We start from the raw sequence: 138193 nt of genomic DNA on the forward strand, positions 1-138193 counted from the left end.
CGTAAAAAGAAGTCCTTTTTTTCCTTCTAGATGTTTAAATGCAGTGAGCCAATGTAAAAAGATAGTGATGAGAGTGTAAGATTAACTTGTTCATTTAAACAAAAATTTAAGTAAAAAGAAAAACATTAGATGAGTTGGATAATACAAAATAAAACGAGAACATTTAAAGAATGGCTTGAAGAAGTGACAAGTGTCCTCTATTAAAACCTTCAATCACAGGCATTGCAAAGAGCGACGCCCGAATCTGTATGTACCTTAATAAAGTTGGGAATTGCACATGAAAAAAGTTAGACTAGTGGGATAAATATAAAAATAAATTGTTTAAGAGAGTGACACGGGTCCTTCCAAAGCCCTTGTCAATCGATAGATATATAGGTTTCGTTTGTTTCGTAAAAAATGAATGGTTTGACAAATATTTTTCTAAAAGTGATCACTTGTATTGCTCGAAATAATTAGTTAATAAATTATATCTAAATATTTTCGTAGATAATGAAGATATTTTTCTTTAACATATTTTTAGGAAATTTTTCGTGGAACAAACGAGTAGAGTCTCACTTTCTGAATAAAGTCGGGAATTGCATATTACTCACATAAATGTCAAAAAAGTGTCCTCTCAGATCATGTAAATATTTGTCATTCTCAAAAAATGAAAAAAAAAAAAAGAAACCAAGGAAAGGGAAAGTTTGTTCCTACAGAATACAGGCCCTTGGACTTGTCAACGCCTCCTTTTTCTTCAGGGAAAGAAGGATTCTCGAATTAGTCCAAAAGTTAGAATCCAGATAATATGGAAAAAGAAGAAGAAGAAGTGGCAATTGAACATCTAGTGCTGCCAAGCCAATGGCCAAAAGGCATGAAATGTGAATGTATTTGCATCCAATATTCCCTGTTCATTTTCAGTTCGAAAAAATGATGTCGGGCAGAAGAATAATACCCCCTACTAGATTCCCCATAAAAAAGGAATGGGCAAAAAAACTATAACTTAGCTTCGTTTATTTCACAAAAAATTAAAAAAATTAGAATATGTTCTTTTAAAAACGAAAATTTTTTATCGCTTGCAAAAATAAACAATAAAAAAAATTCATTGTTTATGAATGTTTAGACATGATTGTCGATAAGGAAAGCATTGACCATTAACTGATTATTTCAAGTAATGATTTTTAAAAAATATTTTTTAAATTATTTATTTTTTACAAAATAAACGGAGTCTAATGATTTATCTTATCACCGAGTCATTTGCCATCACATCACATTAAAAGAGGCCAACGGTGTAAAAATATCTTTCCACAGATGGCCTCATTCACTAGAAATTGGATGGTTAATGCGAGATTTGACAGTTGAAGTCCTTAGATCTGCGTAGAGTTTTCTTTACACTGTCTGGGTATGCTCTGTTTTTCCTCTTTTGTTCCCCCACAAATACGATGTCTATTTTTTTTTTTACAAGAGAGGAATTTTAACTTGAGATACTTTATCGTTGCAAGAGAAAAATTGGATCGGACAAATAAGATGTTAATGTTTACCATTGCAGTATCCCGTTCTTATGGGAAAATTACGCAATCAATTCTATACCTATTGTACATATACCAATGTAATCATAAACATTTCATATTTAGTTATAATCCTAAACATTTGTACGAAATTTCAATAAAATATTTCCGATCAATTTTCTCGAAAATTCCTAACATGACGGTTTAATCATTGCAAGTTGTCCTAAAATTGGCCGAAAAGATTACATTGAAATTATCACAAAAAGGTTAAAAAAAATCGACAAAATCAAAAAGTTTAGGACTAAGTTGGTGTCCATACAATCGATTTAAGATTGATTGAACAATTTTCTCCCATTTTTACACTAACATGTATAAAGGTCAAATTCCAAAACAATATCTAACAAAAAATATTTCCAAAACAACTACATTTTTCTCTTTTGCTTGGGAGACATCGTCAATTATCGCGACTTCTTAAGTTTCTTTAAAAAGGACATTATCTTTAGGGATGAGCATTATTCCGAGGTAGAACTTGCAACCTAGAACCAAACCTGGGTGGAACCTATTCGGTTTCAAGTTTCGGAAATCGAAAAACATATTCCAACAGGTAGGTTCCGGGTTCTAGGTAGATGGACCTAGAAATTATAACGAGTTTTTGCGTGATCATGCGGTATTTCATGTGTTCGATAATTAGTAAGTAATTTGGAACCATTAATCCGAGCTTCCTTTTCCGATGATATTTATGACTAGGACTTTTACTTTAGTTAATGTTTCATATTCATTCGTGTGTATAAATATGAGTTATAATCAGTGGATTATAGCAATAAGTGGATGTCATTAAAGGTGAAATTCACTACAATCATTTAATTAAGATATAGGTAGGCGCTGGAACCAACCTTTGAACCTGTGATAGGATAGGTTCCGGGATATGCAAAGTATGTTCTGAGTTTCAAAAAATGAGGAACCTTTTTCGACGGATAAGTTTTAAGTTCCATGTGGAACATGTACGGAATCTGAAATCACTTACTTCTAATTATCTTTGAGTTATAGGACAAAATTGGCATCCACTATGATTTCATTAGCAGCTATCGGCAAGTGTTTTCCTTGTCAAAAGACAGTGATAATCCGATGTTGATGAGTGTAGTAAACTATGTCACGGACAACGATGCCGTGCTGTTTTCAGTAGAAGAAAAAATTATCTATCCCATACCATAACCTTAACTCCTAACACAAACCTACAAATGTTTCATCCTTTCGCCCTAACTAAATGGTTTAAACTTTAGACATTTGATGGGAGAAAAACATTAGAAGTGTAAAAAATTGTATATAACGCTTACTTTAGTGTCAAAAGTTTCTCTCGGATCATTTAAGTACTGGATTTTTTGAAAAAAAGATCACTTAAGTGTCAACTCCGATTTGCTTGGCGGAAATCTAACGCGACATTTTTTTATTAATATTTGAAGCCGACGTGGCTTGTCGGTGGTTTGGTCAGCAATAAAAAAAGATAAAAATTGAAAAAACATAATAGAAACTACAAAATTCAAAATTATTTAAATTAAAAAATAAAAAAGCTAAAGATTACAAAAAAAATGACATGTGTACTAGAGGTCATAAAACTCGTTGCATAAGTGCAATTGAGTCCTAAAACTTACAAAAAGTACATTCAAGTCCTAAAACTTATCAAATTAGGCAATCGAATCCTTCCTTTAACTATATCAAGTTGGACTAATGAAAAGTACTAACTTTTTCAAAATCGTGGTAATGACATGGCCAATACGACATTGTTTTTACTCAAATTTGATTTTTAGTACAAATTTTATTTGAAATAAATTATAAAATAATCTCAAAATAAAAATAAAAAACAGATTATCGTTGGAAATCAGGCACCCTCACCGCCCGGTTCTCCACCCTCTTTTTTTATTATTTTAAGCTTATTTCTAAATGTGTTTTAAAACAAAATTAGTTTTTAGCTTATTTTTAAATCTAATTTTAATTTATTTTAATTTTTTTAAAAGTGTAGAACTCCACGTGGACTTGTCTTTTTAAAAAAAATGTCATTTTATATTAAAAATTTAATTATCAATGCCACGTATTAATTTTGACCGGAATATTTTGCCGGTAGCACTTCGATGATCATTTTATCTCCGATTTGGCACTTAAGTGATTCGGTCAAAACTTTTGACACTAAAGTGAGCGACGTACACAATTTTTGACACTTCTAGTATTCTTTTCCTAACATTTCATCACAGGACGGTTATATAACAAAGTTTAATAAATAAACAAAAAATTTTGGCTAGAACATTTCCATAACTCCCCTAGCTCTCAAATATAATCCGGACCCTCTCAAGGTTACATAGATGAGTACGTGGATCGACCTCATATCTTAATTGTCCTTTTGATCAATTTTTATTGCTTTTGACATAAGGTGTAATTCATGGTCCATTTTCATAATATCTTGAAGCAATAAACCAATCTCCAAAGGAGGAGTTTTTTTTTTTTTGGTCAGAACGGAAGGAGGAGTTCAACCCTGAACAAATCCAGGCATGCCCCCAGGGGTTCCAGCAGCGGCCAATCATGCAGGGCCAAGTCAGAACCTCGGAAGAAGTTTGTATAATCCAACGTAGGAAGACAGCAAAGTCCACGGACTCCCACGCCCACGTTCTTCAGATCCCCATTCAGCTTTTTACTAGTTTTAGAGGAGGAGTGTGAGTCATCGCCCATGCGAAAGCGCACCGAGAGAGTCTTCCTTAGAATAGAATATGTTTCCCGATACGCCATTTCGGAATTAATTATTTGCCCTTTTAGGAAAATGGGACTTTTGAACAGCACTTGTTGTTTCTCTCTTTTGTGGCAAAATCGATCGTTTTCCGTGGCGCAAGTACCATGTAATGGGAGAAGTCCTCGTTCTCCAAGGCACAAGTACCATGTTCATTTTTAAAAAACAGGAATTGCACCATTATAAGAAACCGTCATATGCTTTAGCCAGTGTTTTATTACATGGGATACCGATGAACGGGTACGTAGGATTCCGATAGGTTATACAAAAGGCGCATGTTGAAGCTACATTGCTTGCTAGAAACACCTTGGTATTGCCACAAAAAAAAAAGTGCTTTTAGTGAGCTATTGAGGAACTTGGTATTCGGGAAGTGAGTTCGAGTTCCAAACTGTCGTACACGGATTTGTGCATGTTATTAAGGGGAAAGAAAATTCAAGAGCGAAGAAATTATGGATCGTGCAATTTTAGTTTGCTCACCTGCTGCATATAGATCCAAAATATATATTAGCCATTTGATTGACAAGCCTGCCTAGGTCCTTATGTGAGATGCATAAGATCTAACAGTTTACACTAATCAGGATCCACTCTACAACATGCAATGTAAGAGCATTGTTATGCATACGGCATCAAATAGAGCGTATTACATTGTGTGTTAATTGATCCTTAAATAGGTCATCGCTCTTTCACGCCATTTTTCATTTTTTTTTTTGGAGGCTCTACCAATGTCCAAGAGTAAGACGACTATCTAGTCGTTGTGCGATGATATGACCATTGTCCTTCTGCCCCTCCCCGTACTCTCGTTAGGGAGGGGTTGAAAGTTGAGGCTAAGGGAACGAAGTTTGTCCTGAAATGTTGAGAAGAAAGGGTCAAAAACTTTGTTCTCCTAGTCCTCAATTTTGAGAAAAAGAGTTAACTCGTGGAATTAAGTGATCAAGCTTTGTTCTCTATTCATCTAAGGTGAATTTCTTCATTGTTTGAAAGGAGAAAAAGAAAGAAGAGTTAAGCAAGTCGAAGTAAGGGCACTAGGACGGAAGCTCATTTGCTGCCTGGGCAAAGTCTTGACAACATTATAAATTGGACTAGCCCCTTGGCTGTTTGGGAGAGCTGGCTAGCTTCATGAGCAATGTCTGTATAATCCTAGATCTACGCCATGAAAAGAAATTACCGTCCAGCATTTTTCCTTATGCAACACAACAGCCCTAAGCATTACTTAAGTAATATGCGCGTTCATCCTTCTCATTAAAGGTTTGGATTCAAATCGCCAGATTTGCACATTCCATTTATGCCGCCCCTAAGAGAGCGCAGACCCGCGTGTCTCTGGTGATTTCTCAATATACGAGGAACGTGGGGACTACTACTTGAAGGGGATTAATCCGCAATTGGGGGACGAATTGCTTTTCGGGTTTTGGTGTGCATATGCTTGGATTTGAGGACGGTTTCTGAGGAAACGAGGGACCGAAGGGCCGTCGTAACAGCACGATGGACTGCAAGTGCTTTTTTTTTTAGGCCTAGTCACAAGCAGTCCTGCTCCATTTGGTGGATCAGTCTGGCCCCATCAACCCCACTTTTCTCACACTAGAGAAAATCTCAAGACATGCCCGGGTTACAAGCCGATATTTTTTTCCACGACACTTTCAAACGATACGTCGTAACATCGTAAAACCAATGAACAATGCGTTATAATATGCTTCTGTACTTACTGGTCAATTTATGCCGACATGGATCGTCAAAATTATGACATGGACGTCGGAATGCACATGTCGTGTTATGATTTGCTTAAGATTATCATGGAACGCCAAATAGGCGTCATTGAGGCGAGGCGAATGGGTTTAGCATTCTTTTCTAAAAGAAATCTTGCAAAAGATAATAAGCAATAGTTCACAACAATCAGTGGTAGACCAGTGATGACATGTGCAAGTGTTTCTAGTTACAAATAATAATGAGGACCCAGAGATGAACGAATAAAGATTTATAGAGGTTTAGCTTTATCCCCAAGTTTATGTCCTCTTTTCATTATAACAACGTCGGTGTGAAGACTGAACAGAAAGAGAGAAGAAGAGAGAAGAAGAGAAGCAGAGTTTGGAGTTACTCTCTGTATTCAAGGAAAATCTTCATCCGAGAGCACACTCTCTCATTTTCTCTGTTTCTTATTTATAGTACACGACTCAACTTGAAGAACCACCAAAGGTAGTTTTACAGCTCATCTAACAAACTAACAGAACAACAATATTCAGTTAAATGTACAAAACAGAGTAACGGTTCTGCAGAGGAAGAGCTCCTTCATCTCTTTCTTTCCTGGTTGAATCAGCAGCACCATGTATGCACGCAGCTACCATAGCCGACGACTCGCTTACTTCACTTCGTCCGGTCTTTGTTGAAACAGAGTGTGCAGCACTCACAATATGATTCTTAACATCCCCCCGCAAATTGGGGAGGGGTCGATAGCCCATACCCAATTTGGTTCTGATAGTAAAGTGAGCCAAGCGCGACAATGATTTGGTAAAAATATCAGCAAGTTGATGAGTACTAGGAACATAACGCACATTGAGAGAACCCGAGGAAACTTTCTCACGGACAAAATGAAAGTCAACTTCGATGTGTTTGGTGCGAGCATGTAGAATAGGATTGGCGGTAAGAGAAATGGCAGGCTGATTATCACAAAACAGAAGTGTTGGTGAGGACAAACATAAACCAATGTCACGTAGAACAAAGCTGATCCATGTAAGATCAGCGGTAGTAGATGCAAGTGCTCTGTATTCAGCTTCTGTGGAGGAACGGGACACGATAGGTTGCTTCTTAGCGGCCCATGAAATGAGATTAGAACCAAGATAGGTGCGTAAACCGGTAGTGGAGCGTCTGGTGTCCACACAACCAGCCCAATCAGCATCGGAGAATCCATATAAGGTCATTGAACCGTGAGAATGAAGAAAAATGCCAAGATGAACGGTTCCTTTAACATAGCGAAGAACCCTTTTCAATTTATGAAAATCGCCAACCGTTGGCTGCTGCATCTTCTGACATAAAAGGTTTGTTGCATAAGCAAGATCGGGACGAGTTATTGTTAGATATTGAAGACCACCAACTAGACTTACGTATTCAAGTGGATTGGCGAGTAGAAGTGCATCATTTTTCATGATGACCGGTCTTAGTGACAGAGGAGTTGAGACAGGTTTACATGCTGTCATGTTGGCTTTAGTCGGAAGATCAAGAGCATACTTGGTTTGACAGAGAAAAAGATCATTAGTGGTGCGTTTAGCTTCAATCCCTAAGAAGTAATGGAGACTCCCAAGATCTTTCATGTGAAAGTGAAGAGCGAGTGAGTGAATCGGTTGAGTTAATAGGCGATCGGAGCCGCCAATCAATATAATATCATCTACATAGAGCAACAAAATGATCAGTTTTCGATCCAAAGATGAAGCACAAAGAGTGAGGGATCGGTTGTGCTACAAAAGAAACCAACTTCAAGAAGAAAGTTGCTAAACTTGTCAAACCAAGCACGCGGCGCTTGACGAAGACCATATAAGGACTTCTTGAGAAGACAGACAAATTGAGACGTCTGAGGATGTGTAAAACCAGGTGGCTGCTCCATATAGACTGTCTCATTTAATGTTCCATGTAAGAAAGCATTTTTAACATCAAGTTGATGTATTGGCCATTGATTCATCATTGCCACAGAGAGCACTATACGGATGGTGGCGTGTTTGACAACGGGACTAAATGTTTTCGTAAAATCAACTCCCTCTTCTTGGTGAAACCCCTTAGCCACTAACCGAGCCTTCAATCTATCAAGGCTTCCATCGGGTGCTAGCTTAGTTTTAAACACCCACTTACATCCTATGACATTCATTTGGTTAGTTCGAGGAACTAATATCCATGTCTGATTTTCATGTAGAGCATCCATTTCATCCTGCATTGCTTTATGCCAACCTTCATCTGCTAAGGCCGATTTAAGCGATCGTGGTTCAAGAGGAACTGTGTATTCAGCCAAACATGCATATCTGGGATTGGGTTTTACAACACCGGATTTTAGGCGAGTTTGCATAGAGTGAGTAGAAAGTGTACCTTGTGAATTAGCTGGAGGATTTTCTTGAGTTTGGTCGATAACAATTTCATCCGGTGTCTCATTTGTGTGAGTAAGAACTTCTTGGTCGGCAAAAGGCGAGTCGATCGCAATTGGAAGTGAGACGGATTTGATGGCGGTACAACGGGATGAGCTGTATTGAAGGGACCAACTTCCAAGATTCTACTATCTTGTAAATGTCCTATATAATCATTTGAGGGATATTTCACATGTTTCGCACTTGTAGAATCCGGAAGATTAACTTCTTACGCCCATTGTCGATACTGAGTAGTATACGATTGTACTCGTTGTTAGTTTCTTAGTGAAAGGAAAGAAACTTTCGTCGAACAACACATGTCGACTAATGTATATACGACCCTCAGCAGGTACAAGACATCGATATCCTTTATGGCGTTCACTATATCCCGTAAATACACATGTGAGTGATCGTGGATCAAATTTATGCTGTGCATATGGTCTGAGGCGGGGGTAACATGCACATCCAAAGACTCTTAGATGCTCATAGGTGGGCTCTTGTTGATAAAGTTTGCTGTAGGGTGAGTGCATTTGTAACTTTGATGTAGGAAGCATATTGACAATGTAGTTAGCTGTCATGAAAGCATCAACCCAGTATTTTAATGGAATTCTAGCATGATATAGCATAGCTAGGCCCAGTTCAACCACATGGCGATGTTTTCTCTCAGAAATTCCATTACGTTTCGGTGTATAAGGACAAGAAACACATTGTTTGATGCCACGGTTCAGTAAATGCATCGAAATTTGTTGCTAGTGAATTCTCCTCCACCATCACACTGAAAAATTTTGATTCTACGATCAAATTGATTCTCTACTTGTTTCGAAACATGACAAAGATGTCATAGAAGTCTGACTTCAATTTCATTGGATAAATCCAATCGTAACGGGAAAAGTTGTCCACAAAGATGACATAGTATTTGAAATTCTGAAAGGAATTAACTGGTGATGGACCCCATATATCACAATGAATCTTCTCTAAAGGAATAGTAGATGCAGATTCTGATAAAGGAAATGGTAATGCAAGTACTCTTGGCAACTTGACTGACTTCTACACATAGTTTGAGTTCTTGTAGTGCAAGTAAATCAATTTCGAGTCTGCAGATACTTCAATGTTTTTAAGTTGGTGTGAGCTAACCGCTGGTGCCACACATCTTCTCCTCTGACTTTATGTCTTTGAGTGAAGTAGGCCTCTGTGGTTTGTGGATCCACTCGGTAAAGTCCTCTAACTTTCCTTCCGAGCATCACTGTTGTGTTGGTACGATTGTCCTTTATATAGACCCCATTTTTATCAAAAACAAATGAGCAGGGATAATCATCTGTTAGTCTTGATACTGAAAGAAGATTTTTCTTGATTTCGGGAACAATCAACACATCATTTAGAGGTAACGAATTGATTTCGATAGGTAACACGGCATTACCAATATAGGCTATAGATAGACACGAGCCATTCCCTATCATAACTGTATCGGTCCCATTGTACTTAGAGGAGTTATGAAGAATACCCGAATCTGCAGTGATGTGAGCGGTTGCACCGAGTGTCCGGATACCACTCACTTGCCTTTAGAATCTTCAAGATGCATTGCTGCTAAGGCTGTTGGAATCTCCTCTGCTTGGTATGAGTTGTCGAATCGATACCAGCAATGAAGTGCATCATGTCCTGGACGCTTACTGATTTGACACTCCAACCGAATCGTATCTGTTATTTTCTCATCCTGCAAACGTTTGTTAAACGTTAAATTTGGGGAGGGATATGATTTGGTATCTTGATACCTTTGTGAAGAATCTGCATATGGGCGAAATCCTTGACCAGAGCTAGGAAAGTTATTGAACCGCTTATAGCGTTGATCCTCCCGATTCTGATTCAAGCTATTTGGCCCGTAGCTTTGATTTCTTCCAGGATATCCATAACCACGATTTCTACTATTAAATGGACGTCCTCTGCCATAACTATATCCTCCACGGTTACTACCTCTTTGACCTCCAAAACCAAAGTTTTCTTGAACAAGTTCTCTGTCAGATTCCACCTTCTGCTGAACTTCAGATTTCCTTTGTCCATAGTAGGCTAGATGAGGATTATGCGGCTTGAGGAATAGCTTTGTAATCTTGTTTCGAACCTCTCTAAGCGTGATATTACTTCATCATATTCTGGTTGAGGCTTCAAGCAATACATGGTAGTTCCGAAATTCTCATATTCGGATCCTAATCCCTCCAGAACGCCAAACATCTTAGTTATTTCATCAACGGGCTTCCCAATTGCATTCAATTGATCACAGATTGATTTGTATTCTACGAGATAAACAGACAATGCTCGATCTCGTTTTCGACAGGCTTGTAACCTCCCTCTTAGTTCAAATTCTCTAGCTACGGACTTACGTGTGAATCGATTAAGTAAAGTTTGCCATACCTCATATGAAGTTTCCAAACCAATGATCGGATCGAGAATATTCTCGAGATACGGCTCAACGATCCATGATGATACAAGTTGATCGGTTCTTACCCAATCTGAATAATCGGAGTTCACAACTTCAGCTTCATGACCTTCAACTTCAACCCGTAACGTTTGAGTAGGTGATGGAATTTCACCGCCGATGAATCCAAATAGTTCTTGGCTTCGCAAGAATCGTAGGAACCGTGCTTGCCAAAGGAGAAAGTTATCTTCAGCTAGCTTGATCGTGACAAAGTTGGAGATATTAACATGGATTGGAAAAGGATATTTCTGCGTTCTTGCTGCCATTCTCGTGCTCTCAGAGATGGCTCTGATACCATGTGAAGACCGAACGTAAAGAGAGAAGAAGAGAGAAGAAGAGAAGCAGAGTTTGGAGTTACTCTCTGTATTCAAGGAAAATCTTCATCCGAGAGCACACTCTCTCATTTTCTCTGTTTCTTATTTATAGTACACGACTCAACTTGAAGAACCACCAAAGGTAGTTTTACAGCTCATCTAACAAACTAACAGAACAACAATATTCAGTTAAATGTACAAAAAACAGTAACGGTTCTGCAGAGGAAGAGCTCCTTCATCTCTTTCTTTCCTGGTTGAATCAGCAGCACCATGTATGCACGCAGCTACCATAGCCGACGACTCGCTTACTTCACTTCGTCTGGTCTTTGTTGAAACAGAGTGTGCAGCACTCACAATATGATTCTTAACAATCGGCATGACTTGATTCCACTAGTAATTTTAAGCCAAGTTACAATAAGCACTTATAGTTCCTATCAATCGATAGATCACACTGTTAAGGCGCAAATACTGCTATCACCGTTATACCCTTGCTTATAACTTGATTACAATGCAACAAGAGCACTATATAGATAATTTTCAGGCGGATAGATACACGACATTATTGGAAGAAGAAAATGATGAGCAACGTAGTTTTTCTATATTTTTCCGCCCAACCCTTTTGAGCTTCTTTGATCCTCTTTTAATAAACATCTCAAATTTTTCCATTGGAGACTTTTTGGGAAGCAAAGAGCCATTGGGCGTTGATTGGAGCAATTGCCAAGGCCAGAATTGCCCATACAGTCTGCTCCCACGGCAATTGTAAGGACTTTCCAAAATGGAATCTGTTGACTCTATCAGATCCATTGCTCCCCTTAGAAATTGCCGGAGGTACTCTGACTGTCTGACACTTTCCCGGTTCTCCAATTGTGGCTTCCTCAGCCTTTTGAAAAACGGTGATCTTCAAGGGCACGTTCAACAACATCTCCAGGACTCGATACTAGCGCGATCTGAGGTTCTCTTTATCACTCGATATCAACACGTGCACATATTTATCAGTTTGTTGATGTGGTCTATGGTTGAACAGTGAGAAATGACTTGCGATTAAACATCCAATGACCTTTCTGAATATGTCCGCTTGTAAAGACTCCAAATTGGTGGAAAGATCGATCATGGTACTTCTAAGTCTTCATGAAATCCTCATTATATTAGACTTATTCACTTCTCGTTATATCAATCTTTACTGAACTCTCAAAGATCGTTGATATCATCATAGTCTTTCTTGACCACGGTCATCTGCACTTGTCATGAACATAATAGCTCTAAGGGTAGTTTTGGAATCATCAAAGCTCATAAGGATGTTTTCCAACATGCACCACTTGAGATAAGCATTAAAAATCAATTTTAAAAAAAAAATTGAGAGAGAGAGAGCATGTAGATCCAGATCTACTACAATGTCATCCTCCCAGATCACAATTACCATGGTCGGTCAAGTTCAAGCTCACAGCTACGGATACTCGAATTTTGAACTTGTGTACACATGGTCCATCGAGCTCAAGCTCTAAATCATGGCTGCCATGGTAATGGAAAACTTCCTGGTGAGTCACCTGTTGCAAGAAAATGCAACTTTTCAAGTTCTAAATTTGGAGATGAACCTACTCAAAGTTGATGGGAGTCATCCTAATGTTAGAAACACGAACTTTTAATAAAATCCCTGAAACATGTTCAAGATATCTTAATTTCGCGTGCTGATAGTAATTTTCTATGCGTAAGATAATAGTGCTACTTGTTTCATTTCATTGAGGTAAATGATAAAAATAGCTTAATCTCACGTGCTTATAGTAATTTTATTGGCATCACTTGATTGGTAAGCATATAAGACGTATCTAAATTGACTCTTATTTTTTGCTTACTAAAATCTTGCGGCTCACGCTCAATTATTTTTTAATTCGAAATACCTGAAATTTTCATTATATACAAATATGACACATAAATTATTTGTATAGTTTTTCCTATGATTTTTTAAAATTTAACTATTTTTGGTCGAATTTAAATATTATTTTGAATAATAGTTTTTTACTTTTGATTATATGTAATCAGGCATGCCTAAAAACTTTTGATTATATGTAACCAGGCATGCCTACAATAGGTTATGAGTTGAGTGAATCAATAGATACATCAAATCATCAATTTGCTAGTAAATTAATAAATTCTCTTGTAATTCAGTATATCGAATACTGAATTTTTTGAAATACTTTATTGATAGATACTGAATTTTTTTAAAATACTGAATTCTCTTATAATTCAGTACATCAAAGCATGCCGTTATTAAGCATTTCAAATACTTTTTTTTTAATTTATTAGAGAATATTTTACTGTATTCTTAAATTTTGTTATAACTATTAACATTACCTATGTAAAAGTATCTCGCCAATTGTAAGAAAATAGACAAATCTTAAATATGATTTTTTTTGTCTGAATCGTAAATATAGTTAAGGAGTCTCATTTCGTCATTCTCTTGTAACATCTTATCTATTGTTTGTCCTTCGTATCTAAAAAGCTCGCTTTCTTGGTGATTTTTTATTTTTTAAATTCATTATTACAAAATATTTGTCAAGTGTCCTTGTTTACTATATTAAAGAATTTATCTTTTTTCCCTACTATTGTTTATTGGCGAGATCCTTTTACGTGGAGTATGTCGGACGATTGAAATATCAAGGAATACACTTAGATTTACTTCATGAATGGTATAAATTTTTCCATTCCAGAATAATAAGATTTCACTGGCATTTGTAAAAAAGGAATTGTTATTTGATGTAATGTTTTGATAGTATGTTTGAAAGTTTCATGTTCGAGGATTAATTTTGATTTTATTTTGGAAAATCTTCAAAGAATGTTTTTCTTTTTTGCTTCATCTAATCATCCCATTACATGTGTCTGTTTTCTTCTTTTTCTTTTTGTCTCCTAAAAGCCATCTCCTTATCGGCAAGAAAAAAGTAAAGGACACGACGAGCATAAATACCCTCTTTAACTTTTATTAGGATAAGCTGAATATCTTTCATTAAGGAAATTGATAGTAGATACATAACAAAAATTAAAATTTATAAATAAGTGATTGTGTTAAAAAATTGTCTATGCCAATTTTTTTTTCCTTAGATTCCACTTGACAATTTAACCATAAATTTGTTTGAGAAAGTTGAATAGAACTAGGTTTTTTAGCCAATGAGGCGTTGGCTGAGTTGGTGAGATTCCTAGGCCTTAGATAGTTAAATTGATGAGATCCTAAGTTCGAATCTCATCGGCCGCGTCTAGGGGGACTTAACCGGCGGCATTAGCGCTTATACCCCCACCATCTCGAGGAAACACTAACAATGAAAAAAAAAAATAGTGCCTTTACTATACATTACATACCTATAATAACCAAAAACTAAACATGTGAAGTTCTTGATTATGGTAACTGGGTACTAAATAAATAAAAAAATATAAGAAAAATGAAATTAAATAAATTTAGGGTTACCACATTAAGGGCCCGTTTGGTTCAGCATTGGGAAGGGGCTTTAGGGCTCTAAAGTCCCTTAACCAAATGTAAATAGCATTTGGTTTGTTTTTCTGCTAAACTTTGGGGAAATGTAATTGTATTTTCAAAGGCCTCTACATGCCTTTAGCCCAAAGTAGCTCCGGAGATACTTTGAAAAGTTGCATTTCTAAAATGCAACTATACTTTTTTTATTTTTTATTTTCTTCTTTATTTTATTTTTTATTTTCTTTTCTTCCTTCTTCTTCCTTCGCCCGCTTCCTCCTTTCTCTGCCAAGTACAAACCTCGGTGACAACGGTTGCCTAACGATCGGCCATGACACGTAGGCGGATGAGCTCCAGGCTTGACGACGCAAGCCTCGGTCTCGCAAGATCCGGCTCGGCTTCGAGCGAGTGAGGCAAGCCTCAGCATCGTCGGCCTCTAGGGAAGCCAAGCTCGGGCGAGCTTGGCCTCAAGCAAGCGAGGCTCGCCTCGCCAAATACAACGAGGTTGGGACGAGGCAGAGCCTGGCTCGCGGCGGCGAGAAGAAATTAAATAAGGAAGGAAGAAAGAAAGAGAAATTTTTTTAAAGAAAGTAATTAAAAATAAAATAATTTAAAAATCGAATTATTTACAAATGACATTTTTTACCAAACAACATTTACGTCAAAATTACTTTCAGTGTGTTTTTAAAATACACTTTACCGGACATTTTTTACATCTCGAAAATTCCCTTTGACCCAAAGGTATTTGCATTTTCATAATGACATTTTTCCAAAGCTGAACCAAATAGACTCTAAATTGCAATTTAATGATCAAGGGTAATTGTGCCTTTTTGGTGAAGATTGGATGGATTTAGTCATATAGGGGGTGGAAATAGCGTCGTCTTGTTTTTAAATGGGCAACACAATCCTTATTCCCGATTGAAGAAAATTTTCTCAAATCGTACCAATAATTCATGGGTTAGAATTTATGTCACATTGGTGTGGTTACGGCTTACAGACCGAGAAAGAATTTATGTCACATTGGTGTAGTTACAGCTTACAAGATTGGGCATCATTCACATTTAATTTTGGTTAAGTTTTCATGTGGGCAATACCTATAACTGATAACCATCGATCAAATATTGGGCCAGAAGAAAATATTTCATATATTTGTCACTCACCAGTCACCACTCAGTTCCAATTCCGATAACTTTTGGAGTTTGACAATTTTGGAAGGCATTGTAATCTGAAGTAAGCAGCAGAAAATCCAACCCTCCCCGCGTGATGCCGCTGTGCTAAGTTAGACTTGAAATGACGAGATTACCCATTCCACTCAATGCATAGCGCCCCCCAAAACGCGCGAGATTGAGGGAAACCACCAGACCCAATTCCGTCCACTCGACGTTACCCACGATTACATTCAGGACATTCCGTTGTCGTCTGAAGTCTCAAGTCAAAAACACACGGGAATCAACTGTTGCGAAAATCTTTTTAACTCGACGACTTCGTCAATCTTTTTCATTTCTGTCATTTTCCCGAGAAAATATGCAGAACCCCAACAGGACAGAGGCCGAGCGCCTCCTGGGTGTCGCCGAGAAGCTCCTCCTATCTCGCGATCTCAGCGGGTCGAAGGACTTCGCCGTCCTGGCCCAGGAGACCGAGCCCCTCCTCGAGGGGTCCGACCAGATCTTGGCCATCGTCGAGGTCCTCCTCGCCACCGAGAAGCGCGTCAACAACCACCACGACTGGTACGCCATCCTCCAAATCGGTCCCAGATCCGACGAGCACGATCTCATCAAGCGCCAGTACCGCCGCCTCGCCCTCCTCCTCCACCCGGACAAGAACAAGTACCCCTACGCCGATCAGGCCTTCCGCTTCGTCGCCGGCGCCTGGGCCGTCCTCTCCGATCCCGGTAAGAAATCCCTCTACGACAAGGAGTTCAATTTGTTCTCCAAGGTCGATTTGTCGGCAGCAGCGGCCGCTGCAGCGGGGGCGAAATTGCCCGTGCGGAGGAGCGGCCAGCTGAACAGGAGCTTCGGCCAGCAGGAGCCGGTGGGTGGCAGCGGAAGCGGGCATGGCAAGGGGAGCGAGAAACCGGCGGGAGCTGCGGCGAGGACGACGAGCTTCTGGACCGCATGCCCGTACTGCTACGTGGTGTACGAGTACCCTGCCGTGTACGAGGAGTGTTGCTTGAGGTGCCAGAGCTGTGACAGGGCGTTCCACGCGGTGGCGATCGGGGCGCCACCACCTGTCGTGCCTGGGAAGGAGGCGTACCACTGCTGCTGGGCGGTGTTCCCTTTAGGGTTCACGGTCGGGAAGTTCGAGGGCGGAGATAAGGTCGGACCCATTGAGGGCGGGCTGCCTAATTGGTTCCCGCAGCAGTCGGCAGATAAGAATGCCGGGGTGGCTCCGCAGCAGCAGCCAGCTGCCGCTCCGGCGCCGAAGAAGAAGAGGGGGAGGCCGCGGAAGAACCCGTTGTAATGCGGAGTGCGGCAAATGTGGGTATCCCGCTGAAGTATAAGCAGAGTAATTTTGCAATGCTTCCGATGGCCGGTTGAATCTCGGAGTACAGTAAGAGATCATCAGTTTCAAAAGATGGTTTTTTTTTCTTTTTGCGAGGAAATTGCAATGCTTCCGAGGAGCGTTTGATCAGATGTTCTGAGCATAGATTGAGGTAATGGCGTCGAGAGAAACATCAAGCAGGTTAAATTGTTGTTGTTGTTGTTTGCTAGTTGTCTTCTCTTCTTGTTTGTAGAATATTTAGGCATGTTTATGTACACTATCCTGCACTGCTGTCGGATAATGTAAACATTGTAGCTTAAGAACTTGATCGATGTTCTTGAGAAGTAAGTACGACCTCTTTGGTCATTTTGGTTAAATCCTCTCGTGTACAATCACAATCATCTTGGGTTTTGAAGTTCGCTGATTGCTATGTCGTTTGCAGACTTGCCAGTCGTAGGTAGGACTTGGTTACTGTACTGTTTTCTGCTTTAGCGAGGTTGATAGCTTGGTTATTTTTGAGAGCTTAAGAGCCATGCTCCACTCCTGCAACCTCTGGTTGATCACTTCCCCAACGTAATCTTCATTTCTTATGCCTCTGCCCCGTGTTCTCCGAATCTCTCTCTCTCTCTTCGATAGAGGCGCGCGCAGCAAGCCGGATGCTATGAGTTAATTCCGTCACATTGGCAATTTGCAAGTGCAGGCGCTTTGGCAGCGTGGTTTTGCTGGAGTTGCCCTGAAGGGATTGGACGCAGGGAAAAATCAAAGCTTGGTTTAAGGGAAGAACCTTGGCGATGGGCACAAATGCAGGAGTACCGGTTCGGATGCCCTTTGTGTTCCTTGCAATAGATAGACGGGGAAAGAAGAAGATAAGATGTACGCTCTATGGATTTCTCGAAGCTTTTGAATTTTCCGCTGATACTTTGCCCTTAAAATGTGTTGCCGACAAGACCTACGTCCAACCTGCGCACTCCGCACGTTCTTTGGATTCGTCATTGTTCAGTGATGCGTCAAGACAAGTGCTCCAGAAGCAGAGGCTTTTTGACGTCATACGATTGATATGGCAGGCAACTAGATATTCAACTTGTCTTCCAGTAGATGGTTTCTTCAGTGGTAGCCTTCCTTGTCTGATCTACGAGCGGGAAAAGTTGCTGCATTAATCGCTTCTTTGATGTCACTCTGTTCTCTTGCGATTTCCATTGGATTGGAAGTTTTGTAAAAGGTTCATGGTCCAGTGGAACCGGTCGAGTTCAGAGTTCACATCTTCACAAAACAAAACTAGGACACCTAAGTGCAAGACTTACCAACCGAATCAACAAAATCAACAAGAGCCAAGATTTAGCAACTTCATTCAACCACACATGCTTCTGAACCTCAGAAAAACAGAGAAGACAGAAGCTTTGTGAATGGGTGTGCGGCTGACCGCGCAAAGCAGCCAGACAAGAGATTACCTTTGTCGAGCAAGTGGTGTGCGGCTGGTCTTTCGCATGAGCGAACTAAAGAGTACGAGCGAGTGAACTGAGCGAAGGGGTGAGAGAGGGAACTCTGAAGCGAAGGCGCGAGTGGCGGGCTCTGTTTGTGCGGACTGAGCGTCTTCGCTCGATGAAGCTGAGAGGCGAGAGGAAAGCTTCGAGCGAGAGGGAAAGAGCGAGGTGTGAGAGCTGAGAGACGACAGGGAAAAAGGTGGAGCGTCGAGCGAGAGGCTATTAAGGTTTGCCAATCAGAGGAGAGAGGAGAGGAAAAAGGAGATGTGAGCGTCATGAGGCGAGCAAGGAAAGATCGAAAGAGGAGTAATGTGTGAGATTTTAGATTATGATGTTTACATAATAATAATAATAATAATAATTAGCCTAGGCAGTCCGGTTCACGAAAATCGGATAGGCATCTCGGGAACTAGGTCAAACCGAACAGTTCGATCCAGTCCGAGCAATTCTCAATTCGATCGGTCCATCTTGCTCACTTCTACCCCTAGTTGTGATTGTTTAGGGCTCGGCAACAGACGGGACCGGTTAGTCCGGACCCGTTAGTCTAGTCCGGACCAGAAATTGAGAATCGGTATCTTCGGTTCGATTCTTGGTTCTTAGTTAGGACCGGATCGGATTGAGAACTGGTCATCCCTAATCACAATAATTCAATTTGATGCCATAAACTTGCACAGTGCAAAAGGTGCCATCGGCATGTTTCACTTGAAGCTAATCTCTAAAGAGAACTCGAAGTACCCATACAAGATGGTGATCGGTACATAGAAATGTTCACTTATGACCGAATAAAAGGACCTTTTCTATTTGAGGTGAGATTTTGAGATTTTACAAACACCCTTACTCAATGAATTGATGTTCTCATTATTGTTGACGCGGACAACGCAACAACTCTCCCCATATTTGATATGCGGTCCAATCATTCCTACCCTTATTCATTGCCTTAGAAACTTGCTAAGAGCCGCACCTTATTTGTGCCCTCTCGCCCTCTAATTGCTCCCCACCCTTATGGATCAGGTACGTGTCTAGTCCATCCAGAAAAGCACACATCCGCTTAGGGTGTTATCCGCCAATATATAATAAGTAACAACGTTACCGATTTCTCGTCAGTTAAATTTCAAATGTATGTACTCCAAGTAATCCCATAGTATGGTCACCATTTTAGATATGTCTCTTATTTATGAATCACTCGGTAGGATATTTTCCATTTGATATGGAACTTTGAAATTCCCGATAGTGAAGAGAAGTTGCCTGTTGAATACAAAATAAGCATCTTTTCAAATGGCTACTACATACAATGGCTAGTGCTTTAAAAGACAAGCGGCACCAAAAGAGAAGCAAAGCAGGAGGTGGGCTAAAGCGGTGAAGCTGCTATCTCGTCTTTGCGAGCGAGGATTGACAACCCTCGCTCGGGCACACATGACGGTGATCAGCCCTCGCGGTGAGCAAGCGAGGCAAGCACACCCTTGGTTAGTTGTGGTCCCAGTGTCCCACTGCTAATCGTCGATGAGCGAGGGTCAACCGGCCCTCGCGAACACCACCGAAGGGTCGATCGACCCTCGCTCAGGCGGTGAACGGTGGCACTACCACACCGTGACCACCAGCTGCGATCGCTGCTGGTAGCGGCAGGATGGTCATCGGTAGGGGTGCAAACGGGCCAAGCCTAGAGGGATTTTTCGGCCTGATCAGAGCAGAAGGGACTTGACTTTTCTGGGCCTAGTTTGTTGGCCTAGTTTGGAAAAAGGAAGAAGGCCCCGACCTAAATTACTCGGTTCCGTCTGAGCTGCTTCGGTCTGTAGCTTGTAATTCTTTGCGAACATATTCTTTGTTGTCGGATTGCAAAACCATACGTGCAATTATCAAATAACTATCATAAATTTCCTTAAACTTCATAAATTTCATTCAAATAAACGAAATTCGTACATCTTGAATTTTACATAACAAGACTTTTATTGGTGGTTACTTTTTTATAGCTAGGTTTTATAGATAATAAATGACTAACCTTTTAATTTTATTTTAGTTTTCTAATTTTAGATATGCTTTCTATTTTCTAAAACATATTTCGGGCTGTGCTTGGCCAGTTTGGGGCGGAGCATCTTAGACCTGAAAACCCGAACCGACTCGATCTCGAATTAGAATTTAACAATCCAACCTAAGGCGTTGCTTGGTCTTGCTCGGATCCAAAAATTCAAGTTGATCCAAATATTTGAAACTCAATTGTAACTTTTTTTTCGTAAATCATAAGATTTCGGGTCCACCATCCACCTACCTAATTCTTCTTGGGTAAATAGTAAATAATAATTAAGGCATGCATATTGTAACCATAGATGCATACTTCACTCATCAAGCCTACGGATTTCGATCCCTTAGGATATACTTAAACTCAATTTATTTCACGAAAAATGAATATTTTGAAAATAGTTTTCTCTAAAAACGATCGCTTATACTGATTGAAATAATTAGTTAATGATTTTTCTTTGTTTCGGATCTATAACAATTTATGTCTAAATACTTTCGTGAATGATGAAAATACTTTTCGTTTATTTCTCTACTTTCTTTCTTACAAAATAATATTATTCATAACTAAAAAGGCCTCTAAAAGAGTTTATGGGATTGCGGCAAAGACGCCCGCGAGAGTGGAAAGGGACAAAAGCAATGGCCATGATCATCTCCAATAAACTTGGATAGTCATCCATGTCCGCTCATTGGATAAGCTCGCCATGTGATCAAATCCACATTCCTTCTCCAACTTCTTTTCCCTCACGAAGACTGAGCAACGACAGAACTAGAAAAAAGTTCATTCAGTTCATACCCAGCAATGATGGCATGGTGCACTCGTGAGTCCTCCTCCCTCTCTGATTTGAACATACTGATCTTCTTGCTTAATCGTGAAAAAGTTCTGGACCCATTAATTAAACGAACGGTTTTGTTCAGGTTACAGAGTCCGTTGGGTTAATCTTAACAATAACCGTTGCTGCTTCACTAGCTTGACCCCGAAATGGATCGATGTCAGTGAAGCGGGGCTTCTCCCTCTGTGTTTTCTTGCATCTTCCATCTTGAGCTTTTGGTCTCTTCTGCCTTACTGAAGGTCGACTTGGGATTGATCCGCGACTGATTATGCAGGTCATGTCGGAGAGTTTTGCGGACTACCAAATCACTGCTTTGGCTCCTTCGAAAGAGTGAGTTAGTTCATGTTTACTTGCTCCTCTTATTTGAGTTGGTTGTTGCTGATCGCGCACTCGAGCCGGTTTTAAGTTTTAATGTTCAGGTCTATGGCAATCTAGTTAGCCGCAATGCAAGCTTTTTCTTTTCTGTTGGTTGCCTTTTCACATGTTTTGAGTAGATTATGTTGTGTCTATTCTGTAGTTCTTACCATGAGAAGAAAATTTCTGCAGTGTTTTGAACAATTACAGTTGAATTATTGAAGTAAGAGCCAAAAACTACTATTCGGTGCCGATTGAGCTTGATCTCGTTTTTCTGAATTCTGGTCTTCAGAGGAGATAGGGTAGAGCGGCCCTTCTTCTCTCTGACTTTCGCTTTCATACCTCAGTGCCGCGTGTTTGGGGATGCAGTTTCCAACCACTTCATACGTGTATAGCCCAGGACAAAATGCAAGTCGCCGTGACCCCGTGATACACCATTTAATCGCTTTGTTAGCCAACGACCTGTTTGCGTGATGATCAGCCACATAATGTTCTCTTGCTGTTCCAAGGGTTTGTCCTCGTTTGTGTTTTGCAGATTGGTCATTGCAATCCGACTCAAAAGCCTTATTTTCCACATGGAAGGTTGCATATAGTTGGAGCCTTTACAATAGAGTACGGTTAACAATCTCATATGTCTTAAGTCGTAGCAATCAAGCTCGTATCGACGTGGATTAGTTAATATATCTCTCCTCTGCTAAAATCTGAGAAACTGCAAATTTTCATGGAATGCTGAAATTCATGATGTATCTGTATAGGAGAAAAGAGGTACCCCTGCCGGAGGAAATGGGTTCGCCGAGAATTACTCACCAATACACAAGATTTACTGGAAAGGATGTGGCAAAAGCAAAGGCTGATGGTGGGTCAGACATGTTCGATGAGATCAGACAGAGATTTCTAGAGTTCAAGAACAACAAATTCTTGTACGCGGCAGTTAATTCGCGCCAATGGCCTTTTCGTGTTTTGTCCTCTCGAGGAGTCTTTTACTTTGTGTTTGTTCGGTAACTCATTGTCTTGAACAGGAAGGAGGCGGCGCATTTTCAGAATCTTGCTAGAGCTCAGTCGCCAAAGGTGAATAAAAGCAACTAAGAGTGTTCATTTTTCTGGTGCATGACAAGATTGGACCTTCTCTTATGCCTCTTTCAGAATCCAAAGCCAACGCTGCTTGATTTTGTTGTAAATCAACTTTGCAGTCTCACTGAGACTAAAATTGTGCTTGGGACAGCTCATGGTGATTGCTTGTGTAGACTCTCGGGTGTGCCCGACTAATGTACTTGGACTCCAACCAGGAGAGGCCTTCATGGTGCGTAATGTCGCAAATCTTGTTCCGGCAATCGAGGTTTGCTCTCATTACTCGTGCATTTTGCTCTTAAGAAAGTGCTTTCCTTTTTCTTCATCTCTTAGGAAAGTAATTTCATGTTTCTGCAGTTTGGACCATCGGAAACTGGCGCTGCTCTTGAATTCGCAGTGAAGACTCTTGAAGTAAGCCTACCTCTAGAATACTATACTCATGCTCTTTTGTCGGTTGCGGAGCTCGTGTCTTCGAGGTGATGTCTCCATTTGAGCAGATTCATCGACGTGAAAACTTCCTCCAACAATTTGACAGTTACTTGACTTGATCATTCACCTATCATGTGTTCCCATGCTCTCATATACCTATCGCATGCGATTCTTTCAATGGATTTACACTTAAAAAAAAAATCTGTCAATTTTGTTTCAGGTGGAGAATATATTAGTCATAGGCCATAGTCAATGTGCTGGAATTGAAGCCCTTATGGGCATGCAGGATTCGAATCCAAGGTACTGCTAGCTTCCTTTTCTGCAGAAGTTAAAGTAAAGGCTCATGATAATCTCCTTTGAATCCTAGCTTTGATGCATAATAATCCATACTCATATATGATGCACATCACCAGAAATTATGTAGAGAGATGGGTCATCAATGGAAAAGCCGCCAAGCAACGAATAGAAGCGACCGCACCGCACCTGAACTTTGACCAGCAATGCACACATTGTGAAAAGGTGAACTCAAATTGATACTTTTGGATGTCAAACGAGTTTTTGTTGGCCAGGTTTCTTTCGTGAAGATACGAGTTGCCGGCTGCGATGAAGTCTATCAGCAGACTAACGCTTTTCGACCAATGCTTCATAAATGAACCCACTGATGTTGCAGGAATCCGTCACTCAGTCCCTGAACAACTTGCTTACATATCCATGGATAAACGAAAGAGTCAAGGAAGGACTACTTTCCCTCGGCGGAGGGTACTATGATTTTGTCGACTGCACATTTGAGAAATGGAGTCTCGATATCGAAGGAAGCGGCGCCGTTGGAGGGAAGAGATACTCGACGAAAGATCACAGGTTCTGGTGCTGAGAGATCTTCTCTAATGTGTCCTGGAAATTGGGATGTACTATGTGGTATAATTGGAATGTGGCTGCCCAGATGATTGAACTTTCTACAGATTGTCTTGATACAATAAAATGCGACGAAAATCGATGATGTAGTAACTGATGGAAGCCGATGAGCCGATCTGTGTACCTGTAAATTGTAAGGTGAAGTTGTTTAAGGAACTCAAAGCACCAATCTTCGCAATCTCAATTTCTAGCTCAATATTCAGATTAATCCTTCAATATTTTGTGACATACTTCCTAAAAATGAAGGGATTACGATGCAATTGGAAGAGGTGTTAAAAGAGAGTAACGCATTGTTTGCGATGTCTTGAGATCTCCAAAATTTTCAATTTTGCTGAGGGGAAGTTTGTCCGAACTGTACTATCTTGGCAAATTCCCGAGGACGATCTCACATTTAGGCCAATATGTGTTCCGTTGCTAGCAAATCAGGTCCTTTCCTCGGGCATAACACGAGTGACAAAATAATTTTGGTTTTGGTATACTTCATGTTAAAGTTACAGACTAATGTTATTGATGGTAATTTGGCAATCACATTTTTCTTAAAGCAGAAGCAATTCAAGAAAGCAGTAATTTCAAGCTATGCATCATTTTTCGGGTTTGATGGAAAAAAAAAACATTCCTAGGGGTAAAAAAGTGAACTTAAGCCTAATTTAGGGACCAAAATGAAATGACAACCAGAAAGAAAGACACGGTGGGCGACGAGAACGAATACAAATCAAAAGGAAAGGTTGAACTGAAGGAATTCGAAGGAACGAACGAAGCTCGTGCACTCGCGAAGACGAAGATCATCGATCATGATCTCCCAGTTCTTCGTGCTCTCGCAGCGAGGCGATAATATAGTCTTTCGCGACTGTGAGTACTCTCGTCTCGGCCACGGATCTAGCTCTGAATCTACTAGTTCGTTTGACCTTTCTTCTTCTTCAGTCTTCTCAATTCAGTGACCCAGCGTGTGAATTCAGTAATGTTGCACATAGAGAAAGAGTTCACGGGTTCTCCAATTGTGATTCTGAATGTCTCGCACAAGCTAATAGCTGTTCTGATGTTGATTGGTTTTCTTCATCTGTGCAAAATTTGATTTGAATCTCGTGGATTTAGCGAAATAGATGGAGGTGCATTTTCAGATTTATTTTTATTTTTTGGATTTTTGTTTGCGAATTGTGTGACGTGAAGAACTATTTGATTGATTTAGATCGCGGAGAAGTGCAAAAAGGGAGCACTGAGACGTTCTTCCGTAAAGTGAAGTTCTGGAGAGAGGATGGGCAAGAAGAGGCGCAAGCGCCACCTGTCTTTGTAGGTATTCTCATCTCTTTGCCGGTGAATTCGAGTCGCTCTAGTAATAGTTTTACCGAGTTTATGTGTTGGGAGAAGAGTGTTAGCACTTTCTGTCATGTTAGGGATCCGTGGATTATCTGGTTTCTGTTTTCTCTTATCGGGAAGTTCTTGCTGATGCTGTTGTTACGTTTACACATGTTTCGTTCATTTGCTTCGCGAGGTGGCATGTTTTATGCATAGAGCATTGCAGGAAAAACCCTGAGTTTGGTCACACGTACTATCATTTGACCTCGGGATTTTTTCGGTGCAGAATGTGGATGGTGTGAACTACTTTCACGTGAAGGTGGCTGGCTTATTGTTTGTCGCAACCACGAGAGTCAATGTGTCTCCTTCTCTTGTCTTGGAGCTTCTTCAGAGGATCGCACGTGTCATCAAGGATTACCTCGGTGTCCTTAGTGAGGATTCGCTGCGGAAAAACTTTGTGCTTGTTTATGAGTTGCTTGATGAGGTCATTGTAAGTTCCCGTTATTCTTTTCCTCTTGTTCGGTCTTTTGTCTCTATCACATGTCAAGAAACCCTTTTTCTGTGCCTGTCTTCTGTTGATGGCGTAATGGACATAACTTAGGTGCACTACTAGAGGAACAGTTACCTTTTAATATCATCATTGCTGTCATTCATTTAGGCTAAGTTTTTTAAGCTTAAAGATCTTTCTAATGACAAGCTAGAAGGTACTTTGAGAACCATATCTTACATGCAGGCTTTAGGGCTCTGTAGTTATTGGGCCAATTGATCTCTATTTTACAGCAGATTACTACTAATTAGCTTTATTTTTTTTTAATATTTGAGTAAACTGAAGCATATCTATTATTCATTGATTGCAAGATAGGACTATTTACTTGAATATGATTTCGGACTGCTGTTTATCCTAGGACTTTGGTTATGTACAAACAACATCGACTGAAGTACTGAAATCCTATATATTTAACGAGCCAATTGCTGTGGACACTGCTCGTCTGCCTCCTCTTGGTCCAGCTGCCATATTTATGGTATCGTGTTTCTAATGGTTTTGTTATTTGGTTACAAAGAAGAGTGAAACTTAACTGTCATGTAGTTGGCGAATTTGCATTTAAAAAACCATTTTGCAGCAAGGATCTAAAAGGATGCCTGGGACGGCTGTGACAAAATCGGTTATTGCAAATGAGCCTGCTGGAAGGAAGAGGGAGGAGATTTTCGTGGATATTATCGAAAAGATCAGCGTCACTTTCAGCTCTAGTGTGCGTATCTTTTCCACTGGGAATTTTCCTGTTATCTTCATCTAAGTGGTCTTTTTTGAATGCTTGGGGGTCCTCAAACTCTTCAAGACAAGCATTGAACTATTTGAAAGGAGAAAAATCATCTTGAAACGGGACTTAGGATAGTTTATATTCCAGATTGGCCTTATTTTCAGTCATAATGTTCCACTTGATCTTGTTCTCCAAGGAGATACTCATCTCAACTGTTGTACCCTCTCTGAGTCATATCCACAGTAATTCAAAAATGTTCTTTTATTAGTCAAGAAAAGAAAATGAAAAGAATCCTAGATATTTTGTCTTTTCACATCTAGGTGAGACACCCTTTTGTCTTATTGATAGTCGCTCAACATAGTTCTGCTAATTGTTCAAAGTGAATGATGATTCTCCCTACTTCATGGCACTTCTGACCATGCTCCATGAACCTCAATAGTTTTGTCTAGTTGCACTACTCATCAGTTATTTAGGCTAGATGATTTCTGGTCATTTATTGTTCAACTTATGATCATTTATTGCATTGGCAACTCGTCCATTTCTGTCCTATTTGTCTTATCAGCTGAACCGAATCCCCCATCAAATCTGTGCTATTTGTCAATGCACTTTGATCTATGTACTACCAACATGCAGGGTAGTGGCACGTCAATTGAAACAAATGAAGCTTCTAATATTTTAAACATGCTGATCTGCCATCAACCATAAGATGTACTTGACTTTCTGCACAATGCTTGAATTTTGGCAGGGATATATACTGACTTCTGAGATCGATGGAACCATTCAAATGAAGAGTTATCTATCTGGCAATCCAGAGATTCGAGTGGCTTTGAATGAGGAAATGAGTATTGGAAGAGGCGGGAGATCATTATATGGTAGTTCCCAGGGTTTCCCTCAAACTTATTACGCTCTGATTCTATTTGGATGTAATATACATGACTAATTTGACATGAGTGCAACCTTCTTGGTCATAGAAATGTCTGTTTGCATGGCTTGTAACTTCCTTTTTCAGGCTCTGAACATTGAAAAATCTCTTAAAGAAATTGCTATCGCAATTCTGGATGCTACTGTCGCCAATTGATCTAAGCAAGCAATCCCAACCTTACTTATGTCATTTATTTATAACTGTCACAGATTACAGAAATTCATCAGGTTCTGGAGCGGTGATACTAGACGATTGTAATTTTCATGAATCTGTGCGCCTTGACAGCTTCGACATGGATCGGACTCTAACTCTGGTATGGTGCATTAGGATTACTTGATCTGCTTTAACATAAGGGGATCAGTTTAGGGCGTGTCTACATTGACATTTACTTTTAGGTTTTCACTTAATCTATATGTTGCGATAGTCGCTCTCTGACTATTTCTTAGCTGGAAATACCCTAAATTTTCACAATATACCAATTTTAACAAGGAGGTTCACATTTAATATTATCATAGTTTTTTTACAATTTTTTATTGTAAAATGTTTAACCAACTTAATGTTTGTCCTCCTCCCTGTTTAAGGTGCCTCCAGATGGCGAATTTCCTGTCATGAACTACCGTATGACCCAGGAATTCAGGCCTCCATTTCGCGTAAATGCATTGATTGAAGAAGCGGGAAATCTCAAGGTGAGTGCATTAATATCAGCTATGAAAGTGCTGCCAAACTATTTGTGTGGCTGTGGACCCGATTCTGCATCTGTTTGTTTCAGTAAAGCAACAGTTTTACTAATTATGCTTAATCATATAGGCTGAAGTAATTATTAAAGTACGTGCTGAGTTCTCTTCGAGTATTACCGCAAATACAATTGTTGTACAGATGCCTCTTCCGAAATATACTACCAGGTATTCCCTCTGAACACTGTTATTTTTTTGTCAAAAAGTGTTCAGAAAAAGTTGCTTCCTCGGTTTGGTACCTCATGATTCAATATTGGCAGTGTGTTGCTATTACATAGAAATCTTTTGGAAGATAGATAGATTTCTAGAAAGAAATGCCTATGTGAGCTCAATCAGTTACTAGCATCCTCGAAATATTCTGCTGTATCATAGTACAATGTTATAAAGTTTATCATTCTATGAGCATGATCTTGAGTAAGACCATTCCAAGGAGTCTGACCATGAAATTTACTGAGAAGTTGGAAGTAAGAGGAATTGTATAAACCTGTTAATCATCTGTTGGATGCACTATCAGCTCTTAGTCAGATCCTTTATCACCATCAAGGTATTCTCCACTTTTTATAAGTGAGTTACTTGGCAGGTCCTGTTGTCCAACTAAGTGTATCCACCTCTTAGTGTTATGCATGGTGATGTACAGTGAAATAGGGAAGTTTCATCATTATGATCTTACAGAGTTGTGCGGATTATAACGGCATATTTTTTTACCTTTTTAATTTTGGGGGGTGGAGGGGGTGTCAGCAGCCTATAGAAGGCGTATTCAACATCAAATGTTCGTTGAATAAATTTGCTTGTGTTTACAGAGCTACTTTTGAGCTGGAACCTGGAGCAGTTGGGCAAATTGCAGATTTTAGGGAAGTGAGCAAGAAACTTGAATGGAGTTTAAAAAAGGTGCCTTCTTGCCAGTGTCTTTAAGGGATCTAATTCATTCAACTTAACCACATAATTTCTATCACTCAGAATTCATTTTAATGTGCTTATGTCTGTTGTATGTGGCAGATTGTTGGTGGCTCAGAAAACACGCTGCGTGCCAAGCTAACTTTTTCTCAAGAATCCCATGGTATGATTTGTCAGTTGTCTACAATGATTCTAAATTGCAATAGATATATCCTCTTTCGGAGATAATCACTACTTTTTGTGTATGTGTTTGCGTTGCGTCATAGGAAATATCACGAAGGAATCTGGACCAGTTAGCATGACTTTCACCATTCCTATGTATAATGCTTCAGGGCTTCAGGTAATAACATATTAACATGGGTGGGTGTGGCAAGTGTTAAGGAGATTTTACGTTCAACTTTCAAGTTTGAAAATCTACCCGTTACAACTCCATTGTGCGATAGTATATGGAGCATTACAGATATAGTTTGTGAATGTGACATGGTTGGACTGGGAAGTGTAACAATTACATTTCATGGCATATATTGTGCTTCAGTGTTGCCAGCTTATTGTGCTGTATGTTGAACATCATCAAGTCAAGAATTGCTGCCTGAATCTTGGTGTAGGGATACTGCACCTGCGCATGGGGCCGGGGGGCCTCATGGCTAGTTGGGCTTGGTCATTTACTTTGGCCATTGGATTGGGTTGCCCTATGTTGGTCTTTATGGAAGGTCAGATCTTGGCTTTGGTGAAGGCCTTAGCTGAGTGCTACTTTGCCAGGCCTGAAAAGTCCTTGGCTATAATTAGGTTCTAGGAATTTCTCAATTGGATTCCTGAGTATCACCGATGTAAAGGGTAGGCGTGGTGTCTGGGCTTGGCCTGGCTAGCCTACGGCCCTACACCTGAGGCTGAATTCCATTTCCTGTTACTGTTCCCACCCAAATCTGCCTATCAATTGGCATCACCATCCCGAGCTATTGCATTGCTTTCTTGCTTTTTGGAGTGCCATAAGAGATTCACTGTGTTGTGGACGGACCTTTCTTGTAGGTGAAATACTTGCAGATTGCAAAGAAGTCCAGTAGTTACAATCCTTATCGGTGGGTGAGATACGTCACTCAAGCTAATTCCTACGTGGCTCGCATGTGAGGTTATAGAGCTTCTTTCTGCCGGAACTTTCCTTTTTTGTTTTTTGTTTTTTATTTATTTCACTTTCACTGTATGTGATTCCATCCCTTTGATCATCCTCTCGCTGTTGTTTCTCTTTTTAATTTGAAAGTACGATTGATCTTCTCAGAAGAGTGAACTTTTGCTTCTTTTTGTGGGCATCAGTCAATATCAGCCTTATGGAAGAAGGATGGATTTAAGGAATCGTGCTTAACTGAATCCTTGAGGTGTTTCTTATGTTGCTAGTTGTAGATGTTGAATCTCGTCGGCCGAGAAACATGAAATGAATCGATAAAAGAGAGAGGAAAAGCCAAGTAAAAAAAATGACATTTCGTGCACGAAAGGGAATTGATTTGTGCCTCTGTCAGCAAAGTTTAGATAAGCAGCTGCACTTGTATCGACTTTTGTTGAAGATCATAGCTACAGATGGCGTGCCCATGCATCAAGCCTCTTTGAGGTGTGCTCATGATGGATGAAACAGTTCAACTAACAAGACAAAGTTTTTCATACCAACCCTGCTCTAGACTCTTGTCCCTAGATGCCGCATCGCACATTTTTTTCAGTATAAAAAGCCTGAAGTATCTGCTTGACATGCAAACTGAACTGGAACACAACTCCAATCTTCGAGAGGCGTCAAGTCAAAAGCAGCAGAGATGGCTTGTTACAACAAATTCACTCTGTTTCCTCTCTTGCTTCTCACTCTATCCTTCATAATTGGTGATGGAGTCCTTGCTTCCCGTCAACTTCTTGATGCAGGCTTGCCCAAGATTCCTGAGCTTCCCAAGCCTGAACTACCTCCTATTCCTGAGCTTCCCAAACCTGAACTACCTCCTCTTCCCACAATCCCAACTTTGCCTAAGCCAGAGTTACCACCCGTGCCAAAACCCGAAGTCCCAACTTTACCTAAGCCGGAGTTACCACCCGTGCCAAAACCCGAAGTCCCAACTTTGCCTAAGCCGGAGTTAACACCCGTGCCAAAGCCCGAAGTCCCAACTTTGCCTAAGCTGGAGTTACCACCCGTGCCAAAACCCGAAGTCCCAACCTTGCCAAAGCCTGAGGTCCCGAAGCTGCCTGAAATACCGGTTGTTCCTGAGTTGCCAAAGCCCAAGCCGGAGTTACCACCCGTGCCAAAACCCGAAGTCCCAACCTTGCCAAAGCCTGAGGTCCCTAAGCTGCCTGAAATACCGGTTGTTCCTGAGTTGCCAAAGCCCACCCTGCCCACCATCCCTGAGCTCCCAAAAGATTTACCCACCATCCCCTCCCTTTTCCCGCCCCACTCATCCAGTCCTTGATCAAGCAATCTCCTCAGTTTGACATCATCTCACTTGTTATTATTAAGTTGGTAATGCTTATAGTATGTGGGTACAGGTTATAGTGTCTGGCTTGAGGTTATTATTGTTAGGGGATTGTAGTTCTGCTACATCTCCACCCATTAGAGGCTTCTATGCTGCACTAGCTATTTCCAGTGTTTCTGATAGTCTATGCTGTTATTGTTGTTCTTCTTTGCTATGATCGACGATGGTGTGCGATCTGATATTCTATTGTTCCTATAATTTATCTTTCCAATAAATGGCAGATATTGTGGTTTCGTTTATGACTCATGCTCTTGAGGTGAACGACGTATGTGAATGTTGTTCTGTGAGAGACTATGCCTTTTTGCTTAGATAACCTTGTTATGATATGTAAGACCGAGCATGTGAGGCCAACTCAATCAATACTTTGCAATGAAGAGACCCTCGCAGGTTTTGTCAAGCGCGTCCAACCAGAATGATGTGCAAAAGTTAAGACATCGGAAGATTATTAGCTAGACGTGCTATGTTGCTGACGACGATCGTGGTAAACAAAAGATAATTTGCATGTCGCCCTATACAAATGGGAAATTCATTCTTCTTTCACATCACTTCAACATCTCCCGAAAGTCAATTCCTCGCCCTCATCGTGGAGAGGTAAGCGTGCTACGCAAGAATGCTCACTAATCAACTCGCGATCACGACAAGAACCACAGCGAAAACAGCAGAAGATCTTCGGCGAAGTTGCTTCATGCTCACAAGTTCACAACTCGTGATTTCACACGGTCCTTGCTTGCTCAGAGATGATTGGTTCACAGAAAAAGCCACCTGTTTTTGTGCGCACAAATCCTCGCTCGGTTAGTCTCGTTGGCTGCTCTTCTTGTCATGGGTGTTCCGTCAAAACAAAAGGCGGGGAATCGCCGGATTCTCTCCCAGTTTTTTACCAACGTTACTGTTTTTATACCCCGGTGAAAGAGAAAAAGGAAGAGAGAATCGTACTCAATTGGGGCTCGAAGAGGCAGCTTGACCCTGAGGTCCCCGTTGTCGAATGGACATTAGCGTGAGTGATGTGAGAATTTGGCACTCTCTTATTTCCTTCCATTGGGTTTCCAGAATGACATCATATTGGACGGACGATCATATGGAGGCATCTTTATGTGTCCGTACACAGGTGTGGATCCGTACGTGAGTGATTAGCTCGAAAATCTCACCGATGCACTGGTTTACCACTCTAAACTCCGCGAAAGAAACAGTGAAATGGGTGTTCCAAGCGCATCATTTGTCGAGACACCGTATGCCGACCGTCGTCTGACTCATTGCTTTCGCTGGAAAATTTTATAGGTGCTCTCGGACGTTTCCATTCGCCCCTGTCAAATAATTCCGTTTCGAGTAATCTATAGTTCCTTTTTCCCGTTGAGATGATAATGCGCAGCCTAATGGACGTCGCCGTGATGCTCCGAAAGCACCTTGAAATCTCTCTTAACGTCAATGCGGCGGAAATGGGGTCACGAGCCATCACTCAACGTTGTTTTGTAGAACCACCAGGAGAAGAAGTCGGGCCCTAGGACCCTTGCATTAGAAGCTACAAATTGGAAAATGCTGAAGTAGTTTTTAGCGTAATTCTGCCTGCATAGCATGTTGTCTTCTTCTCTTTAAAGATATGTCCTTGCTTCCTATCCCAAAAGCATTAACTAATAATAAAATCCTTATTTCGTCGCTCAAGACGGGAACAACCATTCAAAAAGAAAGTCAGTGTCCCTCGTCATCGACATTCCTTATGCGCATTTGTTACGCCTCTATCTCATACATGATAAAGCATCTTTGACATTAGACATTGTATCTTCACTATGTATACACTGTTACACAAATTGTTGTGGATGGAACCACGCATATTTTTTGAGAAAATTGTCCGAAAAGTCATAACCCTATCGTACGGCGACCAATTCAGTCCTAAATATTTTCCGGTTCGGTCGTGAACTACGGCGACCAATTCAGCTCTAAACCTTTTCTAATTCAGTCGTAAACTTTTGAATTGTGCCAATTCAGTTCTTAACTTTTTGAAAAAATTTGTCAATTTAGTTTTAAACATTTTAACGAATTACCAATATAGTCATTCCGACTAATTCCGACCGAAAATCGATGACACGGCGGTCCAATCATCACCGTCCGTTCTATAGGGCATGGCCGATGCCGACGTGTTCAAGCGAGAGTCAGTGGGTCTCTAGCAAATATCAAAGTGGAATTGAAGGACTTGACCCCGCATGGGTGGAATAAGGTTATTACGAATATAAGCAAGCTCTATTTTATTTATTTTTATTTTTTTGACAGTCCGGAAAGGGTCGTCAGCAGGCCCTCGTCAGTCACAGACGAGGGCCGATTGACCCTCATCGACACCAAAAATTTCTTTTACTAAGGCACATCGGTTTACTAAGTCAGGAAGTTTATTTTTTTTTTCCGCAAGCTGACTTTGGCCAACTGCGCATGTATAATTCATTGGCCAGACATCGGGTTCAAATAGAACCCACGAAGAGCATGGGGAATTAGTATTCTAATCTCTGCCTGTGGCTGGACGTTCCAAACAGGATAATGTATGATAAGAACATGGAGCGGGGAGTGGGGGACTGTCCATTGTCGTCGTTGTTTGTGGGTTCAAAAGGAGGAAAAGACAAGTTAAGACACGTCCTGTCCTTCGTTACCTCGATGTTTCCATAAATGAACGGGATGGGAGGGGTGTGTCGAGTCCCATTAGGCATGTCGGCCCAAAAGTCCAGTTGGTCAAACCAGGTGAGCACGAGCAGGAGCATTTTAATTTACATTTTTATCCTCCACCTCCTCCTCGAGATCTCGAGAGAGAGAAGGCGTGACAAGATGGTCAACACTGGAGCAAATGGGAACATCCCCCGTGTCGCAAAAGCTGAACGAACATTACATCCAGGCAAAGAAAAAAAAGGCGGTGGAGGAGGAGGAGAAGAAGGAAAAAAAAAAAAGGAAAAAGGAAAAAAGCCTGTTTTTGGTAAGGTGTGTGGGACCCAACCCCTCCTCCCCGTTCCCAAACAGGGGCGCCATTAGTCTTTACTTGCAAGCTCATCCACCTCCAGTCTCTCATCTACTTTTCTCCCTCTGAAACTCTTTTTATAATTCTCTCCTCCTCCCACCACCACCACCGCCGCCGCAGAGTTAGAAGAAGAAGGCGACGACGACGACGACTCAGGATCAGAATCAGAATCAGATGAAAGGCGAATACTTGCACCCCAAGAAGACCAACTCCCCCACCGCCCCCAACTCATCCGCCATGTTCTCCAACCTCCACCACCATCCCCGCCCCTTCTCCCATCACTTCCAACTCGACGACGACCCCTCCTCCACCACCACCTCCTCCCCCGCCCCCACGCCCAACAAGCCCAGACCCCTCGCCGCCGACGGCGCCTCCATCGAGGTCGTCCGCCGCCCCCGCGGCCGCCCCCCGGGCTCCAAGAACAGGCCCAAACCCCCCATCGTCATCACCCGCGACCCCGAGCCCACCATGTCCCCCTACATACTCGAGGTCCCCGGGGGCTCCGACGTCGTCCACTCCATCTCGTCCTTCTGCCGCCGCAAGGCCATCGGCCTCTGCGTCCTCGCCGGCTCCGGCGCAGTCGCCAACTTCACCCTCCGCCACCCCTCCGCTTCCCCTCCCGGTGCCACCGTCACCTTCCACGGCCGCTTCGACATCCTCTCCATCTCCGCCACCTTCGTCGCCCCCCAGGCCGCCTCCTCGACCTTCTTCGTGCCCGACGGGTTCAAGATCTCCGTCGCCGGCCCCCAGGGCCAGATGCTCGGCGGCTGCGTGGCCGGGCCGCTCGTGGCCGCCGGGCCCGTCTTCGTTGTGGCGGCCACCTTCAGCAACCCTTCGTTCCACCGGTTGCCCGCTGAAGAGGACGACGGCGGTGGTGGCGGCGGGAGTAGCTCGTTGTCCGGTAGGGGTGGGGACGGGCACTCGCCGCCGGCTTCGGGAGGCTGCGAGAGCGCGCCCCCTCCTCCGCAGCCGGCGGCGGCGGATTCCGGAATGTCGATGTACAATTGCCATTTGGCTTCTGATGTGATATGGGCTCCAGCTCCGAGGCAAGCACCGCCTTACTGATTCTTTTTTTTTACTTCTCCTTTGTTGGGAGGAGGACCTCTGTTAAGTTTAGCTGAATTTTCCGTTTCAGGGTTCTGATTTTGCAACACTGTGAATCCTTCTTTTTTTTTTTTTTTTTTTTTTTGGGCTTATTGGATTTGACCTTAGTTGTAATAACGTGGAGAGTTGTTTTTTCTTTGGTGGGGGGTTTTGGTTTGGGGGGGGGAGGCTGTCGGGCGTCGGGTGATGTCCATCGTCTTACTTGTTAGCTGCTCTCTTAAATGTAATTTTTTCTGTATTCTGTCTTTAGCTTTTTGGATTTCAAGAAACGACCTAGTTAACCTCGGCCCCCGATCAACATAGTCTTTGTTTTTACACTTCCTGAGGTTAGTCCCTTGAGCACACAAAGCATTTTGACCCATCATTTAGGGTTCGCAATCTGCGATTCTCGCGCGACCGACAAGCTTGTTTTTCTATCGCCATCAGCAACAAAAAGTAGCCTTTTTCCAAGTTTGAGGGGCTCATGTATTTCAGGGGGAGGGTTAGGAGTTTTCCTTTGGAAGAGGGTTTTTCAGAATTCTACCTGGTGGCCCTCTAACAGATAAGACCATCTTCGTCTGCACCTTCGTTCCCACTTGGGCTAGGGTTTGGTCTGCATCTGTGCTTGCCAGCTCCTTTTTCGGTGCAGTTCGGAGAGAGAGAGAGAAGGGGGGGGGTTGTAATGGCTTTGCTTTTATCCCCCGCACACACTTCAACACAACACACTTGTTGAAAGGTTGAAAGGAGGAGCAAGCAACCAAACCAAACCCCACTTATGTTCACCAACTTGGGCTGACTATGCAGCAGACCAATCAATCTAACTATCCATCTGTACTTTTGATTTGTCTCCTTCTCATCCTTGGGATTGGAAAACGGGGACGGCACAGTGAGTGTGTGGCCATACCATACAGAAAGCAACTTGCGCCATGCCCACGTCCCGTCAAATCTCATCTCCTCTCCCTCTATCATCTCGTGCAACTGCTACCCATAACCATAACCCCCTTGGCTTTGGTTTCGGATCGTTTCTCGAGCGAGAACCATCGTGAAAGTTCATTCATCTTGCGATGGATGGATGGATGGATGGATGGGGTTGAACCTGTTCCTGGTCTTCGCATTAAAACTCCGCGTTGCGTTCACGACACTTGTCTTCATCCCCCGCTCTCTATTGGCACGCAATCCGAAGAATAGGAAACCAGACTATAATCTTGTCAATCCGTTCCTAGCCTTGGTTTTCTGAATCTGAACCAGAGTTTTAGACTACTGTTTTGGGATTTTAGCTGGTAGATCGATTTAAGACATCGACTCTATTAAGCTTTTTAAAGGCGTAATATCCTTAAAAAAGCTTTCAACCTTGACACTTGTCTTAATTTTATTTTTTTATCTCATAATTTTTTTTAATTTTAGATGCAGTTTCAATTTTATTCTAAATTTGTTTCCCATAAAAAATCCCCCAACTTTAGATACAATCTCAATTCTATCCTAAATTTTTTTATCTTATAAAAAATTTTCAATCTTATGTACAATTTTGATTTTACTCTAATTTTTCTACATACTTGAGTACCAAATCTGGTTGCAATAACCCTCTATCAAAATTGCCCCTATTGATTTTGCACTCGTTTTTCGATCTCATGCTTGAAAATGTTCCATCTCTCGCGAATTGGAGAACTTGAGCTCGGGATACTTGAATAGCTCTTGCTTGGGAGTTTTTCATTTGCCGGTTGTCAACGAGAAATTTTACACGGAGGATTAATGGGGGCAGATTTGTGAATCAAGTAAAAGTTTATAGGTGTTTATGAAATTGTAAAAATTTGAGATTAATATTGGGACCGAACGGTAAATTGGGACGAGACTTAAAGTTGGGAGTTTGTTATAAGAGAAAAAATTGGGGTGGAATTGGGACATGACTGAAAGTTGGAGGGGTTTTATGAGACAAAAAAATTAAGGTAGAATTGGCATTCAGTGCGACGGCTTCCTATTGTTTAATCCAATAAATTCCCCATGAAAATGGGTGGGCTTAGAAGTTAGGGGTGAGCATGGTTCCGGGGTAGAACCGAGAACCCGGAACCGTAACCCGTAGGATCCGCTCCGGTTCCAGGTTCCAAAGTATGCATGGTAGGTTCTAGGTTCCAAAAATTGAGGAATCTGTTCTAACGGATAGGTTCCAGGTTCCACTACCTAGAACCTGGACCCTAAATTATGAAATAAATTTTTATATTTTTCTTGGTATATATTTTTGCACAATCATACAATGTTCTTTGGCATCCGATGATGAGTGTATAATTTGGAGCAAAACAATTTTTTAGGTTTTAGGTTCCAAAAAATGATAAACGTGTTCCAATGGATTGGTTTCGGGTTCTAAATGTAACATGTACATAGCCTAAAATCACTCACCTCTACTTTCTCTTAGATGTTATAGCCTTCACTCTCATTTTGCTTAACTAAAAATGAAAAAAATAAAAGAAAATAAAAGAAATTGATAAGTTCTCGGGTACCTCGGAACCGACCATAGAACCCGTGACGGTAGGTTCTAAGGTGTGACGGGTAGGTTTCGGGTTTCAAAAAATGAGGAATTCGTTCCGACGGGTAGGTTCCAGATTCCGGGTGGAACCCGTAAGGAACCCGGAACCGCTCACCCCTATTGAAAGTCGTACTATGGTTCGATGATCGAGTGAAATAGATGGTCGAATGCCCAAGCATAGTGGTAAGGAAGATAGGAAGATTGAAAGTTTTTTATAAGACAAAAGATGAAATTGGGATAATAAGCTATAGATGTTAGGCCGTCTTTTCAGAAATTACTCTTACTCTATTGAAAGTTTTAAGTTGTTTCCAATCTTAATACGAAATTAACTACAATCTAGTATTTTCCGCAACAATCACCATTTCAATCCTGGTTCTTATTTTAAAATTGGTGGTAGGTTTCATATTTTTACTCGTAAATGATTTGTGTTTGTTTGGAGTGACTTTTATATTTTGTTTTGTGTTTTGAGAAAAAAAACACGGATTCTAATCAAAATTGTTCTCTATGCCACTTCTTAACCTCTACTTTTCAATCTGACCCAAAAAAAAAAAAAAAGACCTACTTTCCAACCAAAAAAATGCTCAATACTAAAAAAAACCTTTAACTTTAGCATTTGTGATAATTATATCCAAAAAGATTTTGTCTCATAAAAAACCTTTTTATCCTAATTCTATCCCAAATTTTTACTTTTGTCCCAATTCTACTGGTCCATTACTAAAAAAACTCTCAATTTTAGCATATGTCTCATATTATATCCAAAACTTTTATTTGTCTCATGAAAAATCTTCAATTTTTACTTTTGCTATAATTCTACTATCGTTATCCTTCTGTCTATAATTACCATTGGTTAATCTTACGTGTAATTTTCAAATGAATTGCACTATGCAAAGCTAACATGAAAAAACATCGAACTTTTCTTTTGTTGTTTGCGTCCCTTACATGTTGCCGTGAAATACATAGTCACTCAAGACAGCATGTTTTATATTCTCTTTGGCACTCAACAGCCCAAAGAATAACTAGGCATGGAGATATTCGGACGAACTATTTAAATTCTCGTCGTCCTTGAAACCTATTATTTCTAAATTTCAATGATTCATTAGTAAGTTCGATGAGAAAATTCGAGTCACGTAGGATTAACTAACGGTGATTATGAATAGAAGGCTAACGGTGGTAGAATTGGGATAAAAGTAAAAGTTGGTAATTTTTTATGAGATTAAAAAATGAGATATAATTTAGAGAGATGTTAAAGTTGATGGTTTTTTTGGGTATTAAATTGGTAAAATTGGGACAAAAGTAAAAGTTGAGATTTTTTATGAGAAAAAAAAAGTTTTAGATATAATTATTAGAAAGGCTAAAGTTGAAGGTTTTTTTTTTTATATTACGCCCAAAGAAAAGGCCTCTACTTTAAATCTGACTAAAAAAAAAAGAAACTCCATCCTCTATGACCACGCTCCGTCAGATCATAGCCGCCACCGTAGGGGGTAGCTATCGCCCTTCTCTTAGCCGCCGGTGCTCGTGTCTGCCTCTTTTCTGTGCGTCGTGCCCTCTCTTTCTTTATGCCATGTGGCGTATTCCACCGACAACCTTGGCCGCCATATGTCACGAGCCACAATGCGGAATTTCAGACAAGGTCGTCCATGGTGGGGGTGGCCTGGGGGCTGGGGGTGATGTTGGGGTTTGGGTGGCGTGGGGCGGAGAATGGCTGTAGTATTGGAGACGCATGGCGATCGGAGGTGGTTTGCGGCGGACAAGAGCAGCGGAAGTTGGTTAGGATGGTAGGGTAGAATTTACTAATTAGGGTTTGCTTTGGAAGGTTGAGGAATTTAGAAGATGAGCAGGGGTAGTTTGGGAAGAGAAGTGGTGATCTTGTAAATAAATATAGGGCTCCGTTTGTTTTACGAAGAACGAATAATTTGGAAGATATTTTTATAAAATTATAATTGCTTGTATCGCTTAAAAAATGAATGAATGAGAAATATTTCCATTGATCACGTACATGTTTAGGCATAAATTATTATTGATAATTGAAAACATTTTTTATCGAAAAATTCTTTCAAGCGATACGAGCTATCATTTTTAGGAAAATACTTTCTACATCATTTACTTTTCGCAAAGCAAATGGATCCCGAGTTTTAAACTTATGGTCAATGCAATTATGTGTCCTCCGCTAGAACGCGATGCAAAATGGTGTATTGTGGAAGCAGAAGTAGAGGATGGAAAGTTGTGTTAATGTTGAAAGTGAGGATTGTGCTTGGGTTTTCCCGTCTATTTTATTTTCAAATCTTGAACAAAATTTTTTAAAAAATATTATATCAACTTTATTCGTGTCACGTCGGACGATCGGCATGAACGTCAACTATTTCCAGTCCAAAAATCGATCGGATAAACCAAATTAGCACCAATAAAAAATATTTAGGACTAACCGATCTAATTAAAAGGTTAATTACTGAATTGGTACAAATGTAATAAATTCAAAACTTCTTTGGTGTTTTTTCACCAAAATTGGTGCTTCTCTTGAGACAACCTAGGATAATAACAGAAACTAAACACAGATGGTTTTCATGCATCCCACTAAGACTCCTCCCTTGAGGAGTGCCGCCAAGGTTACTTTGAGTAGAATCTCGTACTCGAACTTGGGTCATATTGTATTGAAATCGAGAATTCAATACAATATGAGTGATACAATTGAAAATTTTATGATCGAGAATTCAACGCGGGAATAAGAGTGGTTGTCCCGAGTTGATAACAAAAAAAAAAAGCAAGTTAAACGGAAAAAAAAATAGTGAACAAACAAAATAAGAAATGCTTATACGTTACCACTCTCGGTATCAGCCGCAAAGACAAGTAATTACTTAATAAACTAGTTAATTAAAAAAAGAAAAGAAATTGGGTGGAAACTTTGGAATTCGTGACTTAGATGCTCCTGCTTTATTAGACAAATGTCCGCGACGCAAGGGATCATGTGGCGCACCGACGTTTCTGATGCCTTCTTGTAGCTCCGAACATCTTGGCAGATCTTTTCGAGGATTTTTCCAACCGCTAACTTCGGATTTTTTTAAAGGATTTTTCGATGCTCATCTAAGTAAGCCTATCGCTCTTGAAGGGAATATGAGGAATAAAAAAAAATGGTTTTATTTCTCGTTTTCGCGACGCCGCAGTCTTGTAAAATCTCTTCATAGTAAAAGCGAAGTTGTCGTGATTTCCACACGTGTTATATTCAAGGAAATCGGAGATACCGGAGCACTTTAACTTTCGAGAGCCAAACTTCTAGATAAAACTGGCACACCCGTGACAAATTTACCTTTCATTAGTTTTCGTTAAATCTAACCATCAAATTATTGAGTTAGATAGCATGTGGCAGTTCACGGGTGTACTAGTTTGAGTTTTTTACGCTTTGTTTGTCAAAGGTGTATCAATATGAAATTTTTTGTAGCATTAACTCAATTTAACGGAAGGTAAATTTGTCACATGTGTATCAATTTAAGATTTTTGGTGGTTAAAAAACTTAATTTATGGTAAATTTATCACATATGTATTAATTTAAGATTTTTGATAGTCAAAAAAATAGTTTAGGTTGAATTTGTCATAGTTGTATCGGTTTGGGGTTTTTCGTGGTTAAACAAATAATTTGAGGTAAATTTGTTACAAATGTACCAGTTTGAGATTTTTCGTGATATTAACCATACATTCAACTGCACATATGTTATATGAAAACCTTATGAAATATGATCCATGCGAATTTATGAGATTTTGCGGGATCATTATCAATCGCTCTATTGACATATTCAATTGGGGAGGCAAATGGAGCTCGAAAAGATTCGAACTCGGATCTGCTGTCATCATATTTACGAGAAATTTTGTGATTGTGGGGTCGTTATCAACTGTTCCGAAAGATTAAACCGTCAAGTGAAAACTTAATTTAATATTTAAATATTCCATCGTAATTCAATTATGTCGGCTTGTTTCAACTTGGGCGATATGGGTGGCCCATGCAGATTGGGAACGTGTCGTGACTATGTATGGACAGACATGTATGCCGGGGATAGGCATGCCCACGCAAAGAGCAGCAGGAAGATGCGCAGAAGAACGTGCGCCGTCATCTCATCACCATTTCTGCCATGCGCGAGTCCTTATCATTTGTTCCGTTCCTCTTTCGGCACCGAAGACCACCGCATTCCAAATCCTTTACTCCAGTTGTCCCCGAAAGATTTCAAACTTTAAATCTTCCTTTTTCCGTTTGGTCTTATAGAAAATTCTCGATTTTCACTATAATCTCAAATCTGCTCGCACGTCAAAAAAATCGCCACTAATTTACTCAAAATTATTGACATTAAAACAAATTAGAAGTTTCATTTTTTAAAACCTGAGTTTCAATATCTTGTAAGGAACAGTATAACCTTCTGATATTGATAATAAATGGGTGGCGATTTTTGAACTCGCGGATAGATTTGGGACTAAAGTAAAAGTCGAAGACTTTTTATTATAAAAAAAAATTGAGATAGAATTGGCAATGGACCTAAAGTTAAAAGTTTTTGAGGGAATAAGTCCTTGGTAAAATCCCAATAGAAATTTCAATGCAGTCTCTCGAGCAGAAAAGGAGATCATTGTGATTCTAGCTAGGTCATCTTATATTTCCTCGAATTGATCTAGTCAGACACGTTCGACTAAAAAGTTAATCTTTTAGGATTGCCCGTTGCGTGTCACCACCTCCCAGCTATCCTAGGCATTCGATCAAGGTTTACGTCGGTGAAAGCTTCAACGGCTCGTGTCATCTCTCTACAACAGCTTTATGTTGATTCGACATTTGTTGACAATTATTTGTCGAAAGACCAAATCCAGTGTAGCCCTATTTTTTTTCATTTGATTTTGGGCATATTGTCCACCCGCATTACTTCTCCAATCGGTAGATTACCAGTGATGGAATAGCCCACGCGACAAATTTAATTGACTATGAACCTGGCCCCGTATCTATGTTCGTAACCCATCAGTTCCTACTGCTAGGAATGAGGATTGAGGAAGACGTGAACTTTTATGGCCGCTGTGTAACTTGATCTTGTCACGAGCATGAGTGTCGTTTGCCTCCCGAAAATTAAAAAAAAAAGTTACAAGAAGACACACCTTGCTATAGAAATGGACCAAACCGACACAGTGAAAATTCTTTGTTGACATTGTATGAGTCACCCAGCTTCCAGAAATTTCCTGAAATGAGCTGCTGGTCTCTCTACGTATGTAGGCATGTAGATATATGTTCGACCTCGCATTATTGAATCGGCCAAGTCCAATCAAAATAATTGCACATAGATCCAGAGCTATGGCTACTTGCAGGAATTGACCAGTACATGTCCATTCTCCACCTAGATCATGTCAAAGACAAATCGGATCATTCGCACGTGGAGGGCTTGAATCTCCCGTCGGATGCACAAGAAGAGGAGAAATTTCAAAGTCCTCCAAGGCAGGCCATGGGGTAGGTTCTTTTCAGATTTCAGACCCACATCCCGATTTCAGACAGGGAAGTTCTTCCCGTGCATGCATCGCCCATTTTTTGGTAGTTACACTACCTGGTCGTGAGCGTCCCCTAGTGCAATCCCCGGAGATTGCTACGGTTTGCCCGTTCGTCTTTCCTCGATTAAGATCTGAATTCGAATCGCACACTTTGGTTTCGAGAAGCGCGGAGATAATACGCTTTTGGCGATCACTAAGAATGCCACGCCCATGGGGATCGACTGAGATGCTTGAGGAGTCCACGACTCCGCCCAAGCATTCTTCTGGACAAAAGAAAGGTGCGAAGTCAGCTGGTTTGATTTCGTGGTGGTTAGACCGGTCCTCCTTATCAACTATCCCACTTGGCCGTCCCTTCTTTTGACTTTTTTCCCCCAAATCTTTTCTCGGTTTTGAAGAGACGCTTCCATTTATTGGCCATAACGTTGGCGACTCGCGCAACCTCGGGATGGAGTTGCAGATCGAAGCATGGAACCAGAAGTGGGTTCTCATGGACTTTGGGAAAATTTCCCTTCTTGATCTGTACAGGTTCTTGCACACGCATCGTAACTTTGGTACCGGGTAGCCATTGTCACAACTCCCATGTCGCTTTTAATAGCGACCGTCAAATCACCAGTACCAACCTAATTAAGAGTTCAGCCATCTCGACACAACCAGTTTGGGCAACCGAGGTATTTGCTTAAATCTATTCATACCCCAAGACCAATCTTAGCGGAATGGTGGAACCCATCAGAAGCATGAGACTGATGGTTCAGATCAATCCGCAAGTACCAAGCAATTTCATTCTGGGGATACCGAAAAAAACTTCTTGGACCAGCTAGTAAGAGAACTCATAATCATAACGAACTCGCTAAAAATTCACCAAATTTTTAAGAGCAGGCGGCAACTGCCCGCAATTAACTACCAATCTTATCCACCATGTCCACACAGATTCATTATTGTAAGCAAAGCTCCTCTATGCACTATCTTGATCTCATGATCTTCCCAGATTTAAAAATCGGAACAGAATTTCCAAAAAGAAAGCGAGCTGCAAAAAAGGCCAAGCATATGCAAAATGGCGATTTACTCATATTTACCAAGACATGACCAGCCAAAAGGATTACAATTTTACATAAACCTTCCCCATAACTTTTATTTACCCACCCTCTATCTTGATTCCTAAGTAATTAAAAGGTCTAATCCGTTCTTTCTCTCGCCGATCTTCTTAAAGAGATGCCATTTTTCACATCATAAGAGCCGTTCAACCGGGCTAGTCTCCCCGAGTCACTCTCTCTACATCTACTACTACTACTACTACTACGATGACTACTACTAGTGCTAATTTCTAACTCACTACGCCACTTAGTAATGTTCGAGTTCAAAAATTCATGACCTCCCAGACCGGAATCCAAACCGTCGCTTTGAGATGGGCTCGTTTCAGCAAAACCCGAAGCATGTCTTTCTGGATTGGCTAGGGGTGAGTGCCTTGAATAAAGGGGAGACGAAGAAGAAGATGAAGTGTCGGAATCAGAGGAGTTCCTCCAGGGGCTGCTCCAACCTCGCACTGGGTCACCAAATATATTATCTGAAAGGTCGTCTGCGCTGGCAGAATCTTGGGTCCCATCCGTACTGCAAGATCCTTCATCCGAAGTGTTACTGAATAGGGAAGAATTGTCACTTGAAGAATCTTCTTCCAGTATCCTTTGCAACCGATGAAACTTTGAATAGAAAGAGTCAATGTTAGTTGAGCCATCTGAAGACATTGAATTGGGGTTAACATCACTGGAAAATCTTCCCAGTGGCTTAATGCTCAATGCAGCAATTTTCCCGCTGCTTCTGGCAAGTACTACTTTATGTTTTGGGTCTGCAGAGAACACTTTGTCCCTTATCGATCTGGGGGCCCGGGGAGAGCACCTATATAAGGTCAACATTCAACTAATTCAGTGATGTGCCACTACCATTGTTGATCATCAAACACATAAAAGAAATTATTACCTAGCATAGAGTAGCATGTATGCCCCCATTGACAGGATGCTCTCAAGTTCCATTGGTGTTACCTATTCAAGAGTAATCAAAGTACAGTAAAAAAATCAGTTTTAGAACAATTCGGTACGATCCCATTCTGCTGTAAGCAAAAAAGTTCAACTAACATTATAAGCAAATAAACTACTACTACGATAAAAGCTCATACAAAGTAATAACTAGCTACTAAAACCATCAAGAAGCTCCGCTCTGGTTAAGAGCAGGCAATTGGTGAATGGTTAAAGGCACTGGATTTTATGTCAAGGACAATTGCATATGCAGATATTAAGTTAGAAGATCAGAACATTCAGGAATGTAGCCAAATGCAAATTCCAAGAATCGATGGGAATTAGTTAACTGAAGAGGTAACATACACTAAAGAAAGCTAAATTCTCTGGAGCAATGATGCATGAACATACCGTGCTGTCATCGATCTTGAACCATTTGTTTTGAGGATTCTTGACATAGCACACATAATGACCAGAAAATGCAGCATTCATGACATCCAAGTGGACTATTACTCCATACAGTCTGTATATAGGCGATTTGTCACTAGTTCCACTCATATAAGGAGCCAAGTTGAGGATCTCCGGGAAACGAACCAACTTGTTGAGCTTTCCACATTTTCCTGACTGTTATCAAAGAAAGGGGTCAGTTTTTTGCACAAGAGTAGACCCAAGGAAACACACCAGTTGAAAGTATTGTCAGTATTATTGATCAATTTTCGTCAATACCTGAAACCGTTTCAATGCAATAGTAAGCACATTTGGAGCCTCCAATATTGTCAATCTCTTTCTGGCCTTCTCATAAGATTTGCACCTGAGTGAATTTTAACATTAACAAAGTGAGTACAATCCCCAAAACCTACTATGCAGATGCGAAAAAGTACTAATCAAATTAGATGAAGTGACCAAGATAATGGCTAGGAGGATTTGAAAGGCATTGACGAGACCGTATTTGAGCAGAATTGTAACAACAAAACAGTAGGACATGCCGTGGGCATTTTAAATAGGATTTAACAACATTAAAGGCATAGAGCAGCACACTAAAAAGTGCGATCTAAGGGCAGAGCATTCAAGCATATCAGCTCAAGGTTGATACGCAATGAAAGAATATCCTACAAAGACCATGATGCTTAGACTTCTCGTAAGTAGCAACCAAAACAATCCCCAACCAATCAATTCACCAAAGCCTTCTTATTGATGGAGTTAATAGCATCTTCATATTCAGATGCAGGGACAAAATAAAAAACTCATTTCATCTTCTTAAGCATAAACCAAAACTACATTTCGTAAAAGAGGAACACTCTCCCTAATAAGACCCATTTGTCTGACAAAAAATTATGTCATCAAGACTGTCCTTGTGAGCTAATAAAAGAAGCAAACATAACCAACCTGCCACAGTGATACTTGTTTTCTCCATCCAGAGTCTCATTTTCGGTAAACCGATGAAGAGCTTGTTCCAAGGTTCCAATATCTCCTTCTATCTCAACAGTTAGATCCATCATTCTTTCCTGCCGCTCAGATTTTATTTGACACTTGGTGCATCTTATCTGTGGTTAACAAAGTCTTGGCCATATAAGAATTTTCTCATAGATGATGCAGAGAAAAGTAAGTGCTTCAATGGTTGTTTTAAAAAAGAGAGAAATGCAAGGAAAATCTTGGTGAAGTGCATCACCCCACCTTTGACCGAAGATAGCCGCCAAATGTCAATCCCATCAGAGTGGTTTCCTCTTTTGAAGAACCGGACTCCATCTCCACAGATTTCACAAGACAAATGGATTGCATCGCATCAATGGCGCACCTGACATATTAAACTTGCTAAAGGAGCTGGGCCAAAATGAAACAATTTTGAAATAGGAACAAGACGAGCATTTTCAGATCTAGAGTGGACTTTTCCAATAATACCTTAAAAATTCATGAGCGTCTTCCTCTCTCCCATTATGAAGCTGAGTTCCAATTTTCTGTAATTGGGATACGATCCTAATTGGAGAGATTGGTGAGGTCCTTGCTTTGGCCTTTTGAATCAAGCTCTCGAATTCACACATGAAACACCACTCCTTCTTTGGACCTGACACAGTGAGACAGTCGTTAGTGTCACAAATTTCGACTAACCACACATGCCAATGGACAATGTCTCATTAACTTACAAAGTTTTGAATGAAGTCCCTGAAGAAAATATGCCATGAGAGGAGGAGTAAACGCCAGGCATTGCAACACTGCATTAGCATAACAACTGCAGAAAACCACAAATAAAAATAGGCTACTTAAATATCGGTTGAAATTCTATGGAAATTTAATTAAAAAAAGGGGAAAAAAGAGAGAGAGAGAGAGAGGAACTTAATGAAACTCAGCCCTCTCAGAACATTATAATTCTCAGCAAGAATCAAAATTTGCTGAGATGACAAGCATATACGAATGCTATTACAATAATCACAAGACGCCATATGGTGACACCATAATAAATAAATACCAAATAGGACATGACTATGTCACAAGCACATGAATGGACATATTCATTACGAAGAGCTCACTAAAAGACACATGTTCCAACTATGCTAAACATTTAGAACATTTGAGCAAAAGAGAGGAGCACAAGTGCAACATGTATGCATATTCATATGTTCTTTTGGTAAGATTATAATGTCTCTCAATTTCTTCACAACATGAGTTTAAGAACATAACAGAATTATCTGGATAACCAATCAAATCTCTCCCTTAGCTTATCTCAAGAGCCACAAAAATAAAATAAAAAAGCCTCAAGTTTTGCAAAATGAGAATGTCAATCTAGAGGCACGTGAACGCAAAGTCACCAGACAATGGATAATTTTAAAATGTGTAAGATATATATCCAATATACACCTGTATAGAGGAATTATCCTCCTCCAAAAATCTATCAAAGATATGTTTAGTGCTTTATGATCAAAGTAACTGATAGTTGCTACATCAACATGCAGAACCAAATCTAACGCATTGCTTCGACGTGTTATTGATTTACAAGTTTACTCTCTAAAATCATGAATCTTTCCAACTAACCTGTTCCCACAATTCACAAGACCGCATGGGAGCAATTCCACTTCTTTCCATGTATAAAGCTTGACAAAAAGATCATAAGGAAAGAGCCCCTGCAAAATAAAACAAATGTAAATGCAATTTATGGCAGCATAACAGATATCCACAATAAGTAAAAGCAATTCATGATTATTGTCGAACCTTGTCAGTGTATTTTCCAGATGTATCACTGCAATCTCCTGCCGGATACCGTTTGGACAACACAGATCCTTTCAATTGGACTCCAGCAGTATCAGTAGATGGCTTTATATTTTGCAAAGCCTTTAAAGAACAAGCTCCTGACTGAGAGGGTAAAGCAACGCTGTCTCGAACTTTGTCACTTTCAGTCGTATTGACAGGTGGAATCGGATGCCTAACACCAATCATAGTAGCATCTCTTCTCGAAGTATATTCCTGTCTGTAAGGAGCTCCATCAGAAACAAAAGTGGTGTCACCATCCCCTATATGACTTGATCTCTCACAGTTCAACGATGGTGGTTTGCCAGCACTCAAACCGCCTTTCACCACTTTCCCCAACAAAGTAGGTTCCTTGTCAAACTGGTTCTGAGGAAGAGCATCACGAGACATGAAGCGCTCTTCTTCGAAGCCTCTGCTAGGCGAGAACTGGTCATTACTTTGGAACTTACTAAAGGAGAAGAGCGTGTGAGATCGAGAAGATACTTCACTCAAATTGGCTTTATTCAACTTGGGCGGCAGGGAACTATCTGAGACAATACTTTGCTTCTCAGCGGGATCCACAATGCCCCGCCAAAAATTAGGAGAGTTCACAGATGGCTCAACCATCCGATCACTAGGTCTTTTGATACCTTCACTTTTTAAATCACATTGTTCTTGCACATCATTGCAGCCAGGCTTCTTATTTGACTCATCCAAAGTAGCATAGCTATAGACCGAACCAACTAAACTTGCAAATTTTGGAGAGGGTGGCTTAGCATCATCTCTAGGATCATCACAGATAGTGCCAGGCATGCTCCGTCCAACATTAGATGATCTATCCTCATCTGAACTCCCGGAATCATTTGAACTTTCACGTATTGAAACATCATCAGATAATTCATTACTGGCAGTGGGGGAAGAGAATCCAGAAAATTTGGCACTTGAAGATTGAGAAAGATAACTTTCTGACTCAACTTTGATATTTTTCTCAGGTGATGCGCTTGAGGAGCAGTTACTGTCTGCCAATGTTGGTTCATCAACAAAAGCTTCAGTAGATCTTGTAGCATCCCCACATGCATTCCCAAGTTTATTGCCATAATCTGCATCTTCCTCAAATTCTGTGGCCTTTAGACTATAGTCATTCCCAGGCTCGGGAGGACGGCATTCTTCCTTATGACCTTGTCTCCAGTGAATGATTTGACACTTACCCGAACTGGAAGAAGGCAAATTAAACACGTGTTATGACTATGAGGAAGAACCCTCCATAAGTAAGATTCAAAGATTGCAAGCACATTCCTGCAGACTAGAAAGAATATTTTCAAATAAAATTTAATAAAGGTGGATATACCACTAGCATCTCTAGTTGGCAACATGATTTAAATTTCCACTTGAAATGACAAAATCTTGACTAGCTAAAACAAAAAATGGGGATACAATTTCTACAAGCAGCAATAAAGTAGTTGTGGCTACATAATACACCGCCGCCCATGAGGGCATCCAAGGGAACTGTGTCTAAAGTCAGCTTATAATCTGCCTATTGAGATCAGCATGAACCAGCAAAACATAAATATCAATAAATTCTAAGAGACAAGAAAAAATTAGCGATTGAATTTCTTGTAGCGGCAATAAAGTAGCTGTGGCTACAAAAAACACCACCAACGATGGGAGGTCTAAAGGCAGCTTATAATTTGCCTATTGATATCACCGCATGAACCAGCAAAAAATAAATATCTTACAAATAAGAAGATTCCCACAAAATCCCCCTAATCCCAAAATTTTTAGCATGTTAAATTGGACATGATGCACGCAAAATTATACTACGTAAGATTGCCTCTGCACACTGGACTTTACATATGAACATAAGATGGATTTCTTGCCCACTAAACGGGGCATGGCAACAAATAAAACTCGCTGGCAGATGAACCTATCTCTCCACATTTGCAGATGTAATTATTGAGCCAAAATATGTTGAAAGAAAAAATCGCTATTTTCACAACGTTCACAATTTTAAATTATTCTTGAACGGAAAGAGCAAAAATTCCGTTTACTGCCACTGCAATTTGTGCAAATATGCCATATTTCCAGTCCTAAATAAAATTTACTCCCGCGACCAAAAAAAAAAAATTGGAACAAATTCTTGCACATTCTCAAAACCTAATATCAAGGTCAAAAGAACTCCCGCAGAGTTCCAAAATCAAAGCCTTGCCCAGCAATTGAAAAGAAAAGAACAAAAACCACCACAAGATAAAAATTGACGTACCAGTATCGAACTGCCTTGCAGCGAGCGCATCGAGTGGTAGTGGGGCAATAGCAGATGGCGCACTGATAGCCCTGGGGAGCCGAGAACGCGCCGTACCCGACGGAGGCCTCAAGCTCAGCCCTCGCGGCCTCTTCCGAAGCCAATACAAGCAGCCGCTTAATCTCACGGCTCCGCTCGACCGATCGCCGCCACTTCCTCCGGATCACGAACCCGATCAGCGGAAGCAACCCGCAAGCACAGAGGACCAGCCCCTGAACAAGCCCTAGATCCCACACCACGACCATTTATCGCTTACCCGGCTCCCAAAGCGCATGTAGCAAAACCCAGAAGCCCTAACCTCCTAATTGCGCGAAGACACATAGATTCCCCCGGGAATCAGCGAGCGAGCGAGCGTCGATCAATGCGACCAGCGACAGAATGCCGAGATCGAATTAGGACTCAGGAGTCTCCAATTTGGGGCGAAGAATTCAGAGACTGAAATGCTTGCCTTCGCGAGCTGAAGAAGGAAAAGGGAAAGTGAGGCTCGGAAGTCCAAGCGAGACACCTGGATTCGGACAAAAGAGAGAGAAATTCTTGTTGTGGAAGTCGAGAATTTAGGGATTTTTTGAGGTGTTCGTTTTCCACAGAGAGAGAGAGAGAGTCCGCGTGAAGGCGGAGGGAATAATCAATAATCTCCCGGTAAACAAATCAAAATATTTCCTTATTATTTCCTTTTCCCTTTTCGCCCATTTTACCTTTTTTTTTTTTTTCATTTCCCACAAACAATTAATTTTTCTTTGGGACGTCATTAATAAGCGATCGCCGGACCGGCGAGAGTTCTCCTACTTTTGACTTGATGTCCAATGAGTTATCCCTACTAGTAACCAAACAACAACACGATTGGGCCTCGTTTTAAGGGAGCCGATAATCTAACGACGTATGTGATATCACTCGAGGTTTCATCCGATGTCTCGCGATGATAAGTATTATGAATAGAATTGATGGTTGGCAAACACGATAGACAAACTAATTGGTCATGCACGAATGCTAAATGGAACGTGTATTCAATTATCAACATAGTCTAGGGCTAGACATCCGAGATCTAACGTGAGCAATGGCTATATCAATTACTACATAACTAGAGCTGCGTGTTGGAGATTGACTCATCGTTCTAAACTTCACCTATCTAATTAACTTTCGCATAATAATTACCTAGCCAAATTATAATAATTCGATCTCGTTTTTTTTCTCGAGGTACATCTGGGATCACAACGGTTAGTGATCTACCGAAATGCGTAAAATGTCACTTAAATGAAGGAAGACGTCAATAAAAAAGCACGTGACGACATGAAGAAATGGAATAATATAAACAGGAAATCTACATAAAAGCGAGCATTAAACATGATATGTGGAGAATTAAGATATTAATTTTTAGCCTAGGTGAATTTGTATGTTCTTAATTTAGCAACGCTCATAGATAGATCAAACACGCCATTGAAATTAACAACACGTTCGGCTAAGTCTAGAAGGAAAAGCACGATCCCTAGGATTAGCTAAATCATAATTGGCACGCATTAAAGTCATAATTAAGTGTAAATATACATGCGTTGTGTGATGTAATCCGCGCTATTCAGACCAAAATGAAGGGAAAAAAATCAAACTAGCTTGGACAAAAAAAAAACCAAACTAGCTAACCTAATTATGATCCTCGTCTGTCTAAAAAATTGTTATTATAGTTAATATCTGAATATATAAATACTTTACGCCATTGTCATATTGCACGTTTTAACTTCTTTTCGGGGTATAAACCAAGGCACAAGCAATCGCTTGGCAGGGGCCGATGTCAAAATGTGGTTTTGAGCTTTTTGACAACGACAAGCCAAAACCAGGTTTAGAGGTAAGTGACGTTTGGTTAGGAGTTTTAATTATCTCGTCTTGTCGGTAATTCTAGATAAGGCCAAAGGAATTATTAAAAACGGCAACAGAGAGCTTCCCATGCAACCACTAAGTCAAAAGTTTGGACCCTGTCGCTGTCCGGCAATCGTCTCTGATTCGCCCTCGGGTCTACGTTTGTTTTCCAGCCCAAGGGGGACCGCGGGTCGGAACGGGGCCGCCGTTTTGGAAATTGCCTTCCTTGGAAAGGAAGGGGAACCCATAAACTAATGCGCCGTGACTGGGAATTTCGGATACTTTGATCGGCGTGAAAGACAGATTCCTTTATTTAGAAATAGTTGTCGGGGGCGATGCAGATCGATCGGTTGGTATCGTGTTTACTTGCATACCCAATGACTGTTGCCTCTCGATCTGATCAAAGGCGGGTCGTCCATCGAAAGTCAAAAACGAAGGATCTTTGAAGACCTCTTCACCGTACTGATCGTGAGAGAGTTGGTATTTCCCGATCTGTGTTTGTTAGGTCGTCTTAGCGGCTTGACTAGTTTATTTCGGAAGCAAAAAAAAAAAAAGAAAGGAAATTGAATAATGGGGAGAAACAGGCGTAAAAGTGAAGAATTTGTTCGTGTGACTCACGTGGGAACATTTGATGGTCCGTGCGAACAACGTTGGTGGGACGAGAGTCGAGGTCAAGACAACGAAATAGGAAGCTGCTGCGAAGAAGATAAGAATTTCATTTGAGTGCTCGGCGTTCACAATCACAAAGTCTTACGTGAGCTTCGGATCTTCCCACTACCTTTTGCTAGTGAACTGTGAATGGTATCCGACCCCACCCCCCTAAAAAAAAAAATATGTGAATGGTACCTTTGTATATATTTCCGATATTCTATAGGATTTTATTAGCATAATAGTTTTCTATGACTGCGAGAATAACATGTTGTGGGCCACAAATTCATAAAAAAGCGGATTCTACAGTAATTTTTAATTATTATTATCTATTTTTTGTAGGCCATAATATGTTGTCAATCTAACGGTTTCAAAAACTGTCGTGTAAGCATATGCCTATTTTATATTTCATGCACTGAAATCCGATAGCTAGTGGTAGCCGGAATCAACGTAATCTTGTCGTATGTTACCTCTTCTGTGCAGTGAATATTGACCAATATCTCGTGTTCAACTCGCTCTCCGAGGAGAATAACTCTAATTATATTAATTTTTTGGCATAAAATGTTCTATGACTGCGAGAATAACATGTTGTGGGCCACAAATTCATAAAAAAACAGATCCTATAGTAATTTTTAATTATTATTATCTATTTTTTGTGAGCCATAATATGTTGTCAATCTTACGGTTTCAAAAACTATCGTGTAAGCATATGCCTATTTTATATTTCATGCACTGAAAGCCGATAGCTGGTGGTAGCCGGAATAAACGTAATCTTGTCGTATGTTACCTCTTCTGTGCAGTGAATATTGACCAATATCTCATGTTTGACTCGCTCTCCGAGGAGAATAACTCTAATTATATTAATTTTTTGGCATAAAATGTTATATGCGTTCCTTCTCGAAAAAAACAAAATGAAATCATATAGCCACATAGATACGACCACGCCGACGTGCGCATATGTATGTATGTATGTATGTATGTATGTATGTATGTATGTATGTATGTATGTATTTATATGGATATATAGAAAAATTACTAAAAAGTTCTAAATCTATTGCAACCGTAACAATTCAAACTTAAAACTTTTTTGTGGCAATTTAATCTTAAACATTTTGCAAGTGTGTCATTTCAGTCCATCTGATAATGCCGGGTGGCGACATAATATTTTAATATTTTTTATTTTATTTTCTTTTTTGTTCTTCCCCTTCCCTTTTCTATCACTAACCGATCGCCAAGGAAAAAAAATAAAAGAAAATCAAAATGTTAAAAAAAATAGTAAAATATTTTGTCGCCGGTCGGCCAAAATTCGTCGGATGGACTGAATTGACACAATTGTAAAAAGTTTAAGAGTGAATCGGCAAAAAAAGAGAATTTATGACTGAATCGACACAATTACAATAGGTTTAGAATTTTTTTGATAATTTTCTCATATATACACACGTTATTTCATGATTCACTCTTTAAATGTCAAATATGAAAGTTGACAGCTGGTAACCAAAATCAACGTGATCTTGTCATATATTACCTCTTCCGTGCAGTAAATATTAACCAACATCTCGCGCTCGACTCATTCTCCAAGGAGAATAACTCTAATTGTGTTAAATTTGCGGCATTAAATTGGTATAACTATTCCCTCTCGAAAACAACAAGATGAAATCATATTAGCCACATTCATATGACTACGACGTGCGAACTTGGGAAATCGGTTAACATTGAACTAGATTTGTTGGGCATCACTAATTTCTCTCTTTACAGAATAACTCGTCACTGTCGCAGCATCGTCACAAAGTTCGACAAGCGTCCGAGTGACAAAAGATGTTTTACCGCATATGTGCAGTTTTATTGTCAAAGGCGATTACTCCGGACACGCGAGATAAGATTCTAACTAAGGCCACCCACTTTGGAAATTTCACAGCAAGCTAAGGACTTTTTCACCCACCTTAACCCTCCATCCTGTATATTCCCCCATTTGATCACAAGATCATCAGTACAGATAACACTGCTCTCTCTAGGACACAAGGGTTAAAACTTGGAGGGATAAGTACACCGCGAATGCCACAATATGTGTACGGTACTCACTTGAGTGCATTTTTTTCGCTCACTTGAGTATCAAATCGGAGGAAAATCGATCACTTGAGTGCCACTTCCGACAAATAGTCTTACATGGATTTTTTATTGATTTTTTTGCCACGTGTGGATTTTTTTTATCATTATTTTATATTTTTTTTCTTTTTTCTTTTGTTTTCTGGTTTCTTGACATTGGCTGGCGAGGGTCACCACTAGTGACCCTTGCCGGCCACGAATCCGTCATCGAGGGGCGAGGCCCTCGGTCGGCGGGGCCACGATAGCCATGGGGGAGGGCCATCGTGGCCATGTGCGAGGGCCTTCACGGCCCCCCGGCCATGGCCGCAAAGGCCCTCGACCAAACCAGGTGACGACCGTAACGCCCTCACCCACGGTCGCCCTTGCCTAGTAGATCGAGAGCGACGGCGGGAGGGCCCTCGCGACCATGGCCCGCGGGGCCACGAGTGCCCTCACCCAGATTTGACGAGGGCCTTAGCGCCCTCGCCCGGGGCCGACCCGGACACAATGGCCCTCGCCCATGGACGTCGTAGCCCCAATGGCCAAGGATGAGGCGGCCCTCGCCCCTCGGAGACGAATTCGTGGGTGGCGAGGGTCGCCGGTGACCCTTGCCGACTAATGTAAAAAACCAAAACAAAAATACAGAGAAAAATAAAAAAAATAAGGATGTTCCAAAATATATTTTTAACAATTAAAAAAAAAACTTACCGACAATGTCACGTCAGATTTTCCCGTGTCCATGTAGGATTTTCAGCGAGCCAAATCGCCGACGGCACTCAAATGATCGATTTTTAAAAGTAGTGGCATTTAAGTAAAAAAAAAAAAAGTTATGGCACGTAAGTGAGCTCATTACACAAGTTGTGGCATTCCAGGTGCACTTACCCCAAAACTTGTTATATAGACACGTTATTTTATAATTCACTCTCTAAACGTCAAATATGAAAGTCGACAGCTGGTAACGAGAATCAACGTGATCGTGTCATATATTACCTCTTCTGTGCAGTAAATATTAACCGACATCTTGCGCTCGACTCATTCTCCAAGGAGAATAACTCTAATTATGTTAAATTTGCGGCATCTGGTATGACTATTCCCTCTCGAAAACAACAAGATGAAATCATATAGCTACATTCATATGACGACGACGTGCGAACTTGGGAAATCAGTTAACATTGAACTAGATTTGTTGAGCATCACCAATTTCTCTCTTTACAGAATAACTCGTCACTGTCGCAGCATCGTCACAAAGTTCGACGAGCGTCCGAGTGACAAAAGATGTTTTACCGCATATGTGCAGTTTTATTGTCAAAGGCGATTACTCCGGACACGCGAGATAGGATTCTAATTAAGGCCACCCACTTTGGAAATTTCACAGCAAGCTAAGGACATTTTCACCCACCTTAACCCTCCATCCTATATATTCCTCCATTTGATCACAGGATCATCAGTACAGATAACATTGCTCTCTCTAGGACACGAGGGTTAAAACTTGGAGGTCCCACGGTGGATTTTGCTTTTGATTTTCTGTGCGTACTGATCAGCAGCCAACTCTGGTTGGTGTTGATGGGGCTCCAGTTTAGGTCGAACCTATTGTGGGAGATCCTATTCTTTTTCCCTCAAACTCAGTCCGCAAGCAAAATCCATCTATCTATGGCAAATTGGCAAGGGAGAGCCACACCGGAAGTGGCCAAACGAAGTAGATTTCATTTGGTTTTGTCTCAAAACGCAGAAGCTCTCGCATTTGTTAGCCAACCCTCGCGTCAAAAGCTTGCCCCGTTCTTGGTGGTTCTGCATGCATGGTGCCTTTGGCCCTATGCGTGATCCGAATGAGAAGGAGACAAATGGAACTGAGGCTGTCGTTGCTTTTGTTCCAAAAGCTGAGAAACTGCCTCGTGGCTCGTGCAAATGCATATTCAATTGCCTAGTTGGGACTGGACTTAGGCGTTCATGCGTCTTTAGTTGGACGTCCAACGTTGTCTACTTATTATTGTTGTTGTTCTTCTTCTTCTTCTCGGAAGGAACACAAGGATGAAGGGAACGACAAAGATCTGACAAAGGGACAAAGAAATTGTGTGCGTGTTGCTATGGTCTTTCACATCTTTACGTCTGTTCATCTGTGAAGTTATAGGGTCCTTGTCTAGAATATTCCGTCACCATATGGCATATGCCCAAATCAATTACGATCTAAGATGTACTTAAGCCACATTTGGTGAGAGGTTTACACGATGTTGACCACATATCTTGTTCATGCACGTCTCTCTGTCTCCGTCTCTGTCTCTGTCTCTCTCTCTCTCATAAGCACATCTAAGTCAACGGGAATCAGCAAGTCAATGGGAATCCCATGCGTGTTTTAATTCGAGAAGCATGAGATCTCGATTGGAAAAAGTACATAAAAACCCATAAATCTATTATGTTGATGTCAATATAGTCCTAAATATTTTAATTCGACCAATTCAATCCTAAACCTTTGGAATTCGTGCTAATTAAGTCAATCCAGCAAATTGTGACTGGAAATCGCTTACGTTGATATTTTTTAATAATTTATTTAAAATTAAACTTTTTATTTTTTTCATTTCGTTCTAGCTGGTGAGGGTCGCTACTCTCGCCGGTCGCCGAGGCCGGTGGTACAACAAAGGCACTCACAAGATATGGGCGAGGGTCACCTTGCCGACCAAAATGAAATGATAAAAAAACATAAAGAAGAAACTTAAAAGTTCTGTTTAAAAAACAAATAAAATGTCCAAGTCACCGCCCGCCGCACCATGTAGGATAGTCGACATTCATGTCGGAGATTTTCAGCTAAAATTGATCGGATGGATACAATTGGCATACATGCAAAAAGTTTAGGACTGAATTGGTACAAATACAATATGTTTAGGAGTTATTAGGTCTAAGCACAATGGTAGCTACTTAAGATCACGTTGGGTGGGAGTAAAATTCTTCTCGATCCCTTTTTGGCTCTAGTAAATTGTTGCACGAGATGATACAACTAATATATGTAACGATGGTCTCCCACCTTAGGGTTTAAAGGGAAAAATTACCAAAAAAGCCCGACACGTATTGCAATTGTGAAGCATTGGCTAGCCAAAATTCACCGGATGGATTGAATTAACACAATTACAAAATGTTTAGGACTAAATTGGCACAATTGCAGTACGTATATGGCGTTTTTGGTAATGTTTCCCTTTAGCCCTAAAGGGTCATACTCGAGATGGTACACGAACTAATGATACAAAGTCAGCAGAAGAAAAATATTTTGCTTGGTAGCATCTGGGGGAGGGGATTCAACCGGTCTAAGGTTATCGGCCTGTGAACATTCCGCCAGAAGAATGATAGACTACAGGACTACCCAAAGTCACAGCACATGTTCGTGGCAGGATTTGACGATTTGTTCTTGAAAATTGTTATAAGACTGACGTTTACACGTGGGCATTCCAGAAGGAACTCGATTGGCTAAGGCAATAACTTAAGGCGGGCTTCCTAATGAAATCAATCTGTCACCGATCCATCAAGGTCCAGGACCTACTGATGAAGACGACCCGTGCGGCCCATCCCGACAGCAAACGACCAAGATCCAATCGGACAGAACACGAAATACCACTCGAACTCGACCAAGGGAAGGCCAATGCCACTCTGTCGAGAAACAGGTGCTTATGTAAACAGAACGAGCACAAACAAGAGGAACGAGGTAGTCTTCTAATGGGACTACAGCAACAACTTACAAGGCAAATAACTACTTTCCAATGTATCAATTTATTCTTAAACCTTTTCGACAATTTATAAATACAGTCCTTTCGACCCAATATTAAATGGAAGTCGCTAACGTGAATGTCGATCATCCTGCGTGGCATGGCCGGTGCTAACGTAAAATTTTTGCAATTAAGAAGAAATATGAAATTTTTATCTTTTTTTAATCTTTTTTTTTTCCACTAAAAAAAGAAAAATTTCAGAAACATCAGTGGTTTCCAACCAAAATTAGCTAGAAGGATGATGAATTTTCAAAAAAATTATGACCGAATTGGATAAATTGGAATATTTGGGACCGAATTGACATCTGCATAATAAGTTTATAATTTTTTTTTTGTGGTTCTTTTTCCACTCTCACTTTGGCTAAAACACTCCTAATTAAAGTATTTTGACAATATTGACCCTTGTGGGTTCCAATTTTTTTAAGCATCCATTTTGTTTGGTTATGGTGTCATTTTTTTTTTTTTACTTTTGTTTTTTCATGTGGGTCCCATTTTCCTCCTTACTTTTTACTTCTCTCTGTCCCTCTTAATTCAACCACAATTCAAGGCTTAATAGTTTTGTGGAAAAAAAAAAAAAACAACACTCTCCTTTGCGGTCGCCTCTCTCACTTATCATCTAGGCCACGTCGCACTCATTCATTTTCAATCCTTAACCGAAGTTCGATACCCAAGTACGCAATTGACCTAAAGGCTATTGCATTGAACTTCTTAACGGAGACAAAAACACATAAATTTGAACAATTAACAAATAATGGAGCCTCCTCATCGCCTAAGGGCTTGGACATGAGGGTTGAGTTTGCAATCACCTATTCATCCCTCTCAATTGCTTGAGATGACGGCTCGGCAATAGAGATCGGCATAGAAGAAAGAGAGACCACGGGGGCGAGGAGGGCCAAATCCTCGCTGGTCTAGAGGATTGTCGTTCTTGAAGGTGGCACTCTTGGTTTGCGTAAACAACTTAGTGAGATAGGGGCAAATTCTAGCCATAGATCCGGAGGTAGGTAGGTGATGGCGAATCAACAATGACGGCGACGATAAGGACCAAGAAGATTAAGATGGAAAAGTAGACATTGCTAATAAGCTTGACGAGGACTTGGGCAAACAATTAAGCTCATGGATTTGAATCTTCAATGGGGGTTCTTCTTGTCTTCATGGTCGATCAATCAAAGCGTTTGATGCAAAATGGGAAAATGAATAACAAGGAGCGAAAGAGATGGAATGAGGGTGAAGAATGGAGAACTATGAGATGGGTTTTTTCACTTACAATAGTTTGGAATTGAAGAATTGGATATAAAAGAGTACTAGTTCGGTAAGGAATATGTTTCTACAAATCCGAGCTTCAACTACGTCAATTGCTTGTGCCGGTGACAAACTTTTATTTTGTGCTAGTGACGAACATTTTTCTTTCTTTCTTTTTTTTTTTTGGGTCAAATTCATGACAAATGTTGGGGTGTCAAAAGTTTGTCTATTATTGGCATGAAAGGAGTGTTTTATGAGAGAGAACATAAAAATAAATTATAAGAAGGAAAGTGGCATAAAAAAGAGAAATAAGAGAAGAAAAGGAAGAATGCTTTGAAAACGTGGGATCCACAAAGGTTAAAATTGTCAAAACATTGTGACAGGGAATGTTTTAGCCACAGTGAGAGTGGAAAAGTGCCACCCTTTTTTTTTTTATAATTATTGTGAAATATTGACCTAAGTTCATTTATAATTGAGCAGGAAAAAAAAAAAAGGTTCTCTTCTACTTCCTTGCGAAATTAAACTATGAAGTTCCAAAAAATTGTGAAAAATTTACATGTGAATCTAGAATTGGAATATGAAAAAAAAAAGAGGACTACATAAATTCAAGATAAATATACGAATTTGATAAAATAAGTAAAATAAGAAAATCTGAAAAGTGAATTAATTTGATACTGCTCGTGAGGACCGGCCAAATCATGCCTCGCCCTCGCAACTATTGGGAGAAGGTATTAGGCCCATTGGGCACACTAAAAGCCAGCATAATTAAAGAATATATGTAGAAATAAATATAAAAGGCAAACAAAACCATCAACTTGAACAGTTCGCGTTCATTTCCCTCGAAGTGAAGGAGGAGGAGGAGGAGCGAACGATGACGAGCAATCTGGGGTGCGTGGTCGTGGCCGTCGACGGCAGCGAGGAGAGCATGAACGCCCTCCGGTGGGCCATCGACAACCTCAAGCTCCGATCCCCCACCGATTCCCCGTCCCCCTCCTCCTTCGTCGTCCTCCACGTCCAGTCTCCGCCGTCCATCGTCGCCGGCCTCAGTCCCGGCGCCATCCCCTTTGGCGGCCCCAGTTAGTACACCCTCTCCTCGCGCTCGACTATTTCCCTTGTTCTCTCTACTTTTTTTTGGTTACTTCTTTTAGTTCAATCGGCTGATTTGTCATAGGTGATTTGGAGGTGCCTGCTTTCACGGCGGCGATCGAGGCGCACCAGAAGCGGATCACGCAGGCCATACTGGATCACGCCATGGAAATATGCTCTGATAACAACGTTAGCATCTTCATCTTCGTAGCGATCACGCTGTTGTTTTGACTTATGATTTTCTTTGTTAGGTAGCTCGATTGCATTTATTGTGTTCTGTAAAGTACGCAGTGCAAGATATGCCACAGTTCTCCATCGCACAGATTTGAGGCGTAGCTTGTAGTGTTTTTTTTTTTTTTTTTCCGTCAAATAGCTTGTGGTGTTTGAACTAGCAGTTTCTGTTTGCCAGAATTTTGTCCTTAATCTACTCTGAATAGTTGCAACCCAGTTGAGACATCTGTGGCAGTGCGCATTCCAGTCTTCCCTGTGTTTTGGTGGAAACGCTCGTGCAGTAATTCTATGACCATGTCCGAAACTTATCCGTGTGTGGTTTGTGAGTGTAACATTGTATATATGCCTGGTTAAGTGCTACTGCGTACTTTGTGGACCTCTGGCTCTCTTGATAGGTCTTGCATCGGTTGTTACAGGATTTTTTGTTTTGAATTTCTGCATATTGCTTTCGATGCAGGTTAACATTAAGACAGAAGTAGCGATTGGGGATCCAAAGGAAAAGATATGTGAAGTTGTGGAAAAATTGAATGCCGACTTGCTAGTGATGGGATCTCGAGCTTTTGGCCCTATCAAAAGGTTGGTCCTTGACATCAGATGATCATATGGTTGATTAATTTGCTGTTTTCTGTAAATTTGGACGAGTGGCACATCTAAGTCGTGTTTTCCTCTAGTTCACATTCATTTTGTCGGATGGAGCTAGTAAGTTTTATCGTCCTTGTTGAACCCTAATAAGATCATATCCATGGACAAGTTTTGGAGATGACCTCCTAATATGATAAAATGCATGATTTTATCATTTTGTCTGATCTAAGCTAGCACATTCTTCTAATGGTTTGTAGCGGTGTTAAGACATAAGTTAAATGTTAGATAAACTGTTTAATTTTGAAAACTGCGAGGAAGCTAAACTCACCAACAATGTACTTGTGGCGTATTTCTTAACATTTCGCCTCGTGACACCCTTGCACATTGGCAGATAAGATGTGGATGTAATCAATTGACGGAATAAGTATGAATTATGTTAAAATTTCTGAAGCAAAAGTATAAGGTGGAGGGAGACTATATACATAAGAACTATACGAACTCCATATACAAGTGCTGGATAATATCAGCACCCCCTCTCACGTGCAAATTGATCCAAGATGGGAAAATGGAATTGATGAAAGGGGAACGAGACAAACAGGAACCGCATATACATGGGCATATGAAAATTAAACAAGTCACGAGGAATTGAGACTTGAGTAATATCTTATGCGACACACTCTTTACCCAAAAACTTAAAGTTATTAGGAAATGGATCAACAGGTAATCTTGTATATACTCACGGAACTTTGACAGGATGTTTTTGGGAAGCGTAAGCAACTACTGCACCAATCACGTGCAGTGCCCTGTGATCATAGTCAAGGGAAAAGGCGATTGCTGACAGCTGAAATAGGTTTGCATATATTTTTACGCTTATCTTGATTGTTTAGTTTTTCTTTGTACTAGTGTTGATGAGTGTTATAAATCCTTAATCTGTCTCTGTCATAACTCATTAAGTAAAGTGCAGTTCCATAGCATCATATTGTTGTTATTCATGGAAACACAGGCTTGGTTTTAATGGTCATTGGTATGTGCACATTGTCTTCTTGGGTTTAGTGTCTACTACGATGTTCTTGTGACATGCAATTCAAGCAATATATCCAACTCGTGTTCATCTTGTATCGTTAAATAATGCATTAAGTCATATGGAATTCAAACCTCCTGCAAACTTTTTCATATAGTCTGATGGGCAATGCTTCTGCCTCTTTGATCTTTTTCTGGAGGTCTTATGTTAGGTCCAAGAGATGGAATTAAACCTCAGATTGATAGCAGCAGCTGATTTTGAACTCTTATTGTCCTGAGAACTTGTTTTCAATACGGACTTCTTCTTTTTTTTTTTTTTTTTTTTTTGTGGTCAAATTCATAAAGACTTGTTGATTGGTTTAGTATATGCTTTCTTTGACTGTTATTGAATTTATTACTCTAGCAATCAGCAATTAGGTTGGCGACTGCTCTCGCATACTGTGGAGAGGAAACTGATCAGTTGAGACATTGTGCATTTTTTTTTTCTGATATTGCTTGTTCCCTCTCCCCCAAGGATGCATCTAATTTTACCATATCGGTAGCCTATAATTTGGCACTATCAGTCGAACCGTTGTGCATGGGTATATCATATTGCTTCTGTTTCCTTGTCTCGAGGATATGTCTAAATGTTATATGTCAGTCGCACCAAATTTGGCACTGTCAGAAGTTGATCGCTTGATGCATAAAGCACCTCTGTAAACCTGACACTATTCCTAGGTATTGCACATATTGTTTTGGTGAATTAAGTACATATTTGACACATTAATGTATCTCATGTCTCTTTTCTATGAAGTTTCAATGACCCTCATAATCGTGTAGCCTTCCTCCACTCATTAGCTTAAGTATTTGAATTGGTCTTTGTAACATGATATCAGAACCATTGTTTATTTTGCGTGGTCAGACCTGCTTGCAAGCGTGAGGGGTGTTAAAAGTATTCCACATCTGCTCAAGCTTTAGAATGAACTTTCTAACAGACCCAACTTTATGGTTCCCTTCATTCATATCTAGCATCTAGATTGAACTGCGCTGAGTTGAATATGCAGCCTACAGCTTTATGCATTAGGCAAAATGCAATGTGTTTTTTAACATCAGACGTATTAACTTCACTTTCAAAAGGGTCGATTCTCTTAGATATTACAGAATGTGGAGTGCTGCATAAGTCTGCTTGTCAAAAGGCAGCAGCAAGTAGCGTAGATAAACTTGTCTTTCGGTGCAACATAATTGTACTTGAAAATAAAACTGACGTTCATGTGCATGAGGAACTACCCCAGAAGCCCTTCGATGAAGTCACTGGACTGAAGAATAGTTCCTTTTTTACACGGACGTTATTTATTTCGGGGGGGTCTTCAATGATGGAAGAAGTACATCATTAAGCAATAAACCTAAGAAGTAAGGCTGGATAAAGATAACTTCAAGAATGGGCAAGAATTCTTCCAGTACTTTTAGAACCGTTTCCAGTTTACCTGCCCCAAAAAAGTTTGATCAGCTTAAACCAAGGCAAATGTCCACTAGATTAAACTTTAAATCTAGAGCATATAGAAATTGGAAAAGTATTCATACAGTTATTTTGGGTGGAGAACATCTCTTTATCCTCGATGTTCATATTGGCTTGGGCCACTATTCGCGTCTGTTAATGTTTAATTAGGCTGTTTTTTTTTAAATTTCTTTTTAACTTTCTGATTTAGTTGTTTCGTTTTTGTATTTTCTTGGGTTGCTTTAATAGCTCATTATTGCTGTACCTCTTTTTCTTCCTCCCTTTTGGCAGCTGCACCCTTTTCATGCCCTGTGGCCACACAATGTAGGATCATGTTATTGTTGTCGTAGCATGCTTCATTGAAACTCTGGAGCTGTTGTCGTTTGGGTTTGCAGCAGGAGCCAATATACCAAAACACCAATCTTCAAACCATCAGAAGAATTATGATGATACCGAGGGTACTTGTTGTCTCCTCTTGTTGCTTCCTGTACTTTACACTCTGCTGTGTATGTTTGTGCGTGTGTTCTATCCCATTTATTGATTCTGTTTGCATTGAAGATTGGGCTGGATGTTCACTAAGAATAATGATGTGCAATCTGCTCACTCTTTAGCTGTGGTCTTTGTTTGTACTTTTCTCTCCTCATTTCCGAATTGCCTATGCCTCTTGAACTCGAAGCAAAACCATATAGAGGTAAGATATATGCTGTTGTACACTGCAAGCAGTAACAAATTTTTACTTCTATGGTATGTCATGAGGATTTTCAGTAAAATTGTACTCTTGAAGGTACTTGAGCTGGCTTTTTATGTGCTTCAGTAACTGACAACCTGCCTTTGGAATCTGAATTATGCGCTTCTGCATTGGGGTTCTCGTGAGTAAGGGTGGGGCCTCTCATCTGAAACCATTGGGAAAGTTCAGAGTGGGAGGACTTTGTTCTTGACGGTGCCATTCATTTTATCTTGTCTTTTCACCTGGTTCCATTGCATTCTTTTCTCTGTAGATATGTTGCTTTTTGTGTGTCCCTTCTTTAGCGAAGGAAACGGATTGAGTAAAGCTCCAAATTGCTTAAGATGGAGCTTGCAAGAATACGAACTTACACATGCTTCGAAGTAACACAATTCTTTGCTTGTCCTTCCATTCCATTTCATCTCCCGGGTGTCTAAACTTCTTCAATAGTAAAAGAGAACGAATTAAAAAATGCTGACCATCCAAGTTTTCACGGGAGTCTGGGTCATTTTTTCGCTCTCTTTTTTTGGGTTCTCACTTCTCAGAGGATGCTTATAGGCTTCAAAACAAGTTGCAAGTGTGAAACGGATCAGAATCATATCACAGGGACATGCAATATCTCAGGCTGATTTGCTGGAACTAAATAAAGATCCAATCTGACTCCTCGAGGCAGAAATATCAGCAGGATTTGGCCAGCATCGGGGGCTAAACCATGTTGTTAATTCGGGATTTATTTTGTCCGGAATGATTTGATTCCATATACTCCCAACAGTCCCCTTCCCCCAGAAAAGGATGCTCAAATCATTATGATGAATCTGCAGTAAAGAAACACGTCTGAGTGGACCCGGCCCATCAGAAAGCCGCCATGCACCCGTGACCGACCGCGTCCGTTCTATCACCACATCACGACAACGGTTAAACGTTGTTACGTTGTGCTTTAAGAAATCGTTCACGGGAGTCCATGTCTAACAGATCCACGCACTCGAAGCGTCGGTGATATCTCGCCAACTTGAGCTAACAGTGTTAAATTGTAGATTTGGAATAGACGACTTCTTCACTTGTACTGAAAATGCGCAAAGGAATAAAAAACAAGGTTTCCGAGCTACACTCTTCTTGAATTAATATCAAATAGAATAGTCCCCCGCCCAACCCCACCACCAACGAACAAAAAAAAAAATTTGCCAGAATAGTCCCCACTTTAGCTTAAAGTTTAGAGAGTGAGTTCTTCTCTTTTTTCAACAAAATTTGTACAAAGTCTCGGTATTTGAACATGTCATTCAAGTTTGTCTCTTCCCTCTGCGAAATGATAGATATATGTTGGGAAATTGTCCGTCTTCCTCTAAAATTCCTTTTTCAACCGCTACAAGCTTATCCATTGTGGCCTTTCTCGCATATCTCCAATAGAAGCCTCTATATTTCATCTTAACTAGATACCTACATTCCTTTCGGGATCATTATAGTTTCGCTGTTCTTGGACTTTCGCATCGATGGTCTCTTTCTCTCTTTGTACCCAAGCCTCGTGATATTTAAAAGAGCCGAACGGTGTCTTCTTGCTGCGGTCTCTCCCTTCAACTTGGGCCACATTTGTCCCTCTCACTTCCCTATCCCCTCCATCAAGTTTCTCATGTTGAACACAGCTCATAATGCTTCCCACCGTGACCTGAAACTCCTCCAAATTTGTCCTAACCTTGAGTCGCCAATCAATAATGTAGCAATTATTGGAGGGCCTTTTGGTAACTTGTTGGTCTTCAATGAAATTCATGTGTATATATAGGTCTCATACGTCTCATGCATGGAGTGCAATTTGCCTTCTAGCCCAAGGTGCCCTTAGTCATGGACTTGACCATTTCTTCATTGCTCTTCTTTGCTCTTCTCATCTCAAGTGCCATAGCCACTTCTCCTTGTGATCCGCCGTCTGACAATTCGGATCTGTCGGTCATCCACATCTATGGCAAATGTTCGCCATTCAACCCTCCCAAGCCCGAGTCTTGGGTCAATACGGTCCTTGACATGGCCTTGAAAGACCCGGAACGGGTCGAGTACTTGTCAACCCTTGTAGCCCAAAAGACCACATCTGTGCCCATTGCTCCGGGCCAGCAGACCCTTAACATTGGCAACTACGTGGTCCGGGTCAAAATTGGCACTCCGGGTCAACTCATGGTTATGGTCTTAGACACGAGCAACGATGCCGCATGGGTCCCGTGCAGCGGTTGCGTTGGCTGCTCCGCCGCCACCTTCTCACCCAACACATCCTCCACTTATGGGTCGTTGGATTGCTCCATGCCCCGATGCACTCAGGTCCGTGGGTTCCAGTGCCCCACCATTGGATCCGGTGGGTGCTTCTTCAACCAATCCTATGGCGGAGACTCGTCCTTTTCGGCTACCCTCGTGAAGGATTCCCTCACTTTGGGCAAGGATGTCGTTCCCGATTATGCTTTTGGATGCATCGGTGCAGTCTCGGGCGGGTCGATTCCGCCCCAAGGGTTGTTGGGTCTGGGTCGGGGCCCCTTGTCATTGTTGTCCCAAACCGGATCGCTCTATTCTGGCATATTCTCTTACTGCCTCCCCAGTTTCAAATCTTACTACTTCTCGGGCTCTCTCAAACTTGGCCCCGTCGGCCAACCCAAGAGCATCCGGACTACTCCCCTCCTCCGTAACCCGCACCGGCCGTCCCTCTACTACGTCAACCTCACCGGCATAAGCGTGGGCAGGGTCTTGACACCCGTGGACCCGAAACTCCTCACCTTCGACCCCAACACTGGGGCGGGGACCATAATGGACTCGGGCACGGTCATAACCCGATTCGTGGAGCCCCTGTACAACGCCACACGGGATGAGTTCCGAAAGCAAGTGCAGGGGCCGTTCTCAAGCCTGGGAGCTTTCGACACGTGCTTCACAGCCTCCAGCGAGACGACGGCGCCGGTGATCACGTTCCACTTCCCGGGTTTGGATTGGAAGCTGCCGTTGGAGAACAGCTTGATACACAGCAGCTCGGGATCGCTAGCGTGCTTGGCGATGGCTGCGGCGCCCAGCAATGTGAACTCGGTGCTGAATGTCGTAGCCAATCTGCAGCAGCAGAACACGAGGATCATGTACGACGTGACGAATTCCCAAATAGGGATTGCCCGTGAGCTCTGCAACTAGTTTGCCCGTGACGAGCTGAGTGTGACATATGTTCTTTCTCTACTTCTCTGCTCTCTCTCTCTCTCTCTCTCTCTCTCTCTCTCGTCTCTCTTTATCCTTACAGGTGAAGTTGCAAAAGGTGCTGCAACTACTAAGACGTGGATGAATTTTGGTTTTGTTGGGTACGATGTTGTCTCGTGAATGCATACAGTTGTGCGGTCGATGAGAAGCGCAACACTAGCGATTCGTGTCCGAGTTTAATTTGGCCGTCCAACCGAAACAATCTATGAATTTGACTACGCCTCAACGAGCGTCTCCCTTGGACATTTTGCTGAATGAAAGTAGGACGCCGTTTTATGGCGTTCACCACTCTTTCACTAAGCAGGGATCGCCGTGTCGTGATTAGCGCGCGATGCGCCGACTGGGTCAGTCCGTCCAGCTATAATTGAGTTCTGATCTTGAGATCGGCATGCTCTTCGGTCCCAACATTTTTTAAGACGTTCAGAACTGCAAATAATATTAGGAAGAACTTGGAAAGACAAACGGACAATGCCATTGGCATCAGCAAGCGAAATAATGAGTTAAACATCTGAACAGAAGTGAGAAAAGCGAGGGGTCGGATTCGGACAGGTATCCCAAAAGATACCGAAGCATGTTTGTCATGCCCGAACTTACCCCTAGCTTTATTATTAGCTCTTCACCAGCCCGGAATGAAGTGGATTACTTTGATTCGCCAGGCCTCGATTTCGAGCCTAGAAAACTCTAGCCCGAAAAGTTCAGATGGGGCCCAATAGAAACTTGGCTGGCCACTTGAGAGAAGCCCCGACTTACAATAGGGAAAATACCATAAAAAAGGCCCTAATCGTACTCATTCAGATACCAGTATTCTAAATTTTTTCTTGTGTTACCAAAACTGCCGAATTTGTACCATTGTGATAAAAATACCATTCGCCTACCAGAAAAAATCATGAACTTTGTCCACTATGACACTAATACTTCAAACCTTTTGTTTTTTGTGCCGTAAGTACCCTTAAACTTGTACCGGAGATCCAGAAAGTACATTCCATTACAATATTATCCAAGACAACCATCGAAAGGTCAACATGACAGCTGGGCGGACGACGGCGGGTAAATGAAGTTGCCGTGAATTTGACATTTACTTAGCCTAATCCAAAGAGAAATCGTTTATCCATTTGCAGGTTCGACGGCAAAAGGACACCTAGAGTGCCAACTCCGATGGACATCGCCGGAAATCTTACGTGGCGTCCACGTGGCTTGCCGGAGGATCCCAATCAGCAAAAGAAAAGCCAAAAATTTTTAAAAAAATTCCACTTAATATTAGAAAAAATAAAAAATAAGCTAGGAAATAAAAAAATAAAAATTGAAATCAGATGTTGGCAGAGGCGAGGGCTTACACAGCCTCCGTCACCGCCGCCCCACCATCGTCGGCAATGGCGACAAGGCCGGCGTTGCCCAACCCGGATAGGGCTTAACCTCGCCCAAATCTGCGAGGTCGAGCCCTCGCCGCCCACCGGTGAGGGTCGCCGGCCCATCCCCCACCCCCGTAGGCCATTGCCTTTGGTGGTGGGGCATCGGTGGTCCTTATCACAGCAACAATTGATATCTGCTTTTTTTTTTCCCTTAATTTTAGTTTATTTTTTAGTTATTTAGCTTTTTCAGTTTTTTTTCAATATTATGTGGAAATTGTTTTTAATTTTTGTCTTTTTTTTTTGCCATGTGTATTGCCTTTTTAAAAAAAGTCACGTGTCTTGTTTGGCTAGAATTGGCACTTAATTGATTGTTTTTTGCCGGAATTAGCACTCAAGTGATCGTTTTTTCTCCGATTTGGCACTTAAGTGATCCAAAAACAATATTGACATCAAAGGGAGCTACGTACATAGATATTGACACTTCAGGTGTCTTTTTGCCCATGTTTGACACATATACAGTATATATGCGTCAAAAATCCAATAGGAACTCATATTTCCAAGTAACGACTTTCAATATCTAGTTATCTAAAAAAAAATCGGACCTCCATGATAACAAGTTGTCTCTTTGGCAATTCTGTAGAGTCTTCGGAGTGACATAATTCATGAAATGACTCACTTTGGACTAGTCTAAAGCTACACCAGACCCACATAAGCTTCGTTTGCTTGTTGTCCATGCAAGCAGCCATGTTGGATTTTTACCGACCATCTCGGATGGAACTACGGCAAAGGGTATTTTTGTCACACTGGTACAAGTTTAAGGGTTTCAATGACACAGAAAAAAAGTTTAGGTATTACTGTCACTGTGAGCATAAATTAAGGGTTTTTGGTGTTACAGTGGGTATAATTGGAGAATTCTGATGACACAAAAAAAATGTTTGTGATATTAGTGTTACACAGTGTATAATTTAGGGTCTTTGATGGTCTACTATTTGAAGGCTTAATGACACAAATAGTCCTTGAATTTTGGCTCAATGTACAATGAGGTTTCTAAACTTTTAATTTGATAAATGCGATTCCCGAACTTTGGCATAATGTGTAATATAGTCCCTATGCTTTTAAATTGCAAAATGGTTAATGGACTTTTGGTACATATTTGATGTATTTCCTGAATCGTATGAAAATATTCAACATTGTCCTTCCATTAATTCAAGATTAGGGATAACATTGAACATTTTCATATAGTTTAAGGGATAAATTGAACATACACCAAACGTTTATGGACCACATTGAACAATTGGCTAAAGTTCATGAACCAAATTGAATAAATTAAAAGTTCATATATTGCACATTGAGATAGTTTGGGGACCATTTGTATCATTTTTCCATATTGAAAAGTCCTTGTAGGATCGTCTTTTTTGGGATGAACTTATAGGTTCTTGTCCAATTGTTAATAAATCTGAGTACCTAATTTCATGTATGCCAACAATTTGCCATTCATGTATGCCTACTTGTATAATGGGATTGTACTGTTCGCTGATTATCTCTCATTATATCTCTATATCTTTCCCCGTTAGGTTTGGATTTTGAAAGATTGCAAGTTGGTAGGTAGAACGACAAGCTCTTTTCGATATAATTACTTCTTGAAACTTCGTTTTAGGCCTTGACTAGCCCGGAAAGAAGTGAATTACTTTGCTTCGCAAGTTCTAGATTTCGGGCCCAGAAAACTTTGCTCGTAAAGTTCTGATCGCGTCTAGTAGAAGCCTAACTGGCCACTTGTGAGAAGCCCCGACTTATAATACCGTCCAAAACCCTAAATTATACCGCCCCAACTTATTCTTGTACCACCAAAACTTTGTACTAGTGTGACAAAGTTATCATCTGTCTATCACAAAAAATCCTAAACTTTATTCATTGTGATACTAATACCCTGAACTTTTTCATGTCACCTATACTCCAAATTTGTATAGTGTGACAAAAATACTCATTGCCTGCCACAGAAAATTCAAAACTTTGCCTATTATGGAATCAAAACCCCAAATTATTTTTTGCGTGTCAGAAATACCCTCAAACTTGTACCAACGATCCAAAAATACCTTTCATTACAGTATCATCTAAGACGACCATTAAAATTCCAACATGGCGACTTGTGTGGACAATAGCAGATAAATGAAAGTGACGTGAATTTGACATTTATTTAGCCTAATCCAAAGAGAAGTTGTTAATCTACTTGCAAGCTCGACAAAGATATAGTTTATATATGTCAGAAGTCCAATTGGAACTCATATTTCTGGGTAACGACTTATCAATGTTTAATTATCTCGAAAAACTAGGCCTCCATAATAACAAGTTGTCACTTCGACGATAATCTTTGGACTGGACTAAAACCATACGAACATTGGCTTCGTTTCCTAGTCGTTGTCCATGCAAGCCACTAGGTTGGATTTTTAATGGCCGTCTTGGACAAAACTATGACAGAGGATATTTTTATCAGACCTGTACAAGTTTAAGTGTTTCAGTGACACGAAAAAAAATATTGGATGAATTAGTGTCACTATGAGCACAATTTAGGGATTTTAGCGACACAAAAGAAATTAGGGTATTGGTGTTGTAGGTATAATTTGAGATTTCTGATGACACAAAAAAAATCTTCGAAATATTAGTGTCACAGCGCGTTTAATTTGGATCTTTGATGGTATTAACTCTTTATAATATTTGAAAGCCCTTTTAGCCTCATCTTTGTGGGGCCGAACTTGTAGGTTCTTGTCTAATTGTTAAAATCTGAGCGTCAAAATATCATGTATGTCAACAATTTGCGATTCATGTATGCCTATTTGTGTAATGGGATTTTATTGTACGCTATTTATGTCTCGTTGTATCTCTATCTATTTCCTGGTTATGTTTGGATTTTGAAAGATCGCCAGTTGATAAGTAGAACTAGAAGCTCTTTTCAATATAATTATTTCTTAAAACTTCGTCTTTAAGCCTTGACCATCCCAGAAAGAAGTGGATTACTTGGATTAATTTTTCTTAGAAAACTCTAGCTCGTAAAGTTCAGATCGAGCCTAGTAGAAGCCTGGCCGGCCACTTGTGAGAAGCCCCGACTTACAACAGGGAAATACCATCCAAAACCCTAAATTATACCCCCACTAGAATACAAATACCTCATATTTATTCTTGTGCCACGAAAGCTGCCAAATTTTTACCAGCGTGACAAAAATATCATCTGTCTTCCACAAAAAATCCTAAATATTTATCATGGTATTAATACCCTGAACTTTTTTTCATGTCACTTGTACTTCAAATTTGTATCAGTTTGACAAAAACACCTTCGCCTACTACAAAATGTTCAAAACTTTGCCTATTATCGAACCAACAGCCCAAACTATTTTTTTTTTTTTCGTGTCACAAATACCCTCAAACTTGTATCGTGATCCAAAAATACATTTCATCATAGTATTTTCTACGATGGGCATTAAAAATCCAACACGGCGGCTTGCGTATACGATGGTAGATAAATGAAGCTGACACGGATTTGACGTTTATTTATTCTAATCCAAAGAGAAATCGTTCATACATTTGTAGGTTCGATAAAGATATGATTTGCATGTGTCGAAAATCCACTGGGAACTCATATTTTCAGGTAATGACTTGTCAATGTTTAATTATCTCGAAAAATCGGACCTCCATGATGAGCAAGTTGTCACTTTGGCGAATTTTATAGCCCTCGAAGGGACATAATTCAAGAAACGACGTCGCTTTGGATTAGACTAAAGCCACACCTAATCCATATCAGCTTCGTTTGCTGTCGTTGTCCATGGAAGCCCCCATGTTAGAATTTTAATGGTCATCTTGGACAGAACTATGATAGAGGATAATCTTATCACACTAGTACAAGTTCAAGGATTTCGGTGACACAAAAAAAGAGAGGATATTCTAGTTACAAGAATAATTTTAGATTTATGATGACACAAAAAAAATGTTCGGTTACTTACCCCCAAAAAAAAATGTTTGGAATATTAGTGTTTCGGTGGGTACAATTTAAGATCTTTGATGATGTTAACTTTATATGATATTTGAAAGCCCTTGTAGGCTCGTCTTTTTGGGCCGAAGTTGTAGGTTCTTGTCTAATTATTAAAATATGAGTGTTGAAATATCATGCATGCCTACACCCACCCATCGGTGGCCGCGATGGTTTGAGCCCAGCTCTTTTCACGAGAGGTCCTAGGTTCGAAACTCGTAGGCGTCGGTGATTTAAGTGGGAGGTCGTGGCGGTGGGATGCTGCGCTAGCCTCCCCCGAGGAATAGTCGTGCTACACCGCCGGTTTGAGCCATAGCTCACCGGTCGCGCGGGCACATCGGTTAAAAAAAAAAAAAAATATCATGCATGCCTACAATTTGCTATTCATGTTTGCCTACTTGCATAATGGGATTGTACTGTTTATCTCTCGTTGTATTTCGTTCGCTACAAACACAACACAAGCTCACTCTCTCTTTTGCTCTCTCCGTCCCCCCGCCATTGCTTGAATGATGATGGGGACGAGGCTCAAACCTCTTTGTGACTTGATGTGAGGCAGGATCGAAACTCGGATCTCTATTAGTCGAGGTTCCTCGAGCTTAGTCGGGGCTCGACGAAGAGAAGCACGGTGTGCGGGAAGAGAAAAGGCATGCGTGGATGGTGGAGAGCGAAGGTAGGATGGTTGTGTGGAAGGAAGAAACAGCTAAGGAGAGGGTATGACAATCACCGAATAAAGACGAGGAGGAGACGTCGTCGGTGTTGTTCGTCGAATATGGCGCTTCATGGCGATTTCACTCGAGGTGGTGGTAGCAAGCGGCCTGGTAGTAATTAGCTGTGGTAGATATAGAGCACGAGGAAAGATATATGGGTTATTTTCAGTTTAGTAATTTGTAGAGATATAATGCGCATATGGTCGTTCAAACATATATGTGGTGACTGGGATATGATAAATGAACTTGGCAAAAAAGCCCTCGTTGGCCTACCCCTTATACTATTTTATTAGGTTATGCCCTAATGTACATTTTGTAATATACACGGATTATCGAGTGATTTTAGTTTGGTATTGGCACTACTCTCGTCCGTAAATTCTCATCAAAACCTCGTACGAAGGCATGTATGTATGTATGCACGAACATGGCGATGCATGCAAAGCTATAAACGTTCACGCCCTGGTTTAAATTCGGTAAACGATAGTTATCCGAACGGAAGAAAAAAACCAATTTTTTTTTGTCATGGGAAAATCTTTCGAGATAATTATGGTAAGCAGTTGTCTTTTTCGTGCATGAACAGCTTAATCAATACTGATTTACACGCAAAACCCACGCAGCGATTTTGTAGGGCATTCCAGCTGATGATTCAGACAAAATTTTTTTGTAAAGTTGATAAGAATTCCCCCTTCCAGCAACAATGGCTTAACTTGTTTCTCGTTGTCATCAACCCTAAATTAAGCTCAATACAACTTCGCCTCTTATTTTAACCTACCAACGCAAACCCTCTCCTCTCTCCTCTCCTCATCTCCTTATATCATCCCCCTCTCTCCACTTCCGAGTACCTCAACCCCACCATTTCTATCTCTCTCTGTGTGTCGTGTCTTCCCGGTTATAGCAAAAAAAAAAAAAAAAAGCACCATAAAAAAAAAGGAGACCTCTTCCATGTCCTTTCCATAGGGATCTTTGTAACCCTAATATCCTCGATGGGTCGCTAGAACCACCCGAGTCTTGGTGATAGCGGGCCGTTTGTTGATACGGGTTATGCGCGAGGTCGAGGAAATGGAGGTGGAACGTCTGAGGCAGTTGTTGTTGTTGTCGTCGAAGCAAAGCAACCGTGTCGCTCTTGTGGGTGGAAACCACACCGCGGCCAGATTTTGCACCCGCTAAGTGTTGTTGTCGATCGAGCCCTCCCCTCCTCCCTCTTCTTCTTTGCCTTTCTTAGTAGCTTTCAGATCTCAAATTTTTCTTTAGGGTCATTTCGCTTTCCTTTATGTCCTATTCTGTTCACAAGTTCCTGCTCCTTTGCTCTTCTTCTCATAAGATACCGCCTGATCTCGTTCACCTCTGAAAGTTCTGCAAGTTTCATCCGTCCTCCTCACGACTGTGTTTCTCGCCTGGCTAAATTTTGGAATTCGGAGACAATGGCCTTGGGATTGGCTAAGGATTCCCAACCGAAGCGCCCAAAAAGGTACAAACGTTTCGATGTCGGTGGCATTGGCTTCGATGCTTATGGATCTAAGTACTTGATCATCAAGCTCCCTACCTCGAGGGTCTTGATGTTTCTTGCCCGTGCACTGGTTCTAGCATTCATCATCGCATCGTTCTCTTGGTTGAAATCGGGCTTAAAGAGATCAGTTGATTCTTATCAAGCCATTTCCGAGGTCGATCGGCAAGTATACGATCCTGCCAACTTGGAGATGTTGCCATTGCTTTTCCAAGATTTAGCAAACGAAGGCTTATTGAAAAGCGGAGATAGTGTTGCCCTGTTGAGCAATGGGTACGAGGAGTCCATTGATACCTCTATTATTCCAGGCGGCAATAAGATGGATCGTATTTCCATCACCGACTTAGAGCGACAAAGTTCGATCCCGAGCAACATGTTCGCCTTCGCCTTCACAACCGATTTTACTTCTTCCGCAGAATTCATCGATCGAACCCTAAAGGTTGGCGGAGTGGCGGCGATGCTGCTAAGCAAAGACCCTAATGTGCAATTCTATGTGCCCCCGAACTACAAGATCGCCTACATTAGGAAGTTTGAATCGACCGTCCTCGCCATCAGGAAAACTGACGAGAGGAAAATGACAAACTCGGCCACGCAAAGGCGGCTATGCGGATTCGCCCCGGAGCAAAAGAAGGCGGCGCTACAGAACCTGGAAGACGTGCTCCTCGAGCCCCCACGAGCGGCCTCGAGGAGGTCCAGGGCCTACTTCAAGAGGACGAGGTACCTCCCCGACTTGATGGGGGACACCCTGGAGAGCTACCCGCGCCGCGTGTTCATCGACGTGGGGCTGCCAGAGAAGGACGGGGGCAGCAGCAGCACCGCATGGTTCGCGAAGAACTACCCAACGAGGAACCTGGACTTCGAGATGTACAAGATTGAGACCGTGGCCGAGGAACCGGGCTCGAGCAAGGAAGTTGTGGTGGGGGCGGGGGCCGCCGCGGATCAGGTGGGGATGTCGGATTGGCTGAAGAAGAACGTGAAGGAGGAGGAGTACGTGGTGATGAAGGCGGAAGCAGAGGTGGTGGAGGAGATGGTGAAGAGCAAGGCGATAGGGCTGGTGGACGAGCTGTTCTTGGAGTGCAAGCCCAAGGGTGTGGAGAGGATGAGCGACAGGAGCAGGAGGGCGTACTGGGAGTGTCTGGCTCTCTACGGAAGGCTCAGGGATGAGGGGGTTGCCGTGCACCAGTGGTGGGGCTGACTTTCGATTCGTTCGTTCGTTCGTTCGTCAAATTTTCTCATGTTTGGTCCGTTTTGTATTCTGTTGCGTTCGTGTGTGTCTCCGTGTGCGTGGTTGCGTCTGCTTTTTAATTATTGATTCGAGAGGGGGAGAAGAGATAGAGAAAAGAGAGTCCAGCAAATTTGTGTCATTCCTCTTTTTTTTTTTTTTCATTCCAATCATCGTCTCTTGTGTTCGACGTTTTTGACATTCTTTCGGCATTGTAATTGTACTATTCACGAGCTTCATCGTCCAAAGATAATAAATGGAGGGGTTGTTTCTATCTCGTTCCACCGTTCAAGGTCGATCGCCTTTGTCATTTATGAAAATATTATGAATAATTTGGACGAAGCAGTTCAGGAAGCGTCGCTTTGGCCGAGTGGTTAAGGCGTGTGCCTGCTAAGTACATGGGGTTTCCCCGCGAGAGTTCGAATCTCTCAGGCGACGTTCTCCACCATTTCGCCTTTTTCCTACCGTGCTCGTCCGACTCTCTTTTAGATTTTCCCTTTTTCCCAAAACTGTCTGTCAACGTTTTCCTCCTCCTTTTTCTAATCGCCGTATGGAAGAACATTTCCAGCCCCGAACTAGTTGGATTGCAAATTGCAACATCAAGTCGGCCCCCCCATTTATACCCATCGTTGTCATGGCAATCAAAAACTCTCTCTCCTGTAATCGGACTAGAACCGGTGAATTGACTTTTTCGTGGTGCATAGCCTAATCAACGCAACGTGTCAGTAGAATTTGACTGAATGCAAATGAACGGCTCTAGCGGATCTAATTAGGCGTCGGGCATCCTAAACCTCGTCTCGACCTCACAAAACCAGTCGAGCCCGGAACGAGTCTAGCTGGACAAGTAGGACACTAGACACGAGATGACTTTGTGTGCTTACAGGTATAAGATCGAACACTGACCCGTGTAGGCCCTCCGTCGGGCCTATAACAGAACCCCGCAAGAGAAGGGGGTTAGGGGCCGACCAATTATATTTGCGTGCCGATTCCGAAAGTGCTTGCTCCTCCTGATATTGGGTGAATTGTGTATTTCCCGTAGGACGTGTGAATGTTTGGAAGGGATCGAAGGGCACGTCTTTGGTGCGCAAGTTCATACGAGGCGCATGTGATTTGCCGAGTCAATGAAAAGCTCCCAAGAAGTCCAACTGCTGAAGTCGGAACCGAGCCGCGTCCCATCGATGCGAGAGTCTGGACGCGCAAATTGCCTTTCGTCTCGTCTCGTGTTGAAACTCTTTTGAGTAGTTGACCCACTCCAAAGCGAGAAAAAGCCTCAAGTCCATCTAGAACTTGTGCCATTCGTCGTCCTTGGCAAGAAGGGCAAAATGGCCTTCTTAACTTTGGTTGGAAATGTCAAATGGACTCCGGCCCCGTGAAACGGCCAAAGACGTTGAATCGAGGTAAACGTGCTGAATTACACTTTTGGCCCCGTCAATGTCGGCCATGCCATTTAGGATGGCTAGCATCCACACTAACGATTTCAGGCCAAAATTAACTAGATAGATTCAATTGGCAAAATGTAAAAAAAAAATTAAGACTCAATTGACGAAATCAAAAGGTTTACAATTAAATGAGCAAAAAATACAATAAGTTTAGGACTTTTTTGAAATAATTTTTCTCCCGGCCTGGGCACCGACACTCGTTTACGGTCCACAATCCGGTTGAGCCCCAACAATGAATGAGAGCATGTTAGTGGAATACTCAGGTGTGGTGGGCCAACGAGAACAACTTTCACAGATCAAAATGGGATTTCACACGAATGGAGCGGACGGATGTGAATCGAAGTTTGGGACGGCCACAAGCCAGAAGAACCAGCCAAGAGTAGCGTCAAAGTCAAGTGAAACGAAAGAGGGGGAACCTTCTCAGTTCTCAGCACCCCAACAAGAAAATCAGAAACCACCGGTCTCAGTTGCGCTTTCGTTTCCCCCTCATCCCACAGCGCGTAAGTCCTACCTCTAAACCCAATTTGGATTCCCAAATTTGTAGGGCATCTCCTTTGAGTCCTTCCCTTCTCTTTCCTCTCTCTCTCTCGGCGCCCGATATATATATATTCTCTCTTCTTCCTCCTTCCTCTTCCATCTCTCAACCCCCGCAGTAGAAACCAGATTCAAAGCTCCGTTCTTTTATGTCTCAGAGACCCACCGCCCCTCACTCCTCCTCCACCGCTTACGGCCTCCATTCCCGCCTCCTCGTCTCCAGTGAGATGAACCCCAGTTCCTACTGGTCTTCTTAACCCCAACCCACAGAAAACCTCCGTCCAAGCCTGTTCTTTGATTTCTTTCCTTCCTTCCTTTCTGTCTCCTCGGAAAGGTAGAGTCTTTTTGTAGCTGTCGGGTGCCATCATGGGTGTCAAGGGATTCGTCGAAGGCGGTGTCGCCTCTATTGTTGCTGGTTGCTCCACCCACCCGCTCGACCTCATCAAGGTCCGAATGCAGCTCCAGGGCGAGTCCCTCCCCGCTCCGCACCAGGCCGCCCACGCCCTCCGGCCCGCCCTCGCCTTCCATTCCCCGGCGATTTCCGCCACCCACATCCGCCTCCCCCACGCGCATCCCCCTCCTCCTCCTCCTCCCCCGCCGCCGCGGCGAGTGGGTCTTGTCTCCGTCGGCGTCCGCATCGTCCGGACCGAGGGCGTACCCGCGCTCTTCTCCGGCATCTCCGCCACCGTCCTCCGCCAGACCCTCTACTCCACCACCCGCATGGGGCTTTACGACATCCTCAAGCAGAAGTGGTCCGACCCGGGGACCAACAGCATGCCCCTGATCCGCAAGATCACCGCCGGTCTCGTGGCTGGAGCCGTCGGCGCGATGGTCGGCAACCCGGCCGACGTGGCCATGGTCCGGATGCAGGCGGACGGGCGGCTCCCCGTGCACCAGCGCCGGAACTACCGGAGCGTGGTGGACGCCATTGCGAGCATGTCGAAACAGGAGGGGGTGGCGAGCCTCTGGCGCGGGTCCAGCCTCACGGTAAACCGTGCCATGGTGGTCACGGCCTCCCAGCTCGCGACCTACGACCAGGTCAAGGAGGCGATCCTGGAGAGCGGGGCGATGCGGGACGGGCTCGGGACCCACGTGGCGGCGAGCTTCACGGCGGGGTTCGTGGCGGCGGTGGCGTCGAACCCAATCGACGTGATCAAGACCCGGGTGATGAACATGAAGGTGGAGCCAGGGCAGGCGCCGCCGTACGCCGGGGCGCTGGACTGCGCCATGAAGACGATCAGGGCGGAGGGGCCGCTGGCCCTGTACAAGGGGTTCATACCCACCATCTCCAGGCAGGGTCCGTTCACCGTCGTGCTGTTCGTGACCCTCGAACAAGTTCGGAAAATTCTCAAGGACTTTTGAGATTCGCGAACGATGATTATGACGAAAGATTTTATAGGACTATAGAGAGAGAGAGATCGTGATCGTATTACCGTTTTGTTCTTGTTGTTCCGCCAATTAATCTGAAGACGAAATCAAAATTGGTGCTTTGCTTTATGAGTTGATTCTTTTGCTCTGTGTTTTGTGAATGCGAGAAAAGTGAAGGCTTCTGCAACTTCTGCTACCCAAAACACGTGGTCACAGTCGCACAGAACGACCGTTCTGATTGTTTATTCCGATCACTATTCGGCGAAGCTGCAATCCTGTCGTTTTTCTAATTCATTCCAACATGGGAGGAGATGATGGGGAACAAAAAAAAAAAAATTGTTCTCGAGGAAGTCCGCCCTGCTTCAGTATTGGTTTTTATAGAAGCACGAAAATGCGAATTCCTTCGATTCCTTCATCACTCTTCAAGGTATGTTTTGAGTTCTTGAGGCTGGCTTCATCAAACGCCGATTTGTGGTTTTGGAAAAGGTCGGTGGTCTCGAATTCATGGCGAGTTGGACTCGTTAGGCTCGACTCCCTAAAAGTCATCCCTCTTTAGTCCTTGAAATTGAAGCGTTCCATCCGTGTGGACCGAGTGTTTCGCAATCAATTATGTAAAAGGTCCAATCGATGTGGACAATTTGCTCCAGCACCGTCGTGAGAACGCGATTAATCATTGTACTCGACTCACTACAATTCAATTACGCGTCCGAGGATTTCGGTTCCGTCTTTCTTTCTGAAATATTTTGATGATGCTGTCAAGTAGGGCAGTCAAATGATGGATAGGATCGGAAATGGACCTACCCAAGTCGATCATTTTAATTCGTTTCGACCTATTTATATGCGGTACAAATTTAATGATTCGTACCCGACCCCGATGTATAAATTATTAAAACACATTGATATTTAACCTAACCTATGAAATCTTGTACCCCACTCATTTAAAGCCCATTAAACCCATATGAACCCCACTCTATAGGCCCGTCAAATAGACGAATCGGATCAAATTGAAAACGGTGCGATCCAAATTAGCTCATTTAGACCATGTTAGATTTATTTTTATACAATACGATTTTAGTGACTCATAATCGACCCTATGTAGACCTAACCCAAACCTGACCCAACCTAAGCTCCAATACTTAATAATTTTTTTCCTTAAATTGTTGCCTATAGAGAATGGGAGATTCTATGGATGACCAGCTCGTTAAATTTGCGAGGGAGTATCTTGGGTGCTTGGATCGAGTCGTGGGCTAGGACTTCGCATGGCACATGACCTGGCGGTACCGGCTTGGGGATTTGGGAACTACATGGTTCTAAGCTGATTCTAGGTTTGAGTAGCAATTTGAAAACTAAGCTGCAACCAAAAAAGAAAAAAGAAAAAGATAATACTTCTATGAGAATAGCTAGAGGTGTCAATGTGGATCTTTGATTCATTTTTTAATTCACTTTTATTCACTTGGGCCATATAAGGATTCGGTAAATTTAGTGAATAGGTCAAATATGGGTTTAGTCTTATAAAGCACATTCGAATATAGGTTTTAATGTGTTTTAACTCAACTCATTTTTAACCCATTTTTCGGCCTGTGGCCATTGACCTGCAGCTTCCCTACCACCACTTGTAAATGGGCCACAAATATATTATTTTTTATTTTTTATTTTTAGGTTTTTTTAATTTTTTAATTTTTTATAAGTAAAAGAAAGAAAAAAATAATGAAATTAAAAAATGTAAAAAAATTTGGAAAGCCATCGTAGAGAAAGGAAAATAAAATATAAAATAATACTTTTTAAAAAATATAAATTCAAAATTTTGAAAAAAAATCAATTGCATGAATGTGTTTTAGCAATTTCATTTTTTATTATATTATAAGAAATAAATATTTCATGACTTGGTTAAATATAAATATTTAAGTAATACGGGTCAAGTCGAATGGAGTATAGATCGTTAAATTTGTATTGTATGAAAATGGATCAAAACAGGTTAAATGGGTCATATGGGCAATGACCATATTTGACCCAACCCACATGTTTGACACCTCTAAGAATAGCTACCACTCACTGAACAAAATCGAGAGTTGAATCGGTTCAATCGTATTTCCAAGTAAAATGGGATCTAGTGCTTACCCTTGAATATCGTCTTCACATCGCACTATTGCTACCACCTTCGTATTGGTGAAATTTTAGTATATTAAAAAAAATAAATCTCGAAAGGAAAAAAATGAGGAATAACTCGGATGTATTTCTTTTGCCAGAAAAAATCTTAGAATCTTAGGGCACGCATTGCAACACTTATGCTTCAGAAATTAACTTTTGATCAGAAGTTGATTTTTCTACTTCTGCTCTAAAAGTCGATTTACGATCAGAGAAATACGTTTGATCATAAGACAAAATTTATACTTCTGAAATAAAAATTCGTTTGATAACGATTGAAAATTTTTACTTTTGGAACATTATTGATCCTAATCTAAAATACATGTTATTCGAGAAAAGTAAAATGTAAATATTGACGGATTGAAGTATAATTTGTCATTTAACTATTTATGCAAATGTGGACCAATTTTATGGAGAAAATTGTATTAATGAATACGATGATCGAGTTCATATACCCACGCTAGTTTTGATGCTTCCTTGCTTGTGCCTAAAGGTGTTAAACGGTCAAGTTGGGTCGGATTTGGATCAGTTGAATATGGTTAGATCCATATTAATCCATTTAACCCGTTTGAACATATTTTCATACAATACAAATTTAACGGCTCATATCCGACCCAACCCATACTTGACCTATGCCCGACCCAATCAATGTTACTTAAATACTTTTATATTTAACCAAATCATAGAATATTTGTTCTCCATAGTTTATTTAGAAAAATGATATTGCGAAATAATCTCATACAATTTAAATTATTTTAATTCTTTTAATTTTTTGAAAATAATTTTTCATTATTAAAAAATATGAAAGAGCACATTGGAAGTCTCAAAACTTGTTATGAAAGTGCATTTGAGTCCTAAAAATTTCAAAAAATATAATTAAGTCCTAAAACTTGTCATGGAAATGCAAATGAGTCCTCAAACTTTCAAAAAGTGAAATCAAATCCTAAAACTTATCATATTAGTTCAATCAAGTCATTTCATTGGTTGTACTTTTTGAAAATTTTGAGACTCGACTGCACTTTCGTGATTAATTTTAGGACTTCATTGCGCTTTTTCAAAAAGTGCAATCAAAGCACGTGGTCAAAGTCGCAGAGAACGACCGTTTTGATTGTTTATTCCGATCACTATTCGGCGAAGCTGCAATCCTGTCGTTTTTCTAATTCATTCCAACATGGGAGGAGATGATGGGGAACAAAAAAAAAAAATTTGTTCTCGAGGAAGTCCGTCCTGCTTCAGTATTGGCTTTTATAGAAGCAGGAAAATGGGAAATCCTTCGATTCCTTCATCACTCTTCAAGGTATGTTTTGAGTTCTTGAGGCTGGCTTCATCAAACGCCGATTTGTGGTTTTGGAAAAGGCTGGTCGTGTCGAATTGAAGGCGAGTTGGACTCGTTAGGCTCGACTCCCTAAAAGTCATTTCTCTTTAGTCCTTGAAATTGAAGCGTTCCATCCGTGTGGACCGAGTGTTTCGCAATCAATTATGTAAAAGGTCCAATCGATGTGGACAATTTGCTCCAGCACCGTCGTGAGAACGCGATTAATCATTGTACTCGACTCACTACAATTCAATTACGCATCCGAGGATTTCGGTTCCGTCTTTCTTTCTGAAATATTTTGATGATGCTGTCAAGTAGGGCAGTCAAATGGTAGATCGGATCGGAAATGGACCGATCCAAATCGACTATTTTAATTCGTTTTGACCCACTTATAGGCGGTATAAATTTAATGACGCATACTCAACTCTATATATAAATTATTAAAACACATTGATATTTAACCTAACTTATGAAATCTTGTACCCCATTCATTTAAAGCCCATTAAACCCATATGAAATCTCATACCCCACTTTGTAGGCCCGTCAAATAGATGAATCGGATCAAGTCGAAAACAGTGCGATCTAAATTAGCTCATTGAGACCATATTAAATTTATTTTTATACAATACAATTTTAGTGAATCATAATCAATCCTATCTAGACCTAACCCAAACTTGACCCAACCTAAGCTCCAATACTTAACAATTTTTTTCCTTAAATTGTTGCCTATAGAGAATGGGAGATTCTATGGACGAACGGCTCGTTAAATTTGCGAGGGAGTATCTTGGGTGCTTGGATCGAGTCGGGGGCTAGGACTTCGCATGGCACATGACCTGGAGGTACCAGCTTGGGGATTTGGGAACTGCATGGTTCTAAGCCGATTCTAGGTTCGAGTAGCAATTTGAAAACTAAGCTGCAACAAACAAAAAAAAAAGATAATACTTCTACGAGAATAGCTAGAGGTGTCGATGTAGATCTTTGATTCATTTTTTAATTCACTTTTATTCACTTGGATCATGTACGAATTCAGTAAATTTAGTAAATAGATAAAATATGGATTGAGGCTTATAAAGCATATTCGAATATAGATTTTAATGTGTTTTAACTCAATCCATTTTTAACTCATTTTTCGGCCTGTGGCCATTGGCCTGCAGCTTCCCAACCACCACTTGTAAATGGGCCACAAATATATTAGTTTTTATTTCTAATTTTTAGTTTTTTATTTTTTATAAGTAAAAGAAAGAAAAAAAATAATGAAATTAACAAATGTAAAAAAAAAATGGAAAGCCATCGTAGAAAAGGGAAAATAAAATAAAATATATAATATAATATTTTAAAAAATATAAATTCAAAATTTTGAAAAAAAAAATTCAATTGCATGAAAGTGTTTTAGCAATATCATTTTTTATTATATTACAAGAAATAAATATTTTATGATTTGGTTAAATATAAATATTTAAGTAATACGGGTCAAGTCGGGTGAAATATAGATCATTAAGTTTGTATTGTATGAAAATAGATCAAAACATGTTAAATGGGTCATATGGGTAAGGACCATATTTGACCAAACCCATCCATTTGACACCTCTAAGAATAGCTACCACTCACTGAACAAAATCGGGAATTGAATCAATCCAATTCGGTTCAATCGTATTTTCGAGTAAAATGGGATCTAGTGCTTACCCTTGAATATCGTCTTCACATCGCACTATCGGTGCCACCTTTGTATTGGTGAAATTTTAGTATGTTAAAAAATAAATCTCGGAAGAAAAAAAATGAGGAATAACTCAAATGCATTTCTTTTGCCCGAAAAAATCTTAGAATCTTAAAATCTTTGCACGCATGGCAACACTTCTACTTCAGAAATTAATTTTTGATCGGAAGTTGATTTTTCTACTTCTGCTTTAGAAGCCGATTTCTGATTAAAGAAAGATGTTTGATAATAAGACAAAATTTCTGCTTCTGAAATAAAAATTCGTTTGATAACGATTGAAATTTTTTACTTCCGGAACATTATTGATCCTAATCTAAAATACATGTTGTTCGAGAAAAATCAAATGTAAATACCGACGGATTTAAGTATAATTTGTCATTTAACTATTTATGCAAATGGGGACCAATTTTATGGAGAAAATTTTATTAATGAATACGATGATCGAGTTCATATATCCACGCTAAAAGTACAGGTAGTTTTAATGCTTCCTTGCTTGTGCCTAAAGGTGTTAAACGGTCGGGTTGGGTCGGATTTGGATCAGTTGAATATGGTTAGACCCATATTAACCCATTTAACCCGTTTGGACATATTTTCATACAATACAAATTTAACGACTCACATCCGACCCAACCCATACCCGACCTATGCCCGACCCAATCAATCTTACTTAAATACTTTTATATTTAACCAAATCATAGAATATTTATTCTCCATAGTTTATTTAGAAAAATGATATTGCGAAATAATCTCATACAATTTAAATTACTAAAATTCTTTTAATTTTTTGAAAATAATTTTTCATTATTAAAAAATAGGAAAGAGCGCATTGGAAGTCTCAAAATTTGTTATGAAAGTGCATTTGAGTCCTAAAAATTTCAAAAATTGTAATTAAGTCCTAAAACTTATCATGTAAGTGCAAATGAGTCCTCAAACTTTTAAAAAGTGCAATCAAATCCTAAAACTTGTCATATTAGTTCAATCAAGTCATTTCATTAGTTGTACTTTTTGAAAATTTTAAGACTCGACTGCATTTTCATGATTAATTTTAGGACTTCACTACACTTTTTGAAAGTTTTAAGACTCAAATGTACTTTCGTGACAAGTTATAGGACTTGATTGAACTTTTTGAAAGTTTTAGGACTCATTTGCACTTACATGACAAGTTTTAGGACTTCTAGTGCACTTAAAAAATATTATTTAAATTTTAAAAATAAAAACTTATTATTTATTTTTAACTCCGGCGACTTGGCAGCGGTGGGGGGCGATGGTGGTCGGCGGGGGGCGGCGAGGATCTCCGGTGGGCGATGGTCCGCACCGGGCAGCATGGGTCTACAGTGAGTAGCCGGTGGCAAACGGCGACGATAGTGGGCAGCGATGTTCCGTGGTTAGCGGCGGTGGGCGGCAATGGCAGAGGCGTGGTTCAGAGTAGTATAGAAAGCGATTTGCAATGAAGAGAGAGGAGTAATTTTTTTTTTTTTTACTTCTAAAAGTTGCTCAAGAACAACTTCTGAACCAAAAAATTGCTTCAAAATAAAAATACAAAGTTGCGTAGCTAAGCGAATTTCTACTTCAAAAGTTTCTTTACCAAACGGATGTCCGGAAGAACTTCTGAAATAGAAATTCTGCTCTAGAAGTGTTACCATGCGCGCTCTTAATGAACAAAAAACACTAAAATTTAAAAATACATAAACAAGAGGAATGTCCCACATCTGCAACGTTGCTTGCTGCTTGAATTTCTTGTTTTTAATTTCGTGTATTTTGGATTTTTTGTGATTTTTCTTATGTCGCATCGTTTTATGTTTTAAACTCATGTATAAGATTTTTTATTTGTTTTTGGTCGAATCTCATGTATAAGATGCCGCGCCAGCATTTCAAGGTAATTATATCGCCTATCTCCTATTACTTTTTCTAGGAGAGGAATGATAGGATGGAGCTTTTTATCCCAGAAATTAATGGTTTTTTTCTCCCATCAAACTTGTTTAGCCCTCTTGTATACATTAAATATTAGAAGCAAGTTGTTGAGGTTTAGGAAAGCTGAGTCGGGTCCCCGAGTTAATTGCTTGAGCCTGCCTTAAGAACGGTGGACTTACACGTTACTGGGCCCACTATTGGCCCATTAAGCACATAAACAGGCCCACCAGTCCGATCACTTTCATGCTCTATTTGCGCTTGGTTGGCATGGCGAGTTGGCCACCGGTGGGATTCGTCCTTTTGATAGGACAAGGCCAAGTTGCTCTACACCGTTGGATCTCCTCCTCTTTGGTAGCCTAAATAAGCGGTCGCTATCCGCTAATTCCAAGTGTTACCCTATTCATATTACGAGCTCTATAGATGAATTACGTTCGCAAGGTCAACCACCAGTTAATAGGGTCGATAAATTACGAAAATTGCAGATGAATTATGTTTCGTAAAGCCGTAGTTCTACTACCTACAAATTTAACTGACCTAAGACTATTCATTTTTCCGGTTATGGCACATTTGAAACACTCAATTTTTTTTGCATTCAAAACCAAATTAATCGCGTGTTTATTTAACTGAAAATGAAAATATTTTCGCGAAAATCAGTTTTAAGGAAAGCGGTTCTTTTTTAATCGAGGGGGAAGTCAATTTTTCACCCGATCAAAACTTATTATTTTCGGTTCACGGGTCGTCGAAACAATCGCTGACCGCAGCATTTGCATTTGCACTTGCAACTGCCGTCGACCTTTGTCTGGCCGGGACAAAATAAATACGACGTCGGGAAGAATGGGATCACGTGCCAACCATCAACAACAAGGACAAAACAATTCCTCCTGGAGACCTCGGATCTCGTCAGAATTCGAAGACCCGAGTCTCGGATTCTCCGAAAAGGAGGTTTCTTCCACCCGAGAAAATTAAAATTTCCTGTTTTAGATTCGTTATGGAGGACGCGGGAGTCTCGTGCTCGAATCTCGGGTCCATCGACGAGAAGGCAGCTCGCGAATCGGTTCGCGTGAAGCGGAAGACTCTGCAGGCTGTGCTCGAGCAGTGCCAGAGAGCCCTCGAATTGCTCGGCAATGGCGACGGCGGCGTCGATGTCGATGGTGATGCTGATTGTCGGGACGATGATGGCGCGGAGCCGAGCCACCGAGACTTGGCAGCTCCCTGCCAAGATCGAGAAGTTGAGGAGGTATAGTGTCGTGGTGGCTTTCGGGTTTTGTTTTTGTGATTTGAAGCTTTTCCTTGGCACGTTCTATTGTGTCGTTCAGCTATAAATTTGAGGCTTTGAGTGCTATTTCTTGGTCGGCTTCGAATTGTGTTGACATTTTTCGGCTGCTTTAAATATTTCGCATTGGTTTTGGGAAGTTAACTGCAATAGGAAGGGAAAATGATAAAAGGAAAAGAAGAAGGGAAGAAACTTTAAAGTTCGAGAAGTAGGCAACTTGCTAAAACGAGCGTCCGGGGAATTCTCCCCTTTTTTGCTGGAACTGATTTGTCTTGTGGTGTTATGCGGAGAATTACAGTTAAGTTTCTATTTTTTGCTCGTTAGGTAAGAGTATGGGATATAAATAGCGAAATAGAACTACAATTCGTTTTACTCTAATTGAATAACCTATTGGGCCTTTGCTTCTTTTTTTGAGGGGATACATATGTGTAAATGGTTGAGTGATGTCATTTCAGGTAGCCGATGTTAATGCAGCATCTGGATGTAGATTGTATTAGCTGCTATTGAGTCAGTCGCACATTGGTACTTTGTGTGCTTTACGCACACAGATTTCAATTAACATATGATAAATTCAGAAACATTCGGACTTTTAAACATCATAGAAAGCTGTTCATTTTCGTGTAGGGTTTATGTGTGATCCCTCTCCGATAGCAAAACTCTGGCGAATTAGTCATGCAGATGGAGCTGATTGTGTCGTAGGTGCTACATGCTAGTGAACAGATGATTTTACATTCTTGACCTGTTTAACTGAGAACTAGTATCCCGACCAAAACAAAAAATTGAGAACTAGTATCGTACCGCAAAGGTCGTTGCTTCTAAGTAGCATGACCTACAGAATAAATGCTTCTCTGATCAAAATGAGATTTCTATCAAAATTTCAGGATCATGTGACAAGCCAATTGCCTTTGTGGGCTTTCACGCGTTACAATTGTTCATAAATGTGTTTATATTTTGGTCCTTTTCTTTGTCCTTGGTACTCTGACTAATAGTATTAAGTCCAGGGATTTACGCCTGTTATTTCAGGTCAAATTTAAGAAGGATGTTTGACTTCTAAGTAGCCTGAGGTTGGCTGTGGATTGTTTTCCAGCTTCATCACTGTTTCAGGCTCACGTAGGTCAGAATTGTGATTCCATTGGCTTTTTTGCTGGTTGGTTGGAGAACATGTTCTTGAAAGTGAAATTTTAGTGGTCGGAATTCTGGTCATGTGTTCCTGGGACCTATTTTTCATAGTGGAAAATAACGAAAAATTGGAGAGCAGTATTTTCGTGACCACGTTAGTGTTGTGGAGGACGGCAATTCCAATGATGATGGCTTTCGCTGTCTCATGAGATGAGGATTGTTGATTTCTTTCTATTACCAATGGCTTTGCCTAACTATCATGATGGGCAATGTATTGCCCGTTGCATATGTAATCTTGCAGAAGTGACTTGTGCTCCACTCTCTTTTTTGGTTGGGTCTTGCTTCCAACAATTTTTTGTCAATTCTTCGATATTTCTTAGTTGACCAAAAGGTCCTTCCAATAGAAAAGCCATAAGCACCCTAAAAATAATGAAAAGAAAGGTTATGATAACAGTTTGACCATACTGTTCATTAAGCCATTAAAAAATTTTCTGTGCAAAACTCGCCTAGTCATTTGTATGTTTTCTGATGATGCATGCTTTTCTTCCTTTTTTAATACAGTTATGCGAGCTTCTGAAATCTAGAGTTGAATGCCCAGAATTCCTTGAAAAGCTTGAAAGCGCTCAGGCATCAGTTCCTCAAAATGGTATGCTTCCAGACTCTGTTGTTTTTGTTGTAGAATGCAATTCAGAGCTGTTGCCCTAAGGACCCTGGGTACTCTTCAATTGTTAAGACTGCTTTACTGTTCTAATCATCAGTCTGCTTTACATCAATGGATAGTTATTTTATTCTATGGCAGCAGAGGAAGGTAGCTCTTGGGATATGGTCAATGAAAATGACCTTTGGGACAGTGAAAATGAAGATTTGGATGAAGAGGATTATGTTCTAGTGAGGGAAGAAGATATTGTAGAGGGTATTGCATGCTTCATGGCTGCATATCTGTCCTCTCTCAAGCAGACAAAGGTATGCAAGTTTGTTCCCTGACATCAGTTAATTCCAATATTTTGCTTATTTCTGTTCATATTGTGTCATGAGCACATCTGTTAAGAGCTTCGATGTATTGGCTCAGTGAGCCCCTGTTTAAGAGCTTCGATTACAGACACTTGCTATAACACATGAACTCTTTTACTTGATTAACCAGGGTCAAAGATTGTCACGAATGGGGAACACTCGGCCAATATATCATATTTATTAGTATGTCGATTGCTCTAGATTTTGCATTAGATATTCTTTTGTCTTGATGTTATTAGAATGATTTATTCCATTGATAACTAGTGTGGTATGGTTTGACAACCAACTATTGACACTAGTAGAGAAAAAGTTGCATCAGAGTGGAATAAGTGGTAGTACTTCCTGGCATTGGAGGTCACTGTATTGCGCTGGATTTATGTTAGGCCACTTTCTCCTAGTATATCTGGAACTGGTGTCATCATTAGGTGCACCAGGAGCATATGGCCCTATGTGTCTGATCCGTTGGGTTAGGTGGGTTGGATTACATATACTAGCCTACTGCTCCGGATGCAGGCAATAGAGTCTCCTGAATCTGTGATAAATGTTGGTTAATGTGTTCTGGTCAATGGTAAATTGATGACTGCACTATTGAGTTGCTGAGAGGACTCAGACTTCCAACATTGTGGCGGTAAAGAGCTCATACAACCTGGATCTATCGAGGTCTACACAACTGGGCTCGCACTTCTTTGACATGAGAACAATTCATAATGCATCATAATACTTATGTGTACCAAGGTTATAGGAGCTTCGTACTGTCCCATTTCCTGGACGATACAACTTATGCTGCTCTTAGGTTGGCACAGAATATATTTCACTAGAACTGATCGTAGCACTGTATTATTTCATGTATCTTGAATGATAGAGGTCAGAGGAGCATGTTCTGTTTTAGATAATTGAAACACTTGTCAACTGCTTGAGAAGCATCAATTAATGCCTCTGATCTTCAGCAAGGCATGCTTATTCCTTCCCCATAGTGTGTTGAATATGCATTTCAGCAACTCATGCCTTTCCTACCTGGAAAAATTTTGTTTGTTTCATATTGTGGATAGGGGTTTATTATTTATAGTTGTCCTGCAGATTCGTTATGTATTTTCGTAAGCTTCATATATTGAAAAGTCATGCATTTAAAAGCCTGACAAATTAAACAAACGATCAATTCATGCCATAGGCGTTACTCGCATGATACTATTTTCATTTGATATAAGCATGAATTGGAATATACCTCAGGTGATATATGACTTTGCTGACAGAGCCGCTGTGTGATTTCAGGAATTAACTCCCAATCAACTCCAAGCAGGTCAGACATTGGAGCCTCTCAGTCGTTTTTACTGTATTTTCCCACTGGTCACAAAAAGAATACAATAGGCTGTCCGTGCATGGAATGGGCATAACATTTTATACATTGTTAGTTGATAAGAAGAGTCCTGATATACTTTGAATTTCCTATTAGCTCTTAGCAAGACATTTTCTGTGAAAAAGAAGAAAGGAAAGCTCCGGAAGGCATGGGATGGGAGCAAAGTCATCTATAACGTAGCATCCTGGGGGGCAACAGCCATTGGGTGTGTCTCTTAGTTAATCTCCTCTCATATATTTTTTAATTTTTTCCAGCATGCGACTGTCGTATATTTCCTAAGCTGCAGCATGTTTGAATCTTACACTGTTTTAGAGAATTTCGAACTCCATACTCTTGCAGATTATCCAGCTCTTGATCTCTGCAATTAACTCTCTCTCTCTCTCTCTCTCTCTGGACATAATTGTGGTCACATTGTCTGTTCTTTTCAGGATCTATCAGAACCCAGTACTTCTGAGGGTTGCCTCAAATGCTTTTTGGACATCCTGTCATGTTATATCAAAGCTTCTCTGATCTGCATGATGGGCCTGAAGAGAAGCTTAATTGGTTCATTCCATGCTTATCCGGCAAATGCAGTCTGATGTTATCCTTGTTGTTTTTACATTAGTGCATTAATGAGGCATCCCAGTTTGATTCATTTCCTTCTGACGTTACTTGATCATGTCTGGTTACATTTTAAGTTCGGATACCAATGCAACGTAAAAATCTCTCATACTGAATGCAAAAACAGTCTTAACCTCTCAGTACTTCGCAATGTTATGAGCACGTGCACTTGCATGCATCAGGACTTTAAGGCTCATTTACTAGCTTTGCCCATTTGAGTTACAAAGTCCATCTTCACTTAAGCTTGGCAAGAACGTCAATATTTGAACAAATATCATCTTGCATGATTATGTTGGTTGCATCGTTCTCCTGGGTCAGAAGAAACTCGTGCTCGAGTCTTGAGATGTCGAACATTTGAATTCGTTTGTTCCCTCCGCATCGTGATGAGCCAAAGAAGTTTCACTAAGGCATGTTTTGGAAAGGAGGAGGAAAAAAACAAAAAACTCATGCTTAAACTCTTTGTCTACAAACTCGAATCATCACGTAATTCAAGTTCTTACTCCTCGAATTCGGGTTCTTTTTAACTCTTGAAAATCCTCTCCATTCCTCTCCACCCAACATTCTCTCTCTATTCTCTAGGGTTCCTGCCGCCACCGGTACACTTCTTGAGGGAGAGAGGGACCTTGCTCCCCCTCTCCCTTTCACCTTCCCTTTTCATCCCTCCACCTCTTTATCTCCCCATCTTCAAGTTCTTTTTTTTTTTTTTTTGTCTTTTCTCTCCCATTCTGTTTTTAGAGTTTTTCTGCGTGAATAAATTTCTGTAGCTGATCTTAGATGCACGTGGAGATCGGTTCGGCCATTTGTCCAGTTAACAGCCATCGAGAAAGATGTTCGTGACATGGCTCCACAATTTTTTCGAGATCATGCCACCCTCCCCTCCCGATTTAAATTTAAGTTTTGATTTGGGGTTATACTCTCCCGAACTAAATCGAGATGTGATACTATTCGGTGATGGTGATTGGGACATCATATTTAGATGCACACTGCAAGCCATTGCAAATATCGTGAAAAATCTCGGTGCGTGCTCATTGCTGGATTTGGTGATTAGCTGCCGAATGTTTACGGTGATGAATCTATTAAGGGATGATAGTGTATTTTCAGCTACAAAGTGTATTTTATTATATACTTTATGTTATTTGTTTTGTTCTATACAAAGATTTGCTAGGCTTGAAATCCTTGGATGTACCTTTCGAGTATCTAGAATTTTATTTTGCTTAATGAATGGCGTTATTCTTTCGACCAAAAAAAAAAAAAACAAACTCTTGAAAATCTTGGACACCTTCAGCATTTTCCTATTGAGGAGGAGGGACTGTTGATCGCACGCCTTCGGCAATAAACAATCTCATCAGCTCTATTCCTTGCATCATCATGATCATTAACAAAAGCATCCAAAGCGGATGTCAACTTGCCAACCTTCAAATTCAACTGTCCATCCTCAATTGGCTCGAACATTATATAGCACCAGATTTTATCACAGTAACTTCGTAAACCAGTTCTTAAGTTCTTCTATCTCTAGTCTCAGAATGCTCCGTTCTATCATGGCAATATTATACATTCATCTCCAGAAATAACCTCGATCTAATCTCCCAAGTTAATTGGGGCACTAGAGGAGTGATCCTGGTGATTAATATGCTAACAATTCGTGTAAAGTTAGAACAAAACGAAGGAAGAAAAAACTATTGCATTGACATATGCACCTGACAGGAAAACTGTATATATGAGCATTAGTTTTCTGCCACTTTGAAGGCCAATGTGGTAACAAGACATATATGGCTCTAACTCTACTGACAATGCTATGCTTGGAGCAGCGGAGTTGCTTGCTCCCTCTACAAAATTGCCGCAAGAGTCAATCGAAAAAGTGTAATACTATCGATGCCATGGGCATTCTGGCAGACAGGAAGATTGCAGGAGAACACTTCGTGAGAAGTGTTTCTCTGCCCGCATCCTGCCCTATCACTTATCATGTGATGGCTTCATATCTCAGGCTCCTAAACTCCGGCTTACTTGACCTTCAACTCAGAGTCTATTTACAAAAGCCTAATAGTAAAATGTGTTGTCCTTGTGATTGGGAGCATCCTTGCACAGTATTGACTGCACTTCCATGATCGATCTTGGTGGTTCAAGGTCTTTGTCTTGCAGAGTGTTCCCAAGAAGCTGTTGCATTTGCGAGGCAAAAGTATCATCCATGATCTGTGCAGATAATGCATAAGTTATCACCATCTGGAAGGAAAAGGGGAAAATGGAAAAGCAAGCAGATGAAATGTCCTAACTTGATGTCGAGCTAAGCACATGCTTGTAAAGTATTCCTTTTCCTTGAAATTGGGATTCCTTGAAATTCTAAACACATTTATTGTATCTACTTCCACTGATTGAAATGTTTATAAAATAAAAGAAGAAGGAGGAGGAGGAGGAGAAGTACCAAGCTGAGTCTTGTGAACAAGCAGTTAAACTGAGAAAGATGTCCAAAATATTTGCCACTGATGCTGTATGCATGGTTTCTACTCTACTAAACACTGCCAGATTAACAATCTTAATATTCTTCTACTTACAGATACAGCGATTCGTGAACCTTTATACCACGACCTGTTCTCCTTCCTGTTCTCCAAGAAACTCAGAACATCCTGCATCATCGATGAACAAATCTTATTATTTCAGTCATCAGGAAACTGCAACAATCTGTATCGATTGATTTGAGTGTAATCAACCTGTCCCATCCGGTCCCAGTAACCTCGGCAAAGAGCGACAAAGACGTGAGTTTCAAAGACTGTGTGGAGGTGATTCATTGTTTCCGTCAGCTGCTCTCTTAGGGGTTGCATTCTACCCCATACATCCGATTCCACCACAGTCCCTTTGGAATCTTGTAGAACCTTTTTCAGTTTTGTAGAGGCCTGTAACTTTGACTAGAAGACAAAAAAAGAAAAACCGGAAGTCAGAGACGTGAGGAGATTGAAACAATGAGTGATGCAAGTTTACAGGATCAGCAATGCTAAATAAGTTAAAGATGAAAGCTCAACTCACTAAAAGTTACACTATAAAAAGAAAGCTGCATCAGATCATAAATCCCACAATGAGGCAAGAAGAAAGCAAGAGCCATTGGAAGGATGACTCCACAAAGAAAATCATGCTTGCAAGTCTTTCACAAAGTATATATGAGAGGAGATTAACTAATAGGGAACCATCAGCTATTAGATACAACTTCTTCAAGTGTAACAGACTGTACTTTCCACACTACGAGCTTCAAACTACTTTTTTGCCAACTTTTGAGAACACATGCTCATTTGCAAATTGTGTGGACCCAAGATCAGGTTATACTCCAATGTTTGACATGTCCATATAAAAATAGTGGCTTTCACAAAAATTATCAACGATGTGAGTCGATACTAACATTCTCAGCAAGTTTTTCCAAGACAGCCTGCAGATAATTTCTGAATTTGGCTCTCAGCATGACTGTCACCTCACTGAGACGCTCTCCAGGAGCAGTGTTTCCACTGATGGGCATGCAGGAACCCCATGACTTGAACTGGAGTTCTATCTTAGGGCGCAAGACATCTAGCATTCTCTTCAAGGAATTTAGAAGTACCCCAAGCTGCATGCGAGCATCATTAGAACACCAAATTATTCAAGCCAAACACCAGAGGAACTAAATAGTGATTAATGGACTGAGATATCATGAGATCAAGACTCACCTCATCAGGCACAGTGTAGGAGCATACTGATCGCTTTGCAAGTTTCTGGACATACTTAAGGCCAAATTTCTTAGGTGTTAGATTATCCTTCAACGGTGAGAGGACATCTGCATATTGCTTGTCAAGAGCTTCCACCACTGCCTTTTCAATATCAGCAATAGCCTATCCAGCAGAACAATTACAGCTTTATTACACATAGATTTCCATCTTTATATCCTCAAAAAGGACAAGTTTACCTACATTCTTTTAAAACTTTTCAGCAATTTATACAAAATGGATAAAGAGTGATGGATCATTATGATGACATACATTCTCGAGCACAAATATGTATTCTGGCCACCTGCAAATGATGACTTCATAGTCATTCAACATCTCTCTCAGCCGATCGTACATTTCATCCACGAAGGGAGTCGTAGAATGTTGAGTCCTAACACCTGACCATTTCACCTGCAAAGTGATGGAAGTTGTGGTCACCAGATTGAGATTCTTGAAACAAAAGCAATGAATCTAATAGGCCTTCTATTCCATTGCGAAAGTGTAAGCCAGATAAGATTATAGAGATTGAATGCACAACACGACGTCCTTGCAAACTCCTACCTTGTCCAATTTACATGTCTCAAGTAAGGACAGGCGCTTATCTTGAATCCACACCAAAATATACAGATGGAACAATTCTTTAGCATCAACGCCACCCTTCACAGGACTGGAAATATTAAAAGGAAGCGTTAATATCATCCAAGGCACAGTGTCACATAGAGCAGCAGCGTATTTCATTACAGCTTCCTACCTGATTTTCCAGCCAGCAAGATCCCTCTGAAAATCGGATGTAGCAATGACAAGCTCTGCCACAGGACGGGAAGGACCAGAGGGTGGGCAAGCAGTAAGAAATGCACGCAATCTATTGCATAACTCACTGCTGTATATTGAAGAAGATAAATTTGGCAGGTCAATGAAACTGCAACAAAAAATTATCATCAGAATAATTGCAGGACTCAGTTATTGGTCTATCAAGTAACAGAAACGTGCAGACGGTCCACACAAGATGCCCCCAAGAATATAGCAATTTGCAAGACCTCATGCGAATGAGTTGCATGTCTGATCTCGTGCCACAAAGTTGCATCCTTGATGTTCTCCTCATGCATGTGCTACTAGCATGAGAACAATCCTATGGTGGTCAACAAAATATGCCTAGAACTGGCAGCGATCTTGCAGTACAAGTAGCGTGACAAAAATAGTGCTGTAATTTCTAGAATCACCAGCTAGTTTTCACAGCAGATAATTATCTGTTGTTACTTTCATGCACCAACATCAACAATGAAAAAGCTTAAGATTAGTCACATAACTATTTTTAGTGCTTAGGCATTCTGAACCTAATTGTAAGAAACCAACATACATGATCAAACTCAATTGCAATGCTGAATGCCGATGCCAAATGCCAATGCCACTGATTTTCCAGAACAAGTCTTTTGTGTCTTACTATGAGCACATACCTAGGGAGTATATGCTGATTATGGATCTCAATATCTGTAGAAATTTCATTCTTTATGTTTATGCAGAGTGCGGTCATCTTCTGATAGGCAGTGGACATAGATACAGGATCCGTCAGCATAAACTCAGTATTGCTTGTACCATATTCATCAGTCTCAGTCAAGTGTCTTCTTGATCTCTTTCTGGCGGCAGTCTGCAAGCACAATGCAATTAAATGAGGTTAAAAGGAAATAACGCTATAAATGACACAAATAAAGGAAAATGGCATTTGGGAGCATGTCAGCATCTTGGACCTGGAAATACTGACACAGACTAGTCTGTGCCTCAGGAGACAGTATATCATGAAGCAGAGTGTATAGTTTAATAGCGGGTTCCAAGGCAGGTGCAGCAATCCCAGTCGCAGGCCTGAAAACGTCCATAATCCCCGAGAGTGTTGACTCGTCCAGTGACTTGTAGTTCTCAAAAACAAGAGCAAGGATCTGTTCAATCTGATCCTTGGCTTCTCCCAATATGCGGTTCTGTTGAAGGGAGTGAAGATAGTAATAAATTCTAGATGAATGCACTCAAGCATAAAGCCCAGAAATAAAAGGACTGAAGAACAAAAGAAGCAATCAAAGAAAAAAAAAAAGTTGTACAAAAGGCAACAAAGGCAGTCCCACATCTAACACCATCAAATTCTTATGACGGAAAAAGAATTCAAAAGCTGAAATTTACCTCCTGATGGCTTAATGTGCCTCTACTTTGTCCCTTCATTAGTACAGGGATCAATAAGTCATACACCAGTTTAAGGCAGTCGGCAGTAGGAGTGGCCACGTCCATTATGTATGAAAGGTATCTGCCGATAATGTAAAGATCTCAAACAAAACGAAATTGCCAGAAAATACAGAAGGATATTTATTGATTGATGACATCATTAACAGTTCCAACAGAAAGTGCGGCGCAACCAACCATCTCCCTACCTTAGCTTGGAGTAGACATCAGAAACCCCATAATATGAAGCGAACTCTGTTAAAAGCCATTTCCAAGGACCATTCAACAACAGGTTTCTTTGTTGAAACTGTTGCACCTTCATAGCAACTTCTAGCACCAGGTCATATGCAACAGTTTCTGCAACAGTTCCATACTAGGATCCAAAGAAATGGGAAGTCAACAACAGGCAAGAGAAGACACAAATTCAAAATGATCGACAATTGTTTGAGAAAGAACTCAGATATTGACAGATCATAAAGGGATAAGCATAATCCCCAATCAAACAAAGAATAACTGCACTAAACCATGGTAAGTTTCTGAGCTGCTTAGTTTGCAGGTAAACAATCGTGACTTCTCAGCTGCTTAGTTTGCAGAGTAAATCATAGTAAGTCTTTTAGCTGCTTAATTTGCACAGTTCCCACCCCACAGTTCGACTGGGACCGGGGCCTCAACAGGTGATTGCAATCAACGATAACCTCTAAACAGTTGTTACTAGCCAAACATAGCTTCGCAAGACAAGGAAGCCAGAAGTCTGAAAAGCTTAATCTAAAATCATTTTGGAATTCGGCTTCAGTGCTCTTCCCGAGTTAATTTCTGAATTTTTTAATTGTAAAATACTTCCTACAATAGATTTCTGTCTTCTATCCCAGTAACTTCATGTGGTTTAGAAGGAAACCTCATTTAGTCCGGTTGAAATGTTCAATGCATGATGACACGTATTTTTGGAAAAGAAGGGAAATTTCTGAAAGATCAAATTTGCGACTTCAAAGTAGAAAATTGCAAAACTTTGACTCTCCTCTCCAGCATGGCATATATTAGAAACAGGGAAAAAAACAAAAAAAGCAGCCCTCAGCAGTTTGAAGAAACTCTCTGTCATCAGCTTCTTAATCTGACACGCTCTAATTTAATGCCCACAGAAATCAGAGCCAACTTGGACACACATACTTCACAGTTCATGTGTTTGCATAGCGGAAGGCATCTACGTGAGATCTCAGATATGTTGTGTAGAAAAATAGAAGTAATGAGCACAAGTATCTATCTAATGCTACTAAAGAAACTCACCTTGAGATGACTATTGTCTTCGGAACTAGTTGAGTAATTTATATAGAGCTGCAGTTTCCCTACAAGCTCGTGATCTGGCTCACGATAAATAGACCACCAGCGCAACTTGTCAGCCTGCATTCAATTTCAAGACAATCTTATGTTATCTTCCCAACTGAAACATCTATCAAGAGCCGAGGGCAACCACCCCAACAAAGTATTGCCTGAGTAAAACTTCTACAGGTACTACGAACTTGCATTCAAAAGTGATAGTACTAAGAACTTGCATTCAAAAGTCAAAATAAGAAGTTACCGGATCGTCAGCAATAGTTGCCACCTGTGCCAGGACACGACCATAATACTTCCCCTTTGAATCCTGAACTTCAACAATTAGATCATCTCCTGCACCATCTGGAAAGCTGTAGAGTAGTCAAATAATATTTCTCTAGAACAATAGAATTTCAAAGAGTTGAAAATAACATAGACGACTTACAAGACATGAGTTTCACCAGATCCAGGTTGCATGCATACGGCGTCTTCTTCACTCGTACTCTTCAATCTCAACAGACAAGAGTATGTTTCTGATGATGTTTGATACAAAAATGTTCAGTCCATGAGCCAAACAGCAAAAACTTTTCAAGAAAACGAAACTGAAACATATCATGTTTTTGTGAGGAACAAGATGTTGATTACTCAAACTAAGGCCATATTCCCGTGGTACTTATATTTGCTCACAAATTCCTTAGAACCCAGCAAAAGAACTTCTTGCCATACAGATTCTGATGTTCTTAAATGCGTAGTAGATGGACTTGGTAATCTACTGTCTGTCATCCCCAGTTTCTATTTCAGAGTCCGTATAGGTGCTCTCTAACTAAACACGTCAGCAATTGCAGAAATATAGCAAAAAAAGGGGCTTTCACTTCCCACCAGTAAGCAGGCACCGTGAATCTTCATTTACCTTGCACAACCTCATATGACATTGAGCTGTTACGCAGACTTGTTACCCCAGTTTTCAGAAGTCCTGAAACTTGCTTCAAATAACGAGTACTGGCATGTACGTATGCCAAGCTCTGGCGTGAGAAGGAACCGTTTGCTGCAATTCTGGGCCTTGTGCGGATATTTCCAAGAGCTTGCCATTTAGAGGAAAGAGTTGACTGGATGTTGGAGAAGTTATGTCGTAGAACTTCCATGTTTAGCGATGGCATCCTCAACGATGAAGCTGTCTTCAAAGCTAGTATACTACATCCAGTAGGGGGATCCAGGACCGTTTTGACTTTCCTTACTGCAAAAAGTAAGGACATCTTAGGAACTCGGAGTCTATATAAAAACAAAATTACGTTATATACAGCCAAAGAATCAAGACAAAATCGTCATAGTGACAAAAGAAAGGATCATAGTATACCTTGAACCTTCATCTTGCCAATAATTTTCTTGGGTTTTGGGGCAGCTCCCTCACTTGCGAGCTCAGCTGATCGCTTCGACAGGAGTTCCTCCTCTGACTGCAGGAGAACTTGCTGCAAGCTGTCGATCGCAATGTTTCAGGAAGCTGACAATAAACTTACACGAGGGGAAAGCAATCCTAAGACAAAGAATTCATGTCAAAAACCATGGAGAAAGAGAAAGGCTTACTCACCCAAATGCATCCCTCAACAGAAGGCACTCATTTTCAAGAAACATAGGAGCCTCCGTGCAGCCCCTAGCCCAAGCATTGAGGCAAAGGCGTACGCATGCATCATATGCTATCACAGCATGCCAAGGACCCAATGCACTGCATATTGTTTAAAGTAAAGGAAACAAAAGACAGATTACGGGTCAAAAGAACTGATTATCGTCAACAGAAGCCACAACTACAATCATCAAATGTTACCTTGCATGAAAGGCTGGAAGACGAGGAGGATGTGAACTGGAGGGCAAAGCAGTTTCTGCGCCAGGAGTAGCCCTGTGAATTGGGAGCAAGCCATGATGTGAATGTCAATTCAAGAGAAAATCAGTGAAAAGCTCTCCTAGTGCTTTGTGCATCGATTTATGGTTTTACTGAAGAGAACAATTACAGAGCTTCAACACACCTGACAAATTGCTCTGCACTCTTACTCACAGTTTCATTCCCCTTATTCCCAGGTGTTGCTTTGACTGTCTCTGGGGCATCAGCAGCTTTGAGACCTGCAGAGTCTTGAATTCCTGCTCTACTTTGAGCTCGAGAGGATGGTGTTTGTTCAACTGCTTTTCTGATTTCATGGGCAGAACTGCTGAAAGGAGGCGCACTGGGAATATCATCGTCCGAGTATCTACCATTCTGCATTTTTGCGGCACTATCCTGCAAGGAAGGTTAGATCAGCAAAAAATCAACTTCACAAAAATTCTAAACTAAAAAAACCGGTTACTACTTCCATCCAACTAAAAACTTCCTTTAAAGAATAACAGGCACCAATTGCCTACAAAAGGCAAAACCTACTTGCAACTCTAACAGTGAATGTACATAGCCAAAGTTAAATGCAAATACTAAGAGTAACAGACAAGTGAGACTTCATAGATAATACTCATCACAATCAGTCAGTATAGCATGCCAGCTAGTTTGTATTTATCTACTGCAGATATTAATACTCATTGTCCAATACTAAGCACAGGTATTTGCTTAAAAGTACATATGCAACTTTCTCAATCAATAGTCTACCCATTGCTGCTTGGGCACAATATTTCTCTCATTCATGCATCAGAGAGTGATATGCTCTACAATCTATACTAAACTACTAGGAACTGTTCCGCCTGCCATTGTTAGTAGAGACATTCGAACACATATCCCATGATCACCACATGCAAAAGGGAGGATTGTTCCATCATCAAGCACATATGCAGCGTCATATTGGACAGGAAAATTTATCAAATATTCAGAACTTCAGTATGACTAACTCAATCAAAGGCAGCGCTTTTTCTATTTTTAAGACGAACCTTCATGGCAGTAGATTCTGTTTTCATTCGCGAAGGCACACTTGAGGTATATCCTTCAGAAACATATGCTCTGCTCCTTGGAATAGACCCATTTATGCTACCAACTTGTGTGCTAGAGAATTCTGAGCTAGCAGCTGAATCAGATGACTCATCCTCTGTGTAACCATTCTGTCGAACTGGGTACCTCCCGTTCCCTTTTTCTCTAATCTGATCCTGTCTGCCCACCATTGTTTCCACTGAAGAACTGACGTCCGAATACACACTGCTATATCGTGGCCGGCCTTGCAGAGGGTTCCTCAAGCCATGAAACTTTCCATTGCCAGCTATTTCATCTCGAGGAGATGACTCTAGGGAGTAACGCCCACCATAAACTTCTTCTGAATCACTGCTCACGTCATTCTCTGACGCCGAGCCACTATCCTCAGCATTGCGACGTCCGGTGCTTGTTACTGCGATTGCACTTGCAGGCAGATGGCCACTACTGAACTTGGACGTCGGCGGTAGTACAGAACCATGCCTAACTTTTCGCGTGCCAATGCCAGAATCTATCCTCGTCCTCAGAGCTGAACTTGGGAGCACACGATCATTCTGAAAAGGAACAAGAGCAGCATCCACATTTCAGTTTTATTGCAAAAAGTTAATTATCCGAAAGCTTTGAAAATTACAGTCGACAACTTATGACGAAACGACAGAATCTGACAAAATTTGCACCAACCGAATGAGAAATTTCACAACTACAATTGCGTCAAAGTGAATAAAATCACGAGAAACCAGATAAAGAATTGCAAATATCCGTCGAATATCTCTTTCAAACAGAAAGGTACCAGCACTTATACAATAAAGAAACACAGAAAAGATCCAAAGACTAAGAATGTAGCTTCTCTGGAGAGAGGAAGACATCGAACAGGGAGAAATCTGCAATCTCGCCAGTTGCTTCGACAGAATCGAACATCAAACAACATAACATGCGAAGTGCCTTAATATCACTACAAACAACAACAGCAAAAAACCCACAAACAAAAACCCGAAATTTAACCTCGCAAGAAAGGGAAACGTGATCGAGGGAAGCTGACCTCTCTTACCCATCTGATGGCATTGGTGTCCAGGCCGTCAGTGAACATCTTCTCACCAAATTTCTCTTCACCGAACTAAGAGAAGAAACGCAACCGAAATCCTCAGACCCACGACTTCAAGTGCGAACGCAAGCTCTGGCTGTCGCCTCCCACAGTGCTCGAGGAACTTCAATGCTGATGCAGATTGCAAACGGCAAAATTTCAGTTTCTAATGCACCGTGCCTCAAAGCAAGCAGAATGTTTGGCAGTGGGAGTATTCGTCGCTCTCCGGAAAATCGAAAAACTGGCAATTTTTCTTTTTCATGTTAAAGTTTTATCGTCGTTGCGTAATTTTCCTAATGAGAAAGATTCCCTTTTTTCTAAAAATATTTTATTTCCTGCTGTGTGAGATCAATAATGCGGATACCAGTTTGTCAGACGGTGTCGTTTACTACCCCGTTCCGAGGAAGGAAACGTCGTCGGATTTTGGAACCCAATCGATGTGGGCCCTTCATAGAATATTCCTTTAATTTGCGCCGAAACCAAAGGCTGTTGTGGGCACGTAGTAAAAGTGATGCGAGTGGGGAGCAACGGGAAGTATGACGTGACAGGTGTGAGCCTGTTCTTTTCTTGTTGGCTAAGGTTTAAGGTTTTTAAAAACAGAAAAATCCTCAACAGTCGAACGTTGGGAGAGTGGGGGCCACAAAGGGACAGAGAGACACTTCCCCTTTTGTTTTCTTCCGTTTCTTTTTTTTTGTTCTCTCTCTTTTTATTTGTTTTTTCATTTATTTTTGGCCTAATAAAGCTCCCTTAGCTCCAATCAATTCTCTCTAACCTCCCGCTAAATGAGAACAAAAGTCGCTTAACGTGGTTGATGTGGGGTGTGGAACGGGTCCCACTCCAGCCCCTCCTTCGTCCTTTCTGTCTTCCTCAACGCCGTTATCGCGAGGGGAGAATTTATTTATTTTTTATTTTGGTTTCTAACTGAACTTTTTAAGTTAAATATTCAATTAATTTAAGGTCACACAAAACATTAAAAAGGGAAAATATTTAATAGAAATGAGTATGCTAGCCCTTAAGGCTGTGTATGGTAATATTTCTGTTCCTGGAAATATATTTGGAACAGAAACATTGTTTTGTGTTTCTGTTCCCTGCCACGATTTTCGAGAATAGAAACACGTTTGGCAAATACATTTTTTTCACTAAAAGGAATGATCTGCAACCGGCGGCAGAAGAGGCGGAAGCCGGCGACCGGCGGTGGCGGCCGCTTCGGCTCCTCGCCGACGATGGTAGGCGGTGGTAGCTTGCACGAGCTTGCTCTTAAGTTGTTTCTAAAAAGTGTTCCAAAACCCAGAAACAAGTTTTTTTTGTTTCTTTTTTTGGCTTCAAAAGTGTTTTTTTTTTTAAAATTTTCCTCGAAACGCTTTTGGAACATTTTTCAACCATATGCGTTTCTATTCCGAAAGTGTTCCCGGAACACTTTCGGACAGTAAACGCTATCCAGATAGTGTTACCATACAGACCCTAATTCTCTTACACATTAAATTTTCATAAGCCAGCGTCTTTATTTATTGATCTGAATCACATTCTCTGCTTTGATTTACTAAAGTCAACAATCGCCAACATTTATCAAATTCAAATTAAGCTCTCCATCTATAGTCCGAGAAACTTAATCTGCTAAGAAAGGTTGCTAGAAATCATTACATATCAAAGAGAAGAGGGTCTTGATTAAGCGAAGTTCAAAGTGAACATCATCACGTCTTTTTTCCAGCGCAACAGTACCAAAGAGGGACCGACCAAAAAGTACAATTTTTTGAATCGGGGTGTGCTCGTCACATGGGATGGTATCAAACCTAAACCCTAGTCTTAATCGAATTTCTTGATTAACTTCTGAGGGAAGGACTCCCCACACAGTCCACAGATTTCCACGTTGACTCCAGCTCGAAGGCACACCGCGAGATTCGCGAAGCCTCTCTCATTTTCGTTTCAAAAGCTTTGCGAAAACGACATTGACGGCTAAAATCACTTGCGATAAAGAAATAAAAGAAGTGGGCTTTTCTTTCTTTTTCTTTTTTTTGGGTTGGCCGTATCTTTGGTGCTTTCTTCGGCGCTTTCTTTCTGACAAAGAAAGACCGATTTGGGCCCCGGGTGGGCCACTGATCAATGATCTATCTTCTTCACCGCCAGCAGAACCTTTTGTTAGCATTCGCAATTCGAAATATGCCGAGAAGAATCGGCATTTGCAATCGGAAACATTGAGGATTCAAATCGGGGTATTTCTGGTACTTGTGTTACCAAATTGGGAAACCCGACACCAAAACAGGAGGATTGCTGCGTTCCATCGGGAGGGGTCATGATGCGGAGGAGCAGTCCAGGAGGAATTCGAAACCCCCCACCTCAAGCAAAGTATGAAGAGTTGGGTCTGTTAGGTGGGAAATGTACTTTCGTGACTTCAACTTCAAACATGCATGGAGGCATCTGGGCTGGTTAGAGCCTGTGTGATAACTATAATTAGATCATTCATTGGGCAAGCCGTAATCGGATCGGCCCAGGAGATTGACTTTATGTATATAGCCTAGGCCCGAATATTCGGCCCGAATCATGCTAGAGGCTCGAGCCAGAGTTGGTATGGGATCATTCTGTAGGTCCATCCATTTGCCCTTGGCGCTTGGGCTGGCGTAGTAGGCCCACCTGGCCTTTGATTAATGCCGTGCATGTGAATGATATTTTGATTGTTTCTGTTCTTTGCAAGGGGGACAGAGGTCGCCGATTTCTTTATTTCGAAGGGTTAAAGTGCAGCTTTAGTCTTTAAGTTTCATGCTTGGTCCGACACTTGATTTGCAAGTCGAATGCCGTGAGTTCGTTTCTCAGCCTACCCTCGGTCTCATGAATTTGGTTAATCTGCGAAGGAAGAGCCCAGCCTTTTGTATATCGCTAGTCTTATCGGTTCATGAGCCATACACAGAAGCGCGGTGTTAAAATAAGTGGACGGAGAATTAGCGTAACCTAGTCAAACTCATCATCATGTCGTAAAAACGGTAATAGCTACAAACAGATCGGTAATAGCTACAAACAGATCACAACCGAACATCGGTCATCCTCGCAGCGGCAGGATGAAACTCCAAGCGTGCAGGGTCAATAGTTACTCAAACAAAAGTCAAAAGGCAATCACTTATTATTACATGCACCGGTGCATTTTAACCCGCTCCATCTCTATCATCAGATCGCACGGACCTCCTGGCCGCTCGTCAAAAAAAAAATTCGGCAGTTGGGTTACCGTACTTCTTTTTTGGGGTCACGTGGTTACTGTACTTCCTCACGTGCATTTAGCCGGAATCATGATTATCACTTTTCAGCCGCTCTTTTAGACCGTCGAAGGCCAGCCCAGCTGTTCCAGTTTTTGAGCGAGCTCTTGCTAAAACCCAACTAGGCGCGACAATTACTTTTAATTGAGAAGAAAGCAAAAAGGTCGGAGGGAGTGTGAACGCCAACCACGGTTTGCAATCCTGGTCACGCGCAAAGCCTGCGTTGTCGCGTCGTCTAGTTAAAGAGATTAGCCCGGTTCTTGCGACTCTGTCCAAAGGCAATTTCTCTCCCTGCCTCTGTCCGCCTCGCGTGCTATGTAAACAATGGTTTGACCAAAGTAAAAAGTGTGATCCGCGCACGGATCTCGGTTCAGCTCTGCGGCAGTCCGTGCGTGGCGGTGTGGATGGACGAGCCAAAGCGTGCACCCCTTGCATGCGTTAGTCTGCCGATGTGATGTGATGCGATGCGATGCTCCTCGAAATTGGAGTTCACAGGTGATCGCAACCAACCACCTTGCCTTTGCCCCGTTCAATTATCGAAGTATCCAGATGAAGACATCCTCTCTCTCATTGTTCTACTGCGTTGCTGAAAGAAACCCACGTGCCTAATTTCTATAAGAACGAGAATTTGTAAGTGGATTTTATTTTGATAATTCAGAAATATACGTCGTGTTGCCAGGGCACACATGGGCAACATGAAATTGATTTTTCTACTTCGGAAGAAAAGTACATTTCTTTTTACTTTTTCAAGTGATTCCAAAATTACTTTATGGAGCGAAAAAAATTATTCCATAAGTGAAAACACGAAATTGCATAATCAAATGAATTTGTACTTCAAAAGTTACGTTACCAAACGGGTTTTTACTTCTGAAACACTTTTGTTACTAAACGAATGTGTTGTTATGCGCGCTTTAACCATCACTTCTGAATTCCTTCAATTAATTTTTTGTTTTGAAAGTCGCATTATGACCTTACAAGTACATGCGTGACATGAATATATTTCTAAGAGGTTGCTTGCCCTCGTGTTATACGTAATTACTGCCTCGAAAAATTATTCAAAATACCAAATAGAACATGCTTAACACTCGTTGGCATGACCTCGTATTTTGATAAGAGTCTTCTTGGTAAGTATGCCCGGGATGCTAGTTAAGTCAGTCAAAAGTGAGAATAACATCTTTTGAGACATCTTGAAAATGGACGAGTCATGTGTTTTGAAAAGAGTTATTATATCATCCATCACCGATGGAATCCAAATTCCACCGTCCAGGTACTATCGATGGAAACTTCAGTGTTTTTTTTCTTATTCTTATGTAGGAATCCCAATAAACGACATAGCGGATTACACAAAAGACATGCCAAAAATCATTTTGCAGCGCCGATCAAAACTACACGCGTTGAAACGTACCTTGATTTTCACTGACTAAGAGTTCAATGCAGCCCACAGGATTCGACTCCCCACGCTACAAAGAAGCAGAACAAAAGTTAGAAAGAAGGAAGTCTGAGACAAGACAAACAAAAGAAAAATCGAATAACTTTCCATAAATTACTCTTTTAATAACGCGGTTCAGTAGGTCAACAATTCTTAAGAATTTCAAATTAATTTATGAAGAAGCAATGAACGGTTGATGAGTGCCATTTTACCGCTTTTCGTTTATTCTTCATAGGATCCGTCCATATCGTCAAGAATGAACAATCTAAAAGTATTTTTAAAAATAATTGTTTATATCACTTGAAATTATTAATCAATAAAAAATATCCTCGTCATTGATAATAATTAATGTCTCGATATTGTTATTGACGATAAAAATATTTTTCATTCGTTTAATTTTATAAACGATACGATTTCCCCGCTCGTGGTTTTGCGTTGGTGCCCGGTTTATGGCAGAAAACAGGGATTTGACTTTGCGTTGACGTGAGCTGTCCCCATTGACTCCCGAAAACGACACGTGAGTGACGAAGGAGCGCACGCGCACCGCGTTTTTGAGGAAGAACAGAAAAAAACGCTGCGTCGTCTCCCTATTTTGTTTTTATTCCTTTTTGTAATAATCTGATTTTGGAGCTCTTTTTAGGATTTTTTTTTTTTTTTTGTGCTGCGGGAACGCGTCAAAAACTTGGGAGCCGCGTGGGGCGCTTTTTCCCTCTGGATATCCGGTGGTCGCCATCGGTCGGATTTTTTCCTTCTCATTTCCTTCCTCTTTTGCCCTTTTGAAAACCGAGCTCAACTACAACTATGATAAACTCGTAAGCATGTGATAGATACCTTCGAGTGTGGTTTGAACTATTGATTTAAACAATTGATAATAACCGATTAGGTTTACGACGATACTATGTATATATAATCGCTTTGCTTCCATTATGATAGTATCAAGGTGTACTGAATCGTTTGGAAATTAAATCAAATAAAATCGAATTGTAAATCCTCCGAATTACTCGTTTACCCTTCTTAGATCGGAGAAAATGGCGAATGTAATAAAATTGGACATAAGGAGGACCGTCTTAATAATAACAATGGCCGTCGAGGAGGAGTGGCCATTGCACGCACGTTCTATTTTTTGCCATACCAAATGTATCTTAGGCATGTCTTGCTATCGAAAGCTCCAATCTGAAAATACAATTAGATGCAGCGTAGGATAAATACTAGAGATTTGCTAGTCGAGGATTTGAGCGAATTTGCGTTGATTGAGCAGGATTTGGACCCTCTAATTTCATGTCGCGTGATGTCCAACCCAATCAAAATTTAGGCTAGAAGGGATGAGTGCAATGAGGCTAAGTCAACGCAATGGACCACGACCACGAACACGACCACGACATTTCATGGGTGGATGCTAATTGCTATGTCGAAACTCCAGCACTTACGTAGTTGCTTTTTAAGTGGAGATCAACGATTCAACATGCCACTTTTATGATCCGATCCGTCTGTTATGCATCGACTGTTGCTAAATCGATGGATGCTTAAGGCTTCAATCCCACGATAACGTCATTAATGTCGGTATTTGGTTGATCGAATTTTTTTCAACACCTCGTAATCATTTTGCAGTTGAAGAAATCCCCTTTGCACCATGTTCAAGTATACTTCATTTGAATTTCGAAGGAACACAAAGACGTGAAATTGCAATTTTGCTATGCCAATGATGCAGAATACCCTTGCTTCTTAAACATTTTATTGGGAAAAAATTATAAAAAAAAAGTCCTAAACCTATTGTAATTATGTAAATTTAGTCAAACGGTCCTCTTTTTTTTTTTTTTGGAGATTCAGTCCTAAACATTTTGACCCACCCGCGCATGGCGTAGTTGGTTAAGTTTGAGCCCTTCTTCCTCTTATAAAAGATTAAGGGTTCAAAACTTTTGGCTACGCTTCGTGATTTAAGTGGGGGGCCCCGACGGTGGGTTGCTGGGCCGGTCCCCCTCCAGGTATAGTCACTGGTTGGCCCTCGGGCCGAGACACCGGCGAAGTCCGATGGGGCCGGTGGATCCTGGACTATCAAAAAAAAAATTTGTATTTATACCAATTTAGTACATTTGGGAGGCTGAATCTGACTTGGATAATTTTTAATATTTTTTAATATTTTTTCATTGTTTTCCTTTTCTATTTCTATTTTTCTCTTTCTTCTTATTGTGGTCAACAAGGCCATTACGTCGCAGGCAAGGGCGAGGTCGCCTTTGCCAACAACCAACAAGACAACCTCGCAAACCTTCACAAGGCCCGATTGCGGGTCGCCCGCACCTAGCTTAGAGAGGGGTTGCACATCCTCGGTGGTGGCCGGCAAGCTAGGGCCGACAACAATAGGAAGAGAGAGGGAAAAAAAAGAAAAATATTAAAATACTATTAAAAATTATCCACGTAGTGCCGACCGGTCAAATTGATTGAATTGGCACAAATACAAAAGGTTTAGGATTCAATTGACAAAAAAAAGAGTTTAGGACTGAATTAGCACAATCAAATAGGTTTACGACTTTTTTTTTTATAGCAATTTTCCCTTTTATTGGCGAAAGGAAATGTTGAAAGTGGTAACTCAAAGCCAAAAAGAACAATCAAAATTAAAATGAAGCCAACTACCAATTAACAACACTAGCGAGCGGACTCTATAATACATACTTGGGTGTCCATCATCACGAGCAAAAGCTTATCCCCCCTCCCACGTGTTTGATGATGGAAAACTTCCATGTACCGCTCAGCCATCACACCCGAACCATCTCGAGTATCTCGATTTTCGATTCGACTTCTCTCGAGGTACCGAACTCGTATTAAATCCGGCGGCCCCGTCCACACCCTTTAGAAAAATTTAGGAAAGGGGGGTGAGCAAGGATGGGCATCAAAGAGTCTAAAAAGGAAGTGGGGTGGTGATTGATGCTCATTAGAATATTGAAAAGCATGGCGAGGGCATGGATTGGATTCCATGCTCTTTGTCTTTGGTTCTCGTTTTGGGGGGGCGTGTGCGTGTGTGCTGGGTGTTTTTGAGTGGAGAAGGTATTCTTTCGCTTTCCAAGCGTGGTTTTGCATTTGTTGGAGAATCCACAGCCAAATTGGCTCCTCCACCAAACTCCTTTTTCCCCTTGTTTATTAAAAGGGTTTTAGCCCCCACCAAACCCTAGCTTAAGCAAAGAAAAAAGGAGGTTCCTTTTCCCATTCCCCTTGATCATAAAACTTTTCTCTTTTCCGTTTCTTTTGTTCTAAAGAAAGTTTCTCAGTGGCAGAAAACCAGGCTCATGTGTGTGGTGGCCAAAGGCATGGTATGCCTTTTTCCGTTTGTGTCTTCTGAAGTTGCCCGAATGGCTCCTTGTCTTGGCGCCACACGAGGCAAAGTACTTTTGGCATTTTCGTGCTTTTGCTGGGACATTGTATTGTCACGCTTGCAGCAATATGCATGCATGTGTATGTGTGTACATATATATTTGTGAGTGTAATTGGTGATAGTTAGAAGTCCCATGTCAATTGCCCGTCTCTCGTAAAAACTAAAGGCAAAAACCCGAATACGAGCTCGACGTGTCCTCATTTTCTTAAATAAAGGTATGAAATGGACCCTATTTCAAATGACGGCTTGAAGTGGCCATATCACCGACCTCACCGACCGGTCATTGACATTTTTTTCTTTCTTTTTTTCCTTTTTCTATTTTTCTTTCCTTTTCGTAGTGGCCGGTCTCGGACGATGGCTAGCTATCGGCGATGCTTAGAGAGGGCCACGCGAGGGCCAACTTCACCTCTCCTGAGTGACCCTCCTTGGCCACAAGCATGGCCGACCCTCGCCCGCGCCGTGCCAGCGAGGTGACCCTCCCCGGCAATCAGTAGGGGACTTGGGCGAGGTGACCCTCCCCGGCGATCGGCGAGGCTTGCAAGCCCTCGCCCGGGACTCGATTTTGCATAAAAAAAACGAATTCTTCCACTAACCCGCTAACTCTCAATTTGATTAACGGAAAACGTTGATGTATTTTTTAATATTTTTTCTCTCTAACATGGTGTCCTACGTGACTTTAAGGTTAACTAAAGCACCATTGTCGGTGGGGCATCTACGATGGCCGGTGTCTCAGCAAGGGCCTATCGGCCCTCTCCCGGTTCTCGCGACGGCTTGCTTGCCCTCATCGAAGCGCCGACTACCCCCACTGGTGATGGGGCGGTCTCTACAAGTGGGAGGCCATCGCTTGTTTTTCTTTTCTTTATTAAAAGTCTTTTAGGCTTTTTAATTTTTAATCTAATTTAAGTAAAATTTATGTTAAAATTGTTTTTGGAAGAAAATGCCCTTGATGTCTTGGCGAGGTCGGGACCTTATTTAAAATAGCTATGGCCACTTTATGCCCTTATTTGAAGCTGTCATGACCACTTTATACTCTTATTTAAAGCAATGTTCGTTTCGGGCTCTTATTTGAAAAAATGATGGCATTCCAAGCCCTTTTTGAAATTTTCCCAAATCAAGATGCAAAAAAGTTGAAACTGCCCTTAGAAGAAATAGGAAATTGACGATGTTCTTACAGAAAAAAGATAATATGTCGTGAGTATCTCTATGCTTTAAGTCATTTGTTAAATGACCACCCTTTCTACAAATATATAGATGAGGATTCACTGGTTATATGAGTTTAAAGGATTAAGATTCTTTCAATTTAGGATAACCAAATTAAAATGGGTACATTTTTAATGCCTTATTGATCGACAGATAAGCAATTAAATCAATGGATCGGGTTATCCCATTTCACAAAAAATACCCCTACAGGCCTACACCAACCAAAACCCCGATTCGATTTTCTCCCTCCTTCTCTCTGCCTACTAGCTCACTACCGCCTTCTATGGACCACCGTCGCCCGCTCCCGAGACGGTCGCTGGCCTCCACCGACACCCACCCACTCACCCACGTTGCTCAGCCCGCCGGGAGACGGGGAGAGGAGACAGGCCGCGGGAGGAGGGGCCAAACAATGCTCCGACGACACTTCTTAACAAAATCAATCTACGAACACTATTCTCACGACATTAATCAATGCACCTACAATGGATTTCCTTTGATACATTGTCTTCTCCATGTATGTGATGATTAAAGCTAATCGCTTCTTAACAAAATCAATCTACAAACGCTATTCTCACGACATTAATCAATGCACGTACAATGGATTTCCTTTTGATACATTGTCTTCTCGATGTACGTGATGATTAAAGCTAAGCACTGGAGAGGAATCCTTCACTTTACATCTCACCCCATCTTGATATAAATCCATACACCGGGGTTTGTATTGCTACAAAAAAGAGAGGTCCCATTTGGATTAACAAGGCAGAGGGAGTGCTAAAAGCGATCGCCTTAGGGATTTCAATGTTCCCTCCACTCCAAACAGGAGGCAATATAGATAAATCCATCGTACCTCGCCAATCCTTATGTTGTATGCAGGAGAACAAAATATACAATTTGGGGACCGTGGATCTTCCCACCTGTGGGAGGAGATTTCTTGCAGGTGTTAAAATCATGGCCTCTTCTGTCAATAATCATTTTATTTAGGCTGAACTTTTCTTTTTATGTTTTTTTTAACCATGCTTTGGGGCTAAACTTTTGTCACGATGAGGCTCCTTTATGCAGTACAACTTTTGTACCATTTTTTTTATTTTTTATTTTTACGGAGAAAGCTGTCTTATCCAGTACCATTAGCTCGTAAAGTTAACGTTAGCTTCTTGTTTCATGCCCCCCCACAAAAAAAATTACCTTTTTATCTATGATATTATCAAAGGAAGTGTTGTTTGGTTCTGTTAACAATGAATTAATATCGTCAAAAAAATCCAAACCGTTATATCCGTGCCACATTTAACCCAAACTAATTTTTGTGTCGCAAAACTTCTGAATTGGTAAATTCGTAGCACGTCTACCCTGAATTATTTTTTTTCACAAAAATTCATAGACTAGTGCACATGTGTGGCATTTACACCAAAAAATTCTAAATCAATTGTACTTGGGGGTAAATGTGACACGAGTATATCGGTTTGGAGGTAAATGTGACATGTATCGGTTTGAGAGTTCTCGCGACACAAAAATTAATGCGAGGTAAATATGGCACTAGTATACTAATTTATGATTTTTAGTAATATTAACCCTACTAGTAAGTGTCTCGAAAACTCATTAAGTGACTTTTAAAATCATTAGGCAGCTTTCACTACATTGATTGATCCTGTATTATATGCAATGATACCTTAAAAAATTGATTTCATTATTCAACGTAGCTAACATTTGCATGAGGGCACGGACCCCTCAATCAATCATATTTTCCCGTCGAGACATTCCGCGTCGACTAATACCCTCGATTAGGCAAAAGAGATTTCTTAGCGAAGGTGGGATTAGAGCCAACCCAAAAATAAATAAATAAATAAATAACTAAAACCGGGCAACTAGCTAACGTAGCTCAAAAGAGGAAATAAGAGACGGTTGGATAGCGGTAGTGTTGAACTATGCAGCATCGACACTCTTCGAAGGTCTTTGTGTCATATCCGATACATTCCGACACTCCGGACATGCGAACAACGCGTGATCAACGCTTTAGACAAATCAACGACATACGAGTTTAACATATCGATATATCATTTCGATACGCACATGATTAATTTTAAGCATTTTCAATAAATTATGGGTCAATATATAAATTTAACATATATATTTATTTAATGTATATGTCCTAATGTGTCGAATTTCTTTTTTTAAATTATGTATTGATGTGTCGTGTCGTGTCGTGTCATGTCGTCTGTTGAATGTCGTGTCAGTGCTATATAGGTATTAAAGCGATTATTCACCATAATTAATGACGGAGTCAAACGTCCGACCCCCAACACACGAACCAAAACATCCTTCGCGGACATCATAGCATCGTGCGACAATCCGCGCGAACCGAGGAGTGGTGGGAATCATTGGCCGAGCGCATGTGTAAAAGAGAAAATCGAACGAAGCCATCATCGCTTCACGGGTCCTCCTCCTGTGATCTTTTTCTCGTTCGTGGTTTGAACGGTCAAGTACCAAATAATTGGTCTTCGTGTATTTAACATAGGATACCGTCCCTTTCGATCCCCTCCCAAACCCTCATCAATACTCTTCAAACTTTTGTTTTTCTTATTTTCTTTCCCCTAGTTGCTTTCGATACATCATCATGGTGGTTGCGGTTCCATTTCTTTTATCGCCTCTCCCTTTAGCAAATTGGTTTGATGCGATAGACAACCGAACCCTGTGGACTCGAGATGATGAACGTTTGATAGCGAGGCGTCGCGCCGTGACGTAATCATGATGTGTACCCCGCGTCATCGTATGCTTGAGCATATGGTCGTAGACGATCGTGTATGGTGGCGCGATGTATTGATAATGAGGCGACTCTCGTTGTATGGTACCTGTCTGTCGAGTTGTTCGGTGAAACACCCGAGTTCACGTAGGGAAATGCTAGGGCAAATTGCGAGTTCATGAATGAATGAATTTATTAAAAATCGACTTTTAGGATGGTATAAAGACCGCCTCTTTTTCTTTTTCTTTTCCTTTTCTTTTGCCCTTTTTGATGCATAGTTACAATATAGCTACTTGAGATTTATTGTGGCTAGTGGCTTGCACTAATTTGGTCAAGAGTGATTTATAGGACCCAGTTATTGAGACCCATTGAGGGCATGTGCTTCATTTTGACCTTATAGAGTTTGGCAATCGAGAATGTCGTCGGTCTCTCTGTGTCGAGATTAATCGGATAGAAACTTGATTACCAGCCAGTATTTCAACGATCGATCTCGTCTTTTGACCGCTAAATTAATGAGTCTGCATTTTTTTTTTTTTTGCATTATAATTTTTCGAAAGTTTACTCAAACCAGCCCCAATCAATAACTAGTGTTGCTGAACGAGTTAGGATTTATTTGTAATTGGTCATATCTCAATAAATGCGATACCGTTTCATAGGAAAATTTCACTGTTTTTCCCTCATTGATCTTTTGACTTTGACCCCATTTTTCTGCACTTTATTTACAGTCTTCACGCGCTTAAACAAAATTCCAAATACAGGACAAAAGCTTAAACATTATCCGGGAAATTTCGCCTTCCGCGCATCTGCCGGACTACGTTGGATCATCACGGCTCGATCCCAAACCCGGGCCACCGGGGGCATCACTGTCAATTCGCTTCTCTATAAAATCTCAGCCTCCTCGTGCTCATCAAGTTTCGATTTTGATTGTACCATCTCCTTCCTTCTCTCTCTCTCTCTCTCTCTCTTTCTCTGAGATTGCTTTTTCAGCGAGCGTGGTGCGAGCGGAAGTGATCTTTGGCCGTTTCTTCTGCAGAGATTCATCCTTCTTTCGTCGACATCATCTGTAAGTCTTAAGCATGCTATTGCTGTGTCGTCTTTACTGCCCTGGGCTCTCTCCTGCATTTGCTTTTATGTTGGCACTCGCAATCCCTTTAAATTTGGGTTTTTTTGTTGTTTTTTTGAGTCACGGGGTTTTCTGTTTCATCATTTTTCGATATGATCCTGACAGTGGAACATGGGTTCTTGCTTGTTTAGTGAATTGGTGGTGTCCTGTTCTTTGTTGTTCTGCATAAGCTGGTGCTCCGTGAAACTCTCTTTAAGTGTTTTTGCCGTTCTTTAACCAAGGCTGAAACCGAAATCTCTCTTGACTTATTATTCTCAAGGTAAATTATTTCACAGGGTATCTGTTTTTCCCGCTGTTTTTTCTTCCATTTTGCTTCCTGAATGTTCTGTATCTCTCGTATTTTGTGTTCGGTCGGTGAAAGATTTTAGACCACCTAGGAAAAAACTATGAAGTTTTTGACAACCGAGTCCAAATCTTTATTGGCTTCTACGTTTTACAAAGCTGTGTGGAATGTGGCCTAGTATTATTTTTTGACTTGTTTACTTTTTGTTTCAGCAGCGGCTAGATTTGCTTATGCAGCTAATAAGCTTCGCTAACACTTCATCGAATGACTTTACAGGGTCTTTGAATCAGTTCTTGGCAAGGACCGGTTGTGGTGATTTAAGCAGAAAGGAGAGAACAGCATGCGTTGTTGGTTGAGTCTTTCTGTTGATGTCTTCCGCGAAGTCATCTCTTTGAACCTATATTGCAGAGTTATTCTGTAATTTGGATTACCGGATTTGAGCTTCCTTTCACGCTCCGTTTCACTAGAACCTTTAATTCATAATGGGCTCCAGTTTCTTTGTTGTCGTTCCCTGCTACGTCCGCCAAATTAGCTGAATGTCATGCCGTCCACTTGTTCCGATTCAGATTTCGCCAGAGAAGTTGGTCATAAACTTTCGTCTCTTTTGGTCATTTGAGTTTAGGAATTTGTCTCTTGGGATCACAGTCTGTTATTTTCTGCTTCAGTTTCGGGGTCTATATCTACTCATTCATTCAAGTTGTGGCTTGATCCGTGCTGGTAGATTTATTGCCTTCATATTCCTTAGATCTGAGGGGTGGGAAAGTGTAGTTATGGTGTGCCAAGCAGCAAGCCAGACAAGATTTCGGGCAATGAAACACGAAAATGGGACTGCTGGGAGCTCAACAGTAGTTGTTAGAATCATAGCATGCTTTCAACCTCTTCATGATTGCCAGGTTGGTGACAGAGTCCTTCTTGCTGTGTTAGATGTCTGTGTGCTTGGTGTTTCTCTAGCCCTCTGAGTCATATTTTACTAGACTTTTGAATATGATCCTGATGTTATTTTGTCATACAGTTGAATAAGGTAATGACAGCATTGTGATTAGATACTGATTGGGTTGCTTTTTTGTATATTTGCAGCCTGAATATTTCCGCCATTTGCTAAAGCCTGTCACGTAGATTGATCTAGTTCTGTACTTTTCAAGTTTAGCTGGAGTTTTAGGTTCTTTCCCCTTTGTTTTTGGAGGAAACAGCAAGTGAGAGCAACAGCTTCAATTGATAGAAATCCTTCTTTGGGTATGTCGTTTGTTTTCTTGAACATTTCATGTTTTTGTCTCCTCATAATGGGTTTTCTAAATGTGAATTCATCTTTAGGTGACTTGTCCAACTCAATCTTTGGATGGGAGAAGATTTTGGGGCCTGGTTTTCACGGCACCATTTGAGTATGCGAGTGCCTGCTTTCGATCCATTATCTGCTCCATATGCTCTGGGGCATGAGTATGTCATTTCAACTGGTGCAGTCACAGGTGCGAAAATGGTCTCTAATGATGCTGGGTGTCCACTACATGCACATAAAGAACTGCCTACTTCGCACATTGGCCAACCTGATGAAGCTCACGGTTGGTTTTATTGTCTGCCACGCTTTAGGCAGGCCTTTATACCAGAACTTAACAGTTCTGTTCTAAAAGACGGATCTCTTGTTGGTCCTTCAGTAGATTTCGATGTTGACAGTGGACCCTGGAAGAGTTCTGGATGTGTTGAGAGGAAATTTGTTGTTTTCGATCAATCGATGGGCCAGACTAGGATATTTTATAGCTCAGGGATAAAAAGTCCCAACCATTGCCTAAATTCCTTGTGTGTCCCTCATCACATCGATGAAGAAGTTGAAAGAAGGAAAAGTGATGTAAATTTTCTGTCTGGACCGACCATTGCCAACTTTAAGGATGATCATGGGGATGATGTGCAAAGCGAGATGCATGAAGACACGGAAGAATTGAATGCGTTACTTTACTCCGATGACGATTCCGATGATTCTGAAGAGGATGAAGTTGATAGCACTGGTCATTCTCCTAGCATGATGACAGGTCAGGAGAGGGAAGAATATTTTGGAGAAAGTGGAGAGGTTGTTGCCAGCTCTGCATGGCCAATGAGGAAGCGAAGGCTTGTGGACAACCCGAGTTCTTCCACTCAATACCGATACATCGAGAATGAGACTGAGGTAGATTCTAATGCCGGTGATGGGAGCAGTAGTTTTTCAGGTGAAGTCAATTCCACATGCTGCAACAAAAGGTTGTGCAAGGAGAGAATTTGTGAGACTGTAAGCCTTTTGGAGAAAGTACTTCCTGGCACAAAAGGGAAGGATGCGACTGTTGTACTCGATGAAGCTATACGTTACTTGAATTCTTTGAAGGATGAAGCCACAGCTTTGGGATTTTCTACCATGTGACTTGGAGGTTAAATTTGCAGTTGCCCTTTTCACAATTACTCCGCGATACGTTACTTTGGCGAGGAAGGACAAGGAGTAAGTTGATAACGTGGCTGTTGGATTTCTCTATTTAACATTCCAAGCATTTGCATTTGGAAGTGGTGGTGCAGTTGGACAGCCTGCATAAACAAAATCTTGGTTCCGTCTTCCTTTGACAATGGTTGGTGTAATTAGTGGGAACGAGATTTGGCTTGGGGTCTTCCTCTTCTATAGTCTTGGGACTTTTGGCAAAAACATATTGCCCTACCCATCATGCTGATGGACCATGTACAGAGTCTTGATACGTTGCCATTACCGATGGGGGAGCCAACTCATGCTTGCCCCATCCCCCAGTCTCTTCATTGTCGTCACTCAATACTTTGTGTAGGATCACAGGCAGAGGCAATGTCCGCCTGAACCGTGTCATCTTCATTGCGCTCCCGAGTCAAATGTTCGGTCAACTATCGTCCACCACACTCCGTTCGATCTCTATCCATGAAGGATGCCGGATGGTCTGATCATCTGACACTATGAGTTTAGCCAAATGCTTTGGGGACAGTGGCCGCTGCTCGAAAGTTGTAAGTGTTTTTGCTGCATCTGGGTTTTTAAGTGTGCTGTTTATTAGCATTTGGGGTTTTAATTGGCTATACATGGTGATATGTTGGTAGATTTAGAGTAGTAACTAGTGAAGTTGAATGTGAGATTAACGGTCTGCCGTGCGCTTGCGTGGTATTCATGCAACATCATGTACATGCGCTCGAGCCCGATATATACAACGATTCCTCGGGTTCCATGATTATGGATTTATGATGGGGAAATTTCACGTGTTGGATCTAAGTTTTGGGTTAGGGAAATAGGCAGGTAGATCGTTCGATTCGTGCTTCTGTCCATGGGGCGTTTCATTTAAGATCCCCCCCGCGTTTCTGTGATTTCGATTGACTTTGGTTTAGCAGATTAACCGCACAAGTATATACCATGAGAAGAACTTGCGCGTCGCTATTTCTCCAATTTTTGAGTTAGAAAATTATAGGGGATACGCAACCAAGAATCTCAAAACTTGTGGCAACGATCGAAGGTGCATTCTACACGCTCCAAACTCCATAGTCTCGCCAATCCGAGAGTCAACCCCTCCTCGTGTGACGTCCGATTGCGACAGACGTCGAATCCCATTATTGTCCGTGGAGATCTTTCTCTAATTGAAGTTAATTTCATGGAAGATGCAAAATACAAAGCTAATGTAGTATCATCCTCATCCAAATTCACCATGGATTCTGAAAACAACTACGCAGAAAAACATATGCGGCGCAACTAGGCGTAAATCGATACCGGCTCCTTAAAATTTGGCAACTTGAATCGGCATAGTTATAAATGGAGAAAATTATCCAAAAAGTCTTAAATATAGTATACTTTCGTTGATTCAATCGTAAACCTTTTAATTTTGTCAATTAAGTCCTAAACTTTTATTAAGTTTTGCCAATTAAGCTCATCCGATCAATTTTGACTAGAAATGACTGACATAGATATTAGCCGTTTTATGTGGCACATGCGGCACCGATGTAGATAAAAAAATTAATAGTATTTTAATATTTTTTTTCTTTTTTTCTTATGTTTTCCCTCTTTACTTTTTTCTTTGTTCTTTTTTTCCTTTTTCTCTCCATCTGCGTTAGGCGAGAGCTACCCTTATTGGCCTCAAGTTGCACTCGCGGGCTTTAGGCGAGGGACACCCGCGCCTAGATTGGCGAGGGTGTCCACGCCCGCCCAAGCGAGGGTGATCCTCGCTAGAGGCCAGCGGAGGGAAAAAGAAAAAAACTTAAATAAGGAAAACAGAAGAAAAAGAAAAAGTAAATGAATGAATGCAATTTTATTAAAATTGCTCGGATGGACTCAATTGGCAAAACGTGAAAATGTTTATGATTCAATTGGCAAAATTAAAAAAATTTAGGATTGAATTGACAAAAGTGTAATAAATTTAAGACTTTTTTGGACAATTTTCTTCATCTTTAAACTCGCCGATAAATGGTAGGCTCCTTATAAAAAGTTAAAAAGAGAGTAAAAGACAGCCTTGGATCCAGAATATCGTCCAGACCACCCCCAAGAATTGCTCCACCCACCATGACCGGTGGGAGGAGAGGAGCCAATTGCAGACAAGTTTGGTACGGTGATTAGAACAGATCCCAATCAGTTTAACATCTACAAATCAACTACGCTCCAATCAGACAGAATCACAGAATCAGGGGGGGGTCTAGTCCCTACCCATTCCACATCATTTTAGGAATAAAAGTTGGCTAAGCATATAGCTTTTCCAATAATGGAGGTCATATGTTTAGTTTAGTGCTTATTGTCTGCGTTAGTTTTAATCATATACCCTACCGAACAAGATTCTTGCCGTATTGCGGCAAACAGATTACCAGAAATCTTGCTCTACAGTTCAATTTCAATCCCTCCATCCCACCTAGCGGGCCCCTTTCGTTTCTCAAAATCTACATTTATTTGTCGGTCCAATATTATTGCGCGAAAGTTCAATCTACATTTACGTGATCGTACGAGCCGGTAAGAGTCCTGCGCGTCGATAAACGATCCCGAATTTGCAGTTTGCATCGCATCGCTCATCTGTGTTCGTGCAAGTATAATTGATACTTGATACGATCGATTCCAATCTACATTTATGTGATCGTTCGGATTTTTTTACCGACCTGTACCTAAGTTGTAGTCGCGTCATAAAAGAAACCGAAACAAACAAAAATTCAACTTGCACCTTAATTACTTATTGTATTTCATTTTCTTGCAATTTATTCAACAAAATATGATTATGGGCTTGCCCAGAAAAGCAGAACCTTCTAATCGGCGATCAGCATCTCCATCTCCTCCATTATGACAATCTTCTTCTGGAATCAATAAAAAATTACTAAATTACCTTCCGAGCACGCGGGGACAGCGACACAAATGTTGCAGATATATATAAGGAAACATCATACGATCCTCCAAAGAATATAAAGTCTCTGCTTTTCAGTTTATCTCATTCGTTGCCGTGGTGGTGGCCGACTCTGCCTTCCCCCAGAAACTCATCCCTCTCTCTGGCTCTGTCTCTCCCTCTCTCTCTCCTCATGAAACTGAAATGATGACTCCGACAGGCAAAGCGGCGATCGTTCCGCCGTCCTCCCAATTAAGCGTCGAGTGTTGCATGTGCGGCGATTGTGGCTTGACCGATGAGCTGTTCCAGTGCAGGGTTTGCCAGTTCAGATCTCAACACAGGTAACACGCTCGCGCCCCCCTCCGCAATAAACCCTCTCTGCTTCGCGTCTGAACAATTAGAACTCGGAATCCGCCATTGATCGCGTTACCCTCGCAATGTCTTCCTTTCAATGATCGAAATCGGTACAGGTACTGTAGCAATCTCTACCCAAAGGCCGAGTCCTACCGAGCGTGCAATTGGTGCCTGAGCCAGGACAACCGAGACGACGGCACCCCGGTCGTCAAGACCCAGCAGCAGAACTCTTCGGATTCCAGTTCGCCGCGCAAGAGCGGGGCTGAATTGGAGAGCAGCGACGTCAAGAGCAACAAGAGGCTGAGGCGAGGCAGGATCGACGACGACCGCCAGCAGAAACCCTCTCCTCTGCATCTGCAAGTCTTGGGCATCGGCAGGATCAAGAAGGAGAAATCCCCGGGGAGAATCTCGTCCCCGACGACGCCGATCAGGAGGAGGATCATCACGAAGGGAGAGCTCGAGGAGAAGCTGAGGAGGACGAGATCGGAGGAGATTTCGCACGTGGTCCCGAAACAGGGGTTCCGGAACAAGGTGAGACGGTACAAGCTTCTGGACGAGGTCTCGAGCTGATGGTGGTGACAAATCAAACAAACTTAAGATTGAAGAGAAAAATCGCTTATTGAGAATTTACTTGTAAATGGGTATGGAAAAAATCGTTTCTTTTTTCTCCTTTTCTCTTTGCTTTTCTGGATACCAGTTTTGATCTGACGACGGAGAGACTGCAGGATTGTCTGGAAGTTTCGGTGTACAGAGGAACCCAGATAGTGAATGAGAGAGACGAGACATTATTAAGGTTAATTGCTTAGATTATGGTGATGGGTGTTGACTAATTCCCTGTTTTTCCACCGAAAGTTTTCCTGTAAATGCCCAAGAGAAATTCGATGTCACCCTGTTTAGTGTGGAAGAAGACGGAGATGCCTCGCCTGTAATTTCGATGGTGGCCAGGAGGAATTTTTCCTTTTTTGTTTTTTTATTTTGTGGTTGTTGATGAAAGTGGGTCCCGCCATTAGATGCATCGGTCCAGCCTATCATCACCGTCATTTTCATCATCATGACGAAACCGCACTTGATTTGTTTTTTTAAACCACCAATCGCCGTAGATTGATGAATTATTCCAAAAAAGTTTAGTTGATGAGCATCAGGTTTAAGAGAAAAATCAATGTGCATCTGTGTCCTGTTTTGATGTCTACCGTTTCATAAACTTGTCGAAGAATAAAATAAGGAAGTACTTCAAGTTTCAATGTATGTGGACAGCTAATTATTTGATAATTGAACGATCTTTTATTGACCATGATTAATATGCGAAATGGAAAATCCATTAACAATATTTTTCTTTTTATTACAAACTTAACGAGGGTAATGATATACATAATGGAAATTGAATATCCTTGTGGGACTTATATTTACTTGGACTCGCTTCACCACATGCCAAGTTCATCGTAACCGTCTTTAATTATGTGAACCCTATGTGAATGCAGTTGCTAGAATTAATGGTTATTATTGATTGCGATCCATGGACCCAAATCTATACAAAATTTACCCTCTAATGATCTGCGAGTGTCCTTCTCATAATTGCTAAGGCCGGCAGTTAATGTTGTATCGTGTTGAAATATGAGTTTAGCACGAATATGGCTAATCCGAACATGACATGTTTAATAAACGCGTCAAATTGCCTCAACGCAAACACGACATGACTAATATGATTATCAATCTCAACACAAATGCGACATGACTAATAAGAGTATCAAAGGTGTCGACAAGTTAGGTATTGACAGCCCCATCTTGTTTAAAAATAGAAGTTTTAAACATAAAAGTATGTACCACCACATTTCTAGACGATATGAGTAGATTTCACTTCATATTACTTTTAAATTGTATTATCAAGTTGTTTTTTTTTATACATATTATGCGACTTTTGTACCCCTACATACTTTTTAAAAGAATATTAATCATATTCTTTTTAAAATGAATGTTATTTCTATAAACTCCTAACGATAAAAAAAAAAAAAGGTCTCCATATAAGAGTATCGAATGTGTTAATGTGTCTAATTACATTGTGTTAAAACAAGTGACAAGTTAGCTAATTTATTTAAATGTGTCAATTTGTGTTTAAATGGGTTAAGCGGATCAACTTGCGCAAGACAAAATTTTTCATGAAATCATCTGTTTAAGATACAAATTCATTTATGTCAATTCTAACCTGTTTAATTGCTTGTCGTGTCATGTCATTTTGTGTAAATATGTTATGTCGAGAATTGCTTTTGCTTTTCTTTTTTTTTAATTAAAAAGGATTTTTTTTTTTACCAAAAAAATGTAGGTCAAAGTCAATTGCAACTTTTGATGCACCAACAAGCTAGGAATACTTTTTTTAGTCCAGATTGACTAGAAAATCCATCTTACTTTCAAAAAATATGAAATAATAGCACTAAAATGACAAAAAGAAAACATACTTAGGTAGTGTAATTCAGGCTTAAGCAATTTAGTACAACCATTAATATGTTTTGAATGTTTAAGTTCGCAGAAAATCTTCTATTGTGTAATTGCGCATCGTCATGCCACATCCTAATGTGTATAATTTCTGTCAAATGCAACATAAGATTTTGATTGAAAATATTTTGAAAGTCCTATCACTTAAATTATCGGTTAAAAATCTCTACGACTTTCTTTATCTTGTGCACTAAGTTTTAGGATTTCCGATGCATCGTGCACTTATCAAAGGAAAAAAGTCCATCCTCCCGATAACTCCGTGTAACACGCTTTGTTTACCATGATAGAAGTTAAAAGTGCAAGTTCAACGGAACCCATTAATTTTTCTTAATATGCTAATGAGAAATTAATGCCCCGTCTAGGCGCGCCGGTTGGACAAATTGATGGATCAGCACGTTCTTGATGATCAGCCTGCCTTATTAAGTTGGTATTTAGGTAGGTGGGGTTTTGCACACAAACAAAAACCAATTGATAAAGATCGATTAGCTGTTGATGATGTGGTCTTATCACGACTGCCCTCAGCTCTAATATCATCCTCCTCATTAAATTTGAGGATTAACGTGTAAACCCTTTTTTTCCCGGGGACTAATCGCGAGAGAATCTTCGTCTTTTTTTTTTTCTTTTTACTTCACAAAAAGAGAAAGAAATCGACGTAAATCAAGTCTAACTTGACCTAGAGAGATCGATACAGAGATCAAATTAAAGTAATTTTTAGATGCATGGCGGCAAAATAAAGGAATTGAGAGAAGACTTGTTATCATAATCGATGTGGAGCATATGATAAGAAAAGTAGGATTTGATAGGCGTGAAGGATCAATCGATCTTGCGGAGTACTCTTTCTAATCCCGCAAGGCACGACAAGGTTTAACATCTATAACACTCCAAGTTGCGAAAGTCATGGAGATTCCCATATAATTCTGTCTAAGCGCCAAAAAAAAAAAAAAAAAACAAGCTGATTTTAGACTCCGTTTATTTCGCGAAAAATGTAACATTTCTGAAAAATATTTTCCAGGAAGTTATTTTTCAGAAAAATGACAATACTCTTCGGTGTTTGGCCGTGACTTGAAAATGAACTGAAAAATATTTTTCATCGTTTGATAAGGAAAATGTCATTTGGTTGGAAATTGATGGCATGACCGCTTTGACGTGGGCACATTTTTGTAATTTTTTTAAAAGAATTTCTATTTTTTATATTTTAATATTTTTTTCTTTTCTTTACTTTTTTCTCTCTTCCTTCGCCGGTTGCCGAGCCTCGACGATAGCGGCGGTAGGCCACAAGCGAGGGTTGGCAAGGGCCAACCTTGTTGAGTGAGGTTGATCATTGTAGGAATCTGGCAAGCTTGAGCCTTGCCTGAGGTCGACCCTTGGTGGCCTGCGCCTATGGCTGGCCGTTGGCCATTGCTGAAGCCCCACGAACGGCGAAGGAAGAAGGAAAAAGAAAAAGAAAAAAGAAGAGGAAAGAAAAGAAAAGAAAATAAATAGATTAAAAAAATTGGCCTTGAACGACCTGGGCTCGGCTTCAATATTATCGAGCCCGGCATCTTAGGCATGTATGCGGGTGTCCGGGTTGATGGACTCGGGCGCGGTGGCTAGGGTCTCAAGCGATGCCTAGATGGACTCGGGCCCGGCGTTGGAGTCCAAGGCCTAGCCTCGATGGACCCGAGCCCATGTGCCTAGGACTTGGCTCCCCTTCCAAGGGCTAGAGAACGAGTGTTGGGGTTCCCATATCCAAGCGCAGAGTTGCTGATTCAAGTGCCGATAGCTAGTCATATTTTGAAAATTAAATTTTGGATTTTTTAAAAAGGAAATCATTTTACTGAATTGAAATTTTGTCAGGAAAACCTTTTTCGTTAGGAAAACATTTAAAGTTGATTACTTTTCCTAAGCGATCCAGATGCCGGTTAATGAGGAAAATATTTTCCGTGAAACAAATAAAGCGTTGTTTTTTCTATTTGTTTATTTCACGCTTTAGTCATTTGAATTTTAATATGGCATTTTTGGAGCGTTATGTGTCTGTCCGCTTCGGCATTTTTTGTGTCTAATTTTTGTTTTCTATATTTAGTCATTTTAGTTTTAATTCCTAGACACCTTAGGAATTAATTTTTACAAACTAATGTTTGAATCGTAATTCGAACTGTGAAGGATATCTCGATTTCTTCTTGAATCAGATCCCCTGGTCATTTTTTCGCTTGCTACACATCAAATGAAATTGTAGCAACTGAGTTCTGGTTTAGGACTTTAGAGATCCCCAGCCCAATTTCATCCAGATGGCATCTCTAAATTTCACTTCTGCTGGGTCAGAGGGTCGAATCCTAGGAGTCCTGGAATTTAACCCTACGTCAACCCAAGTTAATGGAAGGCTCAGGGGATCATGTAAATGTTGACAGGAGACCGAAACCATCTCAGGTATACCTCTCCTAAGCTCAGTCGAGAGCTCTAACACTCGGGGGTCCAACGGAGATGATCCAATGTTCAGACAAGACGACGTTGGGACTCGGCGAACGCAGTATCCGAATATCCCGCGATAGGATGTAAAGTCCCTGTGCATACGTTAAGGTTACTCTCCCCCCTCTCTCGCAAACAAAGGTTTCTGGAGGCACAAAGTAATCGCTTTACGTTCTGAATTTGGCTAACTCCTCGTTCAATTTGTTAAAGGAGTTCTCTAAATCAAAGTAGGGCAGATCGAGAGACGCCATCATTTAATGGGGGCACAAGACTTTTTTTGACCTTTTTGCTGTTGCTGTGAAAGTGAGGACTTGATGGGCCTTAGCCTTATATTTTGAGAGGATACAGTGACGAAGGCTTGGTACAAAAGAAGGCACGAATTTGAATAAGATGCTTCTTTTTGCTGGAACTTGGCCCACGTTACATCTATCTCAACACGTGAAAGAAAGATTAGAATTCTAGCATTAAGGCATCATTAGTGTTCTTCCTGCATCATTAGCGATAAACTTTCAGGCATAAAGCCCAACTATGTCAGTTTTACTAAGTTTTTGCAGGTTTGAGGCCGAGACACGCCAAAAGGGCGAGGTCTAGCTAGACCGCCTCACATTCTGTAAAACCATGCGTATTTATACAAGCAACTTGGCATCATTGATGGAGTAATGCTATAGCTAGATTCTACAGACTCAGATCTCGGAACTTTCCGCTGCTAGGATACCTAAGCGGCGGGCTCAAACAGGCCATCCTGGGGAAACATCAAGCGGGCTCAGTTTGGCCCGACCGATCTAGAAAACATCGTCCAAGGCCGGACAAGTCACCGGCCGGAAAATCGAGTTTGTCCAGTCCAGACCTTCCAATTGGTTCTCTCTCTTTTTTTGTAGACATGGAGAAAGAACATGAAAGAGGCTATCGATCAACCCTGAAGTTACTTTCCCGTGACAATTCCATACCACCGTTCAGGTATGTACGGTCCTTCCGATTCAATAAACACGCACGGCGCATCTCGAACTCGAATCTTCCAAAACGGTCCTTGAAGAAACAAGACAGGGGGCTTCATAAATGGGGACAGCTGAACCAGATGGCCTGAACTCTTCCATTCATTTTTCTTCTTTCTTTTTGTTGCTCTGAATCATTTCCTGGATCGGGTGTTGGCTTGGATAGATGGCTCTGACAGCATTAATTTCTCCGAGCTGATGGTTGATCCGCAGTTATGTTGAGCGGACGGTCCATCCACCCCATTTCACTGGAGATGGGATTTAATGATCCTTCACCTGTCTTCCTTTCTGTGCCCCTATCGCTCTTCGGAGCAAAAGTTGATCTGCAGTTGCCGCAGTAGATTCGTCTGCTCGGGCACTGGTTGGAGTGGCCTCGATGAAGTTTTGGCACGTGAGGAAGGATGGCTGTTCTTGTGTATGTGCCCTTTATTTATCAGACCGCTCATCGTCTTGATTAAGCTCCGGGTCAACATGAGTAAGCACGTGATTAGAGGTTATCAATGCTAGAAACACGAGTCGTTGTTGGCGGCTATTAGAATTGCTATCGATATTAATTTACATCGATGATCATGGACTATGCATTCAACACACGATAGCACATGATTGACGATTATCATGGTAGAGTTGGTCGACAAGGATGCCGATAACAAGGGGATCGAAAGATTACCAATGGGGGCACCTAGTGAAGCGTGGATATGTGGAAGGCACCGAAACTCAGTTATGTTTTCAAATCTAAAATCACCGGTAGAGAAAAGAATGAAGTCCAACTAATCGTGGGATGAGGAATAGAGTTAACTCAGAAACAAACAAACAATCCACGTTGTCTTTCAATTGCCGCACTATATTTAAATTTTCTACACTCGCGTCGTCGATTGAATTGCAGCATTTTTCTCGATTGTAGTTTTCAGATCTGCGAAATCGTTTTAATTCCGGCGTGTATCTTTGTTGCAATTCATAGGTGCCTCGTTATCGATTAAATTCCGGCATTGCACCTTTGTGCTCCTCGGACTTTGTCGTCGATTAAATCCCGACAAAGTTTGGGTAATTTATCTTCCGTGCGAAGCAAAGTTATTGGTTTCCTTTGTCTACGTGTGATATTTCATGTCCGGAATCGCCACAAAACTCGTCCCCTCTAATAAAATTGAAGAACGACTTTCGGTGGAGGGTATTTCATGGCGGAAATCAAATTTCCAAGAAACAATTACTAACGTATATATTTTTAAAATTGACCAACCTCTCTTATCTCGAATAAGAAAACTCTCCCTTATGTTTAGAACCTTTACTTGGTATTTTTTTTTTTACCTAACTTCTTAAATTTACCAAACTAATACATTACCAACACTCTTGTATGATTTACCGATTTTTCTCTAATCAAGTTACCAATTGATTTTGCGTTATAAACTCTCGCTTGAGTTGTTAACTAGAATTCATCAATTTCTATCGAGTTACCGCTATCATTCACCTTGCTTACCATCCATATTTTGCGATTAAGCTGCTAGCTAGTAACTACTTCCCGCGCCCCCGAGCTTTATTTCTCGGACCGCGGGGTCCGAAAGTTTTGAAATCAACCCCTAAAGGCGGCAAAATTTCCGTAAAATTGGCCGAACAAATCGGTGCTTGTATGGAATTTTAAGCTTCGGGTGCCCATAGTCAAAGAGTGGATGCAAGAGTCGTCTGGCAAGAACATGGTAATGCTTTGGACCAATATGTTCTGCACCGTACGGCTTGATTGGTGGTGCCGCCTCACGTGCAATCGCAATGATTTGCAATGACCGTTTCGATCGTCGGTTCTACATTGGAAAGACACTAATCTGGACTATCGTAGTTTCCCCTCTAGACAAATAAAACGTAATTGTAGCATAAAGTCCTAGCATACTTCACGGAGAAAGTTGTCCAAAGTATTTTAAACTTATTACACGGCGTCCAATTTAGTCCTAAATTTTTAAATTTGACCAATTTAGTCATAAATCTTTTGATGATTTGTCAATTTAGTCCGAAAACTGCTTATCCGACAGTACAGTCAACGACAGCCGTTTGACGTGAACATTTTTGCAATATTTTTAAAAAGCTTATTCTTTTATAAAAACAAATTTGAAGTTCTTTCCTTTTTTTTTTTTGGGTCCTATTTCCCTTCTCCCATCACCAAGGCCTCAGCAATGGCCCACGGAGGTCGCCAAGAAATAAGAGAAAAAAAAGAAAAACTGGAAAAGAAATTGCAAAAAAAGTCTACATCAGTGTCGACCATGCCACGTAAGATGAGTGACGTCCACGTTAGCGATTTCTGACAAAAATGATAGATCGTCAAAAAGTTTAGGACTAAATTGATCAAATCCAAAAATTTAAGGCTAAAATGATAGCTGTACAGTGAATTTAGGATTTTTCGGACAATCATCTCTCACCCTGGGCTGATTTGTCAATTCGAACAACAAGTTTTATCGCATCAAACGGATGTCCATCACATGTGACCTTACATCTCATCCGACATCTTATCCTTCCCACTCAGCAGCAGCAACACCGCGAATTCGGAAAACCGCGTGGAATCAGCGAACACACGACGAAACTAATCAAAGCATTTTCATGACCTTTCTCGCCACGCTCTGTCCGTCAGCTTCTCAATCCCATCGTCTTCTTCCTTTCGTTCTGAACACCAAGTTCCGTTGTCTTGGCGATTCTCAACTCAATGGCCCCGCACTCTTTCCATTTGGCGGTGCATCCGAACGGGTCCACCGATGCAATCCGAGCGCATTGTCATCTGCATAAGGAAGTTCGTCGCGCGGTCTTTTCCGGAGGCGACATTGCGTGTTTGGGACAACATGACAAATGGCCCTTAAATTTTAGCCCGACGAGCAACGTGGTTCCTATGAATCATGCAACGAGATCGCCAAGAGGGAGCTCAACTCGGAGCCTGTTAATATATCCAGTTCGACTCACATTAACTAAAAAAACTTAAACCAATGAGTTATGGACCAACTTGGATATATTAACTACTCCACACCGCATCAATTCTCCAATATGAAACTTTTTTACCACAACTTACACGTGCATTCTAATAGTTATATTGAATAATTTAAAAATTCAGAGTTCATATTGTTTATCATAAGAAAATTTAGAGATCATATTGAACAAACTAAAAGTTAATGGGTCATTTGCCGCCGCATCACTTTGCGTTTTAGATCAGCTGTTGCGCACTAGCGCGATGCGATTCTTGCCTTCCACAGACGGCAAAAATGGGAAGAAAAAAAAAAGGTATAAAGGCGACCCATGAAAACACGAGAAAGCTTGAAAAGAATGTGCCGTTCACTTTACATGAGAAATTTTGGAATCTGCGCGCATCGTACGAACAATTTAATCCGAGGACGCATCTGTGGTTTGATTAATTCTCAAATCAATGGCGGAAAAAAAATTAAAATCGTTTTCGCGTGATTTTGTTTTAAATTGTGCGGTTTAAGTTTAAATGAGAAATATTGACTTTTTAGGGTTTCGAATTTGGATAAAGATAAAGCTAAAGGCATGTGGGAAGTAGACACGCCCCTAGACGTGGACCCCACGGCCCGGCCCCCACCCACCCCCAATCTTTTATGACCAACTCCAAGAAATCTGCACGCCAATGCCATTGTCTGAAACAACATTTGAAAAATAACGAACAGAGCTTGGTCATGCTAAAAAAACATATGTACAGTAGGCATATTTGTTGAACTCACATGACTTTTTTTTTTTTTTTGGAGTTATGGCCTTATGATATTCTATATGTCTCGATATTTTGTGGACTTTAGGCGATCTGTCAATAATCTAGCAAAGAAAAATTTACGATACTCGTTATATTGCTTTCTCTAGTGCTATGCGCAACTAACATCTCGAAATTTTTATTTCGGATATAATATCTAATGAACGGTTTCGAAATCCTCATAAATGGGACCCATACGGTAGCTGCCATTAATGAAAATATATCAATAGCCGCACTCAAATTTTCAAACTTTTAAGTGCTTTCATTTCACACCACTTTTATTTTTTTTTTCAAAATTCCTCAACTTTGTAAAGAAAGTAAATAAATAAATAAATAAAAACAGCTAATATATCAAGCTTTACGCACCGCGCTCTCTCTCAGAAGTCCATGGCTTTTGGGACTCTCCTCCTCCCTCTTCCTCACCACCACCGCATCCATCACCTCCATCTCCGTCGTTCCTCACCGTCTCCTCGCTGGAACCCATAATCTCTGATCATCGCCGTCGTCATCCCGTCATGGGTTATCTCTCCTGCAATGGCGAGGCCGCCATATCCACCTGCGATCCCTACAACTGGGACTGCAAGAGAATCACCACCGCCACCGCCGCCAAACACGGGCCCGGCAAGCCCGCCAAGAAGATTCGCAAGTTCTCCTACTGCGACCTCGTGAAGGCCACCGGTGGCTTCTCCGCCGAGACCTTCCTCGGGAGAGGAAGCCACGGCAACGTCTATCGTGCCGTCCTCGACGACGGCAAGCTCGTCGCCGCCGTCAAGAGAACCAAGTTACCCTCCAACCCATCGGCGACGACGACCAACGCCAATCTCAATCTCATCTTCAATGACGGGAACAACAACAACGCGAGCCCGGCAGAGAACGAGATTGAGATCCTGTCCCGGGTTCACAGCCCGAGGCTTGTCAACCTCATCGGCTTCTGCGACGGCGTGTCGGACGGCCGGCTCCATCTCGTCGTCGAGTACATGCCCAACGGGTCGCTGTACGACCTGCTCCACCGGAGCTCCAGACCGCCCGGATGGACCCGGCGGATCCGGTTCGCGCTCCAGGTGGCGAAGGCGGTCCAGTGCCTGCACTCGGCGGACCCGCCGGTGATCCACCGGGACATCAAGTCGTCCAACGTTCTGATCGACGGGGGGTCGAACGCGAGGCTGGGCGACTTCGGGCTCGCTCTGAGGGGACACGTGGAGGACGTACGGGCCAGGTGCACGCCCCCGGCGGGGACGTTAGGCTACCTCGACCCGGGCTACCTCCAGCCGTCCGATCTCAGCGCCAAGAGCGATGTGTTCAGCTTCGGCATTTTGTTGCTCGAGATCGTCAGCGGCAGGAACGCAATCGACGTGAACTTCAGCCCCCCTTCCATAGTCGACTGGGCGGTGCCCTTGATCAGACGGCGCGCGTTCGACGCGATCTGGGACAACAGGATCGACCCGCCAGCGGACCCAGCGGCGGTGCGGAGCGTGGCAACGCTGGCAGCGAGGTGCGTCAAGGGGAGCGCGAGGAGACGGCCGGAGATGGCCGAGGTGGTGGAGGGGCTGACAGAGGCGACCCGGAGGGCCCGCGCGTGGAAGAACTTGAACTGGGGGCGGCGGCGGGTAGGGGCAAGCGCGGGCGTCGACGCAGCGGGGGGCGATGAGACGGCGAAGACGATGAGGAGGCTCGGGAGCGGGAGGAAGAAGAGCAAGGTATCCAGCGTTCCGAGCGTGGAGCGCGGGAGAGAGGGATCCGGTGTTGCCAGCGTCGAGTACAAAAACGAGGCGATTGGTTCGGGCGATCAGGTGGTGAGGTCGAGGTCGGTTGGATCGTACAGTGAGATCTGGGCAGCAAGGAGAAAGCCGCCGCCGCCGCCGCTGCGGCTCTCCAATCATGGGGTGGCGGTGAAACGGACGGTAATGGCGGGGCTGAGCAAGTCGAGGTCCATGGGAGTGATGCAGAGCCGCCGCGTTGGGTACCGTGATATCCAGGGCAGCGACAAGCTGACCACCTCTCGCGACGGGGAACCCGAAGCTGACAGCGCGTTCACCAAGGAAAGTGAAGACTCCAATGAATCGGAGAGGAAGTTGCTCGAGAGGCCTCCTCCGCTGCTGTAAAAAAAAAGAAAAAAAAGACAAACTCAAGCATTTGAAAATAAAAAAGATCACATTTTTAATTCGAAAATTGCAAAAGGGGTTCGGAGATTCGACGTATTGGTTTGGCGAATTTCAAGGCAGGCGATGATTGTATAGTTTATAGAGATGCGATCAAGGGCGATGGAGGGACTGAAACCATTTCAAAAGCCGAGGAAGGAAGTAGAAAAAAGTCAACAAATTTGACGTGGAATGGACCAATCTGCTCTTTTGACTTGATGGGGTCTTTTCCCCATCAACTGAATATGTCAATGATAGGGGGGATCCAATCAACTTGCCCATGATTAATTGCTTTCAATCTGCATTGCAAATTAATGGCTCTGTTTTTGTCGCCGTCGGTGACGTCATCATTCTTTCTACTTTTGGGCTTGTTTTTTTTTTTTTTTTTTGGTTGGGGGGATTAGATCCAAATGATTGGAATCAATCACCGGAGCTAGCAAAACGAAGCATCACGGAGAGGCAAAGGTTATGCTGCAAATATGGGCTTTTTGAAGTGGGTCCGGGTGTAGTTTCGGGAGAGGGAGCGAATTTTTGGGGCGGCGAGGGTTGCGGCGGCGGCGGCAATGACGTGGAGGAGTTGATTGTGTAAGATTGAGATTAGTGTTTTTCTTGCTCGGTGTAATTTTGGGGGATAAGTTCACAAGCAGGCGGTTTAAAGATGAAAAGAATGATCGTCTTTGCGTGCCGTGGATTCAAGTCTTTTTTTTTTTTTTTGGCGGTGGGGGGGTTAGCTGTCATCTCACCTTGTCGGCATCTCTTTTCTTTTTCTTTTTTGGGTGGTCGGAATATGGCCGCATCTCGTTAAATGCCTTTCATTTGTTCTTTACCGTAAAGCTAGTTCCATTAGGTGCGAAGAATGCATGCACTGACCAAAGTCAATTCACTGCAGATGAAATCCGATTTGATGTTTGAACTACCATTTGTCGATAATTATCATCGAAAAAAAAATAATGGGGGTGTACAAGTTTAATCCGAAATTTCAACTATTACGACCATCTGTCACTAAAATCTATTAGGACCCTTAGGGGGTGAATGATAACCATTCTGTTTTTGAAATAGATTTACGGCTAGAAATAGTTTTTTTTATTTCTGTTTCTGAATGAGTTTCTGAGCAAAAAAATGTATTTGATAACGACATAAAATTTCTACTTCTGAAAAATGTGTTAGCCGACGACGGCGGCGGCGGGCGGCGACCGGCGGCCGGCGACCAATGGCCGGCGGCGGCCAGCGGGTATTTGAGAAAAAATGAGATTTCTATTTCTATTTCTCGGAAAAGTAGAAAATTTTTGTTTCACATTTCTTCTTCAAATCTATTTCTGAAACAACTTTTTGTTTCGGAAATAGAAAAGTAGAATTGCGTTACCAAAGCGGTTTGCGTTCCAGAAATAAGTTTGGAACGTAAATTTTGTTTCTGAAACGTTTTCATGCACCCCCTTAGAGACCGGGGCTTGGTCGGCATAAGTTGAATTATATGTCACAAAATTCATTGCGAGAAGAACATTCGAGCCTTACACGAACCTCGATTTGAACGAGAAGTTAGCAATTTGGTTCTAATAGGGATAGTCAGTGTGGCAAGTGCAGGCTTCTTAAACAACTAGAGGAAGCAGAAAAGATTGCTTGGGCCTTGGGGAGACGAATGTCGACCCGAAGTGTTGTATCAACAGAAAATGGCCCAAAATCGAAAAAATGCTTCCTACAGGTCCGATTCGTGAATCCAGCAAACTGGCCCATGATCGAGCAAACAGCGCTCGTCTTTTTGCAGCAATGAAGAGAACTTAGGTCCTGTGGGTTAGGAGCGGGAGCAGGTCGACCGGCTCGATTTTGTGCAAACGAACCACGGGAGCGTCTTGTGCCCGAGCCCCGTCCATGTGGACTCGCTCGGCCCGTCTAGACCCGACTGTTCCCGGGGATATCTAACATCTACCAAATTGTGGGGGGACTTGGCAAGGATTTTTAGTAGGCCTGGTACACAGTCAGACCCACAAATTTAACCCGAGCTCGAGTTGATCTATAGGGAAATGTATCCGTGAGTGACTGTTAATTCCCAGAGTGTTGGCACGTTTAGTACGAATGATTCCTGTGTTAAGCCAACATCACTCGAAACGTGCTTAATCGACAATAGATCCGGGTTGCCGCAATTGCGGCCCTCGCCCATTTCCACGGCGCATCTCTTTTGATTTTGAGTCACCGGCCCTGCATTAGAGCAATTTTGTGTAGGATTCGGCTCCACCGTAGAGGTGATCACTGGGCAGACAGTGTAATAGGCCCTCCCCGG

At 41.3% G+C, this 138193-nt stretch overlaps 14 protein-coding genes and 1 non-coding gene across 25 annotated transcripts; 13 read left to right on the plus strand and 2 right to left on the minus strand.

Annotated features, from left to right (window-relative positions):
- The first annotated feature begins 16006 nt into the window (after positions 1-16006).
- LOC115749881 (chaperone protein DnaJ-like) lies at positions 16007-17506 on the plus strand. The gene has a single exon (XM_030686892.2). It carries the CDS (start codon positions 16117-16119, stop codon positions 17050-17052), a length of 936 nt encoding a protein of 311 aa, XP_030542752.1. The 5' UTR covers positions 16007-16116; the 3' UTR covers positions 17053-17506.
- Positions 17507-21221: 3715 nt separating this feature from the next.
- Positions 21222-24344, plus strand: LOC115749837 (beta carbonic anhydrase 5, chloroplastic). 4 transcript variants are annotated; one of them, XM_030686819.2, is made up of 10 exons: positions 21222-21385; positions 21483-21565; positions 21672-21727; positions 22507-22671; positions 22771-22819; positions 22974-23087; positions 23177-23230; positions 23469-23548; positions 23662-23767; positions 23919-24344. In XM_030686819.2, exons 1-10 carry the CDS (start codon positions 21367-21369, stop codon positions 24117-24119), a joined length of 927 nt encoding a protein of 308 aa, XP_030542679.1. In that variant the 5' UTR covers positions 21222-21366; the 3' UTR covers positions 24120-24344. The 4 variants fall into 4 exon arrangements, with proteins under 4 accessions (XP_030542679.1, XP_048131176.1, XP_030542680.1 ...); XM_048275219.1 differs by having other exon boundaries at positions 22974-23051; XM_030686820.2 differs by having other exon boundaries at positions 21483-21556.
- Positions 24345-24841: 497 nt separating this feature from the next.
- LOC115749836 (AP-4 complex subunit mu) lies at positions 24842-30624 on the plus strand. Its single transcript, XM_030686818.2, has 13 exons — positions 24842-25009; positions 25347-25447; positions 25740-25943; positions 26359-26475; positions 26575-26703; positions 27458-27584; positions 27844-27947; positions 28216-28320; positions 28442-28536; positions 29169-29256; positions 29365-29425; positions 29529-29602; positions 30289-30624. The coding sequence occupies exons 1-13, from the start codon at positions 24952-24954 to the stop codon at positions 30385-30387; spliced, it is 1362 nt and encodes a 453-aa protein (XP_030542678.1). The 5' UTR covers positions 24842-24951; the 3' UTR covers positions 30388-30624.
- Positions 30625-34809: 4185 nt separating this feature from the next.
- Positions 34810-35991, plus strand: LOC115749840 (AT-hook motif nuclear-localized protein 28). The gene has a single exon (XM_030686830.2). The coding sequence runs from the start codon at positions 34924-34926 to the stop codon at positions 35812-35814; it is 891 nt and encodes a 296-aa protein (XP_030542690.1). The 5' UTR covers positions 34810-34923; the 3' UTR covers positions 35815-35991.
- A 2897-nt stretch (positions 35992-38888) lies between these two features.
- LOC115749813 (universal stress protein PHOS34) lies at positions 38889-65945 on the plus strand. 4 transcript variants are annotated; one of them, XM_048275079.1, is made up of 6 exons: positions 38889-38904; positions 61796-62018; positions 62114-62217; positions 62717-62835; positions 63595-63691; positions 65627-65945. In XM_048275079.1, exons 2-5 carry the CDS (start codon positions 61814-61816, stop codon positions 63677-63679), a joined length of 513 nt encoding a protein of 170 aa, XP_048131036.1. In that variant the 5' UTR covers positions 38889-38904; positions 61796-61813; the 3' UTR covers positions 63680-63691; positions 65627-65945. The 4 variants fall into 4 exon arrangements, with proteins under 4 accessions (XP_048131036.1, XP_030542646.1, XP_048131037.1 ...); XM_030686786.2 differs by lacking the exon at positions 38889-38904 and having other exon boundaries at positions 61749-62018; XM_048275080.1 differs by lacking the exons at positions 38889-38904; positions 65627-65945 and adding an exon at positions 65002-65079 and having other exon boundaries at positions 61749-62018.
- LOC115749812 (ubiquitin carboxyl-terminal hydrolase 17-like) lies at positions 44899-51994 on the minus strand. The gene is made up of 11 exons (XM_030686785.2): positions 51338-51994; positions 49063-50290; positions 48886-48974; positions 48000-48085; positions 47758-47920; positions 47533-47653; positions 47245-47402; positions 46585-46669; positions 46270-46482; positions 45824-45885; positions 44899-45742 (listed from the first exon to the last, which is right to left on the minus strand). Exons 1-11 carry the CDS (start codon positions 51619-51621, stop codon positions 45025-45027), a joined length of 3207 nt encoding a protein of 1068 aa, XP_030542645.1. The 5' UTR covers positions 51622-51994; the 3' UTR covers positions 44899-45024.
- On the plus strand, positions 62341-81533 carry LOC115749845 (mitochondrial uncoupling protein 5-like). The gene is made up of 2 exons (XM_030686836.2): positions 62341-62394; positions 80386-81533. Exon 2 carries the CDS (start codon positions 80403-80405, stop codon positions 81396-81398), a length of 996 nt encoding a protein of 331 aa, XP_030542696.1. The 5' UTR covers positions 62341-62394; positions 80386-80402; the 3' UTR covers positions 81399-81533.
- On the plus strand, positions 67675-69417 carry LOC115749842 (aspartyl protease AED3). The gene has a single exon (XM_030686833.2). The coding sequence runs from the start codon at positions 67893-67895 to the stop codon at positions 69201-69203; it is 1311 nt and encodes a 436-aa protein (XP_030542693.1). The 5' UTR covers positions 67675-67892; the 3' UTR covers positions 69204-69417.
- LOC115749843 lies at positions 76052-78062 on the plus strand. The gene has a single exon (XM_030686834.2). The coding sequence runs from the start codon at positions 76759-76761 to the stop codon at positions 78034-78036; it is 1278 nt and encodes a 425-aa protein (XP_030542694.1). The 5' UTR covers positions 76052-76758; the 3' UTR covers positions 78037-78062.
- TRNAS-GCU lies at positions 78420-78501 on the plus strand. Its single transcript has one exon. It is a non-coding gene; the product is annotated as a tRNA-Ser (tRNA).
- A 7762-nt stretch (positions 81534-89295) lies between the features above and the next one.
- Positions 89296-93986, plus strand: LOC115749861. Of its 2 annotated transcripts, none has more exons than XM_030686863.2 (6): positions 89296-89726; positions 91443-91527; positions 91684-91844; positions 93162-93189; positions 93343-93451; positions 93675-93986. In XM_030686863.2, exons 1-6 carry the CDS (start codon positions 89478-89480, stop codon positions 93754-93756), a joined length of 714 nt encoding a protein of 237 aa, XP_030542723.1. In that variant the 5' UTR covers positions 89296-89477; the 3' UTR covers positions 93757-93986. The 2 variants fall into 2 exon arrangements, with proteins under 2 accessions (XP_030542723.1, XP_030542721.1); XM_030686861.2 differs by having other exon boundaries at positions 89299-89726; positions 91681-91844.
- A 1523-nt stretch (positions 93987-95509) lies between these two features.
- LOC115749862 lies at positions 95510-105217 on the minus strand. Of its 2 annotated transcripts, XR_004016401.2 has the most exons (23): positions 105050-105217; positions 103977-104564; positions 103097-103344; positions 102898-102969; positions 102664-102798; positions 102433-102551; positions 101989-102312; positions 101524-101611; positions 101344-101449; positions 101052-101165; positions 99980-100143; positions 99735-99855; positions 99314-99538; positions 99023-99213; positions 98320-98487; positions 98130-98235; positions 97842-97979; positions 97533-97694; positions 97232-97432; positions 96552-96746; positions 96396-96467; positions 95790-96036; positions 95510-95738 (listed from the first exon to the last, which is right to left on the minus strand). XR_004016401.2 is itself a non-coding variant. In XM_030686865.2 (22 exons), the coding sequence occupies exons 1-22, from the start codon at positions 105095-105097 to the stop codon at positions 95884-95886; spliced, it is 3738 nt and encodes a 1245-aa protein (XP_030542725.1). In that variant the 5' UTR covers positions 105098-105217; the 3' UTR covers positions 95510-95883. The 2 variants fall into 2 exon arrangements, 1 of the variants encoding a protein (XP_030542725.1); XM_030686865.2 differs by having other exon boundaries at positions 95510-96036.
- A 12657-nt stretch (positions 105218-117874) lies between these two features.
- On the plus strand, positions 117875-121604 carry LOC115749872 (transcription factor bHLH145-like). 2 transcript variants are annotated; one of them, XR_004016402.2, is made up of 5 exons: positions 117875-118123; positions 118743-119359; positions 119544-119699; positions 119778-120928; positions 120993-121604. XR_004016402.2 is itself a non-coding variant. In XM_030686881.2 (4 exons), exon 4 carries the CDS (start codon positions 119803-119805, stop codon positions 120847-120849), a length of 1047 nt encoding a protein of 348 aa, XP_030542741.1. In that variant the 5' UTR covers positions 118163-118442; positions 118743-119359; positions 119544-119699; positions 119778-119802; the 3' UTR covers positions 120850-121604. The 2 variants fall into 2 exon arrangements, 1 of the variants encoding a protein (XP_030542741.1); XM_030686881.2 differs by lacking the exon at positions 117875-118123 and adding an exon at positions 118163-118442 and having other exon boundaries at positions 119778-121604.
- Positions 121605-123868: 2264 nt separating this feature from the next.
- On the plus strand, positions 123869-124960 carry LOC115749878. 2 transcript variants are annotated; one of them, XR_007197644.1, is made up of 3 exons: positions 123869-124119; positions 124249-124773; positions 124858-124960. XR_007197644.1 is itself a non-coding variant. In XM_030686889.2 (2 exons), exons 1-2 carry the CDS (start codon positions 123983-123985, stop codon positions 124700-124702), a joined length of 591 nt encoding a protein of 196 aa, XP_030542749.1. In that variant the 5' UTR covers positions 123870-123982; the 3' UTR covers positions 124703-124960. The 2 variants fall into 2 exon arrangements, 1 of the variants encoding a protein (XP_030542749.1); XM_030686889.2 differs by having other exon boundaries at positions 123870-124119; positions 124249-124960.
- A 9182-nt stretch (positions 124961-134142) lies between these two features.
- On the plus strand, positions 134143-135972 carry LOC115749863 (serine/threonine-protein kinase-like protein At1g28390). Its single transcript, XM_030686867.2, has one exon. It carries the CDS (start codon positions 134296-134298, stop codon positions 135880-135882), a length of 1587 nt encoding a protein of 528 aa, XP_030542727.1. The 5' UTR covers positions 134143-134295; the 3' UTR covers positions 135883-135972.
- The last annotated feature ends 2221 nt before the right edge of the window (positions 135973-138193 follow it).

The sequence above is a fragment of the Rhodamnia argentea genome, chromosome 2 (assembly GCF_020921035.1).
Source record: "Rhodamnia argentea isolate NSW1041297 chromosome 2, ASM2092103v1, whole genome shotgun sequence".
Taxonomy (NCBI): Eukaryota; Viridiplantae; Streptophyta; class Magnoliopsida; order Myrtales; family Myrtaceae; genus Rhodamnia; species Rhodamnia argentea.

Excerpts from the sequence above, each read along its gene's own strand:
- LOC115749862 (XM_030686865.2), bottom strand. The coding sequence starts at position 105,097 with ATGTTCACTGACGGCCTGGACACCAATGCCATCAGATGGGTAAGAGAG. Across the intron at positions 99,214-99,313 it reads GTCTGTGTCAGTATTTCCAG|ACTGCCGCCAGAAAGAGATC; the intron begins GTCCAAGATGCT and ends TTGTGCTTGCAG. Across the intron at positions 97,433-97,532 it reads CCTACACTGTGCCTGATGAG|CTTGGGGTACTTCTAAATTC; the intron begins GTGAGTCTTGAT and ends GCTCGCATGCAG.
- LOC115749881 (XM_030686892.2), top strand. The coding sequence starts at position 16,117 with ATGCAGAACCCCAACAGGACAGAGGCCGAGCGCCTCCTGGGTGTCGCC.
- LOC115749840 (XM_030686830.2), top strand. The coding sequence starts at position 34,924 with ATGAAAGGCGAATACTTGCACCCCAAGAAGACCAACTCCCCCACCGCC.
- LOC115749812 (XM_030686785.2), bottom strand. The coding sequence starts at position 51,621 with ATGGTCGTGGTGTGGGATCTAGGGCTTGTTCAGGGGCTGGTCCTCTGT. Across the intron at positions 46,670-47,244 it reads AACAAGTATCACTGTGGCAG|GTGCAAATCTTATGAGAAGG; the intron begins GTTGGTTATGTT and ends AAATTCACTCAG. Across the intron at positions 45,886-46,269 it reads TCAAGATCGATGACAGCACG|GTAACACCAATGGAACTTGA; the intron begins GTATGTTCATGC and ends ACTCTTGAATAG.
- LOC115749878 (XM_030686889.2), top strand. The coding sequence starts at position 123,983 with ATGATGACTCCGACAGGCAAAGCGGCGATCGTTCCGCCGTCCTCCCAA. Across the intron at positions 124,120-124,248 it reads CAGTTCAGATCTCAACACAG|GTACTGTAGCAATCTCTACC; the intron begins GTAACACGCTCG and ends AAATCGGTACAG.
- LOC115749836 (XM_030686818.2), top strand. The coding sequence starts at position 24,952 with ATGATCTCCCAGTTCTTCGTGCTCTCGCAGCGAGGCGATAATATAGTC. Across the intron at positions 25,010-25,346 it reads TAATATAGTCTTTCGCGACT|ATCGCGGAGAAGTGCAAAAA; the intron begins GTGAGTACTCTC and ends TGATTGATTTAG. Across the intron at positions 28,321-28,441 it reads AAGAAGCGGGAAATCTCAAG|GCTGAAGTAATTATTAAAGT; the intron begins GTGAGTGCATTA and ends TTAATCATATAG.
- LOC115749843 (XM_030686834.2), top strand. The coding sequence starts at position 76,759 with ATGGCCTTGGGATTGGCTAAGGATTCCCAACCGAAGCGCCCAAAAAGG.
- LOC115749872 (XM_030686881.2), top strand. The coding sequence starts at position 119,803 with ATGGGAGAAGATTTTGGGGCCTGGTTTTCACGGCACCATTTGAGTATG.
- LOC115749837 (XM_030686819.2), top strand. Across the intron at positions 21,566-21,671 it reads AATGGATCGATGTCAGTGAA|GTCATGTCGGAGAGTTTTGC; the intron begins GCGGGGCTTCTC and ends CTGATTATGCAG. Across the intron at positions 22,820-22,973 it reads CTAGAGCTCAGTCGCCAAAG|CTCATGGTGATTGCTTGTGT; the intron begins GTGAATAAAAGC and ends TGCTTGGGACAG.
- LOC115749813 (XM_048275079.1), top strand. The coding sequence starts at position 61,814 with ATGACGAGCAATCTGGGGTGCGTGGTCGTGGCCGTCGACGGCAGCGAG. Across the intron at positions 62,019-62,113 it reads CATCCCCTTTGGCGGCCCCA|GTGATTTGGAGGTGCCTGCT; the intron begins GTTAGTACACCC and ends GATTTGTCATAG. Across the intron at positions 62,218-62,716 it reads AAATATGCTCTGATAACAAC|GTTAACATTAAGACAGAAGT; the intron begins GTTAGCATCTTC and ends CTTTCGATGCAG.
- LOC115749842 (XM_030686833.2), top strand. The coding sequence starts at position 67,893 with ATGGACTTGACCATTTCTTCATTGCTCTTCTTTGCTCTTCTCATCTCA.
- LOC115749863 (XM_030686867.2), top strand. The coding sequence starts at position 134,296 with ATGGGTTATCTCTCCTGCAATGGCGAGGCCGCCATATCCACCTGCGAT.
- LOC115749845 (XM_030686836.2), top strand. The coding sequence starts at position 80,403 with ATGGGTGTCAAGGGATTCGTCGAAGGCGGTGTCGCCTCTATTGTTGCT.
- LOC115749861 (XM_030686861.2), top strand. The coding sequence starts at position 89,478 with ATGGAGGACGCGGGAGTCTCGTGCTCGAATCTCGGGTCCATCGACGAG. Across the intron at positions 91,845-93,161 it reads CCTCTCTCAAGCAGACAAAG|GAATTAACTCCCAATCAACT; the intron begins GTATGCAAGTTT and ends GTGTGATTTCAG. Across the intron at positions 93,190-93,342 it reads TCCCAATCAACTCCAAGCAG|CTCTTAGCAAGACATTTTCT; the intron begins GTCAGACATTGG and ends ATTTCCTATTAG.